We start from the raw sequence: 144,179 nt of genomic DNA on the forward strand, positions 1-144,179 counted from the left end.
TTCCTAGACTAGATTTAGCTTCTGGATATCCAGCATACGCCAGACAGCTCAAAAGAGATGGCTTATATAAACGGAAATGACAGATCGCTAGCTAAGAAAAGAAATGCAGCAATCCCGTGGACCGTTCAAGCTGCAAGGGCAGCACATTCCTTCCCTGTGGGAAATGTGTGTGGGAAAGCACTTTACAATCAGAATCTGTTTAGTGAAGAATGTAGAATGAGAGAAAGGGTGGCGATGGCTTACAGGGGAGGAAGAGGGAAAATACAATGTTTAAATACCCAATGACGCCATCTTAAAATAATTTGATGTTTCAGCCTCCAAAGCAAGGTCATGTGCTTCAAGTCAAGTATAGTCTTGGGGTGTAAGCATACCCTAATCATTGAACACTGAATAGGTGTTGCCAGAGTTTCTGCCCTCTACCTCTCACAGTCAAAATCTCTCTCTCCTCTATCTATCTATCCATCCATCCATCCATCCATCCATCCATCCATCCATCTATCTATCTATCTATCTATCTATCTATCTATCTATCTATCTATCTATCTCTCGTGTGTGTGTACAGGTGCATATGTCTATTCCTTCCTCCCTCTGCCCACCTCCAATTTCCCAGACAGGCTGAACTTTTTCAATAACTCAGCAGACCTTGAAGATGTTCCTGCCTTGGCCTTTCAAGTAACTGAGATTTAGGTTTGTGTAACCATGCCTGGCTGGTGTCTCTTCCTCAACCTTCACAATTACAACCCCATTTTAGTCTCCCCAGTTCTTTCTCTATGGAAATGATGACATTGCCTAGTCTTGACCCTTTATAGCTTAACTAAGAGTCTCTGCCTTTGTAAGTTATGTTGGCATTTGCTATGGAGTTCCTCTACCTTGTGTTCCTTGCACCTTGTGTTCCTCTACCCCTTTTAGTTCCCAGAATGATGCCATTCTCAGTCGAGACCTGTGGGAAGTTGTTAGAGTTAGATGAAGTCATAAAAATGAAGCCCCTGAGATGAGATTAATGTTCTTATAAAAAGAAGACAGAGAAGATCTCTCTGAAGACTAGCATTGTAAAGACTAGTGCCTTTGAGGACTTAATCAGGAAGATACGCTCTCCAGGAACCTAACTGCCCTGGTGTCATGAGTTTTAGACTCAGGAACTTGGAAAGAGGTCTCTTGTTTCAGCTCCCAGTCTGCCACATGTGTTACAGCAGCTAGCACTAAGACAGGATTTTTGTTTTTGCTTTTGTTAACACAGGTCTCTTAATCAAACCCAGAGTTTGTTACAGCAACTAACAAAGACATGTTCGGAAGCCGGATATGGTGAAATAACAACAATAGCAAAATACAGTTGGAAAAGTAAAATAACAGTTGTTCCAGTAGAAACCAACTACATACCTCTTTAAAAGCTACTAAAATTGATGTAAAAAATACTATCAGAAAAAAAAAAAAAAAAAAACCTGCGTTTTCAGAGGTTGAGACAGCAAGCCCAGAAAGTCAAGGCTAGCCTGGGCTTACTTGAGACCCTGTGCATTCTTCAGGACACATTTCTGCTGTTGGACTAAACTTTTCATACCCTTTCACAGGGAGCATACAGGTGTTCTGGGTTGAGCTCTGCACTGGCCATTATTACTCTCTTATCTTTCTGTGAACTAATGGGTAGCTTTGGATTACACTTCAAAGTGCAAGTGACTGATTTTTTTTTTCAGATTTATTTATTTATTTATTTTATATGCATTCTTGCTTTTCCTGCATTTTATATGCATTCATGCTTTTCCTGCATGTATTTCCTGTCAGTGTGCCATGTCTCCTGGGACTGGAGCTACAAACAGTATTGAGCTGCTGCTATGTGGGTGCTGGGGATTGAACCCAGGTCCCTCAGGAAGAACAGCCAGTGTTCTTATCTACTGAGCTATCTCTCCGGCTCCATGTGTGGTATTCTGAGAAGCTCTAAGAAGAGTAAGCCACAGAATAGGCAACAGCCTGAGTGCCCGGGCTGGGTGAGCCTCCATTGCAGCCTTCCGTTGCCCCGTATCTCCTCAGCTTTGTTCCCTGCTTTACTGAGCGAGACAAGTTTCATCTCTGAGCCTGAACCAGGGCCAGAGCAGCAGTGCTACCATTTCCAAATATAGTGTCATTGACTCACACTCACCTAGATTTGAAACCATGAAGTAACCACCCCCCCATTTAGCTTTTTATGTTGGTTTAATCACAAAGAGTATACATATATATATGTATATGTGTATATATATAAAATAATGTATATAAATTTATTTTTTTGCTATATAGCTGTGGTGTTGTGTAGCAACTTCCTCAGAGACAAAATTCTCCATTTTAAAAGAAAACTCTTAAAGACACAGGATCTTCTAAAATAGCAGCTCTCAACCTGCGGGTTGCTTATCAGATATCCTGCATGTCAGATATTTACATTACAATTCATAACAGTAGCAAAACTACAATTATGAAGTAGCGTGAAATATTATTACGGTTGAGGGTCACCACAAGATGAGGAACTGTATGAAAGACATTGGTAAGGTTGAGAACCATCATAGGGAGGTGAAGCATTCCAGAGGTAAAGAACAGAGAGGGTTAGGAAGTCCCCAGCCTTATCAGGTGCTCTAAATCCTTCTCCCCGCAAACGGCTCAAACTGATGACACTCAACCTCTTGAGCTGCTTGCAGGCTGTGCAAGGTGCTCCAGGTCCCCAGGTTTTGTGACCTGTCACCCTATGCTGGGGTGGACCCAGATGATACATCTGTCTTGGAGTCATCTCTGACCCTTTCAGTTACCCCTCACTCATATTCCTGTAGGTAACTCCAATAAAACGCATTGGTTCATCAAGCTGGACTGAAGTGGAAGTTTCCGGTTTCTTTGAAGACTCAGTTTTGTCATGTGATGTTTTGCTGCAAGCTGGGCATGTGACGTTTTGCCCAGTTGGCTTGTGAGAGGCCACGTGATGTCTTGCAGTGAGCTTTCACATGCGAGGGGCATGACTTTGGCTAGCTGAAAACATCCATGGGTGGACTTTGAGGAGAGGAGATATACAGAGGTCTTCTCGCTCTTTGGATCCACATCACTGTGCTGATCTTTGTGCTTCATCACTTGACTTTGAAAAGAGAAGTGTTCCAGAGAACTCGGGGCAATCCAACTGAGTCTTGCGACTTTCGCTGACTTTGTGTTGCTGGTTGGTGTTGGCCTTCCGACTGGACTGCTGGTATCCTGATGACTGAGTATGGTAATCCCCTAAAGACCCATTGACCCTAATCAGCGGGAAGTAGATAAAAGAGGTCTACTTTCCCCTACTGATCTCCTTTCTAAGGTCGGGGGTGGGGGGTGGAAGGGAGGTAAAGGTGCCTAAGAACCCTAAATAAAGTAGGTTTGGTGAAAGATCGAATCGTACCCTGGACTTTGTTGGTGTCCTGTCTTTGTTCTGTCATGGCTTCTCTAGAATGAATAGATGCATACTCACATCTCCCCGGGGAATAGTGTCACAGAACACCTGGCTGGTCAGGAATTCAGTACGTAGACCACCCCAGCCTCAAATTCACATGCCACTGTTCTGTCTCTATCCCGAGGGCCAGGCCTGTAGGGACGTACCACCAGAGCTGGCTTAAAATATCCTTGCGAAGTGACTCTTGCATCTAGGCTTCTATCAGCATAGCTCAGGACACTGTCATTCTGTTCAGTTGCTTAGTTTATATATACTACCCCTGCTCTACCCCTCTCCCTCAAGGTAAACTCTGTAACTTACGCATCGCTCCTGGGACAGGTCTCCCTGCTGGTACACGTAGAATCTTTCATCAGTTGTTTTTAATATATATATTAATATATCACATATATATATAATATGACAAATAATTCTTCATTCTCTTTTCTTTTTTTCCTCTCTTTAAGTTGTATAAGCTTTAGCATTTTTAAAACTTGCGGTAATAATATAACACACTGAAATTAACCAGACTCAAAGTCTATATGGAATTAAACAAGCCATTCTGGAGCTATGGAGGTTCATGTTGGAGTTTGCACTTTCACTATCAAATATATTTTTGTAGCTAAAATGTTACGCTCAGGATGCGAGACTAAGCACTGCACTCAGGGTCAGCCGCTTTGGACCCAGAGAAGAACATGTCTGGTTGCATGCGGGTTGATGCCCCAGGTCCCGCCTCTGAGAAAAAGGTATCGGACGGGTCTGATGCTCTTTGGGTGGATGACACCTAAATGAACATCAGTACAAAGTCCCAATTTATTTCTAATATCAGAGATCAGACCTCTACTCTTGCCTAATGCGTCTAAAACAAAAAGGGGGAACTGTAGAGAGCTGCGGAATGCTATGCCTTAAAGATGGAGCTGGTTTCCGCCTTCCACCTTCCCGATGGTGAGTGCTCTCTGTCAAGAACAACTCCACATTTGGCTAAGGCTGAGGATCTGGCTTGCTTCCATGTATGTGGACCTATCTGCATTGCCCATGTGGCACGCCTGGGTTGGCTACCCAGAGGCTATTTAAGCTGTGGGCTGGCTTTCCCCAGGGTCCAAGGATTGTTCAAGGTTCCTGAATAAACTGCATTGAAAAAAAAATTAAAATAAAAAAAAATATATATATATATTTTTTTTTGTGCCACCACCAAAAATTCTATGACAGAATTGGAACTAGAAAAACAATTAACTTTATACCCTCATTCACAACTCACGTTCATCACCTACATTTAGTCCTTCATTTCCTAATATTTACCCCTTCTTGTTCTACATGATATATATATATATATATATATATATATATATATATATACATTTGCTTATACATGATATATTATGGGTTAGGTATGGCATATGAGATGAGAGAGAACGTGCAGGGCTTTTTCTGACCTTGTAATATTATACATTCTAAATCCATCAATTTTTTTTGCAACTTTGTGATTACATTTTTCTTTAGAGCTGAATAGTATTCTGTTTTACATTACTAAAATGTTATTATTCATTCATCCGTTGATGGATAACTAGATTTATTCCATTCCTTGATATAGTGAATTAAGCAGCAATAGACAGAGGGTGCAAATATCTTTATGGTGGAGTATGGAGTTCTCTGGCTGTATTCCCAGAAGTGAAATAGCTGAGGTACATGGTTGCTTTATTTTTAATTTGTAAAGAAATTTCCAGGCTGATTTCAAAATGACTGCTAATTTTCACTGCCACCAACAGAGAATAAGGGATAGTTATTTATCTATCTATCTATTTATCTATTTCTGTCATTGAACTACAGCCCCAGCTCTGCTCTTTCTACTGTGGCACTAATACTAAGGTGTGATATCAAGCCCCTCCAGCCTCACATCCTGTGGAACTAGCCACAGTCACCATTATTTCCTTTGCTTCCTCTTGTCTTTTTTTTTTTTTTTTTTTTTTTTTAATGAGATTCTACTGACCCTGCTTTGCATTGAAGGAGGACCTTACACTTCTGAGCCACATGCCTCTATCTTTTGAATGCTGGCATTACCAACTGTGTAACCAAAGTTAGTTTGGGTGGTACTGGGGATGGATTCCAGGGCTTCAGCCATGCTAGGCCAGCTCTCTACCGACTAAGCGCATCTGCTGCATCTTCTTCATAGCCATGGAGAACCGCACACTCTCGCTAATCCATTTCCTCTTCTCACATTCTAGCCCCAGGACCCTCCAGTATAACATCTCTCTCACCTGCTTCAGTTGTACCTCTCCCAGCTTTAAAAAATGTTAGGATTAGATTTTTGGTATCCATTGGTCTTTCTTTAAAACAAAGTGAACCATAAACCCTATTACTTAAAATGCATTTGTTATCAGAAAAGCAGCTCAACCCTTCGGCATGAATAATAAAGGTTAGATCTTCCCTGGACCAGACTTTATGCTTGTTTTTCTTTTCTCTTACACACATCTCATTCTCATAGATATTTCATGCTCTTATCCATGCCTTTGGCTAAAACTCCTACTTATGTGCATCTTTCCAGAACATCTGTTCATTTTACTCATATAAAGCCTTATTTTAAATATAGGTCAAGTGCCTCTGTTAAATATTTTATTGCACTTCATTTTGATTTTGCTGCTTCTCACAAGAATAATTAATTGATTACTATGGTAGCTATTTAGGGAATCTCTTCTCTACCAGCCTATAGGCTTTAGGAGGTTAGAGACTGTGTCTGTCTTTTTCTTCTTCATGTTCCTAGCTAGTAGGGTGGTCTGACACAAGGAAGGACTCAGTGTGTGCTAAGTGGACATTTAAAAAGAGGAAAGGAGGAAGTGGTGGTTACAGGTGTAATTGCTGCCCTTCCAGGTAGATCTTAAGATGACAAATTGAGGACGCTGCATTTTGTGGCTATTCCTTTTAGTAACCTGGCAGGCAAGGGACTCTTCTGGAAATGCCCAAAACTGTAAGAGTGAAAGAGAGACTCCTGATGGTTAATGTTGATTGCTGAGCTGGGTAAAGTGGCATTCACCCATAATACGAGCAATTTTCAGGCTTTGATGGGAAAAACCACAAGTTCAAAGCCAGCCTGAGATATACAGTGAGACCCTGTCTCAAGTAAAATAAAACGAATCACATCAAATCAAAAGCGAGTAAACAGTTAGCTTAGCTACATGACTGGATTGTAAGGTCCCTAAAAAATTAGAAGAGAGAGTTCCTAATGTGTCTATAAATATATTTCCAGAGAAGATTGGCCTATGGGTAAGAAAGCAGGTAAGACACATCCTGACTGTAAGTGACACCATCCAATAGGCTGGGGCCCGAACAAAAGGGAAAGGTGGAGGAAGGCGGAAGCTCATGTGTGCTCACTCGTGACCCCTCCTGAACAGGTGCAATTCTTTGTAACTATTGTTAGCATGGGTGACAGACTCTAGATTCTTTCTCCCTGGACAGGGACTCGTGCTGGCAACTCTCCAGGAACTTCTCCATCATTGGTCTCTCCTTCCTGAGACTTCCGGCTGTTTTTAGCTACGCCGATATTTATCCCAAGCTTTCCAGCCATCAGGCAGACATCACAGATATTCATCCTCTGAATGTGTCAGCCAATGTAATAACCTCCCCCCTTTAGTTCTTGTATGTATTCGGTTGGTCATCTAGCCCTCTGGAACATCCTGACTAATACCTATTGCACCAGATTTAAGGGGACACATTTTGCCATAACCCTTGAAAGGAATTGGCTATCTTTGTAGGTAGTGTGAGGGTTAAGGTTCATAGTTGCAAATATATAGCAATAGTAACCCATATAACGTGGTATTTCCTGTGTGAACAAACAGATTCATTTAGGGTTGTTACAATTCCGGAAGGCAAGACAGAATATCAATGGGGCACGGAGTTTAGATACTGGAAAAATAATGTTAAAGTGTTAGCATGGAGCAACTCAGCTTTATAAGAAAGGACCATAGATGGTATGAGGGCCATCCTCTAGAAATACAGGTGGACTTAGCCAAAGTGTATTGCACTTCATGTGATGACCTCTAGTCTCACAATTCTGCAAATGACACAATTATACATGGTTCAAAAATGGAACTATGAGTGTGTGGACCTGCCTCAGGAGAGCTCATTGCCTGAGGAAAAGTAAAACAATAGCATTAATACTTACAGCAAAGGAAGGGAACTCAGGATAGAAAAATCTGGTCAGAGAAAACCAACACAAAATATCAAAACTGAAGAAGAAACAATGCAATGGACACATTTTAATTGGAAAAGAAAAAAGAAGGCAGTGGAAAAGAAAGTTAAAAAAAAAGAGAGAGATGATGATTCGCTTTTCGGAGAACTCCCTCCACTATCACTAAGTGGCCATTCCTGTAAGCCTGTTTACTGAAGAGAGGGCTGGTCACTTAAGTCAGTGAAAATTGGTCATTGGTGGCAGAATCATCCACTGACCAGCAGCTGCCTACAGTAAAGGCCTGAGCTTGGTTAAGACCAGAAGAGTCACTAAGCCACACAGACTTTAAACTGTCAAAGCAGTATAAGCGAAATGCATAGCTATTGTTTTAATCACTTTAAATTTGGGAGTGATTTGTTTTATGGTACCTCAGAAGAATAAATAACTGAAATGCAAAGGTTAAAAACAGAAGGAAAGACATGGTGATTATCTTGGTGACTTTATGAGAAATTGTAGAATGAATGAAAGTAATAAAATGTAATCTTTTGTAATTTATTTATTTTTATTTTATGTTTGTTGGTGTTTTGCATATGTCTATGTCTGCATATATGCATATATATATCCATATGAGAGTGTCAGATCTCCTGGAACTGGAGTTTCAGACACTTATGAGATGCCACGTGGGTGCTGGGACTTGAACCTAAGTCATCTGGAAGAACAGCCAGTGCTCTTAAACCGTTGAGACATCTCCCCAGCCCTCAAAATGTAATCTTTTACCCAGTTCTTATGGCAAAGCATATAAGAGGTGGAGCAGGGGGTGGGGTATCAGAAAGTTAAGGCCATTCTCTATTGCATAGGAACTTTGAGACCAGCCTGAGCTACTATGAAAGGTCCTATTCAAAACAAAAACAATAAAGATAATGTTTTAGTTTACCCTTCTTTCTGATTTCCTGAGAAATATGCAACTATCAGAGTTCTTTTCAAATTTTTCCACATTAAAACAACTGGGTTTTTTATAATTATGAATTGATTTTTAAATTTTCTTAAGATACCCCTTCTTCTCACTATCCATTTGTTTTGTCCTAGTTCCTAAACTCCTTTAAAAATGAAGAAGAGGACAGAGCAGGAGAAGCAGGAGTTGGAGGAGTTGGGTGGGAAGAGAAGACAGGGATGAGGAGAGGAGTGTGGGGAGAGGGAGAGGAGGAGAAGGCGGGAGGGAGAAGATAGGGATGGAGAGAAAGAGTATAGAAGGAGGAAAGAGAAGAGGGAGGAGGGGAAGGAAGGGAGGAGGAGAATGAGGAAGGAGAAGGGAGGAGGGAGGGAAGGAGGGAGGGAGGGAGGGAGGGAGGGAGGGAGGGAGGGAGGGAGGGAGGGAGAGAGGAGGATTCTCTATTCTGGTGCAAGCACTGCAGTTGTACTGTGTTCTTAATGAGAAACTGTCATGTGTTACAAAGTTGTTTTACTCCACAGGGAAAAACGTTCTGCTTACTCATTCAATGTATTTTTTCCCCTTAATTCTGAAATGACTATTTCCAAGCACAAAAATTCCATCTAAATGGGAAAGAAGTAAATGCCTAGGGTAGAATGACAGCCTTGCACACAGGATTCTACACACACACACACACACACACACACACACACACACACACACACACAGAGAGAGAGAGAGAGAGAGAGAGAGAGAGAGAGACTGAGGACAATGAATGCTGCCATAGGCCTCTGAACAATAGAATGGCGCAGTCATCGCCTTTTGAGAGGCTTGGAGATCATGATTCTAAGTCTACACAAACTACAGCAGTGGTTCTCAGTTTGTAGGCTGTGACCCCTTTGGGGGTCACACGACCCTTTCACAGGGGTTGTATATCCTTCATATTGGATATTTACATTATGATTCATAATAGTACCATATTACAGTTGTGAAGTAGCAACTAAATGCTTTTATGGTTGGGGGTGACCACAACGTAAGAAACTTTAGGGTTTCTGCATTAGGAAGGTTGAGAACCACTGGATTAGAGTAATATGAATAGAATTTAGCAGTAGAGACTATTATTATTGCAATCTTCAGGACTTTGAGTTCTCCTCATGTTTATTATCAAGAATATCATCTACCATAGATATCTGAAGTTGTGGGAGGATAAAATAGAGGCCATCATGCTTTTGCCACACATAAAGGGTCACTTAGTGAGTCGTAATTTTTAGATCTAAACATAAGGTAGAAATTACAGAGTGACCCTTTATTTTCCAAGGGACACTGAGTGGTCAGTAGAGCCTAGAAAATTCTATATTATGTAAACTAGTTTATTTTTTAAAGCTTTGAAAGGAATGTTTAAAGCTACATTCAGGAAAATACAGAACATATTTGAGATGCCTTGAAGCCAAACTTCAGGCTTTAAATGTGCTGAGTCAAAGTGCCGCTGTGAAGAGAGAACAGTGGCGGCTCTGCACTCGTTCTCTCTCTAGCAGATCAGTGATGAAGGAAGGGTGGGCCAAACAGCAAGTGTCTAAATGGAAAGCAGCCTGACAGAGATTATGGCGAGGGTTCCGCATTGGCAATTAGCTAATGTCAATGATACACTTAAGAAACACAGTGCAAGACAGATAATAAATCACAGCCAGCCATCATTAATAATCCATGACAGAAAGGCAAAGAAGGAGACAGCAGTCAGTAACAAGATCCACAGTGAAGCAGAAGTGTCCTATAATTAGAATTATTTCTAACACCAAAGGATCCGGACAGGCTTTGCGGGGAACAACACAGTAAATGGCTGTGAGTGGACAGTTGTAGGTCTCTCGCTTGCTCTGCTTCACTCTAAGCATCTACAAGGAGGCTCTTAAAGGTATATAATGCCATATTGGACGGGTATAGTAGAGCTATATATTCCTAAAGACATTGTAGTTCTAAATGAAAAACATCTTGCCAGTCTAGCCTCTGTTGGAAAGTTTAACTAGAGAATTTCCCCCAAGACAGCAGGTAATGCCAGCCACTGTGTTCAGAACTGAGCACTCTTCCAATATCCAGTTGTTATCCAATGTTATTACCTTATTGATGGTGCCAAAGTTCATCATAGTTAAGTGCATTGCGCTAATTTTTAAGCATGGATCGGGCGGAACATGTTAGAGAAAGGATGAGGTGGCATTGTCAATGTGAAGACTTGGAAGTTTGTAAAGAAAGCTTCCTGAAGGAAATGTCACATAGGCAACCCAAAGGGTTTGTAAGAGGTGTCTAGGCAGAGACTGGAGGAGCAAGGAGGACTTTAAGTGAGAGGCACACGGACCCTGACAGTGGAAGGCAGTTTGGCAGCGTGGGGAACAAGAAGCGACTGAATCTCTGCCATGCAGATTCTGGGGTCTGAGCTGTGGGAGTCAAACAGAGGTCTAATTAACAGTAGAAGTGTAAGCTGGTGTGCCCGGAGCCTGGAGCGGCCACAGCAATCCCGGTGAGACCTGATGGAGAGACTGGTCAGCAGTCACAGCAGAGTCAAGTGATGGCGACCGATGGCTGTGAAGGATAAGAAAGGGGCTGGATTTAGAATAGCAATATTTAATATCGATTACTGAATTATACATTCCCAATTATTCTTTTATTACTACTTCACGTAACACAGATTGTCCAATAAATATTTGTTGAATGAATAAAGACATAAACCAAATTTGCTTTTCTTTGCAACCTAACTTGGGAGGAAGGTTCTCATCTCCAATTTACTACATTGGATTTTTAACAAAGATGTTTCTAGGACTGTTTTTCATTGAGGTCTATAACAATGAAAAAAGGGGAGAAAAAGGGAGGAAGAGACTATTTTCTCCAAGTTTTTATTTTAGAGGTTTCCAAAAATGAAAAGCGGGAATAACCAGATACTATCTTTTCAAGAAATTACCCCCTCTGTATGTGTGTCTGTATGTCTGTGTATTATTTGAAGGTTATAGTCAGCTGAACGTGGTGGCTCACCTATGCTCCCAGCACTAAAGAGAATAAGGTAAAAAAAAAAAATCATAACATTGTGGCCAACCTGGAAGTAAAAAATATGTTTGAGGCCTTTGCTTTTGGCAAGATCCTGTCTCAAACAAAACCAAAGCCTTGCATTCATCACACTTTACTCATAGCTTCTAAGAATATTTGCACTTATGCTATGTATTTTGGTGCATTTCTGTAATACCAGAACTCAGGCAGCTGAGACAGAATCATTGTCAAGAGACCACGCCCAGCCTTGTCTACATAGTAACACTCCTCAAAATATCAAATTAAAAAAATTATATGTAACTATAATAACATTGTTGCCCCTAAAAATGTAACAGTCTAATGTGATTTTTTGAACTCCTCCCATTCACTCCAAGATGTCTTACCAAGGCTCCCAGTTATGCTTGGTTGTTAACTCAGTAGAATGAGAGCTTTTTGAATAATGAATTAAAGTAATAGAATGATTTCATCTGAGACAAAGGTGCTGAGGATAATGTAATATTCAGCAGGCAATGTGGAGAAATCTTGCTTGTTTTCTGATTTCAAATACCTTCTGTCTCTTTTGCCAATTAGCTGGCAGAGACACTGTAATTTATGAGCCTTAGGTCAAGGGCTCATTCTCCATATGGGTTCCCTCTCAGTCCTTGGAGGATAATTTCTGTTGACATGATCAGACAGTGTGCTCCATACCCTGGGTATTAGAATTAAAAAAAAAAAAAAAAAAGCCTTTGTCACTGGCAGGAACAGAATGAGCATATCCAAATGTTATGTAAAAGAAAAATTCGTCTGGTGTGATGTCTTCATAAACTGGGAACTACATAAGTCCATGCCTACATCATGGTGAGCTTTTTCTCAATTTGAGATAGGGTCACACTCTGTAGTCCTGGCTGGCGTGGAACTTTTTATGTAGATCAGGCTGGCCTCAAACTCCATCTGCCTCCATATGCATCATTGCTCCTGGCATGGCATGACGTGTGTGTGTGTGTGTGTGTGTGTGTGTGTGTGTGTGGTACTGTGTGTGTGTGTGTGGTGCTTCTACAGGAGTCTGGTTGACAATAAAGAATGAGCTGAGAGAAATACCAAAGGTGGGCAGACATCAGTCACTCCCATTGTACCCAAGTCATCAAAGCACAGAGAATATTAAGTATAAACATCTGAGCTTTCATTCAAGGGCCAATATTTTGTCTTTTGAAAATGTATTATTTTTTTAGGATTTTTTATTATCATTTATTACAATTTTTTCAATTTGTATTCCAGCTGTGGCCGCCTCCTTCATCTCCTCCCAATCTCACCCTCCCTCTTCTTCTCCTATGTCCCTCCCCTAGTCCACTGATAGGGGAGGTCCTCCTCCCCTTCTGTTTGACACTAGCCTATCAGGTCTCATCAGGACTGGTTGCATTGTCTTTCTTTGTGGCCTGGCAAGGCTACACCCCCTTCCCCTAGAGGGAGGTGATCATAGAGCCTGTCACTGAGTTCATGTCAGAGACAACCCCTGTTCCCCTTACTAGGAAACTTACTTGGAGACTGAGTCTATGGGCTACATCTGAGCCAGGGTTTTAGATCCTCTCCATTCATTGTTGTTGGTTGGGGTATAATTCTCTTCAGTTTTGTTTGTTTGTTTGTTTGTTTGTTTGCTTTTTGGCTCTGTTGGTCTTCTTTTGGAGCTCCTGTACCCTCCAGATCTATCTCCCCCTTCTTACATAAAATTCCATGCATTCTGCCAAAGTTTGGCTATGAGTCTCAGCATCTGCTGTGACACCTCAATCAGTAGAGTCTTTCAGAGGCCATCCGTGGTAGGTTCCTTTCCTGTTCCTTGTCTTCTCCTGTTTCCAATATCAATCGCCTTTGTCTTTCTGAATGAGGATTGAGCATCTTCCCTTGGGTCTTCCTTGTTGTTTACCTTCTTTAGGAGTATAGATGTTAGTAGGTTTATCCTTTATTATATGTTCAATAACCACTTATGAGTGAGTATATTCCATGTGTGTCTTTCCATTTCTGGGTTACCTCACTCAGGATGATCTTTTCTAGTTCCCACCATTTGCCTTCAAAGTTCATTATTTCCTTGTTTTTAACAGCTGAGTAGTATTCCATTGTGTAAATGTACCACAATTTATGTATTCATTCCTCTGTTTAGGAAGGTCTAGATTGTTTCCAGATTCAGGCTATTACGAATAGAGCTGCTATGAACATGGTTGAGCAAATGTCCTTACATAGTTGAGCATATTTTGGATATATGCTAGGAGTGGTATAGCTGGATCTTGAGGTAACACTCTTCCTAATTGTCTGAGAAAGTGCCAGATTGAATTCCAAAGTGGTTGTACAAGTTTACATTCCTACCAGCAATGGAGGAGGGTTCCCCTTTCTCCACATCCTCTCCAGTATATGTTGTCCCATGAGTTTTTGATCTTAGCTGTTCTGATAAGGTGTAAGGTGAAATCTCAGGGTTTTTTTAATTTGTATCTCCCTGATGACTAAGGACTTTGAATATTTCTTTAAGTGTTTCTCTGTCATTCACCATTCCTCTATTGAGATTTCTCTGTTTAACTCTGTACCCCATTTTTAATTTGATTACTTGGTTTGTTGGTGTTTAACTTCTTAAGTTCTTAATATATTCTGGATTTTAGCCTCCTGTCAGATATAGGTTTGGTGAAGATCCTTTCCCAATCTCTAGGCTGTCATTTTGTTCTGATGACAGTGTCCTTTGTTTTATAGAAGCTTTTCAGTTTCATGAGGTCCCATTTATTGATTGTTGATCTTAGAGCCTGGAACAGAAGTTGTCTCCTGTGCCAATGAGTTCAAGGCTCTTCCCCACTTTTTTTCCTAACAGGTTTAGTGTGTCTGGTTTTATATTGAAGTCTTTGATCCATTTAGACTTTAGTTTTGTGCAGGGTGATAAATACGGATCTATTTGCATTTTTCTACATGTAGACATTCAGTTAGACCAGCATCGTTTGTTGAAAATGCTGTCTTTTTTCCATTGTATGGTTTTGGCTTCTTTATCAAAAATCAAGTATCCTTAGATGTGTGAATTTGTTTCTGGGTCTTCTGTTTGATTCCATTGATCCACCATTCTGTTTCTATGCTAGTACCATGCAGTTTTTATTACTGTTGCTCTATAGTACAGCTTGAGATCAGAGATGGAGATACCTCCAGAAGATCTGTTATTGTACAGGATTGTTTTAGAAATTCTGTTTTTGTTTTTTTTTTTGTCTTTCCATATGAAATTGAGAATTGTTCTTTCAAGTTCTATAAAGAATTGTATTGATATTTTGATGGGAATTACATTGAATCTATAAACTGCTTTTGGCAGGATGGCCATTTTCATTATGTTAATCCTATCCATGAGCATGGGAGTACTTTCCATCTTCTGATATCTTCTTCAAATTCTTTCTTCAGAGACTTTCAGGTTTTTTTCAGACAGGTCTTTCACTTGCTTGGTTAGAGTCACACCAAAGTACTTTGTGTTATTAATGGCTATTGTAAAGGGTGTTGTTTCCCTAATTTCTTTCTTGGCCCTTTTGTCTTTGGTATACAGGAAGGTTACTGATTTTTTTTTAGTTAATTTTGTATCCAACCACTTTGCTGAAGGTGTTCATCAGCTGAAAGAGTTCTCTGGTTGATTTGGGGGGTCATTCATGTATACTATCATATAATCTATGAATAGTGATACTTTGACTTCTTCCTTTCCAATTTGTATTCCCTTTATCTCTGTTAGTTGTCTTATTGCTCTAACAAGGACTTCAAGTACTATGTTGAAGAGATATGGAGACTACAGAGGAGAAAAATGCAGCCAGTCCTGAGGAGACCTGATAAGCTAGGGTCAGATGGAAGAGAAGGAGGACGTCCCCTATCACTGGACTTGGAGAAGGGTGTGGGAGGAGATAAGGGAGGAAGGGTGAGATTGGGAGGGAATGAAGGAGGGGGCTACATCTGGGATACAAAGTGAATAAACTGTAATTAATATAAAAAATAAAAATTTAATTAAAAAAAAGAGATACGGAGAAAGTGGGCAGCTTTGTCTTGTCCCTGATTTCAGTGGGATTTATTTAAGTTCCCCTCCATTTAGTTTGGTGTTGGCTTTAGGCTTGCTGTATATTGCCTTTACTATGTTTAAGTGCCTTGTATCCCTGATATCTCCAAAACTTTAAACATGAATGGGTGTTGTATTTTGTCAAATGCTTTTTCGGCATCTAAGAAGATGATCATGCATTTTTTTTGTTTGTTTTTCCCCCTTCTGTTTGTTTATGTGGTGGATTACATTGATGGATTTCCATATATTAAACCACCCCTGCATGCCTGGGATAAAGCCTACTTGGTCATGGTGGATGATATTTTTTATGTGCTCTTTGATTCGGTTTGTGAGTATTTTATTAAGTAGTTTTGCATCAATGTTCATAAGAGAGATAGGTCTGAAGTTCGCCTTTTTTGTTGGGTCTTTGTGTGGTTTAGGTATCAAGGTTACTGTGGCCTCATAGAATGAATTAGGTAATGTTTCTTCTGTTTCTATTGTGTGGAATAGTTTGAAGAGTATTGGCATCAGCTCTTCTTTGAAGATCTGGTAGAAATCAGTGCTGAAAACCATCAGGCCCTGGGCTTTTTTGGGCAGGGAAACTGTTGATGACTGCTTCTATTTCCTTGGGGGATATAGGAACTGTTTAATCTATTTACCTTTTTTTTTTTTTTTTTTTTATGTCAGGGTCTCGAGAAGTTGAATCCGGCCTTTAATTCATTATGTAACTGAGGCTAGCCTTGAGCTTGTGACTCTCTTGCCTCAGGCTCTCAAGTGTTGTGCTCCCAGGAGTGCGGCATGTTAGCCCTCTGTCTGCCCTCTTTTCTCTGTGCTTTAATTCTGCTTACTTCCTCTTTCTTCGCAAATATGCAAAGGGTATATTAGTTTGGGTTTTGTTACTCTAATAAGATATGAAAGGTTAGGTAATTCTAAAATAGAGGGCGCTCTCAAGAGGACTTGGGAGGTAAAGGTGCATGCCACCAAGCCTGATGTCCTCAGTTTGATCTTTGGGTCCCGAATAGTGGAAGGAAAGAGCTGACTCCTACAAGCTGCCCTCTGACTTGACATGAGCTCTCTGGGACATGCATACCTTCCAGAAGCCCATGCGTGCACACACACATACCAAACAAACAAACAAAATGTAACTTAATTAATTAATTAATTGGAGTGTAAAATAAATAAATGAAATGTATATAGATAGAGTGAATGAATGAATGAATGAATGAATGAAATGTAAAAACAAACCAATGGAGGTTTGTGAGGATCTTCGTTTTAGAGGCTTCAAATCTCAACAATAACATTAACTCTTGTGAGGACCCTCCATGGTGGGAACTAGCTAGAGAAGGTGTGATCATAGGGTGAGGCAAGAAGCCTGAGCAAGAGGGAGGTCATCCTGCGACCTTCTCCCAGTTCCCACATACTCTTTGAAGGACCCAGCACCTCCGATATTGTCCCAGTGGGAACCCAACACTTAAATACTTGGGAGACGTCCAAACCACAACTGAAAGTTTCTGCTTTCTTCTTCCTTTTAAAATGCACGTATAATATCTACTTTCCTGTTCCATACAGTCTGCTTTTATGTGAACATAAGTGGCCTGGTTTTTAACATGAATTTTTTAAAAACAAAAATGTTTATGACCTGGGATGATTGCAAGCTTACAGTGGCTGTGGCCTTCAGGTATGAACCGTAGTCCTCTCTGCCTTACATGCCCTTTTGGGGTTCACAGGGCTGTTTCTGTTATATGTGGAAACCAACCTTGATGATGAGGCTTTTTCCCTCTTAAGGTTTCTGTTTAGCCTTGTTTAAGCAGCTCCTTTGTTTTTAATTGTTGTATACCAGGTTGTCCTCTTTTCTAAGGCTTGAGGCTGAGGCTGCTGTCACGCAAATCTAGGGAATTCCTATTGAAATACTTCTACCCATGTTCCCCGCTCACATTTTCCTGCAGGGAAATGAAGGCTTGCGTTGTTGAAATGCAAAGATCAAGCATTCCAGAACCCAGTCATTACCGGTGCTTTCAAGTGCTGCCCTTTTCTATTAATGCATACTCAGAGGCAAAACTCATGGTGTACCTAAGTGTTGTCTTAGTCAGGCTTTCTGCTGGCTGTGAAGAGACACCACAACTATGGCAACTCTTATAAAGAGAAATATTTAATTGAGGCTGTTGTTGTATGGTGGGAAGCATGGGTGAGTGCAGGCAGACATGGTGTTGGAGAGGTAGCTGAGAGTTCTGGATCCCCTCCCCAGGCAGCAGGAAGAGAGTGAGACACTGGGCCTGGCTTAGCATCTGAAACCTCAAAGCCCACCCCAAATGACTCACTTCCTCCAACAAAGCCACACTTACTCCAACAAGGCCACACCTCCTAATAGCGCCACTCCCTATGGGCCTATAGGGGGCCATATTCTTTCAAAGCACCGCAAATGGAATCAGATTATGCTTTAAGATATATTAACAACTCCAATCACAAATAGTATAAAAAAGATTAGTGAACCAGGGATTCCCAGCCACCATCATGAGGTAAATCAATAGGAAATCTAGGGAAAGAGTCGTAGCTGGCTGGCCATTGGATTACCGTGCACAGCCACAAGCAGCTGTACTTCTGATGAGGCCGCCATGATGCAGGTAAGACCGACCTGTGTGTATACTTACCAAGAAGGCCCTGCAGTGAGAGACCAAAAGATTAAAAATCAGTGGCTATTATTTTAAAGTTTAAAGCTCAGGCCTGAACTAAGGCTAGCTGGTGGAGATATGTCCAGCCATAATGCCCTGAGGGAAAGAACTAGCCTCACTACATTCTTTCCCACCCACTAGAGATACTGTTGCTAGGAAACTGGCCCATTCCCCCCCCTCCAGGGAGGGACACCAGATCATTAATGGTTTGGGGACCTTCCTATAGCTAATCAATTCAAATTGCAACATCCCTTTTGCATTTCGACCAGTAGATGCTTGCCACGCAGGCAATATCACCCCTGCTTTGGGCATGCTGGGAGGGACCAGAATCTTTAAAAACACCCAACTAACCTGAGCACAAGGCTCTCAGCTCTCACTACTTTGGTGGTGGGGAGTGTGAGCCCAAGCTGCAGCTTGTAATAATTTATAATAAAAAGATCCTCATGTGTTTTGCAACGGACTGGATTCCTGGTGGTGGTCTTTTAGGGTATTGCGATTTGGGCACAACAGCAGAAAATACACTCTGCAAGGCCTCTCACCCCAGTGTTTGAAAAGCTCTCCAAATAGCCTCACACATTTTCATTTCCCTTCTCGGCTTGTCATAATCATGCATCTCAAAGAAAAAGCCTTCTAGGGTAATATTAAATCAGTACATTGCCTGAGCCGGTATAACTTCGAATTAAGCATTCAATTTTTAAAAGTTAGCTTAAAACCTTGTTAGTATTGTGGGAAAATAGGACGGAAGCTGGTTTCAAGGAAGTGTACACACTTGAGGCTATTTAACAGCACTGCACACACTTCAGGCTTTTCCTGTGCTCACTTCGTGGCATGCCAAAAATATCACAAAAGCATATGGAAGGCTTTACTTTGTTTAGAAAATATATACATGGAAAATAGTACAGGAATGTTCCACAGCACAAAAGGGAACACTAAGGAGGCATTCAGTCTCCTCTGCTCAAACGTGGTTCAGGATTTCCTGACACGTTCATTCGTGCAGTCAAGTGGGAGGGCATCAGAGCCTGGGCAATCATAGCCACCCCCACCCCCACCCCCAGAGAACTTCCATGCAGAATTTTCCAGAGCATATTTGCAAGGCATTTTCTCATTGAAGAATATGAAGGAGACAGAAAAGGCCAGGGAACCTCTGCCTCACACACAACTATTCTGTCAGAGCCCCAACCAAGGGTGGAGCTTCAAGAGGAAGAGGCAGGAGGCACGGAGCTCAAAAGCAAATGTTCTTAAGACAGGATACCCAGAAGGATGCTTTGATGCACTGAGACTCCTGGTGATCCGATTTTGGAAGCATCTGGACATCACAGGGTCAGCAGCAGGGGGGTCAAAAGTGCCCTGAGAGAGCATAGACGCAAAGTGAGAGAATATGAGGGGGGTGGGCGAAGACTTAGGAAATCCGTAGTTGGAATCCCAGAAACAAACTGCTGAGGTGTTAAATGGAGCTAGAATCCCTGCACTAGCTATCAGGGGAATGAGCCAGTGTTGTCCTGTGAAGATTAGCCTGCACGCAATAATGTCAGACCATAAATAGCAAGCCTGATCATCTTATTGGCCTCTGTTGTAGCCTCTGAGATGGACACTATCATTTATTTTTTATGAGAAAACCGAGGCAGAGGGGAAGCTGAATGATGAGTTGCCTTTGTGGAGTAAATAAATGAGGAACCCCAAATCCTTGCCACCCCCGGTGCTTTGAGTTCAGACCATCCTTCTTACTCTTTTCCTGCATGGTCTTGCAGTGCAACACCGATAACCTGGATGAGATGTTCTAGCTGATTTTCGTAACATCATCCAGCCTGTGTGAATCTCAGCGAAAGCTATAGTACCATACAAGATAGCTAGATATAGTTTGATTCATAAGATACGTAACTTTTATGTGGTTTTGTATATATACGTAAATATACATGCATGTATTTTATGTGGGTTATATATGTCTATCTGTAGACATATATATGTCTATGTGTATACTCCACAGCGTGCATGTAGAGGCCAGAGGACAGCTTGTAGGAATCAGTTCTTTCTTGCTACCATGTGGGACCCAGGTATCAAACTCAGGTCCCCAGGCTTGGCAGCAGTCCCCTTTACTCACTGAGACATCTTGTTAGCTCAGTGAGCTGTATCTGTTTACCTCCATTTTTTCATTCATAGCCATGATTACCTTGTATTCTCAGATCTTACACAAGCTGCAACAGAAGTAATTTCATAACATACTTCCTAAAGTTCTCTTCAGGCTTTGTTTTCTCTGTTCCTTTGTAACCAAATGACTTTCTGTTTCTACATTGTATTCTTTTCCAAAGTTCGGGTAATTTGACTTACTCAGACTCGAACTAGAGTTCAAGGAATATTAGATTTCTTTTATTTGTTTATTGGCTTATTTATTTAGCCACTGAAGAATGGTCCCAAGACCTCATGACTGCTAGGCAAGCACTCCACCATGGACATGTATCACCAATCCTTTTAATTTTTTTATACTTAGTTAATCTTGTTACATTGTCCAGACTGGCCTTGATTTCACTCTGCAAGCCAGGCAAGCCTGAACTTTCCATTTTCCTTCCTCAGCTTCCCTGGTAGTTGGGATTTCAAGTCCTTTGCAGCAGAAATGGCTGGACTAGTCGTTATTCTTAAGTTCCTTCCAGTGGATGAAAGTAAGAGCTACAGAAGAATAAATATACAGCTAGTCTATGACTCAATAATAGTCCTCAAGGCGAGTATATGAAAAAAACAATTTTCAACAAGTGAAAAATGTACATCTTAAATAATTCTTAAATGGAAAACAAACTTGTTCATTTTCAATTACTATATCATATGTTCTCAGTTCTGGTTTAAATGTATTTGTTTGTTTGTTTACTTGTGTGTGCATGTATGTGTTCAAACTCAGGTTGTCATGCTTGTGCAAGCATCTTCACCTGATGAGTCACCTCACTGGCCACTCAGTCCTATTCAACATGCTTAAAGATACATAAATTTGGGCTACTAGAGTCCCTTTTAAGCTAAAATAAAAACTCTTACTAAAGGGTGCCCTAGTGGACCTCTAACCGTTAATAAAAATGGTTTGACATTTTCCTGAGGCTAGCTCAATTTTCCAGTGACGTTCCATGCAGAATACAGACATAAATAGAAACAGGGTGTAGGTCATTCCAGGGGACATGAAGCCTCTGCTCAGCCTGCCGGAGGGAAAATGCTTAAGAACGTGGCTTAGTAAAGAGGTGTGCTCCGAATCCTGACTACTAGCAGCTAGCTCTGTCGCTTTTGACAACCCAGGCTGAAGCCACCAGTGCCCCTCAACCCAGGGCTCACCACAAGCCCAGGTTAGCACATGCGAGGGTCTTCTGAACAAATGCTAAGCCATCGTCCTGGGAGGAAGCATAAAACTCAGAGAACATGTGTTGGGGTTTACTGCTATTGCCACTGTTTTCCTGTCGTGGGGAACCCAGGAGCCTGAGGATCAATGCTCCTTAAGAGATTTAAAATCAGTGGAATGGCTAGAGACGTGGCTCAGTTGGTGTCTTAGTTTTTGTTGCTGCGATAGAGTACTATGACAAGGACAATGTATAGTTAAAAAAAAAAAAGTTTGTTTGGCTTACAGTTCCAGAAGGAGTGCCCACTACGGCAGATGTGTCGTGGCAGTAGGTGGAGGGAGCAGGAAACGGAGAAAAAGAATCACACTTTGAACTGCAAAATTGAAGCAGAGAAAGAACTGGAAGTAGGACAAGCACGTACGCTGTCAAAGCCCACCCTTGTGACGCACTTCCTCCCGCCAGGATCCACCACCTGAAGGTTCTATAAGCTCTGCATACAGCACCAACTGGGGACCCAGGGGTTCAAATATGTTCACCTATGGATGATACTGCTCATTCAAACACCACAGTTGGTGAAGTGCTTGCCTAGTGTCCATGAAATTTTGGGGTTGATTGTCAATATCATATAAAATGGGAGCTGTGAATCACACCTAGAATACCAGCATTCTGGAGGTAGAGGCAGGAGGATCAAGAGTTCAAGGTCGTCCTCTGCTATATAGTGAGTTTAATGCCAGCCTGAGTTACAAACTTGGAGAGAGAGAGGGAGAGAGAGAGAGAGAGAGACAGAGAGGTAGAAAGACAGAGAAAGAGACAGACAGAGAAAAAGACAGAAACATAGAGATAGACAGAGAAAGAGAGACAGACAGAGAAAGAGAGACAGACAGAGACAGAAACAGAAGAAACAGAGAGACAGTGACAGCCAATAAAAGGAGATGGTCCCTAACACGTCTTTCATACTGATGTTGTGGGTCCTCTCTGTCACCAAACATTTGTGTGGAAGGAGACAAACCTGTCCATGAGCCAGAATTTGTTCTGGCTTTCAAGCCAAAGCCGACTTCTAAATTAGTGAGCTTCTGAAGAGGCTAAGCAGTTTTTATATCTACAGTGAGTGTTCTGCCTCTAATAAAATGATGGCTGACTCCAAGAAGGGTGTTCCAGTCTCTAGAAATCCAATTTTCACATCAGATGAATCTGCCATAAACAATCACAGTTGCACAAATTATTTTTTTTTCCTTAGAGTTTAACTAGATGAGACATGGATTCTTTTCAATATTACCTGATGTGTTTTTAAAAGACAACCACTTTCTTATTCTGTATAAAATGCCAAGTCCTTTAAAAAAAATTAAAGACAAATTATCAAGTCTGCATCTCTTTGACAAAGGAGAATAACACAATATGTTCCACTTAGCATAAACAGACAATGGAAATCCCCTTGTCCCACTGTTGTCTTAGCTCTCACAGGAGACATTGTGTCTGGCACACATTATCAGGTCAGGATCAAAAGTGTTTTGTAGAGCAACATCAATAAAGTTACAGAAAACAGAAGAGACACAGAAACTGGAAGCACTGGAGTGATAAAGAAACAATAGCGTTTTACTACTCTCTCACAATGTCCAAGTTTCAACATTGAGTCTAGATTGGTATCCACTGTTGTGTGGAAATAATGCCGGAATCTGGATGTATCTAACAATCCTGAAGAAGAGAAAAACAGAAAGCAAGTGATTGTTACCAAATCTGGCAATGGAAAAAAATGGAACTCTCAGGAGGAGCAAGGACATCATTTAAAACATGTGCATATGTGCGTCCACACTGTATATGTATGTATCCATTCCTTCTTCATGGGCTAGACAAGAGTCTCGTGTAGGCCAGGCTGGCCTTGAACTCCATGTGTAGCTGAGGGTGTCCTTTAGCTTCTGATCCTCCTGCCTCCATTTTGGGATTACAGGCTTGTACCACAACCTCTGGTTTTATGTGGCAGGAGGGGTGGAACCCGGGATTTAAGGCTGGGTTGTACAACTCAGCGACAAAGCTCTTGCCTGGCATTCATGCTGTGCCTGGTTCAATCCCCGGAGCTGCCAGGAATGAAAACAAAACCCACAACCCCAGGGCTTTCTGCATGCTGTGCAAGATCTGTACCACCCGAGCTTGTTGGGACCAGCTATACCAGCTGTCTTCAGCTATACCAACTAAGGTATACCAACTGAGGTATACCAGCTGTCTCCTATACCAACTGAGCTATACTGTCTTCCGCTCCTAATCCATATGCATATATGTTCTTATAGCAAATTGGAGTTTACCTCAAAGTACACAGGGCTGGACAGCAGGCTTTTAGCTGGCCCTAATGTATATGCATGGGACCATAAAGAAACATGATTTCTAGATGCAAGCTTCTAGTCTATTACTGATTTTATGGCTGAAAACTGTTGCAATACATGGAACACTGAGAAACATTTCCTCCTTGATCTTTCACATTTCTACACTTGTTGCAACTTCTCTTTGTTCTGTACCTTTTCAAGGACATTTGTGTGGGAAACAGCTGTGAAAAAATAGATAAAGTGTCCTTCAGGACAAAATGCAGCTTGGCTCACTGCCTTCAAAGCTACAGTAGCAGCCTTTGGAGCAATGAGCAGGCATGCGCACAGCAGAACAAAGACAGAACCATTCTCCAGGACAAAGGGCAGGCACGCTCACTGTCTATTCTTTTTAAAAAGAATTCTGGCTTGTTAAGCTCAGCTTCTTTTCTTGTACCAGATCAGCAGCACATTACAGCCATCTTCTAACTGCACTTGTGTTGTCCTGGGATAGTGAATGCTGGGAGAGCAAAGGCAGTACTCCACGCTCTGGCTACCACTATTGGTGGCTTCTTCCCTGAACCCTGAGTGTTGCCTTTTCTTCCAGGGTCCATTGACATTGTGAAACATAGTTTGTAAATTAGCAAAATCTCACAAGTGCAGAGTTTTTGAGACCCGTGGAAAACAACATGGTCTCCTTTCTGAAGTTCTGGGAGATGCTGGAAAACTCCATACCTCATCTGGAGAAGACACATAGGTAGTCTGTTTAATTAAGACAAAAACTTTCTGAAGTACTGCTACCTGCAGATCCATGGGAGCTACATCTTCTGGGTCCTTAGTGTTGACCCAGCTCAGGGTTAACCAAACTCATATAAAAATGGTACAGAGTCCGTAATGTTGACTATGTTCGTTGACATTAAATCATTTCCAAGTAGATGAGAAGTTTGCCTAGGAAGACAGGTAGGCACCATGTCATGTATGCAAAGCAACACAGCCTAAGAGAGAATTGTGTGCGAGTAATTTCTGAATCCTTGCACTATGGTTTGAATGTGAAATGTCCCCCTTGGGCTTCTGTGTTTGGACAACTGGTCCCAGCTGGTGGCACTGTTTGGGAAAGATGTAAAACTTTTAAGAAGTTGGGCCTCACCAAAGGAAGTGGGTCACTGGGGGCAGGCCTTGAGGTTTATGGTCCGGCCCTATTCCTGCTCACTTGATGCTTTCTGACAGCAGAACCAAGATGTACTGGGTACCTCTCACTCCTGCCGCCACGGTTTCCTCTTGATGGACTGTTTCCTCGAACTATGCTGTGACCCAGAATAAGCTTTTCCTCCTTCAGTTGCTTTTCGTAGTTCATCATGGCCATAAGAAGGGTAAAAAATCCAGGATATGTGACAGACCACTTTAAGTTATATTTCAGGTTTGACTGCTCACATCAGTCATTAAAGAAGTTCTTCTGGACAATGACGAATAACTGCAAATTTCACGCTGGAGGTTTTCTTATTCAGAAACTCTACAGACCTACACAGAGAGCTTTTATTTTCAGACAGTGTGGCCTTCATCTTGTTAGGTTTTGCCTTTTTTGGTCATGACTGCTTTCTAGTAATTTAATTTTATTCTATACATAATCTGTTTTTAACTTGGATGGAGTTGGCTATTCCCAGGCCTTTCCTGTCACACGTTTAGAGATAATAAAATGATTAGTTTCACCAGCTGTGTTTCTGGTTTCAAATGAGTTCAGCGTTATTTTGCTTTGCATGCTAAGTACATGAAATGAACCACAGGCTATGTGATTTTCATAGGTGTATCTCCAGGCCCCATCATTACCATCACTTAGCCATTCCTAAGACTCCAGCTAAGCCTATTAGATCTGAACTTCAAGGCGTGAAATCTAGTAAGTATTTTGACGTGTCCTGAATTCTAAAAACATCACATTAGGTAAATCTCATTAGATGAATACAGCAAATTTCAAAGGACCATTACATGATTAGAAGGTATCTGACTGGCTTGACTAGGAATAAATCAAGCATCAGCTAATGCCTAAAGCTTGAATACTTTGGTTTATATTTTAAAAAATCTATATTGATCGTGGTTGGTAGAGACGGAATGTATGCGGCCCTTCTGTGTTCTTTTTCTAACTGGTTGTGAAGCTATACATATTTTAAGAGAAATGTCTGAAAAACAAAAACAAAAGCTCTCTGGGCATGACAGTGAGCATGGTAGTATGGGGCAGTGGCATGATGGTTATGATTTTGGGACAGCATGAAAACACAGTGAATTCCAGGCCGGCCAGGGCTACACAGTAAGACCCTGTCTCAACACACACACAGGCATCCACGCACGTGCACATGCACAAATCCTACCTTTTAAAAATAAGGTTTTGGGTTTGTTTGTTTGTTTGTTTTAAATAATTAAGAGTATTAACTTTTGTACGGAAGTCTAAGATGTTCTCATGGTACTTGAAAGAGAACTCAGAGGGGTCTACTGGGCTGTCGGGATCACACTGAGCTGTCTTGAACGTGCTTGTTCTTCATGTTGTGAAAAGGGAAACTAAGAACCGTCTCCCTTACAAAGATCCAATGTATATTTAGGAGCAATAATGACAAGCCACAAACAATTAAGCTATTATTTCCGAAATCAAGACTTACACAGGGTTTGTGACTACTGTCTGTCACAGAAGAATTTTGCAATTCATGAATATGAGGGTCCTTTTCACAAAAGCACTGTGTAATTGTCAACTGTTCATTGACACAATCATGCCTCTATAAGAATTAATGATATAGAAGGTGGGTAGTTTGACATGAAATTTTCTATTGCATCCCATGGTCAAAATGGACTACAACTCTCATGCATCTAATGAAATATCTGATGTAATTCACGACTCTACCACTCATCTTCTCTATATCACCAGACCAAAAAATAATAAATAAATAAATAAATAAATAAATAAATAAGAAAAGAAAAGAAAAAAGAAAGAAAATCCCCCAGGTCTGGCTGTGCATTTTTAACATGTTTTATTAGCACATATTAATTATACATAATAATGTTTCATAATGATAGTTTCATAGTTGCATATAATGCATTTTGATTCCACTCACCGACCCTGGTTACCCTCTCACATCCCCCTGACACTCCTAGCTAGTCTACGCCTCTTCTCAGCTAGCTGGGCTTCTGCTTTGATATCTTTCTATTTTTTAGATGTGGCTCAGTGGTTTTGTTAGGGTTGTTTACAGGGGCATGGGTACCTTGCTGGGGGCTACACCACTGAAGAAAATGCCTCTCCCTCTTCCATCAGCCTTAACTGTGTATAAATCCTCAGGGAGGTGAGGCCTCATGACCACGGCTCTTTTCTTTGGCAGGACATTGACGGGCCCAGTCCTCTGCTGGGCTTGTCCTGTATAGGAAATCGCAGCTGTTACAAGGTCACGAGCAAGGCTGTAGATACATTCAGAGTTCTGTCGTGACCTACATGCACACAGAGCAGCTGTTAAGGACTTGTTTGTTTTTAATTGTTAGGCTTGGGACTGGAGAGATGGTTCGAAGGTTGAGGGCACTGACTGTTCTTCCAGAAGACCTGGGCTTGAATCTGAGTGCCCACATGGTGGCTCACAACAGTGACCACAGTTCCAGAGGGTCCGGCACCTACTCCTTGTATACCAAGCATAACATGTGGTACACAGACATACATCATACATGCAGGCAAAAAAAAAAAAAAAAAAACCATACACATGAAATAAATTTAAAATAAAAATAAAGTAATTGGTCAACTCAAAATTACAGGGTAGTTTGGGGGTTTATAGAAAATTGAGTAAAAATTAAAAAAATCAAATTTTCTTTCACTCCCTTGCTTCTGCTCCTTCCTTTCCCCTCCTGGAGTTTCTCCTATTTTTAACGTCTGGCTTAGCCTCATGTGTTTAGTGAGTCAGTTCCAATGCACTGTTAGCTAAAAATCAGAGTTTCTGTTCAGAAGTGGAATTTGTGTGATACAGTCTGTGAATTTTGACAACTTCCTAACAATGCATGCCCACCGATGCGGTCTCAGGTGCAATGATTTCACTGCCCTAAACATTCAGCGTGCCAGTGTGCGCTCATCCACCTCCCTTACCCACCTGTGTTGGTTCTTTTTCTTGTTGCCATGACAAAATACCCAAGAAAAACAGCTTAGGGAAGGGAGGGCTTATTTTAGCTCAGCTTTACAAGGAATGCTGTTTATCACAACAGGGAAGGCAAGGTGGCAGCAGATGGCCACATTGGGTCCCCAGTCAGGGGAGCTTCCTGTTTGTTATTGGGTCAGAAGTTTGCAGCCATGAATGGGGCCAGTCACATTCAGAGTAGGCCTTTCTATCATCTCAGTCAACTGCTCTACAAAAGTCCCTATCTGTATCCTCAGAGGTGTAGTTCCACGGTGACTCTAGATCCAGGGAAGCTGACACTGAAGATTAACCTTCATCCCACAGCAAACCCTGGCAGCCATCGACCTTTTTACTGTGTGTTTTTGCTGTCTCCAGAAAATCATGCGATTGATATCACCGAGTCCGAAGCTTTCTCAAGTGTGCACTGAAGATACAAACTTAAGTGATAAGACTTAAGTTTCCTTCGAGGCTTTTCTAGCTTGCTATGTCATTTCTTGATCTCACTGTATGACTATACCATGGTTGGTTTATGCCTTCACCTGTTGAGGGACGCTCAGTGTCTTCAAGTTTTAGCGACTCTGGATAAAGCTGCTCTTGCCTTCACATGGAAGGTTTGGTTTGAATTAAGTTTTCAATACATGTATTTTAAAACCAAGGGGTATGATAGATTTCAGCATCATGTATTAACTCTATTTAGCTTTGTAAGAAAGTGCCTAAGTACTACAAAAGAAGAAAAAAAAAGGACAGTGTCTATATCACACCAATGTCCTTCCTTTCTTCCTCCCTTCCTGTCTTCCTTCCTTCTTTTCTTTTGAGCTCCTCTAAAGAGCAAAAATATCAGTTTTGGAAAAATCTTACTATCTTAGAGACTCAAATATGATTTTCTCTATGTGCAGAAGAGAATAATAAATCACACTGTGCTGGGCATAGTGGCACCAGCCAATAATCCTAAGGCTCAGGAGGGAGAAGTAGGAACTCAAGATCAGCCTGGTTGTGTTGCAAACAAACAGATAAATGAGGGAGGAGCAAGAGCGGTTTCTTGGGCTCAGGACTTAAAAGAGCCCTAAAACTTTCTTGCACAAGACAAAGCTCTGAAATCAAGGTCAGGATTTCTGAACAGAATGTTTACAGCTGTTTCCACCTCAACCTCAGATACTAATTAACTTCCTTTGCAAAGGGCACTTGACACTTTGAAACTCGTCTGAGTCATAACATGGAACTCCAACCCTTTATGCACAGTTGTTGGTAGTTTCTAAGGAGTCCACTGAAAATAACAACAGAGGGCGGTGCTAGTTTGTAGGACAGGTATTAATTTTCCTCTCCTGCTTTTCAGTCAACAAGGATAGGATTTTTAAATCCTTTTCCAGTGCCTTAAAAAAACACCTCCTGAGAGAGAAACAGATGGTCTGCCCCACCCCACACACCTGTTCAGCTGGTGGCTCTCCAACAACACTTCAAACACAAACACTCATGGGGATTTGCTAAAAATACTTCGTAATTATAATACACATGTTTTCTTTACGCTGTCAAGGAGCTCAGGTATTTCCCAGTTTTAAAAGAGTTCTGTTGTCAGGAAGAAATGGAGATTTTACTTTAAAACTGGAGCTGCTCAACAACCTTTCATCCCTACTGGAAAACATGCTCGTTACCATTCTAAATAAGGAGAAGGAATATTACAAATATTTAAAATACCTTTAAATTTTACCACAACGAACTTTTAAAATAACTTGGTGACATGTTTTCAGGCATAGGTTCAGAGAATTATAATATTATACATGTTTCAGCATATTTAAGCTGTGTTTTTAAATCTGTGCTATATTCTATGTAATACTTGTATGTCAAATACTAACTTTGAATATAACTTTTAATGGCAGCATATTATTCTACTACATGGTAACACCATAAGCTGTTTGTAAACCCTGAAATGAGCAACAATTAGATTGTCCTACTTTCTTGACTTGATGTGCAAAATCCGTCTACCTGTAACATATTCTGGAGAATTTATTCTCCCAAATTGCCCTCCAAAATGCTTGTACTAATTTTCTTTTCCTCCAGTGCTACAAAAGAGTTAGCACTTTATAGGTAAACACACTGCATACCAAACATAGTTAGCTGTGTGGGACATGTAAATTGCATGCCTGTAACTCCAGCACGTGGGGGTAGGGGAGGAAGGAGGATCCCTGTCAGGTCAAGGCCAGTCTAAGCCACTTAGTTTGACCCTTTCTTATCCCATCTTGAACAACAACAACAACAACAACAAAAATCCATGGGTAAGAAATTGTATGAGTTGTGTCTTTATATTTCTTTAAGTATTAAACATCTTTCATTTACCATTAAACGTTTTCATTTATTCATAAACCATTTTGTCCATCTTTCTATTAGATAATAGTTTTCTTTTCTTTCTGTTTGTTTGGTTTTATTTTAACTTTTTAAGACAGGGTCTCTAGGTAGCCCCAGCTGATCTGAAACTCGTTATGTAGACTTTGATTCTCAAATGTGCAGGTAAGTTACTAAAGTTCTGTTAGGAAAAAAGATGCACAATTTCTAGGGCAGAATCACTCAAAAGGCTTTGCTTTCTAGTCTCAAAACGAATTTCAGATGATTGGTATAAAATTAATTCATTTAATTCTTTTTATTTTGTTTTCAGACAGGTTCTCACTATGCAGCCCTGGCTGGTCTTGAATTTATTATGTAGACCAGACTGGGCTTGAACTCACAGAAAACCCCCTGCTTCTGTTGCCTGAGGGCTGGGATTAAAGGAGTGTACCACCACACCTGACCCTACTTAGTGTATTGATAGATGGAGTTTTTTCCTCTCGGTGAGACGAAGGCCAAAGAAGACAGACCTTAACTGCACGCAGGTCAGGGCCTTTGTGAACTCTCTTCCCTACATTCCTTCCTGCTCTAAGATGGTAGCGTACAGACTATTGTCTGTTTTCCTTACAGGAAAGACTGGAAGCGCCTAGGTAAATCAGCGCAGCTGCACAGGCCTTCGTGGGAATCACGGAGCCACCTGCATCCCCAATTACACGTTAATTAGGTTTCTGCCTGTCGAGCTGGGAGAGCCAGCCTCCCCAAATGAATGCTTTCCCATTGTTTTCCTGCAGAACTCGGTAAGTTCAGACACGGGCTCACCGGGTTTTAGTACATTGGCTGTAAAGTATTTGACAGAGAAGCAGAGCGCTCCACCACCGTCTCATAACCTGGAAAACAAGTGCCTGAGAAAGATAAAAGCATAGAAGGTAAAACTGTGACAGATGGAGCTTCATGATATGTATGTACCTACATATATGTATTTATCCATATGTATATGTCAGTTAACTTTTATGGTAATTTATTTCCAATACCTATTTTTTTTTAATCTACTGAAGATGAACTAAATAAATGCACGTTTTCCTCAGGCAGGGTTTGGAATTGAACCTATGCAATCATTCATAAAAGCAAGTTCCCTGCCATTGAACTACAGCCTCAGCCATAAATGCAGATTTCTTGTTAATAGACGCAATCACTAGGGTTAGGCTTTGGTTCTGAATCACCAAAACCAGATCTGAGGCATATCCCCTCGGCCTCTGTGAACTGTAAAACAGAGGCAGACACCACAGTGTTTATTCTGGCTCTCCTCTGACTTCCTTTCTGACTTGGTGTGTATGTTGGTGAGACACTCTTGTGCCCCTTTATTTGTTTTGCAGCTCTGAAAACTGAACCTAGGACCCTGCACATGCTAAGCAAGTGCTATCCTGCAGAGCTTCAGTCCCCCTGATTGTCTATTCCTGAAGGGTAACTCAGATCAAGCTATGAGGAATGTATGATGAAAAAAACAAAAAAAAAGATGAACTTCTCATTCTTTTAACTCGTACAGAAAGAGTGGGTGGTGTGAAACCTTTGTATAAGAACAGAATTATAATGCCATTTTTTTTTTTGTCTATAAAACCCTGCTCTCCTCCCACATTTACTACTTGTTTGTGAAGATATTTGATTTCTTAATTATAATCAACTCCTTTGGGGCAGGGTCTTTGGTTGTTTTCCTATAGTCTCTCAATGAATTCTCTCAAAGCCTCTCTATTGCAAGGCTTCAGAAAAATGAGCTAACAATGTTTGAACGCTTGTGACACATTTTATTAATAATGATACAGATAGTGTCTTGAAGAGATTTTATAAACGCTTTTAAACTCCGAAAGCTAAGACTGAATTGAACAAAAAGGTATGTTTGCTCACTTTCCAGCGCATGGGGAATTTCCAGTCAACAGGGTCCAGTTTATATGTATCAAGTACACATATATACAAGTGTGTGGCCCCTGTAGGACTGAATAGAACTTTTTATTCTAAACCTGGTAGGCCATCAACATTGGAAGCCGTGCATGGGGACACGTGCCTTTAACTCTAGCAACCAGGAGGCTGAGGCAGGAAAATCACAAGCTGGAGGTCAGTTGGGCTACAGAGTTAAAGCCTGCCTCAAAAGTTAAAATAGAGTTGTTTTTGTGATGGCGTGATTTCTAGGTGCCCGTGCATTTTTCTTTTTAATTTTTGTTTTTTCCTAGGAAAGTCGTGCTTATCGTTGAAACATGGCTGCTATCGAATCTGTGCAGAGCTGAACTGGTGCTTCAGGGGTCACCAGTCTTTCTTTTAATCACAACCTTGAACCGTGGTTAAAAGACACTTTTGTTTCTATGCGCTTGCACAGACACTTGCTTCCAAGTGACAGGTGACTGAAAAATTTACACTGTAGTGGGCATAGTGGCCCAAGCTATTAATCCCAGCACATGGGAGGCAGAGGCAGATGGAACACTGTGAGTCTGGGGCCAGCTACATAGTGAGATCCTGTCTAAAACGAGCAAAAAAAGATTTACAACATAACGCTTGTTAAATATTGTCTTTCTATTATTTCAAGTTGTGAATACGTGCCTGTGAATGAAGGTGCCATGAAGGCCAGGGTTGTTGAATCCTTTAGGAATTGTGAGCCACCTGACTTAAGTGTATGTTTGGGTCCTGTGTAAGTACAGCACAAGCTTTTAGCAACTGAGCTGTCTCCTTAGCCCCTCCACATACAGTCTTATTCACAAAACCATCTTATTTAGATGCTTAGATGAAAGTCATCGTTTGACGTGTTTACAGTAATCTGTATTAATGTCATTATCCTGTTGCCTTGAATATATGTTCAGTGACAGTTTAGACTTTAAAACATTTTTGAATGTTGTCAGTAACTACTTGAGTGATTCCCTGGATTGGCCTTTTGTAGTAGAAGTTTGGGTTTCTTTAGAAACTGTTATGTTATGTAAATATGTTCTTGTTTTAATCCCAAGTATGGGATGTGGGACTGCCTTAGTTTGTCCACAGATGAGAAAAGCTGGAAACTCTGTGTGTGGGTGGGGTGGGGTGGGATGGGTGGGTGTGTGGATGTGGGTGTATGGGTGTGGGTGTGTGGGGGGTATCTTTGCCAGCTGTAGAGGTTTAATTTTGAGGGCTATGAGAGGGGATAAATATGAGAGCCCAGAGGACAGATTGGAGACAGAGGAGGAAGAAGGCTGCTTGTTCAACTTGCTGCATTTGCCATTTTCGGGACTACTAGATATCCTGATGATGAAGATTGGTATTTTCCCAAAGAACCTGATGACTGTAAGCAGCTGGAGCTAAGTCTAAATAGGTCTATGTCCCCTGTCCCTTTTGACCTTTCTCTAGGACCTACGGTTGGGGATAGGGAGATAGATGCTTAAAGAACCTAAAGCAGAGTTTAAAAAACAGTGCCTACAGCCTTTTATTTATAATTATGCATAAAACAGTTCCACTGGATTTGAAGATGGAAATTCAAATATTCAAACAAACAAACAAACAAAACAAAAAAACAACATTCATGGGTATTATAGAAATTTTAGTGTACCATCCTAAGTGTTTCCAAATGTGCTCTGATGCTCATATACTTTCTTAAATGGGAATACAACACAGGGTGGCTCTTTGCCTAGCAGGGATTGGTCCTGGAAACCTGAGGCTATTGACATTAGACATTAGGTAGGTGACTTCCTTTCTCTCAGCATGCCATAGGGTGTGTGGCATGTAGGATCAATTCGTTCCGTTCAGGAACTATGTTGGTTCACCACAGAAGTGTAGGCTGAGCAGCTTAAACAGAAATGTTCTTTCCCGTGATTCTTGGGGCTGGAGAGCATGATAGAGCTGCAAGCTGTAGCAGCGAGCTGCCCCATTCTCTTCTAAGGCAATTCTTGTTAGTCTATAGGTCATATTTGTATTCGCCTGGACTTCCTTCTCTCTGTGTGTCTGTAGTCTACTTTCAGAATACTAGTCCGTCGTTTTCGATAGTTACCATCTCAGCTACTGGAGATTAAGACTTCAGTGTAGCCTGGTCACCGGTGCTGGCACACACCTTTAATCCCAGCACTCTGGAGGCAGAGGCAGGTGGATCTCTGAGTTCGGGGCCAACCTGGTGAATAGAGTGGGTTCCAGGACAGACAGGGCTACACAAAGAAACCCTATCTCTAAAAACCACAAAAACAAAACAAAAAAGACTTCAGTATAAGTGTTTTGTTTGGGAGTGGTGACTCAGGTTTGAAATCCCAGCACATGTTAAATTGAGCTAGAAAGATCAGGAATTCAAGTACATTCTTAGCCACATAAAAAGACAAGGCTAGGCTGGCCTTTTATCCCAGCACTCGGGGAAGCAGAGGCAGGTGGATCTGTGGGCTTACCCGGCCAGTCTGGTCTACAAAGGGTGTCTGGGACAGCCAGGATCACACACAGAAACACTGTCTCGAAAAACAAAACAAAGAAAGAAAGGAAGGAAGGAAAGGAAGAAGGACAAGACTGTCTCAACACCCTTTCAACCCTCCTCACAAAGCAAAACAAAGCAGAAACAGTTTTGACCTACACAATGCAGCTCATAACAGGAGAGTTCATGAATGTGGGGGCATGAATTCTGACCAGTGTGCCACACAGTTATGGAACATAAGGGTGAGGGTAATGCCTCTGCTCCCCAGTAGCTCTTAAGGCTGGTTTAGGGCCACACCAGAGGCCACTCTCTTTACCTAGGACGGCTTCTTCTAGTGCAGTATTTGCTGGGGTGTGGGCCCCTGGGCAGTACGTTAGGTGATATAAATAACTTTGACTCACATAGTGAGAGTGATTTAACTTCCTTGCAGTCTGGGGAAGTCCTTGGAAACTGACAGTCTGGGTTTGTTGGTAATGCTTTTAACCCTATTTAATCCCTTCCTACCCAGTCCAGGACAGTTCTTTCTTTCTTAAACAAACAGAAAGCTGACTTCAGGCTCCGGAGCCTTTGGTAAGCAACAGCATCTAAGCTTCACTAAATTTTATTTTTATTATTTTTTATGCATTACTGTTTTGTCTGCATTTATGTCTGTGTACAAGGGCGTGCAGTGCCCACAGAGGCCAGAAGAGGGCGCTGGGTCCATTGGCACTGGAGTTAGAGTGAGCTGTGAGCTGTCCGCGGGAGTTGAACACTGTACCCTACCCCCTCAGACCCTCTGTGAGAGCAGGGGCACTTTTAACCGCTTCATCCCCTAAAGCGTTTTTTTCTCTGAGCACTTACTCTCATTGAATTCACAAAGTCCCCTTGCCTTTGTAGCAAGTGATACTGTTTTCCAATTGCAACAGTGTAACAAAGCAGTAACGTTTAAAGCTAAAACTGGCAGGAGAACAGGGTAAAATCATGAAAGTGGCCTAGGAGGATTTGAAGTCTTGGAAAGCTGCCCTACTGTGTGGTAGAGACAAGCGAACCCACCTCACCCTCATTAGCTTCTTTCTCATCCTTAAAGGGATGATAAATTGTTGTCCCTCCCCTTTCAAGATTATGTTCATCACCCAGCCCCAGGGATCTCCCAGGGATCTAATTGCTGTCTCCACTGGGGCCATGAGGATCAGAGCGCCTTCCGCTTGAATGCTTCCAAACACTGCCACACGGATTACCTAAACAAGTACTCACTCTCCGGCAGGAGTTCACTGTGTCCCTCTGTTTCTGATTTCCGTGCCAGCCCTCAGGTTGGGAAGGCCCTTGTCTGATAAAGGAGCACTGAACGCAGCTTGATGCAGACCACTACAGACAAGCAACGTTTTCCCCCTTGTATCCCAAATCCCCTCTCTTATTCACAATTCTCTCCCATGCTTGCTGGCTTTTGTTTTAAGATTGGCTTCAGCTGGGCATGGTGGTGCGCACCTTTGATCCAGGTACTCAGGGAGGCAGAGGCAGAGGCAGGTAGATCTCTGTGAGTTCCAAGACAGCCTGGTCTACAAAGTGAATCCAGGACAGCCAAGGCTACACGGGAAAAGCCTGCCTCAAAAAACTGAAAAAGAAAAAGAAAAGAAAAGGCTGTTCCATTGCTTTCTTCGCTGTCTTTCTGATCTGGTGCTGTCTGTGGAGCCCATGCAGCCTGGGTTAGGACACTGGGATTTGTGTTGGAGAGGTCAGCTTGTCCTCAAAATTGCTTAAATAACCTATTTGTGCAATGGGAAAAGTGTTAGTGGGACTCTCAGTGTATGAAAAACTGCTCATGGTAATATTAAAAAAGAAAATATCATTTCTGGAGAGAGAATTAAGCTTCAAAAACATACACAGAGTGATCCATACATGATTTGAAAACTGTGCTAGATGCATTAAATGTTAGCTAACAGTGGTTGTTCAGTGGAAGAATGAGGGGTTTACTTTTCATGTTCTTTAAAAAAGAGTTTCTACGTGGAAAGCAGTATATCACCTTTAGGATAAGCTTGCATTTTGTTAGATATTTAAATGAACATCATAGGTTTAAAGAAAAAAAAATTTTTATAGCGGTGGATGACCTTGAACTCCTGATCCTCCTGCCTTTACCATTCAAGTGTGGGGATTACAGATTTGCATCACCGCACATAATTTATAGGGTCTGGGGATTGAACCCTAGCCTCAGTGAGAGGAGGCAAGCACTCTACCAACCAACCATATCCCCAGCAGCAAATACACAGTACTCCCCAAACGCACAGTGCTGCTCAGTCTGTATTCCTGCTTCTCCCTTCCTGGTTACACCCCAATTTCTTCATTCTAAAAGTCTCCATTAATTAAACAGCATGTGAGGGGCAAGAGGGAAAAAAAATGAGGTTTTCAGCCATTGGAAAGCACCAAAGACCTTAAAGTTCCATGGTTTGTGCATAGAATCTGTTTTGCCTGTAATGTGCTTGTCACGCACCTTAAAATATCAGTGCCGATAAGAAGTGATTAAAATGCATCTCCTGGTGAATGATTCTTGTGTTTACGTCATCAAATCGAAGAATTACATCGAAGAGAAATTGCAAGAGCTCTTCCGAGGGGAACCGGAAAACAATCCTTGTGCTTCTGAAGGCAGGTGGACGTTATATCATTGTGCTCTTAGACAGATTGAGAGAATCAAGCTGACATTAACGTTATGAAAAAAAAATACAAGCACAGAAATGGAACTGTGCAAGTAAAGATGACACATCGGATCACACCCCGCTTCGACTCCCCCTCCCCCCAACAAAGAAGGAAGGAAAAAAATGAAAAGGGTGTGACACTGTCCCTTTTAAAAGTGAAATTGTTTCCTTATTTCTTTGTGTCTAGAAGATCACTACTGTAAAGTAAAGGGGGGGATGATTTTTTTTTAAGCTGCATCTAAATGGCCTAGGGCCAATTAACTGTAGAACACCTGAGCTACAGTTTGTTAGGAAAGAAAAAAAAAAAAAGACAAACTTGTAATTTTCACACACATTTATGTGCAATTTGTACTTTCTTTCCATGAACAGGTCAGGCTTTATTTTGTACCCTGTAAAGCCTTACTCCCTTACTCCTCCTCCCCAACTTCCAGCATTTGTTTTACTTTGGCCAGGTTTTTTGGGTTTTTTTTTTTTATATATTAGAATTGCCCTTGAAAGCAAACAGCATATTCCAGCCGAGTGTGGATTGGCGAGATTTAAATTGATGTCTATTTTGTTGACGCAGAAAATGGGAGAAAGAAATGGCTACATCAAAAGACAAAGCTCTCAAGCCAAGGAAAAATTCCTTCGGTTAACGCCGTTCTCTTTAGGTAGAGGGTCATCGTGGAGATTTTCTGGTGGAAGGTAGTAGCGCATAAGGTCTAAACAAACTGTGTGAGCTGATCTGTGGTTTCCGCCTTCAAAGCTCAAGCCCCTTGAACCAAAAATGTGCATTAAAAAAATTTCAATGAGTGAAACTCTGACCAAAATAAAGAACGTATCTGGGCATTATTATCTTTGAAAATAGCCACGGTTTACTTAAGAGGCGTATGGGAAAGGAACATCCTGCCGAGGGACGTTGCCTTGTTACCAGGTATCAAATTAAACTCTGGCTCAAATGGACTTGAAATTAATGAACGCACGGACTCCTCAGCAGTTCTACCCTTTCACATCGAAATGATAGCATTAGGGGAGCCATACTCCTGAGAAAAGGTTGGACAGGGGGGAGAGCCAATTGATCTGCACAGAAATGCTTCAAGGGAAAGGGCAAGGAGAGAAATCCGGCTGCTTGTGTAAAACGAGTGTCCCCCACACTCTACTCCCAGAAGCGCCAAGCTATCGGATGAGGTTATTACAGGGTCCACTGAGATGTGTTTGTTAAAGCATTTCATGCTCTTAAGTGGGAGCAGACTTAAGTGGATGAGTCCTGAAAAATCTGTTCGGTTTCCCTAAAACTTAGAAGCTCACTTTAGTTAAAAACAAAAACGACCAGTGTGAATACCTACTGGAAATAGATATGTGGCAGATTAATTCCATTCCCTTGCGTTGGGGCAGAGGCCGATTTATCAAGATAGACAACTGTGGAGGTCAGCGTTTGAAACCTGAAGAAACTCTTGGGAATGTTGAGTGCCTGGTGGCTCTATGCAGGTTCAGAAGAAGAAAGCCCTAGAAAACTTCTGCTTTCTAAATTGCAAACATTGAAGTGGGGAAAAAAAAAAGCTAATAAAAAAAAAAACAAACCTACTACTCGCCTGTTAATAAGCCCATATTGTGATCTTCTCTATCTTGAAGCAATGAGCAGGCTATGGCATGGATAATGATTGTGATAACTGTACAATGGAGGGTAGGTAGCACGCAGCTATATCCTGTCAGGTTAGATTAGAATCCGTTTGTAGCCTCATGCGTGTTCTTTTCATTTCTGAAATAAATATATGAAATGTTTGCGGCCTTCCAGGAACTTTTCTAGGCCTTGGGGATCGAGAGGAAAGCAAGCAAGGTCACCAGATCACAGAACTGATTGCTGTTATGTTTCATGGTCACTTGTGTTAGCCGCGGGAAGACTCGTTAGTTTTCAACAAAGATTTGGAATGCATTTTATGTAAGCAGTGTTGAGATGTCAACAGTAAAATAGCAAGTCATAAAATATCCCTGTAACTGTAATCTGTTGGAGAAACCTCAATCTCGTTGTGTTCATATTTCTTTATCAAGGTAACAGGAGCTGGTTTGTTACTAAGCACTGTCTGGGTGACGGAGAAATGTCTCACACCCCAGATCTTTCTTCCGAGATACTGTTACAGAAACACTAGAGGAGAATACAGAGACTTTAAGAAATAAATTTTTGCGGGGCAGGGGTGGTACACGCCTTTAATCTCAGCACCCAGAGGCAGAGGCAGGTGGATCTCTGTGAGACAGGCTAACCCTGTCTACAGCGCAAGCTCCAGGACAGCCAGGGCTATACAAAGAAAACCTGTCTCCAGAGGAAAACAGAACAAAACAAAACAAATAAAAAAGAATTTTCAGGTATGATTGCCATTTTGTAGATGTTAGATTATTTTTTTCCTTTCTGTTTCTTCTAATGCTTTTTTTTTTTTTTAATGCAATACTTTGGAATCAAGGGCCTAATATTTTCTAAGCAATTGCTCCACCACTGAGCTATATGTCTACACTCCTCTTTATAGATACAACTTGCAAAATAGCAAACAATATTTAGGTTCTATTCTTTCCTCTCCCTCAATTTCTCCCTGGTCCATCCCTTTCCCTACCCACCCAACTTTACAGTATTTCTCTTAAAAAAATAAAAATAAAGAGGAAAGAAAAGGAGACACCCATACAAGACCAAAAACCCTGCCCCTGGACATGGGCCTGTCCTGGAGTACGGTTGACATGCCCAGTGTTCCGTCACTGAAAAACACTGCTCTGCCCTTTTCCAGCAGGCATCATTTCCAAGGAGCTTCTTGGTTAGGGGGAGTTGCTCATATCGACTGCCCTGTGTCTGCGCTGGACTTCTGTCTGGTTTGAACCTGTGCAGGTCTTACGCATGCACAGGTCTCTGTGAGTTCTTATGTCTTTTTGTCTGGTTTGAACCTGTGCAGGTCTTGCGCATGCACAAGTCTCTGCGAGTTCTTATGTGCATCTGTCCTGTTGTTTCTGGAAGGTGCCATTTCCTGGAGCCACCCCCCACCTCTGGCTCTTCGCCCTCCTTTCCCACACAGACCGCTGAGTCCTAAATGGAGGGCTTTGATAAGGTGAGCCCATTTAGGACCGAGTGCACTTACTATGCTGCCCTGGTCTGGCCTTGACAGTCCTCCAACTCCCGATCCTCTTGCCCCTGCTTCCCCATCGCTAGAATTACAATTGTGCCCCACCATCCATTTCAGTCCAGGCCTGTTCTAGCTTCTCCATGAAGTCATCCTTGCTGGTGGTCGGGGTTTTGTGACGCTATCCCTGATGATATTAACATAACAGATGTTTGGTAGTATCTCTTCTTCAGCTTTTCCTTTCTCGACGTTCATAAGACAGACATGTAACACCGCCTGTCATCAGTCCACCTGCTCTCATTTCCAACATCCCTGAAACATCATCTCTTTACAGTCTGCTCTTGTGGGTTTTTATTTATTGAGATCTCAAACACAAATACAATGTACTTTGGTCATCTTCTCCAAGTTATCCTTATTCCCTTGCCCTCCTTCCAGAAGGTCCCCACATGTCTCCTTTCCATGTGTGCTAGCTGCATGAGCGTGGTGGTGTGTGTGTGGGGGGTCACTTGAGCAAAGGCAACTGGCTACTAGCTCTATACACCATTCAGACTCCCCTTCTCCCAGCAACCGCTAACGGAGTACAGTTCCTCAGGGCGCGGTGGCTCCCTCTCTGGGATGTCGTTGGGCCCACTTGTGTGTCTTCTGCAGGTAACCCCCACTGCTGTGAGTTCACGGCTGCAGCAGCCACATCAGGTCCAGAAGACATCACTTCAGAGGCACGCGTCCATCCGCTGGCTCTTACATTCTTCCTTCCCCCTCTTGTTGGCTCTCAGAGTCTGGAAGGAGTTGATGCACATGTCCCATTTAGATCTGAGCATGCAGTGATTATTTAGTCTTAGCATTAGACCATGAGTCTTTCCATTAAGGAGAAGCCTGCTCCATGCAAACAGAAGCCTCTCTGACCAAGGTAGTAGCATACATGAGGTAGTGTGGCTCCTTGTCCACGTAACAGAACAACAGTGGTAGGCTCCCTCCGTGTCCTATGTCCTCCCTGGCAATGGGCTTTTCACCAGGTTTTCAGCGACACAACTTATTTTTTAAGTGTTTTTTTATATGTTTAGAACCGTCCCCACAATCGAAAGGGAGTAACTTCCCTTTGTTATTTGCCATCTTCATTATATCACAAAGAAGCAGGGGACAGTGTCATACCTTCCCAGTATTTTCATATTATCTTCACTAAACAGAACTTGTGTACGAGGAGTAGAACAGATGATCCTGTGGTACCGTTCCATGGAAGGGTGGACACGCCCATCAGCCAAAGCATTCAGCCCCTGCTTGGAATTCTCCGCCACTCAGTGCAGGAGGCTGGTGTATGCCTGCTGTTGCTGTCAGTCTGTCAAGACAAAGCTCTGCAGAGAAAGGCTATCAGCCAATATAAGCTTGATTCGATAGGTGAATCAAAGTCCCGCAGGGTCACGGGGCTAACTTCCAACACCCACTACCAGCTCCACCCTCTGGAGCCCTCTCAGCAATCTGCCTTAGTTGGAGGACATCCCGAGCTGCAGGACAGCCTGGGCTACACAGTGAGACCCTGTCTTAAAAGTAACAGACAAGTGAACAAATCTGCTGACTCAAGAATGTCATTTTACCAGTGGCATAGTCTCTTAAATAAATAATTGTGTGTGTGTGTGCAAGAGTGCATGAGCATTGTATGTAGGGGTGGGCACGCTAGCTGCAGAGCGCATATGGGTCAGAGGACAGCTCCCTGTGTTCATTCTCTGCACCCAGTTTTACGTGGGTTCTGGGGATAGAGTTCAGGTCATAAGGCTTGCACAATTGCCTTTATGTATTGGGACGGCTTAAAGCAGCAGTTCTTAGCCGGAGAGTTTCGATCCCACAGAGGTCACATAATCAGATACTTACAGTATGATGCATGACAGTAGCTGAATTATGGTTATGAGGTAGCAACAAAATAATTTTATGTTTGGGGGCCAGCAGAACATGCAGAACTGTATTAAAGGGTTGCAGCCTTAGACAGTTTAAGAGGCACTGTCCTACAGCAAAACTAAGCCGTATTTTTCACCTTTTCACTACTTTTTTCTTCCTTCCTTCTTCCTCCCCCCCCCCCCACGCTTTCTCTCTTGAGATAAGCGTTTCATGTATCCCAGGCTGGGTCAAACTCGATTCAGAACCAGGCTGGTCTTAGAACAGCTGATCACCCTGCTTCTACATCCTGAAAGCTTCAATTACATTTGTAAACCACTGTGCTTGGTTTTCGTTTTCTGTTTTTGTTTGTTTCAGTGCATTGCTAAGGTTAGAATCCAGAGCTTCCTGCATGGTAAGCAAGCATTCTACCAACTGAGCAGCTTCCCTAACCCCTGAAGCTGCATTTTCTTTCCCTTTGCCATAGTTCCAGAAGTTTCCTGCCTTCTTCTGCAGGGTAAGAGATCGTCTCTCAGCCTGCACTCCACACCTGCCCTTGAAAGAGCCACTGGTGACAAACATGACAGGATTTTCCGAGCCCGTCCACAGCTAACATAACCCCTAAAGCTGACTCCACGAGGACAACATACAAAAATGTTGCTGTTATTTACGCCCTTAGGTTCAGCCCAAGCTCCACTTAATATGAAGTTGGTCCCTGTCATCGCCGGCTCCCCCCCCAACCCTCACCCCAAAGCACCCCTGAAACAGAGCGTACTGCTGAATTCTCACCCAGACCAAGTATGGGTTTTGTCTTTGCAGGTCACTAATGAGATGTGAAACATCTGAACCTGGGTGGTCCCGGAAGTCTAGTGTGTTTGTTCATTCTGTCTCAAATCGGAGGCTTGAGAGACTGAGGCAAGGATGCGGATCCTCTTTTCTGCCCCCGGGGGTTCCAGGGGGAATGATAATCTCCAGCACATTCACTCAGCCCCTTTTCCCCCAGTTTTAGGCAATCTCCCTGATCACACTTTCCTTTGCCCACTGGAGACAGTAATAAGCACTTGGGCAAATTTGGCCTAGGGGTGACTAGCCTGTGTACAGCACATTTTTTGTTGTTGTTGTTGTTGCTGTTTTACACTGAGACCCATCCCCGGCATTTAAAGATTGAATGGTTTTGCAGTAGAATCTGTGATTCCTGATTGTTAACAGAAACTGGAAGATCGCCCGAAACAACTGTGTGCCCCAATTGGCCAGAGAAAAGCCACCTCCTGCGCAGCTGCATGGGTCCTGCCTCCCCCTGCACAACTGTGGTGTCCCACCTCTGCTCAGGCCCTGACTGGTGACCAGTCATTTCTGGCTTTGACCTACGGAGATGTTATGGCTTCATAAAATCCAAAGAGAAAGACTGTGAACGGGACATTCCCTCCAAGAACGTAGGTCTAGGTCAAGGTGAGAGACTATAAGGAATTTGGTTATTTTTTCAGAAGTAGAAAGAGGGATAAATCTGAAGATAACAGTATAACAATGATCTTTGAATACTGGAACAAAAGTCTGATACATCCAGAAATTTTAATTATGCCTGGCCCCTCCCAGAAGGGATGTCGTTTAATCCTCATAAAAGCTAGTGAGGATTAAGGAGATGGCTCTGTGGATAGAAGACTTACTACGAAAATAGGAGGACTGATGTTCAGATTTCCAGAACAAACAGAAAAGCCAGGCAGGGGAGACTAGGTAGAATGGTGAGCTCAGGTTCAACAGGAGACCCAGGCTCAATACATAAAGTGGCCAGCATCTGAGCAAGATGCCTATTCGTGGAGCCAGTCATGAGTGCATTTGCACCTGTGCACATGTGCCCCACACATGTGGATATGCACACACTGACACCACACATTCACATATGGCCAGTGGTGGCACACGCCTTTAATCCCAGGCAGAGGCTGGCAGCCTGGTCTACAAAGTGAGGTCCATGACAGTCAGGGCTATACAGCAAAGCACTGTCTCAAAAACAAAACAAGTTAACCTTACTTAACTTGATGGGAAGGACTGGGGCTCAAACCAAAATCACTTGGCAGAGTCAGGAAGATAGAAAGTCCTGATACCTGGCTTTCTGATATTGAGATATACAGTCTCAAATGTGAATTAGCGGTCCTTTCTCAAGGGATTAAGGACACTGGAATTAAAATTGTCTCGATTAATTATATAGGATCCTGGTTTAAAGGGCTATTTGCCTTGGCACTAAATTAAGAGTGTTTTCTCCCCCTTCCCCTCTCTACTCTTCCTCTTCTCTCCTTTCTCCTTTTTCTCTGACCTGAATATCATTCATTTATTCTTCAACAATTTCATACATACATATGATGTGGTTGATCACACTCTGAACTCTCTCTCACTGCCCCAACACTCTCCTACACATCACATCTGCTTCCCTCCCTCCATGACCTCTCCTGTCTTCTGTCTGTCTGTCAGTCTGTCTTTTTCCTGTGACCACTGAGTCCAGTTAGCTCTGCCTGCTGGCGTGCTGTCTGGTTTCGTCGCCTTGACCGTGTGGAGGACTAGCACATGTAGCTGTATCTGCAGTAAGTTCAATGGCCATGCCACCCCAGCATGTCACCACGGTGGCCACCTTTCTCTCCAGCCCTTCTCTCTGTCCTCCCTTCAGCAAAAGGCCCTGAGCCTCTCTTGCTGTTTTCACAGTCAGGATCTCACTCTGTAGCCCAGGCTGGCCCAGAATTTACAGGAATCCTCCTGCCTCCGCATCTCCAGGATTGGGATTTAAAAGGTGTATGCTCCACACCCAGCTCATTCCTTCTTCCGGATGGAGGCTGTTTTTCTAAGCACTTTTGAAGGCCAGGTTTTGGAGCCATATCTTTACAAATAACAGCTATTCAATAAGGTTAGCAATTTTATTAGTCCGAGGAGCTTGTTTTAACTTTATTAAATATATACCTGGGCCTGTTTACATACAGGGGGATAGCCTGAGGAAGGGCTATAGTAATATAATCTACAAACTCTTCTATAATGGGCCACAGAAGTTGTTGAAAAAAAGAAAAAATACTACAAAGTAGGCTTTATCCAAAATGTGAAATAGATACAGAAGAAAAAAACTTGATATGAACTAAGATGCCCGTTTATTTGCAGAAATTTATAGAAACAGAAAAATTACCTAATATGATTAGCTGGTAGATTGACAAATTAATGAATTCAGTGCCTGTCAGTTTGAATTTGTATACTTACATGCTCCTAGTGCAATGAATCTTCCATTGTCTAATAGATACTATTTACATAGGTTATAAACATTTTTTTGTGTATTTGGATATAGTAATTGGTACTTCATAAACTTTTAATGAAATTTCCTGTCATAAATTTAAGCTAACACATGATGCTTTCTGCTAGAACTGAAGCTGCTGCAATTTAATAGAGTACAAGAAGGGAATTAGATTATGGAATCACGGATTTGGATGATGATGGAATTACAGTCCATTTCTAGATGACAACTTTCATATCATTAAACTTGTACAGGCACCATGCAAATGATGTTTGTGACTTTTCAGAAACTCCAGTGCGGTGATTTTACAAATGATAATGTTGTTTAGGAAGGAAATCCAGAGGCAGAGAGCTAAAACGGGCAGCAACGGCTCAGCTAGTAAAGGCACCTGCTGCCAAGCCTGATGACCTGAATTTGGTCCCAAGGACCCACAGAAGAGAGACCTGGCTTCCAGAAGTTGTCCTCTGACCTCCAAATGTGCCCCCACAACACATACAATGTCATAAAAGATTTTTTGAAAAGAGGGCTATATCAAAAATTTTACTATAAGAAAAAAGCCGTGTGTGTGTGTGTGTGTGTGTGTGTGTGTGTGTGTTTCACATGTGTTCAGGTGCCCTCAGATCCCCATAGAACTGGAATTACAGATAGTTGTGAGTTATCTGCTTGGGTGCTGGGAACTGAACTCAAGTCCTTTGGAAGAGCAGCAAGTACTATTAACTGCTGAGCTATCTCTCTATCCCTCCTCTTCATTTGATTAAATATACAGATTTTTTTTTTAAATGATGAGACTATTTTTTGGAATGTAGTGATAAGCTAATGTGGGTGTTGAGCCTTGTTGCATCTCCTAAAGGAAAATAAGTATATTTTTTTAAATTAAAAAATTATAAAGTCAGTTTTTATAGCTATTAAATTATGAGATTATTCATGTAAAAAGATAGCTAGACAGCACTTAACATTACACCCTTGATGGAAAAAAACTGCTTCTCACATGAGCCACCTACAGTTCTCCCTACTTTTAATACTCCTTTTGACATCCGCCACAAAAGAATAGGGCTCAGTTGAAGGTCACTTCAGTTTCACAGGAATACCACGTTTCCTAAAAACCGCTCAGGAGCCCTGACGGGTTTTACAGGTAATCCCGTCCGGTCTCCACACCCTTTGCTTGGGGAGGAGGGGGACGACAAAAAGGAGAAAGGCCATAGTGCAGAAGGTGGCAAAGGGGCTCAGAGATTCTGTCCTAATTGTTCCCAAAACGTCTAGATTCTCCAGCAAGAAAGCAGGAGTCAGCACCCTTAGGTCCACTACTTCCTGAGATCTCATTTCAGCCGCTTTCATTTTCCGCCCTATCATCTGTTACTGTGTTTCACTTTTGACTTTCCAAGCGGAATTCTTGCAAATTTTAACGCTAGAAGTGTTCACCAAGGCTCCAACCGATTCACTCTTCCTACGTTTTAAGCTGGAGAACCTTCAGCTTACTCATTACTCCGCTGAGGTTCGGAAAGCAGAAGTTGCAAAAAGGAAAAAAAAAAAAACAACAAAAAAAAAACCTCCTAAAATCAACGTTTGAAACTGGCAGGGGAAGTGGGAGTTCACGCCATTTCCACGCCTTAACGTTTGGCCTTGATTTTGCTAATTTGTTATGGCTGGGTAGAACCTGCCCCTTTAAATATTCTCGCCCACGTGACAGTGTTTTTAAAGAGGTATTTCCAAGGTGCAGCCTATTCTGGGGGGATTACGTCAGCGCCAGCAGTTACAATAGGTTCCGTACTGACGCTACTTGTTTTGATAGGGTAAATATTTGCAGTGACAGGAAAGAACAGTTCACACTCAGGTCATTATTTTTCCTGTGACTTAATAAATTCGGTTCTGTTGATGCCAGATGCCTGAGAACTAGCATTAAAAAAAAAAATAAACTACTGTTTTTCATGTTTTTTCTTTTCCTCTTCAGATTCAAGCTGTGCACGCCGCTCTCCCACTCCTCAATGACAGCCGAGCCAACCCAGACAGGACCAGGAAGCGCTTAGAGCAGTGGTGCGGCTGCGCGGCCCGGGCGGGGGCGCGTGGGGTCCAATCTGCTGCCTTTCCGCCTGCTGCCAGGAGGCGGCGCTGCCGCGGCCGCGGCCCCCTAAGGGCTCTGGGAAAGAGCGTCAAAGGGCGGGAGGTGAAGCGGGCTGATGGGCGTTCTAGCCTCAACCGTCCCGGTCTCTATGGCCCTTTGTCCTCCAGCCTCCCCCGGGCTCTGGGCCCGCCGGCCTGGTTGCTAGGCGGAAGCGGGGCGCGGTGGCGTCCGCTGCGGCTGCCCGGGCGTTTGAAAAGCGGCTCGGCAGGCGGCAAAAGGTGCCGGGGCGGCGGGCTGGTGGGGCGGCCGGGCCGGGCAGCCGAGCGGTGTCCGCCGGCGGGGGAAGGGGTAGGGCCGGGTCTGCGCCCCGGGGAGCGGGGCCGGGCGCTGCGGAGGCTCCGAGGCCTGCGGGAGCCGGCCTGCGAGCCTCACCCGGCCTCTTCCCTGCAGACCCCGCCGCCGCGACCATGGTCCCCAAGTCCGACCAGCTGCTCATCGTCGTGTCCATCCTCGAAGGTGAGCGGCTTCCTTAATTTTTTTTTTTTTTCCTTTTTGCAACTTCTGCTTCCCGAACCTCAGCGGAGTAATGAGTGACCCAGGCTTTGTTAACCTTACGAACCCTGTCATCTCTGCTCTTGCGGTCCCCAAAGACTTGTTCAGTTGCATGGAGCGAGGTCTGTTAGGCAATTGATTTAAACATCTCTCCGGGGAACGTGAGTGCTATTAGGGATAAGTGATATTTAGCGTGACTAGCCGTAGCCCCAGAGAATGTAGGAAAAAAACCGATTTCCATCAGAAGCAGCCTGTCGATGGCTTTTATATATGAGCTAAAAGTGCCTGCGAAGCACGTTCTGTTCAGCAGCCCCCGGCTAATGCCATTTGTGAGAACTTTGCCATTGACTTGAATACGGGCCTGGTACCATTTCGGATGGGTTGCCGACGAGTCTGTCCTTTACATGTCTTTGATGGCCTGCCTAGGGGACCGTCGTCGTTAAGGTGTACTAAATGGTCCTTCCATGTTTGTTGAGTGACTTTTGCTTATCGGGGACTTACAGAGTGTCAGGCGTTGTGCGCTCAGGGCAGGTGGCTCTACTCTCTTAGGTCTAGACGCTAAGAGAGTCAAGTGGGCTGTATCCAGCTGGGATGACCACCTCTTCTGTGGAATTCTTCTTGAGGAGATGACATATATGTGGGTCTTTAAAGCTAATTAGGAATGGGCCAGCTGACAAAGGCCGGACGGATGGTCTGGCTTGCAAAGACCACTTAAGGCGTGAACAAGGAGGCAATGCTTTCAACAAATACTGCTTTGGTTTTAGTGTAGGTAGTTGATTGCAGCCAAGTGCAGTTTCGGTAATTTGGAACAGGTTATCAGTATGAGGCGTCTATCTTGAGACTTTAACCACAGGTGTTGGTTGGTTCGACTCCTCTCCCTTCGGGAGAAGTCTGCTGCTGTTTTGAGGATAGGGAAGAAAAAACAGTGTAAAAACCGTTTCTGAGCTTTGGAATAAGAATTTGACCAGAAACTGTTAAATAACAGGGACAATAATAATTGTTCCTTTACTGTTTAAAAACCAAAGATTGAGCAGGGAGCGGTGGCTCACGCCTTTAATGCCAGCACTCTTGTGGCTGAGACCAGGTAAATCAAGGTCAATCTGGTCTAGTAGCAAGTTGCTGTCACAGCCCCTACCCCTCAACAAACAAATAACAAAAAACAAATAAACAAAACCCCCCAAGACTGAAATAATATAATTGGTTGATAGGGGCTCTTAAATTTAGAACTCGGCCCTTTTCTATGGAAAAAAAAAATGTTATTTTCTGCCTTCCATGATATAAGGGTCTGTTTAGTTGGGATGGACAAATTAACCTGCAGGACACTGTATGTTGGGCTGCACTGTAATAAAAATATACAGACCTTAAAGTGCCTTCTGTCCTAAGCATTAGACAGACAAGGCTAGAAGAAAGTCATTTCTGGTGATTAGATAAGCCAGGATAATAGGAATGAACATGGTGGGTGGAATGAGGCCCAAAGTCGAAGGTGGATATTTAGCAATATTGTACTTGGTCAGAAAGAACTGGAATGAATCGACTTGGAGAACCGCGAAAGCCAAGGAGTTTAGAGTTGTTAGTCTAAGAAAAGGGTTGATGCCTCTGGTTCTAACTAGAAGAATGATCTTCACTCATGCTTTGTTTAAGGAAAGAGAACCAGGAGTCAGGGATGTTGGTTAGGTCGTCACCACAGACAAACCTAAAATTGGCATATGGTCCTCTCACCATCTTGGGAAGTGTTTACATTCAAGCTGGGTACCTGGGATTTCACCAGCCTCCATTCCCTTTCCAACCCCATCTTCCAAACCATCGCCAAGCGTTGTTGATTTCATTCTAGGTGCCATGTACTCTTAGACCAGTCTCCACTGCATGCCTAGCTTCCAGCCTTCACTATCACCTAACCTGCAATGACGATCTCACTCTGTTTTCTACCCATGTTTTTCCTTTCCACAAACAGCTACTGTCCTCAACTACCTGGCAATAATCTTTCTCATCCGCAGATCTTGTCTTGAAATCTTTGAGTTCTAAGGGATAATGTCTACAGTCTTGAGTAGCAAACATGGCCCTTTGTGGTAAGACTTCTATCTGCCCTTTAGATTTCATAGTCCCCAGGACTCTAGTTATATTCAGCTACTTGTAATTTCTTAGCTACATTTCTGGAAATGCCCCTCATTAAAAGGAACTGAAATTGTATATTGGGCAATATCATTGTATGCTGGGTTCCAGGATAGAAAGACAAGGCTTCTGTTATGTGCTTCCTCTCACTGTGATAAAGGCTATGGCCAAAGGCAGCTTAAGGAGCAAAGGGTTTATCTCACTGCACATCTCCCAGTCACAGTTCATCATTGAAGGAAGTCAGAGCAGGAACTCAAGGCAGGAGCTGAAGCACATTCTATGGGGAAGGATGCTCACTGGTACGCTTCCTGTGGCATCCTCAGCCTGCTTCCCCTTATACTATATAGGACTACCTGCCCAGGGGTGGCACAGACCGCATCACAGCTATTGTTAATCAAGAAAATGTCCCACACACTTACCAACAGGCCAATCCAATAGAGGCATTTTCTCAGTTGAGGGTCCCTCTTCCTAGACTCCAGCTTATCCCCAGTTGGCAAAAACAAACAAATAAAAACACACACACAAACCTAACCAGCCTAGTGTTTAAAGAAGAGCCTCAGGCTGACATTGTTAAAGGACATTTTCAGATTTATTTACTTTTGTATCTGTGTGAGTGTAGGACATGTGTGCATACTTGTTCATGCCTTTAGAGACCAGAAGCCAGCCATGGGCCATCTCCTCAATCACTCTACCTGTTCTCCATGAAGCTGGGAGCCAGCATGCCCCTGTGATGTTGGTGTCTTGCAGCTGATGTTACATAGGAGCTGTTATTCTGTTATAGGGTCCAAGCTTGTAGCTGCAAACTCTAGTCCTCATGATTGAGCAGTAAGAATGCTTAGCCACCTCTCCAGTCCCTCAGCTGACATTCTTAAGCTGGCAATCAGGTCTTTTTTTTTTTTTTCATTTTCTGAGTGTTGAAATTCTCAAGATGATCTGGATGTTGCAACAATTGCTGCTCTAAGTTTGGGTGTTTTTCATGGAATCCATCTCTGGGCAATCTTTTAGGTACCTCATTGGTGCAGTCCTGCTGATATTTTGTGTCTGCCTGGGCACTTGGGTTTTACTTTCTCCACCTTGGGTAGCCCATGTTTGCCACAGGCTGACTTCTGAAGGTGGTAGGCGTTGGTCCACAGCAGTGGCACAATGTGTGTCTTGCTGCAGTGCTTTCTAAATGGTGCAGTTCCTTTTCAGCTTGCTTCTGCCAAGAGACCCCGGTTTTGGCTTGTTTTGGGGTCTAGTCATCCAGGCTCTTTGTTTCCACTTTGAAAGTGTTGGGGTTATCTGTATGTGCCACCATCTCAACAAATCTGCGTCCCTACCCCATTTAATTTCTAATCATGTAGCTTATCAGGTGAATAGCAGGGGGAGGGAAGCTTTTTATTAATAATGGTTAAAATTCTCCCTCTGATCCCCTTACCAGAGTGAAAAACCAAAGTAATTGCCTCAGTGCAAGATCCTTAGGGATTCTTATTTGCTATTCATTTTCTTCCAGTTTTGAAATTTTTCTTTCCACTAGACCCTTGGTTTTCTTTTTAGGGCAAGAGCCCATTTTATTATTTTACCATTTATTTGTCTCCTTTTTAATGTGCTGATTTGTGATTGAGTGGGTGGGTGCACTCATGCTGCAGGGCCTGATAACCTGTTAGAAATGTAGGTCTCCAAGCCCACCTACACCTACTGAGCCTGAATCTCCATTTGAATAGGATCCCCAGCGATTCATAGTCACATTAATGTTGGAGAAGCAATAATTGCTAAATTATAGCTTTCAGCTTACCAAAGTAAGTGCAGATGCGTTTGTGGCATAGTTTATGCAGTGTGTAAGTCGGCCACCTGCAACATGCATTGATATTTAAAACACGTGCAAAGTGATCCGATTTGATTTCTGTATGTGTACCCTTTCTTCAGGTCGCCATTTCCCCAAACGTCCAAAGCATATGCTTGTGGTAGAAGCAAAGTTTGATGGAGAGCAGCTGGCTACTGATCCTGTCGACCACACGGACCAGCCAGAATTTGCTACTGAGTTAGCCTGGGAGATTGACAGGAAAGTTCTTCATCAGCACAGGTGAGGCTAGTCTTGATTTGTGTTAGCATCTGTGTCCCCCCCTTTTTTTTTCTTTTATATATCGCTTGTAAACTATGTTTTATAACTCACAGATTGTGGTGATAATCTTACTTGTTGAGTGTTTTTGGGCGTGTGTTTGTGTTTTTGCTTTTGGGACAGAGTCTCTTAGTTTCATTTCTTGTTGCTGTGATAAGGCACCCTGGTGAAAGCAAGTGAAAGGAGAGAGGGTTCCAGATGTGGCTGCAGGGAGGGCAGGGTTGCAGGAACTTGAAGTCACAGTCCATCTGCTGTCAGGAGCAGACAGCAGTGCACTGGCGCTTGCATGCCTGTGCTCAGCTCACCCTCTCCACTCACATGCAGTTCACACACCCTGCCTGAGGAATGGCGCTGCCCACAGTGGGTGAGTATCCCACCTCAGAGACTTCAAGTGGACATCTTTTTATTTTTTCCTTTTATGAACTTTATGACTAGAAATGGTCAAGAACAACAGTACTTTTATTTAGTAAATGATTTAATGGACATAGTATGGTTTGCCTCTAGTCCTAGTGCTATGGAGGTAGAGAAGTTCGAGGCTAGCCTGAGCTACATAAACTCTGTCTCAGAAAAGCAACAACAATAATAAAATCTACCACCATCAAAACTCCCACATAAGCACTTCAGTATAAATCAAATCAAAACAGAAAATTAACAAAATTCAAGAATTCTTATTGCATTTATTGCTGGATTAGAACATAGATTTATTTGAAGGGTTATTAAATTCTTAATGAATGTTAAAGTTTTGTCTTTTCACTGGCATTCAGAATATTTGCTTAGGCTGTGTTCTGTTATGAGATGTAATTGTCTTAGCACCAAGTGATATACTACTTTGATCTTTTAGGCTATGAATTCCTAAGAGAATTTTGTGCGAAGTGGAGTTTATTCCTATAGATAAGTGATGCCAGTGTCTATTCAGCTCTGTATATGAGCTGCGATAGGGCTTCCCAGGTTCACAAAGAGACCACATGGTACCAATCCCTGTCATCTTACAGAACATTGCCAAGTGTTGTGTCACTAAATGGTAATAGTCAGATTTTTATGGCATTTAATTCTTAAGTTTACTTTTTTTTAGCTACAAAGAAAGCTGTAAGTAAATATGTATCTTTTATATGAGATAACACTGTATAAGAAAAACATTTTTTTGTCATTTTAAAACAGGGCCAGCTATATCACAGGTGTGTAGGAAGAATTAACTGAATTGCTGTACAGATAAGTAGATAAAGAAAATAGTTATTTTCAGTTAAAGAATCACTTAGAAAATATAGTCTAGATATAGTTGGCCCAACAAACATGTAATCTGGGTAATAAGTTATTTATTTATTAATTTATTTATATATGAATGCTCTATCAGTATGTACACCTGCATGTCAAAGAGAGCATCAGATCACATTATAGATGTTTGTGAGCTACCATATGGTTGCCGGTAATTGAACTCAGGTCCTTTGGAAGAGCAAACAGTACTCTTTTTTTTTTTTTTTTATTTTAAAAAATTTTCATTTTATGTACATTATTGTTTGACTGCATGTATGTCTATGTGAGGGTGTTGGATCCCCTGGAACAGGCGTTATAGACAGTTGTGAGCTGACATGTGGATGCTGGGAATTGACCCTGGGTCCTCTGGAAGAGAAGTCAGTGCTCGACCATTTTCCTGTCCCCAATAAAGTTTTCACAGTTTATCAACTTTGTATCTCAGCTGTAGCCCCATCGCTCATCCCCTCCCAATCTCTTTCCTCCTTCACTCTTCTCCTCCCATCTCCCTTTCCTAGTCCACTGATAGGGGAGGTCATCCTCCCCTTCCCTCTGGTTCTATACTATCAGGACTGGCTGCATTGTCTTCTTCTGTGGCCTGGTAAGGCTGCGCAGCCCCTCAGGAGGAGGTGATCAAAGAGCCAGCCCCTGTTCCCATTACTAGGGTACCCACTTGGACACTGAGCTGCCATGGGCTGCATCTGTGCAGGGGTTCTAGGTTATCTCCATACATGGTCCTTGCTTGGAGTATCAGTCCCAGAAAAGACCCCTGGGCCCAGATTTTTTTGGTTCTGTTGCTCTCTTTGTGGAGCTGAGGGACCTGTCCCTCAGGTCTTACTATCTCCCCCTTCTTTCATAAAATTCCCTGCACTTTGCCCAAAGTTTGGCTATGAGTCTCAGCATCTGCTTTAATACCCTGCTGGGCAGAGTCTTTCAGAGGCCCTCTGTGGTGGCTCCTGTCCTGTTGCCCGTTTTCTCCCTCTTCCAATGTCTATCTCTTTCTGAATGAGGATTGATTGCCTTACTCAGGGTCGTCCTCCTTGCTTAGCTTCTTTAGGTGTACAGATTTAGCATGTTTATCCTATGTTATATGTCTAATATCCACTTATAAGTGAGTATATACCATGTGAGTCTTTCTGCTTCTGGGTTACCTCACTCAGGATGATTAAAGTTTCCTTAAGAGTATGGAAAGCTTGATAAAAGACTCATTTCTCACGTGCATTATTGTGCAGGTTACAGCGTACTCCTATCAAACTCCAGTGTTTTGCCTTGGATCCTCTATCTTCTGCCAAGGAAACCATAGGCTACATTGTTTTGGACTTAAGAACGGCTCAAGAAACAAAGCAGGTATTGTCCTTTTTGCTTTGTTAATTATAATAGTTGATTAAGTACCAGATGAGCAGAAAGAACGGAATACTGGCCCAGTTGTAGATCATGGTCTCACGATGATGTGAAGATTCAAATGCTGTAGTTGTTGAGTTGGTTTTAAAAATTCCAACCCTCACTTGTTCTTGTGAGCTGTCTTTCTCAAAGAAACTTTGAGTTATACCTGTGTGAAAGTAACTGCCACCTGTGGTGTAAACTGAGCTTTCCTTTTAGAGGCTGTCTCCTCTAGTGCCCTTGCCGCAATGAACACTTGTCAGCCCTTTCTGCTTTTCCAAGTTCTAATCCAGCAGCCTCCTGGACACTTTTCTGCTCCCCCCCTTCATAGCCATCCATTGTCCAGTGTAGATGATTTTGTCCACTTGTGATATGTTCTGCATTTTCACAGCTGCTGCCCCAAATTAAGCCTTGGCTATCAACTTCTTACCTTGGCTATCATAACTTCCTACTTGGCCTCCTTGCTTCCTAGGTCTCTATTGCTGTAGCTATATTACTACGTTGTGTCTACTAAATCCTGACTCAGGACCCTGCTTTTCCTAATCTTCCTTATCAAACTTGATACTTTCCTGCACTTTTGAGACCAAGACAGGAGGATTACAAGTTTGAGGGCAGCCTGGAGTACATACTAAGACCACGCCTTCTTTAGAATAGCCCCTATAATTTGGTGCTTAAAAGTTTGTGTCAAGCCAAAATAAATGTTGTTTTAGAGGCAGTTTGAAGTAGCAGCAGCCTGATCCCAGTACTCGGGCTTGTACCTGTGAGAACTAAGATGCTGCATGCCACTGCTGCATGGGGTCACACGCCTCGCTGCATCTTAACTCCTCAAACCAGCAACAGCAGCAGCCTTTTGGTGCTGCGCACCCTTAATCCCAGCTCTGGGAGGCAGAGGCAAGTAGATCTCTGTGAGTTTGACTATCTTTCAATTGGTGTTGCTGCTGGCTCTGCCCTAGGTCTCAGGGTTGAACCTAGGGTCTCATGCTAGCTATGCAGTCAGCACGGAGCTGCAGCCTTACCTCTTACTTTCTGTTTTGAGGCGAGTCTCACTAAGTTACCCCTGCTGGCCTCAAAATTCTGTAGCTTGTAGGCCTCACCTCCCAAGTAGCTGAGATTACAGGCATGTGCCCACCAGGCTTGCCTGAAGGTTTCTTTTTTTGTTGATTGTGTCTCTTTCAGGCTTGTATAAACCTTATATTTCTTATATTATCTTCATAATGATATGGAGCTTTGAAAAAAGAGCCTAAAGGTATTCATAGTACTTTGCAACAATAGCTTTTAAGGACAGCATGTGGGCCAAGGCTGGCCTTGAACTCCTTGCCTTGGTTTCTCAGAGTGCTGCATATATATGCGTGCACCACAGTGTCCAGCTACATTGAAGTTTTTTTTTTTTTTTTTAAACTTTAAAGTTAGTGTCTTTTGAAGCTCCTTTATTGTTTTGTTTTTTTTTTCCCTTTCCATTCTTTATTTTTTAAAATGATTTGTGTGTGTCTGAGTTAGTATGCTTACACAGGAGCACAGATGTGAAATGGCACCCCTGCTGACTGGTTCCTGCACCTATACTTTGTCCTGGCTTGAGCCATGTGTTCTGCCTGGTCTGGGCACTGGTATTTCTGAGGGTGCTGTCTTGGGTGTGGTTAGGTAGTTTAGCCTACTACATCCTCTGAAAAGGCTTTTGTTGTCAGTATCTGCCAAGTAAACGCTCATGATGCAGAACTCATTGGGTCTTTTCCTTAACATTTTATGCTGTTTTGTTAGTAGTGTCTTAGTCACTGTTCTGTTACTATGAAAAGTCACTGTGACAACTCTTCTAAAGGAAAATTTAATTGGGGGTTTGCTTATAGTTTTTTAGGCTTAGTTTGTTATCGCTGTGTTGGGGGCATGGCAGCAGGCATGGCAGGTACCATGCTGGAGAAGTAGTTGAGAGCCATATCCTGATCCACAGGCTGAGAGAGACGCTTGGTCTGGTGTGGGTGTTTGAAACATCAAAGCTCACCCCCAGTGACACACTTCCTCCAACAAGGCCACACCTACTCCAGTAAGGTCACGCCTCCTAATTGTCTAATCCTTTCAAAAAGTTCCACTCCCTGGTGACTAAGCATTCAAATAATGAGCCTATGGGTCGATTCTTATTCAAATGTTACAGGTTGTAACATTTTCATTTTCTTAGTTGATATGAGCAAGACAGACTAGAAAGAAGAGGTCTAATAGTACTAAGCGAAGGCTGATTAATTAGGCTTTTATTACTGAAGAATGTCATGAACTGGAGACAGAAGGCTAAACATAGATGTGTAGTTTTTTCTCCCCTGTGATATTTACCTGGCAAGACGTTGGATTGGGAACAAAGAAGACAGTCTGAACCCTTTGTATGTTTCTCAGAGTGAAATTTAATTGATGGCTTCCTAATCAAGATTAATTTCTTTTGAAGAAAATGTGGAAAGAAATTTTGTAGTGTCCTGAGGTAGGGTCACTATGCAGCCTTTCGTGATCTGGAGTTCATGGTATAGAAAGGTTGACTGGGAACTCAGGTTGGCTTGCCTCTGCCTCCTGAGTGCTGGGATTAAAGGTGCTCCACCACGCCCCAGGCTTTTACATTTTCCTAAGAAGTGAAAAGTACTGAAAAGGCTGTAGGGAAAAAGTGAACACTCCGGGACGTTCTGAATACTTGTCCCTGTAAACTTCATGGTGCTTTGTGTTTTGTTATCTAGGCACCCAAGTGGTACCAGTTGCTGAGTAACAAATACACCAAATTCAAGTCTGAGATACAGATAAGTATCACTTTGGAAACAGATACAAAGGCACAGGTGGATAGTTTTAAAGCAAAAGGAGCCCCACCTCGGGAGGGAAAAGGTTTGTGCATCCTCTTTGTCTGTTTTTCTCCCTGTCTGCCTGTCTTTCTGTCTGTCTTTTTTTCTTTTCTTTTTTTTTTTTGAGATAGTGTCTGACGAAGACTAGGCTGGTCTGGACCTCACAATGTAGCTGAGGCTGGCCTTGTACTCCTTATCCTCCTGCTTGTGCTTCTGGACTGTGCAATGGCACAGGTAATTTTGTGTATCTTTTCATAAAGGCTTTCCTGCACAAGTTTCTCTGTATACTCAGTTATAAAGCGTGATTTCTCCTGTGTGCAGGAATATAAGCTGATTTACCCAGTGCTTTGGGCACACATAGTATTGTGAAATGTGTAACATGGACAGCACTCGTTGACAGAGGTTAGCTCTTAAGTCTCAGAACTGGGGAATGCTCTTGTTTTCCTAACTTGATAGATACCAGAACAAAGAATTTTGTATTTTAAAAATTGTTACTTAGAAAAAATTTCTTTCCAGGATTAGTATTGCAAACCCCTCAGATGGTGTGTAGTGTGCTTATTATTAACTGTAGTTTAACAAAGTATAAGTACATTTTAAAATTATTTATTTATTTATTTATTTATATAGAATCAGAGTCTCATTGTATAGATAACTTACTTATATAGATCTGTCTGTGCTAAAACTCACTGAGATCTGCCTGCCTCTGGCACCTGAGGGCTGGGATTAGACACGGACATCAGAACACCTGGCACACTTAGAGCACGCTTTCAGCCTGACAGCAAAGCTGGAGAGCACAGAATGTTCCCCGAACCCCTCTGTGTGTATCTCAGAGGCTGCTTATCCACTACAACTCTGCACCGGATGTCGGTGCAATTCATGAAACGTCATTGATACATTCTCATCACAAGTCCAGTTTTCATTACATTTAAATGTATACAACACACACATAAACAAGAGTGTGCTTGCATGTATGTCTATGTATTCCATGTGTGCCTGGTGCTGGTTAGAGGGTGTCAGATGCCTGGAACTGGAGTTCCAGACAGTTATGAGCTGCTCTGTGGGTGCTGGGAACCTACCCCTAGTCCTTTGCAAGAGCAGCCAGAGCTCTTAACTGCTGAGCTGTCTCTCCAGCCCCGAGTTCACTTTTGCTGTTGCCCCTTGTTTGGATGTTAGTAACTGCATGCTAAGTCGGTGGGTTTTGATTGGGCTGATGACTTGAACCCCATGTAGTTGCATTCAGAAGTTCACTGTTGGGTATCTCTTGTGCTCTGCCTGTTCAACCATCCCTTCCCACCAGTCCTCATTGTAGTTTAGGTACATCTAGAGAATTCATGTGTTGGAGACTTAATCTCCAAATCCCCATGGAATTTGAGAACTGACTGAGCTGCAGGGCTCTGCCGTTATAAATGGACTAATTCTGTCCAGGGACTAATGGATCTTATTTTACCAGGAGAGTGGGTTAGTGATCATTAGAGTAGGGCTGTCTTTGAAGTCACATGCCCTAACTCCCTCAGAATCTGAAGAATCCCTGTTAATAAGGATTTTATTTAAAAAAAGGCTCCTCGTGACTTCCTTGTCATGAGAACTGTAAGATTTTTATTTATAACGTATCTAGTCTCAAGTATTGTGATCCAGTAACAGAAGATACACTAAGACAGCTACTGATCTTTCCTGCTATTTGTATGGCTTTGCCTCTCAGGTGTCATCCCATTGGAATCATAGTTTCTGGCACAGGAAGATACTCTGATTTTGTCTTGTATTGCCTGTGTCTCATCTCTCGGTTCTGCCATTCCTCTAAAGTCTCCATTTTCTTTTATTAAAAAAATTTTAGAAGTAAAAGCCCAGGTGTTAGATATGCCAACTTATTCCTTATTGCTCTCAGACCCATTTTGTGGACAAAGATATGTACTGTGTATACTGTGTTTACATGCACATACATACATACATATATTTGAATGCATAAATAGTGTGCTGCTGTAACAGAATATGGACTAGGTAATGAATAAAGAACACAAACGTCTTGGACGCTTGGAAGTCTGAGAAGGCAACAGTATCTGATGTGTGTCTTATGATGTTCTTCAGATGACAGTCACAGGCAAGAAATGCACTTCTCTGTCAAGCCCCTTAGTGAGCACAGCGGGTCCCATTCTTAAGGAGCTGTCTTAACTTCACCACCTCATAAAGACTGCTGCTTTTTTTTTTTTTTTGAGATTTGTTTATTTTTCTGTGTTTTAGTGTTTGCCTGTCCCAGTTTTCAGAATAGGCCATCAGATCCCCCAGAAGTAGAGTTACAGACAGTTGTGATATGAGTGCTGGGAACTGAACCCAAGTCCTCTACAAGACCAGCCAGTGCTCTTAACCACTGTCCACCTGGAGACTCCAATTTTAATACTGTCATCACAGTCACCATTAAGTTTCAGCTCCTGAATTTTGGAAGATACGCACATGAACTATACTATATAAATAGTATAGACAAATATACTTATTTGTCTATATTTATTTGGCCACAAATTCATAGCAATTCTTCTGCCTCACTGAATGTTGGGTTATAGCATGATCCACCAGCTAGAGAAACCTAGTATAGACACTGTTTTTATGTTTTTAATATTATATACTTTGTATTCAAATTGACACTTTAATTTCTTTCTATGTCACAAGATTTATCTTTATTTTCCTACTTAACAGCCTGTTTCCTTGGTCTTAAGAAACCTCATGCTTCTTGTTTGTTTTTTGTTGTTTTGAGATAGTCTTGCAGTGTACTCACAGTGTAGTCCAGGTTGGTCACAAATTCATAGCAATTCTTCAGCCTCAACATCTGAATTTTGGGATTATAGCATGAGCCACCAGCTGGAGAAACCTATTATAGATAGTATTTTTAACTCTTGAGCTCTTGGCCTTATTTCACAGTGGCTGCTTGTGTTAAAGTGCTTAATGTATCCAATACTGTGCTAAGTGCTTTGCTTTCAGAGTTTAATTTTATTTTAAACAATTACAGAAAAGCTTTGTGGAAGGGAAAATGGAGACTGAAGAACATAAAATTGTCTGATATGGTACTAAATGACCCTGGGGTTAGGATTTCAGCATCTGGCTTACGTGTCTGCTCCTAACTATAGGCTGTTGCCAGCCGGTAGTGCTACAGCAACCCACTGCTTTGGGGTGAGTCCCTAGAGGAAAGGGTGTGCTTGCTGATGGTATGAGTACATGGATTTTCATAAGCCATTCGACAGCCCCAGCTGAGGCTCATGCTAGTTGTAGCGGAGAGCACCCGCTTTCCTGAATTCCCCCAGCGCTGTTATTTAATTCTAGTTTTGTGTATGTCCTTTTCTTTTTCCATCTTTAATCAGTTTTTAAATGCTTACAATGGGCCAGGCATTGTGACACAGGCCTGTCGTCCCAGCACACAAGACATTGAGATAGGATAATTGTGAATTCAAGGCCAGCTTAGGCTATATAGTGAGTATATATAGTGAGACTGGGTAACATAGTAAATTTTGGACCATGCTGGGCTATATTAAAAATTTCTATTCAAAAATAATAAAATAAAATAGTATATGTGGAATTACAGTCTAATCTAGTTATGATTTTGTCTGTATAGTTCCTACTAGCCTGTGTGGAGTTGACCCAAAGGACATTGTTGCAGTGTTGAATGAGGAGGGAGGCTATCATCAGATTGGACCAGCAGAGTATTGTACGGACCCTTTTGTTCTGTCAGTGACCATAGCATTTGCCACCCAGTTGGAACAGGTAAGAGTAATGATTTTTATCAAGAGTTTTGAAGTCATGTTTGGCCTCTGTGAGCAGTTGTACTCATATGCACACACCCACACATAGACTCACATCCCTCATACACATAAAAAAAAAATGTATAAAAATCTTTAAAAATGTTTCCATGCGAGTAATCATTTTTGCTGTAGCTTTCAATATCTTGGCAACAAGAGAATAAATTAATTTCAGGAGTAAGGAGACGGACCATCAGTAAACAGTGTTTGTACTTGTGTATGTGACATAATGACTAATGAAAGGAGCTTAAACGTTTTTGATTAATATACTTTTTGAAGAAATTAGCAATGTCAGGAACATTGGGTTCGAGTTTATATTTTACTCTGTATATGCTTACAAACATTAGTCTTTTGTCATGGGTGCTAGCAGAATATAAAATGTTTCTGTGTCAGAATCATAGAACTTTCTTACACTAGGCATAGTGAGCAACATAAAAATCAATATATTTTCTTCAGCTTCTCTTACCCCATTTTTGTTACTTTTTTACTGCTGTGATAACACTGTGAGCACGGCAGCAGAGACAAACAAAGGGTTTGCTTGCGTTTAACAGTTCAGAGGGATAAGAAATCATGACAGGGAGACATGGCAGCAAAAGGCAGGTGTGGTGGTAGGAGCAGATCTGTGACTGTTCCTCATCTGGGAACAGGAAAAAAAGACTCTGCCGCTCCCTGGTTATAGTGTTTCTATTTGGGTAAACTAAGGCACTTAGTGTTTTCTTCTCAGCACTTACTCAAAGACAGGGGAAAACATTTAGCACAACTACCATTCCTTGGCAGAGGCCAGGCAGCCCCTAAGAAGGTCTTACAAGAGACTAGAGGGGCAGCTTGTTCACGCCTGGATGGCTAACCTTACTGCCTTTTGAAAGGCTTAAGAGCTTTGAATGAAATCCAGTGCCTGAATTCTAGATGTTAAAGAATTTCTACGAGTCTCTGCCTGTAGTAGGAATAACTTGGACATGAAATGTACTATGAAACATAAAAGCCACTGTAATACGGCATTTTTTATCATTTTTTCCATCATGAAAGAAAGTAAATAGTTCCCTTAACAAACTTGTGAGGTAATCATTGTTAATACCAGCGCGTGTTCCTCCAGATACTGTCCCATTCTTTATCATCACCCAGCTCCCTGCCTGGCACTGTCATGCCATGTTACTCTGTCTTTTCAGCATTACTATACAAAAGGAGGCACAGAACAATTAAGTCATTTTCTCACAGGTTCATAGCTGGACTGAGAAGTAGGTGTTGGAGTTTGATTCCAGAATTAGTGTTCTTTACAATTATATCTCAATCCATGTGACTAAAATCCTCTCAAACTTAAATACATTAAAATGTAAGTTAAAAAAATCAGTGCACATTTATTGAATATTAAATGTCCAATGCTGTGCTGTTATAAGTGGTGTGATTATTAGATTTTTATTAAAAGAATGAACTATATTATAACCTGGAAAAACATTTTAGATTTATTTATTTTATACAAATGACTGTTTTGGCTGCATGCATGTCTGTGTACCATTTGTGTGGTACACAAAGTGTGGACTACCCACAAAGTCCAGAAGAGGGCATAAGGTTCCCTTCAATTGGAGTTAGGAATAATAGTGAGCCTTGTGTGGGTGTTGGGAATTAAACCTGGGTCTTCTGAAAGGCAGTAAGAGCTCTAAACCACTGAGCCATCTTCCGAGGCTTATAGTATAACTTTTTTTTTTAACCTAGCAATACATTTTACTTAAGTTTCACTTCATGACAGTGTGTCATTATCTGCCACGATCTATGATACTTGATTGTATTTAAGCCATGAAATGTTCATAGCTTACTCCTTGGCAGTGATTTAGTGAACATTCAGAGTCTGTTAGAAAATGTTTTGTATTTTGCCCGGTATACTGGCTCATGCCTATAATTCCAGCACTTGAGAAGCTGAGGCAGAAGGATTCATTTGAGGACAGCCTTGGCTATAGCAAAGTTAAAAACCAACCTGGGCTGCATGAGAGCCTGACTCAGAAAACTAAAACAAATAAAATACAAAAATATGATGTTTTCTATCTTATAGACAAAAATGCCATCTTTTAGTCATATGTTGCCATGAAGCTAGCAACTGAGAAGCAGCATTCCTGTGTATTGTGCAGCCATTAATGCTTTGGTCTTACAGCTGTTTTTTGTTTGTTTGCTGTTAATCTGTTAAGTGGCATGGTTTAAGACCTGTATTTTAACATTTCTCTCATTTATAAACTTAGAATCAGATATGAAGTATATGGTAGTAAGAAAAGCTTAATTTAAAATACATGGCTCCTTCCAAAAAGTATTTTCACACATTCATGCTGAATGAGAGGAAAGCCTGAAAACAAAAAAGTCTTTGGTTTCTTTGGACTTTTCTTTTGTTTAACTAATTAACTGTAGCCCAGGATGGCCTTAAACGCACTTGCAGTTGAGGATATTCTTGTGAACTCTTGACCATCCTGCCTTCACCTCTTTAGCACCTGAATTCCTGGCTTGCATCACAAGCTCTTTGTGCATTAAAAACTAATCAAATTAGCTGGGTGTGGCGACACACGTCTTTAATCCTAGTCTTAGGGAGGTAGAGGGAAGCAGATCTCTGAGTTCAAGGCCAGCCTGGTCTTCATATCAAGTTTCAGACCAGCCAGCACTACATAGTGAGACTCTGCCTGCCCTATCCCCCCAAAGTATTAGGGGTTGGAGAAATTGGTCAGTTGTTAAGAGCACTTACTTTTCTTGCATAGGACCTGGGTTTGGTTTCCAGTACCTGGATGGAGGCTCACAGCTGCCTATAATGCCAATCCAGGGAATCCTTTGCAGTCTTCTGGCCTCCATGGGCGTTGACTACAAATGGTGCATTTACATACATGCAGAAAAAACACTCACATACATAAAATTAAAATAAATAAATCATTTAAAAATAATCAGATAAAGAATTTGAGAACAGTTATAGACGTAAGCAGTGTGGCACATGCCTAAAACCCACCACCACCATTCAGAAGGTAGCTAAGGCAGGGTAATTTTGATTTTCACACAAAGTTGCATTACATAATGAGACTGGATCAAACAAAATTCGAAAAATGGGAATGTAGCTCAATTGTAAAGCACTTGCTTAGCGTTTCTAAGACTTTCAGTTTGGCTCTTGACAGCACCACCAAAAGAAACCATTAACTGAACAGAAAGAAAGAAGGTAACTTGGAAGCGATTTAAAATTTGTGTATGATTAATTTTAAGACTTGAAATCAATGAACATTCTAGGAAGATTTGTGGAGTGTATCGGGCACATGTGGAGTGCCTTGGGTTCTAATACTTTTTTTTCCTTACATGTTTAGTTAATTCCATGTACAATGAAGCTTCCAGAAAGGCAGCCTGAGTTTTTCTTTTACTATTCTTTACTGGGAAATGATGTTACAAACGAGCCTTTCAATGACTTGATGAACCCAAACTTTGAGCCCGAGAGAGCATCTGTCCGTATTCGCAGCAGTGTGGAGGTTCTTCGGGTGTACCTGGCTCTTCATTCTAAACTGCAGGTAAATGCCTCTGCAACAAGTTTTCTACTGGAGATGTTTTTACACAACTGAGCATGAAGTTGAGGTTAGCCCTAACCTGTGTGTATTTCTGTAGTAGAGATGGTCTTACCCTTCTAGTTCTTTAGGTAGTAAAGACTGGAATCACAGTTACTTCAGAATTTTTGAAGTTAACACATTACCACCCAGTTATTAAGCAGAGATCGGTGTCATCTGTCAGCGTGTGTAGGAAGAGGTAGTGCTGTTGAACTTGTGCCTGCAGGCAGGCTGTCTTTATCATTAGCGGAGCTGGTGGCTGTCAGTACACAGATTGCAGTCTTGATGGCAGAATTTACATTTTTATGAAGCTACAGATGTTTTTTGTAAATGTTTCAGTTGGATTCTGGTTAGATATAGACTTGGAGACTAGTAGAAGTGACTCTGCTATCTGATCAGACTAGTAAGTAGGGTAATGAGATGCAGCATAGTCGCATAGCCATTTTCAAAGAAATCTCAGTTCCTTGATTTTGCATTTAGGACAGCTCATGAGAAGAGGTATTTAGTAGAGGTACTAAATCTTAAAGATAATTAACTCCGTATTTAAGCCAATATCTGCTAAACTCAAGACATTTAGAAAACTAGACACTGTATAAAATGTTAAAATCTGAGAAAAAGCACTTTCAGTTTTATTCTATATCATATCCTTGTCAAGAACATTGGCTTACCTGCTTGTAATGCTCAGGACAGTTACGTAGATACTTTGTTGGGTAGCTGGAGAGATATCCCAGTGGTTACGAGCGTATGCTGTCCTTACAGAGGACTGTAGTTCATTTCTCAGCACTGATGACAGGCTCATGTCTTCTTGTAGGCTTGAGCACCTGCATTCCTGTGTGTACATACCCCCCACAGACACACTCAGGTATACATAATTTAGACTAGAAAAGTAATAGACTAGAAAATAGAATGGAATAGAATAGAAAAGTAAATGAAAATGTCTTGTTTCTAGCATTTAAAAATATTATATGTAAGGGCTGGTGAGATTGCTCAGTTGGAAAGGCATTTGTCTCAAGGGCCTCACAACCGCCGTTAAATCCTCCAAGCCCACATAAAGGTGAAAGGAGAGAACCAAACTCCACAGTTGTCCTATGACCTCAGCACTCATCCATACGTACACACACACCACACCACACCACACCACACCACACCACACCACACCACACCACACCACACCACACCACAAAGTGAAAACTAAAAAAAAAGTTTCACAAAAGGATTTCCACCAGCAGCATTAATACTGAGTTCTAGGCAGTTATGGCCATATACATTTGTAGCACCAGCATCTGGAGACAGAAGCAGGAGGGTTACAGTTCAAGGCCAGCTCTGTATATGTAGTGAGATACTGCCTCAAAAGAGTACGTCTCTCTTCATTCTGTCGCTGTTAGTGTGAAAGGAACATAGTATAGTGATGTCCTGTTGTTCTCTTGTGTGCAGTCTCCCAAGGCTTGACTATAGTAAGGAAAAAATATTATATGCGTGTGTGGTATCTTTAGGTGGTGATGTTGGGCTTTGGCTTGCTTGCTGGTGAGGGAAAGGCCTTCTCTCCCAGTGGCTTTCTTTTACCTTTCACTGTTTAACGTTCTGTTTTAGAAACAAAACCTGAAAGCAAGATGAAAAAGGATACTAAGTGTGTTTGAGTGACTAATACAAAAATTATTTGTGGTTTTAAAATCCTAAGTCTAAACGGCCCACTGAGTTTTTTAAAGAACTGTGCTTAATTAATGTGACAAAGAGAAATGCTCGAGGTATTTGCTTTCTATTTAAATTCGCACTCATTTTATTACACATTTTGTATATTCAAAGTAGCATAATAAAATATTAAAGTAAGCAACATCTCACTGATGAGAATAAACATGGCCAATAATATCTAAGTGTTCCTTGGTGTCTGAAGAAGTGAAAAAGGTAATCACTGACTGAGCCAGGAGTAAAGTGATTTCTCACCAGTGTCACCAGCACGTGAGAAGTCATTTTGTGAAGGTCAGTGAGTTAGCCTGCTTCATACTTTCATTCTGTGAACTATTTTATAACTTTTTAAAGTTTATGGTACTTAGGGAAAAGGAGGAAACATAAAGCTCTGTTTTCATTTTTCCTTCATATTAGATCCATCTCTGCTGTGGAGACCAGTCACTGGGCAGCACAGAAATACCTTTAAATGGATTACTGAAGAAGGGCAGTACAGAAATTAACCAGCACCCAGTCACGGTCGAGGGCGCGTTCACCCTTGACCCTCCTAATCGAGCCAAGCAGAAGCTTGCTCCCATTCCTCTGGAACTGGCCCCGACTGTGGGAGTGTCAGTGGCTCTGCAGAGAGAAGGCGTTGATTGCCAGGCAGGTGGTGACTCTGCTTTAATTTTCAATTCTCCAATGTTGCTCATGATTACCAAAGCTGAACCTTGTAGAATTTCCTGGCACATAAGTATTTACTCTTCTTCACTGGTACCCTGCATCTTCTTTCTGAATAAGCTGTTCAGAAAGCCCAATGACCCCACTTTGCAGTTTGTGATTGTATGTCGAGCCTTGGCCCTTGGGACGGGAAACCGTGTAGTGGAAACCATGTCTTCCTGCTCCCAACTCGCAGCTGTCTGTAGTGCTGAAGGCAGCCAGTGGGAGAGGGTGTGTTTGTAGTCTGCGGTACTGCTGTCTTCATCTTGCTGGACATAGCCTCAGCTAAAGCATAATTCATGGTGCACTAGTGCTTTGCTTTCCTTGGGCATTTTTCCTCTTTCTTTTTTTTTTTTTTCTCTTTCTTTACTTTTTTCTTTCATTTACCTGAATGTACTTTATTGTGTCTATCTGTATAAAAACTTAACTATCTTATTGTTTAAAGGAGTTATATGTAGGTTAAAAATTAAAGATAGGAAAATTGGACTGAGAGTGTAAGAGGTGTACACATGTGAAGAGCGGAGTCTGGGAGAGGTAGTGGAAGACTGTCACACGAGACATCTTTGCTGCCATTGCACTGACTTGGTTCCCGGGGTCACGTGCCAGGCCTCTCTTCTCAAAATGCCCCGTCTTAGCCATTAGGATGCACTTTGGTACTCAGCTCTGGATATTATATTTCCTTCCTGTTCATCTTCCTTTTTCTGGTCCTAGATGCTTTAAGGAAATTTGCAAATTATGAAGAAAAATAGACTAGGAATATCCAGACTGAGAAAGGAAGCGTGTACTTTCTAAAAAACAACGCCAAGTTTTTTGCTTAATTATGAAGGAAAGTATTTTGCAAATTATACTTTATTTTTAAAAATTGTTTTTAGTCTTTAATTGAATTAAAGACCCAGAATGGACATGAGCCTGAGCATTCAAAGAAGAGACTTTTAAGCCTTATTGAGGAGAAGGCACTCACTGGACCAAAATCACCAAGTGTGTCCCCTGTCCCATCTCAAAACCAGACACCTCCAACCAAAGATGATGCAACAGAAAGTGAAGTGGAAAGCCTGCAGTATGACAAGGATCCAAAACAAAACGCAAAAGGTGAGACGTTATCTTCACACATACTGATGGTTTTGAGATCTGTAGTCGTTTAATAAACATCTGAAAACATTAATGGATGGCTTAATGAAAATTGCAGAAAAATTTATTTGAGAATCAAAAAGGTGTGGGGATGTAAAATTTTCAATTTAATGTCACTTCAACCTAATAAATATTTTAATAAAGGTTGAGAGAAATCTCTATTTTACTCTTTATATTGGAAAATAGTTTGTTCAAAGGAAATGAAGAACTATATATCCTTCAAATAGATTTTTTTTACAGTGAAATTTTAGAAAATAGAGCCTTTAACTGCTTCCTACCATCAATTTTGTGATAAGAATTTCAGAGTGTAGACCTAGTTTTTTAAGGTTTATTTTTAATTACATGTAGTTGTATGTGTATACGTGAGTGCAGGTGGCCATGGAGGCCAGAGGCTTCACGTCCCCCTGCACTTAGAGGCACCTATGAGTGCAGACTGGGAGTCAGACTTCGGTCTGTGCAAAAGCAGCCTGTGCTCTTACCCATCACCAGCCCTCTCCAGCCCCATCTGTGTCTACTTCCACAAAGATGTTCCATGTATTGCTAAGGCTCCACAGGAGTAACAGTGGTATGAGTAGGGGCTAGATGTTTGGAATGTAAGTTTACCTCCATTCCTGAGTAACTGCAGGACTTATCACTCATTAAGTAGCTCTGGTCCACATTAGGATTGGACTACATGTTTCTTGTCTTTCTGAGATATAACTTTTGTTGACCTGTTTTATATGTGCAAATAACTAATTAGCTATAAAATATTAAAATTATATGTATGGTAAATCTTAAGTCTAGCCCTTTAAGTGATCAGCCATACACCAGTACCTCTTAGGATGAAGTTGCTGCCTGACAGGCTTTGGTCAGACATTGTTGCCTCAGTTTGATTTGTTTTGAGTTTTTGCAGAATGTGTTGAGAGTAACTTTGCTGCCACTGTATAACCCAAGTTGACCTTAATCTTGTGATCCTCCTGCCTCAGCCGTTAAAGCTGAAATTCCAGAAGTGGCCTATCAAGCCTCACATGAGCCCTTTTATTTACACAATTCTAGAATGGGAAGTAGGCAATTTAGAACAAATCACAGTTTAATATGTTTGTGGTAGACTCCGTTCCTGTGTTCATTAAGCAGACCTGTCAGATTCTCTACTTGAAATTTATGCCATGGCAGCTTTAATTTTCCTTTAATTCTTCGTTAGGCGTTATTTCCATACCTGTGTCCCTGGCCCAGCCGGGGGCAGCCTCCAGTGTATCAGAAGTGGTGACGTCGGGCCAGAAGATTGCTGTGCCAGCAACATCACATCACTTTTGCTTCTCGATAGACTTGCGAAGCATCCATGGCTTGGAAATTAGTTCTCCAGTCAACTGCATATTGAGGTGTGCTTTGAGTTTGTTCTGGGAAAAGTGCCCTCCTGTATAGGGAGGTACAAAGAAATGTTACCAAAGAAAATGTAGCTGTTGTGAAACCAATGGCCTAAAATGCAGTAAAGTATCTTAATGACTAGATCTGAACAGAGTGGCTCTGGGAATGGAGGAGTAACAGGCTTACCTATTCTGGTATAAGAGTTATAGGCATTTATAATCACTTATTGATGCTGCCACTTAAGAGGTAATTTTAGTTGCTTGTTTTCTTGAAAGAGAGGAACTACAGGTGAAAATCGTGGTTTTGTATCCGATTTCTCTCTAAGAAACAGTGCTCACTGTATTTCTAACATCTACATTTTATAGTTGTGAGTATAAAAACCATGCTTAATGAACCTGAGATGAAATGTACCCCATTCAGTAGACAGAATTGCTGCATATAATCAGTTAAATGGCTTTATACAACATTGCAGACTGAGATGGAAGTTAAAATGTAATCCAGTGCTGTGACTGGAGGCATACCTGAGTTCAGCTGTAGAAATCAAGTTATACTTCTGTGTGAGCTTTCACTTGACTCTTCCAAGGTGTTTCTGCATCTCCCATACCTGGGTACGAATCATGTACAACAGAGACCCAGCAGAGGGTGTGGCTGTGACTCACTGAGTGAAAGTCTTCTGTCTCTGCTCTGTTCTGCAATTGACATACAAAGTGCTTGGGGCTATTAAGATCGTTTTCTTAGGAATGTAGCTTTTCTCAAAGGGTTTGTTTCCTCTATTTTAGAAATTGAATTATTACAGGCTTTCTCCCTCCCCCCCCCCCGTTTTTTTTTTGTTTGTTTGGTTTGTCTTTTTAACCCCTTCATTGCCTTAAGATTTTTGTTGCTGCAGCAGAGTATGGTCTTAAAACACCCAAAGAGGATGCTGGCCAGGAACATGGGAATAGCTACAACCTCAGATTAGATGCTATGAGAGGGGTCCTTAAAATAGTCGCATTTAGAGAGCACTAATACTAATTTCTCTGTTTTGCTTCTTGCTAGGTGCCTACACTATACTAATGATGTATCCGGTATTGGGGTACATAAGAGAAATGAACCAATCAGTTTAGGAGGGTGATAGATTTAGAAATGAGCTGTTACATGAAGGACATTAGCAATTCACTTGGTAAAGAAAGAGGGAATCTTATGGAAGTAGGGGGAGATAGTAAGACTGGAAGAGACAGGAGCTCCACAGAATCAAAAAATCTGGTCGTAGGGGTTCTTGCAAGAGACTGATGAGTCAACCAAGGACCATACAGAGAGAGGATTTAAACCGCTTGCTCAGATGTAGCCCATGGGTAGTTACCCAGTCTCCATGTGGGTTCCCTAGTAAGCAGAGTAGGGGCTATCTCTAATGTGGACTCAGTGGCTGGTTCTTTGATCACCTCCTCCTGGCGAAGAGAAAAGAGAATCCAGACAGTCCTGATGAGACCTGATAGGCTAGGGTCAGATAGAAGGAGAGGAGGACCTCCCCTGTCAGTGAACTAGTGGAGGGACATAGAATGGAAAGAGAGAGGGAGGGTGGAACTGGGAGGAGATGAAGGAGAATACAAAGTGAATAAATTGTCATGAATAATAATAAAGAAAAAATAAAATAAAGAGGGAAAGAATATTCTAAGCAGAAAATACATGCTCATGGCCTATTTAGGACTCAACATGGAATTACCAGATGCTAGATTGGTTTGATTTATTGAAAGCACTTTTTAAGAGTATTGAGTGTTTAATTTGTTGTGTTTGACCAATTTCATATCATTATGCTCTACACATTCAACTGTGTAATGAAATTTATTAGGTAAGACTGGTATTTGAAAGTAAGTGTAACCTGCAGGTCTGTTTGGGATATTTTTCTCTTGATTGCTAAATGCTGTAGTGGGATGGTAGGAGTTGAAATTGTAGGGCATGGACTTTGAGATGACTTTCTTCAGTGGGTGAATAATTAAGTAGGAGTGCAGTGATTTATAGGATATATTTCTTGGTAGGAAGAGCAGGTTTTACTAGTTGAGTTTAAATTTGATTATAATTTCATGTATGAATAATAAGATGCAGTATGAAATTTTAAAAAGCATTACAATATTTATAAATTTGGAGTTAAATTCAGTTTAAACTAAATTTATAGGTTAAAATTTAAACTAAAAAAGCAGTTAGCCTTCTTACATTTAATCCAGTGGGATTTTTATGATGAAAAGATGAAGTTGTGTGTGTCCCTCATTTTGTGTATACATAGTATATTTGCATTGCTTTTTAATCTTGATTCTCAAAGACAGAATACTCTGTTTCCTTCTGGCATTGCCTAAGGGCGTTTTAGCCCTGAAATATTAGGACATTCCTGTATAAAGGAAAGTAGGTCTATAATTCAGCACATCAAGCATTTCTTGAAGGCCTACTATTTGGCAGATGTTGCTTGTTCCTGGGAATGCGAAGATGAAAAGGATGTGCTCTGAATAGTCTTTTAAACAACGCACAGTCCAGTCTTTCTATTTTACCATGAAAATTGTATTTGCTTGTAATTTATTGTACCCTTTTAAAAAATATCTAGCCTTCTAGGTCCTCTATAGACTATACCATAAGACTTTGTTTCCTGTGTTCTAGGTACTCATATCCGTTCTTTGGCAGTGCAGCTCCTATTATGACTAATCCTCCTGTAGAAGTTCGGAAGAACATGGAAGTTTTTCTTCCTCAGTCTTACTGTGCATTTGATTTTGCAACTATGCCTCAGCAGCTGCAAGACACCTTCCTACGGTAATGTATAGACCCTTGCAAAGGTGATAAATGGCTTCATAGCGTGGATTTCTACAGTTGGGAGATGTGTATTGGCCCACAGTAGCAACTGCACTTGAGAATCAAGCAGTTAGTTTACTGTGTCAGCCATATCTGTCCTGTCGCAGAACTTTATGGTTTATTTTAAGTCCCAGCATAGGTGCTGGAAACATGTTAAGGTAGTAGGAGGAATGAGAGGGGAGGAAGAATGTTTAGTTTTGAGTATTGAGCCATCAAATGTTTATTTTCTTCATTTTTCTTTCAATAGAGTTATGGGAAATAGATTTTGAAATCTGCTTTTCTCAGTGTCGTAGCCCACACTTTCAAGTTCTTTAGAGGTAGAATGAAGGCTAGCTCTTTCATTCTCACAAATGGTGGCTTGTGAGAATACAGTGTTCAGAGAGTTTTCTTTGCAGCTTAGAGATGCAGAAGATGTCATAATGTGTCCCTTTGGGAGCTAACTTCCTAGGATGCAAAACGTCTGTCGTTTGGAAAGGACTACTTTAAACCTGATAACTGTGAACATGGTTTCTCTCTTTAGGATCCCACTGCTGGTGGAATTATGGCACAAGGACAAGATGAGTAAAGACTTACTCCTTGGGATTGCAAGAATCCAGCTTTCGAACATCTTGTCTTCAGAAAAGACCCGGTTTTTAGGTGCTAATGGTGAACAGTGTTGGCGACAGACTTACAGTGAGAGTGTGCCTGTTATAGCAGCACAGGGGTAAGGCTTGCACAGTAGTGCTTTCCCTGTGCCCCTCCTGCCTGTGATGAGTCCGCCTAAGACACCACAATCTTAGTCATTCGTGTCTTTTTTTTTTTTTTTTTAAGATTTATTTATTATGTATACAGTATTCTTTCTCCACACCAGAAGAGGGCACCAGATCTCATTATAGATGGTTGTGAGCCACTATGTCGTTACTGGGAATTGAACTCAGGACCTGTAGAAGAGCAGCCAGTGCTCTTAACCTCTGAGCCCTCTCTCCAGCGCTCATGTCTTCTTGCTGGTGGTTTTTCTTGACCTGGGGGTGGTGTGTGTGTGTGTGTGTGTGTGTGTGTGTGTGTGTGTGTGTGTGTGTGTGTGTATGTTTTAATTAGCTTTTTGTTTACTTAGAAAAGTAGAAGAATTCTTGTTTATTTTGTTTGTTTGTTTTTCTAGACAGGGTTTCTGTTTGTAATCTTGGCTGTCCTGTATTCACTTTGTAGACCAAGCTGGCCTTGAACTCGCAGTGGTCTGTCTGCCTCTGCCTCCCTGAGTGCTTGAATTACAGGTGTATACCACCATGCCTGGCTGAAAAGTAGAAAAATTTTTATGGCCATAAAAGCATGATTCTTACTCAGACTGCTAAGGATTTATCCTTTCCACCCTCAGCCTGATAATTGTAAATTTTATTTACTTATATCTTGTGAAAGAGAGGGAGCTTGAAAAAGTGTGTCTGTGGTGTGTGTGTGTGTGTGTGTGTGTGTGTAACTGTGTAACTGTGAATGAGTGACAGGGGATAGAGAGGGAGAGGGGAAGAGAGAGAGAGAAAGAGGTCAGAGGACAACTCTTGGGGAGTTGGCTCTGTGGGATATGAGGATTGGACTCAGGTTGTCAGGCCTGTGTATAGCCGTCTCTGAACCCCATCTCACTGCTCTTAGCCTGACAATTTTTTTTAATGTATGTGTGTGAATCTGATCATATATGTATGTATACCACATGTAGAAATCCAGAAGAGGGCATCAAATTTCTTGGATTTGGAGTTACCTGATCTGGGTGAGGTATCTGATCTGGGTACTGGGGACCAAACTTGGAAGAATAGGAAGCTCTCTTGACAGCTGAGCCTTTTTCTCCTGCCCCTTAGTTTGATGATTTTAAAATTAAGGAAGTGTTAGTTGCTGTTGGTTTTGCATTTTTGTTTTATTGTAGTCCAGGAAGGGGTGGAGGAAGGTCCTGCCAGGGCTTTGTGCATAGTGGGCAGGTGCTCTGCTGCTGAGCTCCAGCTCGGCCATTAAGATCTGCTATTTGATTTCATTATTCTAAGTTAAGTTTATAATATATTTTGTGTTATTTTTCAGTAGGAATAAATGTGATTTTTTTTCAACTTGAAAAATATCTTAAAATTTGCCTGAAATTTAAAGACTGAGAATGTTATAAATACCAGCTTTCAGTGGCAGTTTTTTTCTGTTTTTTAATGTTTTTGCAACATTATTTTTTTCATAACATCATTTTTTTATTAATCACAGGTTATTTACTTTGTTTGCTAGCCTTAGCCCCCTCCCTCATCTCCTCCCAATCCCACCCTCCCTCCCTCATCTTCTCCCTCATCTTTTCCTTGCCCCTTTCCAAGTCCACTGATAGGGGAGGTCCTCCTCTCCTTCCATCTGACCCTAGCTTATCAGGTCTCTTCTGGACTGGCTGCCATGTCCTCTTCTGTGGCCTAGCAAGGCTGCTCCTCCCTGGTGGGGGAGCTCGCCATTGAGTTCATGTCAGAAATAGTCCCTGTTCCCCCTACTAGAGAACCCACTTGGATACTGAGCTACCCTGGGCTATATCCGAGCAGGGGTTCTAGGTTATATCCATACATGGTCCTTGGTTGGAGAAACAGTCTCATGAAAGACCCCTGTGTCAGTAGCAGTTTTTAAATTACATTATTACTAATGGCTTAGGATATAGCGGTGGTAAAACACTTGTCTGGTATGCACAAATTCCTGGATTCAGTCACCATTACTTCCAAAAGAATAACAGAAACGCCCTGGTCAGTTTTTGTCAGCTTAACCTAACTTAGAGCCATCTGAGAAGGACTCTGAAATGAAGAATTGCCTTGATCACACAAGACTGTGGCCATGCCTGTGTGGTACTGTCATAGCTGCTAACTGATGTAGAGAGCCCAGCCTGCTGTGGGTGGTACCATCTCTAGGCTGATTGTTTTACAGTGGCTAAGGATGCTAGCTGAGCATGAGCCAGAATTAGCTGGTAAGCAGCATTCCTCCATGGTATTTTCTTCACTTCCTGCTTGAGTTCCTGCCCTAACATCTCTCAGTGGTGGACTGTAATCAATCAGCCAAATAAACCTTTATATCTTGAGTTGCTTCAGATCATTGTTTTATAATAGAAGCAGAAAGCTTTTATGAAAAAGGATAAATGGAATCATTTATCATAAAAAAAAAAAAAGCTAGTGAGAATATAGCAAACAAAATTCAGCAAAAATCTGAGACCTCTGAAAATTTTTCCTCCTACTCCTAGCCACCCAGAGTCACATGTAGAGACTGGAAGGTTTTTGACAACCTTTCTTCCTCGTGGACATGAAATAGTGTCTGGAGAATCAGCTATTTGGTTAACAGAGAGTTCATTTTACTTCCATTTTTGTTCTAGAAAAAACTTGGCTTAGTGTTCTTTTCTGTCATAAGTAGACAACATGATGTTGCTGACTAATGGCGGCATGAGTAGTCATTAGGAGGTGAGCTGTTTTAAAGCTTCTGTAGTTATTATTGCTCTGCTTGTGGACAGAGAAGTTCAGATTTACCTAAGTAAGAACTTGAGATGTGTTCAACAATTTTTTTTCTTCAACAGTGCTTTATTTAAAATATCTCTCCCTTAATTTTGTGTGTGCTGTGGCACACATGTGGAGGTCGGAAGATCACATGGTGGAGTTGGTTTTCTTCTGGATCCAGGGATCCAGTTCATGGCATCAGGCCTGGTAGCAATTGCCTCTACCCAGTGGGCCATCTTGCTGACCCAAGCATGTCACTTAGTTCATTTTTTTTTTTTTTTAATTTGTGAAACTAGAAGAAAAAGAATGTAGATTTGGTTAATTAAAGAGCTGTTAAATGAAACCTGTTTATTAAAGTTTTGTTTTAAAGGGGTGTTTGTGTTAGACAGTATTGTTTTTTTTAGTTGCTAAAATTTTCTTTTCCTTGAATGTTTTGATTTTTTGTTACTTAATAAGCAACAGAGTTCTGTGATAACAGAATATGCTAATTATGATTGTATAATTATCTTATTTCCATGGATTATCTTGAAGCACTATTTATATCCAGGAAAAGATTAATGTGTGTGTGTTCATTCTAGGAAAGTAGACAAATTTTGAATAACTTACATAACTAAGAGTAGGGGGCTGCTGAGTATTTTTCACTCTGTGAATTCAGCCGTGTATTTTAGAGATAGTAAAAACCAGCTGTCATGCTGGATGTAGTTGAGTGGGAGAACTATTGCCTAGGGTGTTCATAAAGCCCAGCTCCCTCAGCTAAACAAAGAAAAAAACTTTCTCATTTAAAAATTAGTGTATATGACATGAGAATTCAGTCCTTATCAAGCAAGAAAAGGTAAAACTGTCAGTGTACATATTTGTACATCTACATTGGAACAGAGAATAACGAAGTCAGTCCATCATGGCTGCCCATGCCTTTAATCCCAACACTTAGGAGGTGGAGGAAGGCAGATCTTTGAGAGTTTAAGGCTGGCCTGGTCTACATAGCAAGTTCCAGGCCAGCCAGGGCTACTAAATATTCATTTAATATGTGGCCATATGTTTAGAACAACCACACAGCTGTTTAGGTAAGTTTTAGTAAATATAAGTATTAGGGTGTTGTGTTGGTCAAGTAAAAGCACACGCTTGAGAAGTCCTGAAGCCCATGGAGGCTGGCCCAGTTTGAGCATCATGCGTTGGGTATGAGAAATGTTTCTTATTCCTGCATACTGTAGACTGGGGAAGTGGAAGGAAAACTGTTCCCGTGAACTTTACAATAATTATTTCATTTGTAGGTCAAATAACAGAATAGTAGATCTTTCTTACACTATTACTCTGGAAGATTATGGACTAGTGAAAATGCGTGAGGTCTTTGTATCTGATTCATCTCAGGTAAGTACAGTAGTTACCAAATCCCCTAACCAGGGCCTAAGGTGTGCATATGGATGTGTCACATCACTTTTCTGTCACGTCACAGGGTTTATCTCTTGTGCAGCAGAAGCCGCCATCTCCTCCTCCAGCTCCTTGTCCTTCTGAGATCCAGGTGGAGCCTCGCGAGACCTTAGAGTACAAGGCTGCACTGGAGCTGGAGATGTGGAAAGAGATGCAGGAAGACATATTTGAAAATCAGGTAGATTGAAATTGTATTCTAAAATCTCTATTTTATCTACCTACTTTACTTTTTCCTTCTCTACAACTGAGTTTTCTCTCCATGTTTTTATCTACAGTTTCTTTAGCTGTCAAGAAAACCTTATTAAGCTTTATTTTTCAGTTATGAGTATGCACGTGTGTTGGTGTGGGTGTGTGTGCAGACTGGCCCACGGAGCTGAGAAGAGGGCATTGGATTCCCTCCAGCTGCAGTTACAGGTGGTTGTACACCTGCCTGAGGTGGCTGCTGGGAGCCAAAGTTGGTCCGCTGTAACAGTAGTCTGAGCTCTTAATGGCGGGCGAGCCCTTTCTCTATTCCCACAGAGCCTTCCTCAAAGAAAAACAGGATTTTAAAACAAAAATACTTAAGATGTGGCAGTTTCACAATTACCTCTCAGAAAGATTTCCATGAATTTGTCCATTATTGTCGGGAAAAATTAATGAGGTAGGCTTGGATTTTTGTTTTGTTTTGAGACAAACTCTGTACCCTGGCTGGCCTGGAACTTGCTGGGTAGACCTGGCTGGCTTCTGACTCAGAGATGTCCCTGTCTCCATCTTCCAGGCACTGGGATTAAAGGCTTGCACTGCCATGCCTGGCTCATAATGTTTCTAATCTTGTGTGTCCCAAGACAGGAGAGTTAGAGAACAGAACTGACCACCAGCTCTGAAATTTCCAGAATAATACTTCCCTCAAGAAAGTTCTGTTTTTAGGTTTAAATGTTTAAAAATTATATTTAGAGTGAGTTTGTGTGTGTGCGTGCATGCTTGCACTTCTGAAGGTATGTCAGCTTGTATGTGTTGGTTCTCTGCTACTGTGTTGGTCCTAGGTAAATAATTTCAGGTTCTCAGGCTTGGCAGCAAGCACCTTCATGCTCTGAGTTATCTCTCTGACGTCTAGTTTTGAGTTCTGAGACGGCGCCCTACATAGGCCAGGCTGACTCTTGCTAAGTAGGATGGTAAGTATCAAGGATGGCTTTGGATTCCTGATCTACTTCCACATTTCAAGTGCTGGGATTATTGGTGTGTAACACTAAACTGACCAAAGCATCATTCTGTCCATCCATCCATCTATCCATTATTTTAAAGACTAAAATACAGGGACTGGGTAGCAGTTAAGAACACCTATGTGGCAATTCACAGCCACCCATAACTTCATTTCCAGAGGATCAGATGCTATTTTATGGCCTCTAGTTACCAGGCACACACATACAAACAGTCAGAACACTCACACATAAAACTGAAAAATAAACTGGGGGGGGGGGGGTTGTGTTACTGGAGAGATGGTTTAGACATTGGCTGCTCTTCCAAAGGACCTGAGTTTGATTCCCAGCACCCAAATAGAGGCTGTCCTAGTTAGGGTTACTATAGCTGTGATGAAACACCTTGACCAAAAGCAACTTGGGGGGAAAGGGGGTTTTGGCTTACACTTCCACATCATTGTTCTCTATTGAAGGAAATCAGGACAGGAACCTGGAGCCAGGAGCTGATGGCAGAGGCCATGGAAGAGTGCTATTTACTTGCTTGCTCCACATGACTTGCTCAGCCTGCTTTCTTACAGAACCCAGGACCACTGGTCCAAGGGTGGCTCCATCCATAGTGGGCTGGACCCTCCCCGATCAGTTACTGATTAAGAAAATGCCTTCAGGTTTGCCTGCAGCCCTATCTAATGGAGGCATTTTCTTAAAGTTCTTCCTCTCAGGTGATTCAACATTTTTCAAGTTGACATAAAACTTTCCAGCATAAAGGCCAACCACCCTCTGTAATTCCAATTCCAGGGGACCTGATACCCTCTTCTGGCCTTGTTGGGCACCAGGCACAGGCAAACAGGCAGACAGAACATCCACCTTCATTAAATAAGAATAAAATGGAATATCTTAAGTGACATTGGTAACCAGTATTATTTCCTAAACTGAAAACTTCTTTTGCTTATTTGAAATTTGTCTTTTTAAAATTATTGTTTTTTACTAATTACGGGTTATTCAGTTTGTATCCCAGCTGTAGCCCCCTCACTTGTCCCCTCCCAATCCCGCCCTCCTCCTTCTTCTCCTCCCATGCCCCTCCCCCAGTCTACTGATAGGGAGGTCCTCCTCCCCTTTCATATCACTCTAGCCTATCAGGTCTCATCAGGACTGTGCGCATTGTCTGTGGCCTGGTAACTTAAGTGACTTTTTTTTTTTGCTTTTCTTTTTACAGCTGAAGCAGAAAGAACTGGCTCACATGCAAGCTCTTGCAGAAGAGTGGAAAAAAAGGGACCGGGAAAGAGAGTCACTAGTGAAGAAAAAGGTAAAGAAAAAGCTTGTTTAAAAACCGAGAGAGAAAGGAGAACTGTCTCCTTTCTCTCATGATAGTAGCTCTTAGCTGTATTACAGAATCTTTAGAAGGAATAAACTTTTTACTCTCCAGCACAAGACTGACTGACTTGAATAATGCACCTTGAGCAAAGCTGAAAGAAAAAGGCACTTTAAAGTCTCCATTCCTAAGAAATGTTCATTCAGATGGGCTCACATATATCTTAAATTTTGCCCTCATTTACTATTCGAGCTTTATATAAATAGGAATGTGGATAGAACTCATACATTGGATATTATTGAGTGAAAGAGAGCTGGATAGTAGGCTAATGTTTTGAAGTTTTTTACTTTAAGACTAAGTTCCTCCTTGAACCATTTGTTTTCATGCTATTGAGTTTTGTAATATTAAAGTTTGCAAAATTCAGACGATAAACTAATTTTAGAAATTAATAAAACAAGACAATTCCAGCTTGTGCCCTTGCCTTCCCAAAAAAGTTGGTTTCAATATCATGAAGTTAAAAAAAAAATAAAACAGCAAAACCCAATAACAAAAACACCAACCAACCATAGCAACTGGGGCTTAGCACTGTCTGGCATGCATGTGGCCTCATGTTTAGTCCTTAGCACTGCAAAATATGGGAAGAAAAGCCTCACCAAGTAAGTTTTGGTTTGCTCTTGTTTTGGTGATAAAGATTTTTTTCAGTTGAAGTTTTTATTGGTTTCCATGTATACTACCATTTCTAGTGTCTAAGCTTGAATTTATGGGTCCATGGCTACTTTGTAATTCTTCAGAAAACAGGCTGGAGTTGTGGCTGTCAGAGCACGCACTTAGCAGGGATACGGTGTGCTGGGCTCCATCTCTAACCTCCCAAAGAAAGAAGTGAACTTGAAAATACAAGCAAGTAATTTTAATGATGCCTTGTATTTAATCCTCACATTTGAAGCCAGATGTGGAGTTGCTTTCATCCTGAGTACATTTTTGAAACTAGAGATTTCATTGCTCTAATTTGAAAGCAATTTGTAACCTGGGAAATGCTAAGATACGTGACTGGTCTTAAAAAAAAAAAACCCTTATAAGCCACTGTAAAATCAAGTCAGCAGGGAGAAACAACTTTTCTTGAGTAAGAGGTCCTAAAAGCCAATTTCTTGAAGAAGTTCACTGTAGTATTTTTATGTTTACAGTGTTTGAGCCCTTTTTGTCAATTGGTTTTTGTTTGTTTGTTTGTTTTTGTTTTTTGTTTTTTTTGTTTTTTTGTTTTTTTGTTTTTTTTCATTTGAAAGTTACTTCTTTAATACTTTGATAGTTTACCTGTGTGAATGCATGTCCACCTGGTTGCTGTTTTGCATTCTGGAATAGCTGATAAAATTTGAGTCTCAAGGCTGCATCAGCCATACATAGGGAGTGTGAAGAAGCACTTCACAGATAAGGTCATGCTCCATTTCTGGAATTTAGAAGATAGCTAAGAGGGGTGAGAAGGCTGTCGCAGCCTCAGGTATATGAGGACAAATTGTTCTTTTCTTTGTCCATGTGTGGAACTAGGGTTAAAGGATAGGTTTGTATGTTTCTGAGAAGTGTCAGGCCAGGTGTTCATTAGCCTTAGGAAGGAGGAGATCTGGATAGGGCCCAGCTACCAAAGTCTGGGTGATGGCGAAGACAGAAAGGAAAATGGCTTTAGAAAGTCAATGACAGATGAGTTAACTGGGGGACTGGAACAGGGTTCCTTGGAAGAGCCCAGTCAAATGTCTATGCAGAAGTGTGCTTGCCTGCTTTGAATTGGTACATGTTATATGAACCAATTTCCCATTGTCAGATCCTCTTTTAGTGAAAGTGTGTGTTGTCTTAAAGATCATCTTTCTTTTTCTGGTTTTTAGGTAGCAGAATACAGTATTCTAGAAGGCAGACTTCAGAAAGCCCTAACTGAGCTAGAGAACCGAGAGCAGCAGCTTGCCAGTGCAGAAACAGAGGTATTTGAGTCTCTTTGACCTTGGTTTCCTGGGCTGTGGTGTCCATACGCTTTCTCACTTTTCCTCTGCATAATGTGACATGCATTGTTCAGAGGTTACATTTCAGACACGGACACAGCTGCTGTTGAGCTGTGTAAAGCATGTTAGGATGCTAGGATTCAGCAGAAAAGCCACTGTGGCTGAGCCACTTTGGCTCACCTCTGCAAGAGTGGTTTTGTTTTAACTTCATTCTGTCTAAAGAATCATTGTTTCCACTGCCTTGAGAAGAGCAAGTGGGCCCTGTTCAGGGACATGTAACGCTGATTCACCTCAGAGGGAAAAGACTCATCTTACTCATTACAGGTTTGCTCCCAGGTACTGTCATCCCAACACTCGGAAGGCAGGGTCAGGAGGATCATGAGTCTGGAGCCAACCTGGGCTACATAACAAGTTTCAGAGCAGCCCGGGCTGTATAGCAACAACAACAACAATAAAATTAAAAAAGATTGGATTCCAAGACACATGAAAATTTATTGTAGTATGCATAGTCTACAGTACATCAGGTCTTAACTAAATTGTACTCTAGGACTTTTCTATAAGATATAAATGTGTAATACACGTAAATTTGTACTACAGATAGAAAACATAAAAGTAATATTTTTTCATAAGTATATATGTCCCTTTTCTAACTATAATGTTTCTTAAGATTTCATCAGCAAATCTTATACTCTGACTTTATAAGTTTACATTTCTGGAGGTTTTTTTTTTTTTTTTTTAAAGATTTATTTAGTTATTATATATACATATTCTGCACCAGCTATCATTACAGATGGCTGAGAGCCACCATGTGGTTGCTGGGAATTGAACTCAGGACCTTTGGAAGAACAGCCAGGGCCCTCAACTTCTGAGCCATTTTTTTGTTTTGTTTTTTTTTAATGAGTTAGTTAGGTATACTGGTCTATTTAAACTATCTTCTACATCAGTGGTTCTCAACTTTCAACTCTTCTTACTTCTGTGACCCTTTAATACAGTTCATGTTGTGATCCCCCACCATAAAATTTTTGTTGCTACTTTATAACTGTAATTTTGCTACTGTTATGAATCATAATGTAAATACCTGTATTTTCTGATGGTCTTTGGTGACCCTTATGAAAGGGTAATTTGAGCCTCCAAACAGGTCAGACCCACAGGTTGAGAACCACTGTTGTAAATGGTTAGTCAGAAACTTGTAGATGAAGAAACTCAGTCTCACATTTTTATGTAAAAAGAATGAGTGTTTTAAGAGGTTAGGACCTTTTCAGCTGAATATATCACACTGAGTGATTGAAAATCAATATGCATAAACATTTAAGTCTAATTACTAAAGAGGACATGAAGCAAGTTTGTAGGTACTCTTTGTTGTATATGCATGTGTGCACACACATGTGCTTGTGTGCTCACACTGGTGGAGGCCAGAGGACAGCCTCGAGTTGTTCTTAGGAATAACTATCAACTGTTTGAGACATGGTCTCTGTAGCCTGAAGCTCACTAAGCAGGCTGGCCTTGCTTGAGAGCTCCAGCATCTGCCCATCTCTTTCTCCCCAGCACGAGGAACACAGTGTACTTCATTGTGCTTTCATAAGTGGGTTCTGGGGATCATGCTTGGGTCATTATTCATATAAGGCATCTGCTTTATGGACTGCTTTATGGACACTCTCTCCAACTCAGTTTATAGCATTTTGAACAGTGACTGATCTAAGGTTAGCAGACCAGCAGGGTCATGCAGCTGGTGATAAGCTAGCCTTCTAATGGTGCTTTTCTTTTCAGCTTCAGAGAGAGAGGAAGGAACTGCAGTTAGAACGAGAGCGGAACCTTCAGGAGCTTCAGGACTCTGTCCGCAGGGCCAGAGATGATTGTGTTCACCAAGTGGAGCTGGAGAGGCTGAAGCTGAAGCAGCTGGAAGAGGACAAGTACCGACTCCAGCAGCAGGTGGTAGAGCTGTCTGGTTCTAGAAATGTTTCACACAGGGTAGTGACACCCACTGAGATTCGCACTGTTGTTTCACTGCACAGGGATTCTGACTGAAGGTGGATTTTGAAATAAAAGCTAAGGAATATATTAGTATAATTAGTATAATTTTCTTATCCTTAGAACCAAGAGTGTGAAACCGTATGATTCCAGGTAGCTTACAATGTAAAAGCTTTTTCTGTAAATCTCCTTTTGGACCGTAGTCATTTATTAGGACCATAATGCCTATGTACACTAAAAAATCCAGTGCTTTCTAGAACCTACACTTTGTAAGAAGAGTGTCTACCCTCCTCTTCATATGCCCCTTCCTCTGCAATTGCTGAGAGTCCACCCATGGTTAGGTCACTAGGTGGACTAGGCATCTTCATTTCTGAGTTTGCTGAGCTGTACGCACATAAACACTGTTGTTTTTGGTCTTGCATATCCTCTTTTTCATTGTTACTGCCTTCCTACTTTCCTTCACCGTCAGGCCTCCTGTGCTGTCCTGCAGCTCACTATTTCCTTGTCTGGCCAGTAAGCTTCCTGCTTGCTTCAAGATTAGGGAGGGCCTACTTCTACTCTTCCGTGTGTGTGTGTTTTAAATGATTTGTTTAAGCTAGGTGGCACTTTATTTTTGTTGCTAATTTTTTTTAACAATTTATTCATTATATGTCCCGATTGAAGCTCCCTCTGTCAACTCCTTCCAGTCCTACCCTCATTCCCTCTTCCCTCTTCTCAACCCATGCCCTAGTCCACTAAAAGGGGGAAATTCTCCTCCCCTGCCGTCCGACCTAGCTTATCAAGTCCCATCAGGACTGCCTGGATCCTCTTCCTCTGTGGCCTGACAAGGCCGCCTCTCCAGGGGCAGGTCATCAAAGAGCAGGCAGTCAAGTTCAAGACAGAGGCAGCCCCTACTGCCCTTACTCGGGAACCCACATGGAGACTGAGCTGCCAATTGGCTACCTCTGAGGTCCTCTCCATGCATGATCCTTGGTTGATGTATCAGTCTCTGCAGGACCCCCTGGGCTCATGTGTTTTAGCATTGTTGGTCTCCTTGTGGGGCTTCTGTCCTCTCCATATCCTTGTATCGCCTCCTCCTTCCATATGATTCCTTGCACTCTGCCCAAAGTTTGGCTGAGAGTCTCAGCATCAGTTTCAAGCTCCTGTTGGGTGGAGCTTTTCAGAGGACATCTATGGTAGACTCCTGTCCTGTTCCCTCTCTTCCACCGCTAAAGATCATCCTGAATGAGGTAACCCAGAAACAGAAAGACACGTATGGCATACACTCACTTATAAGCAGATATTAGCCGTATAATATAGCATAGCCATACTAAAGTCTACAGACCTAAAGAAGCTAAACAACAAGGACGACGCTAGGGAGGATGCTGAAATCTCGCTCAGAATGGCAAGAAGGACAGATACTCTTCTATGTTTATATTCAAGACCTTTTCTGTACATTCTAGCTCTCCACTTTAGGTAGTTTTGTTATCCTTACGTGGACATTTTAAAGGCATTTAAAACCAATATGTCTTCTCATTATAGTTACCTTGCTCCTTTAAGTGTCACTTAATGTCAGTGATGGGCTTAATCTGAGCTTGTTGCGGCCAGGTAGTTTTGAAATTGGGAAGCATGGCACACTTGAAAACCTACTGCTGCCTTCTCACCAATTGTAGAGTGACAGTGTCGCTAGCCCCACAGCATGTGCATAGCTTCTCCTCACCTGTCTGATGTCATCCTCAACCCTGCACCTGTGCTGTGTACTTCCTAACCACGCTGGCCTCCCAGCAGCACACCCTGCTTCCCCTACACGACCTCACTATGTTCTGTTTTCTATGAGCCAGTGAATTCTATGTGTCCTTCCTTTACTTTCAGCAAAATGTCACTTACCCCAAGTAATGTTGCCAAGTCCAGGTCAAGCTTATGTTAAATGTACTCCTGGAATATTGTTTTGTTGCTCTTTTTCTTTACAGTGTACCAGTTTTTATTTTCATCTAATGATCATTTAATCAGTCTCAGATTGTTGCTCCATAAAAACTGTTTGGTTTATAGCTCTGTCCTGGAGCCCAGGCTGGGTTGTCAGCAGTGATAGGGACTCAATAAATATTTGTACAAAGGGGAGGGGAAAAAAGCAGGCTGTTAAAAATTTAGCTAATCCCTCTTGAAAAATTTCAGCATAGATTAGATGTATATGATGAATGCTTCAGGACCTTCTGTCATGGTTTCCATAGTAGTTGGGGCTCTCACCCGCATTGTTTATGTGGTTGTAACTGAATTTGGCTGTAACTGTGGGTCTCATTTAACATAGAAAGTGGGTATTTGTCACGGGATTCGCTGGCAGTAGTGTTGTTCTTCCAACTCAAGCAGATTTAGTCATCTGGAGCAAAGGCATCACAGGCAGAGTCAAGGGACTTCTTGGAGCACATACCTCCATCCTCTATCACATGCCCTGTCATATCTATCCCCTAACATGTCCCCACCATCCCAAAATGGTGTCAGTGATTTGGTGAAAATTGGTATTTTGGAAAAATTATCCAAGACATCTTTATTTTTGAAGCTCAGTCTTTTAAAATTGTATTTATTTATTATTTATACAGTATTCTGCCTGCATGTACACCTTCATGCCAGAATAGGGCACCAGATCTCATCAGAGATGGTTGTGATCCACCATGTGGTTGGACTCCAGTGCTCTTAACTGCTGTACCATCTCCACAGCCCCTTGGAGTTCCGTCTTAATCAGGGGAGAGACTGATGAATTTTCCAATCTGTTCAAGGGAAATGCTAAAGGGAAATTTGGGGTCATTACACTGACATGGTTACAGATTTTAAATATTCCTTTCCAATTAGACTGGTAGAAGAGACAGTTGAACACACAGAGAACTGATTCTCTGTATTCCAGTAGGTGAGACCAGGCACCAGATCTCAGTCACGGTTGTGACAGATGACTTTCTAGCGACAGGGTTGGTCCTCCATGCCCTAACAGCTTTTAGTTTTACATCTGGATTGCAACAACAATAATTGCCTATGGTACTGTCCCTGAGTGGTGAAGAACCAAATGTACCATTAGTACGTTTTCTGCTTAAGATATAAAGGTGGGGCCTACGAAGGTGGCTTGGTCAGAGAAAGTGCTGCTGGGCAAACGCAGAAGTGTTTGGGATCTCAAGCCCCCATGTAAAAAGCTGGGCATAGTGAGGTGGTCTATAATCCCAGCACGGGAGGTGGAGACAGGAGAATCCCTGAGGCTTCCTGTCCAGCCCAGCTAGTCAGTCTCTGAGGGCTCCAGCTTCAGGAAGAGATCATCTTCCAGAGTATAAGTTGGAGAGTGTTTGAGAAAGATGATGATGTTAACTTCTGGCCTCTGCACACGTGTGTACACACTCAAACACATATAGATACATACATTATACACACAAAACAAATGTATTTTTAAAAGTGGCACACATCTTTATTTCCACTTGGGAGGCAGAGGCAGGCTGATGTTTGTGAGTTCGAGGCCAGCCTGGTCTACAGAGTGAGTTCCAGGTCAGCCAGGGCTACACAGAGAAATCTTGACGCAAAACAAAACAAAATTAAAAAAAAAAAAAAGCGACATTACTTCAAGAAGGTTTCTGCTGATTTTAAAAACTGAATTGTGTGGAAACTTTGGTGCATACAGCTTCTTCTAAAGATGCTGCTGCATCCCCATTAGGACCTTCCACTCACGTGTGCAGCAGCCACCCTTGTGCTGAGGTAAAGCTCAGCAGTGAAGGTGTATGTTCCACTTTTCCCTCAGAACTTCTCAGTGTTTCAGCTTACTTACGTCTGACATCGTTAAAAGTTATAGGTTTGTCTAACAGTGATGTCAGCATATGCTTTCAGAAGTCATCCTAGTCTTTGTTTGCATTTTTTTAATCTCATGTTGGAAAAGATCCTTTAAAAGTATTATATGCTTTTGTTTGCTTACCTTTTAAGATGTCCACTAGCTCAGAGTAGCCTGGAACTCATTGTGTCACCCAGGCTGGCCTTCAATTTACAGCTGTCTTCCTGCCTCTCGAGCATTCGTATTACAAGTGTTACATAGATAATATAGCCACCATGCTCAGCCAAAGTGGATTACCTTCTGCCTTTCTGACTGTACCTCAAGTCAGGCTCGCCACTGCCTACCCCCTACCCATCACCTATCACTTACCAATATTGGGAACTATCATCAAGAGCCAGTTCTGCAGGTTGAGGCGCCTCTTCTTTTGGTCCTTATTTTTTTTTTTTTACCTAGTTTAAAAAAAAAAAAGAAAATGCTTTTCTGTTAATTTGCTAAATTTTTAAGTACTGACCATTTTCTTTCATGTTTTTTCCAAATGTTCTACCATAACTTATTTTAGAATATAATGACATTGTTAACTCAGATTGTACACTATCAAGATTGGTTTATAATGATTATAATATACATTCTTTTTAAATACAGGTTAATGATGCTGAAAATAAGTATAAGATTTTGGAAAAAGAATTTCAGCAGTTCAAGGATCAACAAAGCAACAAACCAGAAATACGGCTGCAGTCAGAAATAAATCTCCTTACCTTGGAAAAGGTACCTGTTGTCAGCTTCTGTCAGCATAATTAACTCTAGTGACCAGCTTGTAAAACTGCTAATAATATGTGTGTATACCCTGCTGTGTTGCATTCTATGCTAATACTAACACCACAGCAGAGAATGCAAGAAGTGTGATGTCAGTTGTTTTTTAATTGGTTGTGCTCTATTAGTTACTGCTTGCATGAACAGGAGTGAGTACTACTAGAAAGGAATTAAAAAACTGCCGGGAAGTAAAAGGCCCAGATTCAGAATGTGAGGAGGAATGTGTAGAAGCACCCAGTTTACTTAGGGTGCCCTGCCAGCATCGTATCTGGGACCTCAGATCCTCTGATTCTGTTGCTGAACTTTGAGTGTTGTAGTGATCGTTGTGACTGCTCTGTTTCTCTACTTTCTGGATTCTGTGTCCTGCACAGGAGCGTTCAGAGCAGAGACTCACACTCTGTAGCCTTTAGTTTAGAAGAAGGAATATTCACTTTGCTTTCTGAAGTTCAAATGCAGTCATGACTGCATTGATGTTGGAATTCCTCCATAACCAGAATGTGCAGTGTCTGAGCATTGCAAAGGATGAATATGGGATAAGCATCTGCTACCCAGCCTGATGGCCTGAGTCGAGCTCTAAAAAGGAGAGAAATGACTACTCCAAGTTTTCCTTTGGCTTCACATGTGGGTTCTGGTACTCACACATACACACATTATTTATTTTATTTTATAAGATTTAACTTTATTAATTTTTTATATGTGTGTGTGAGTGTATGCCATGAAATTGCAGGTACCCGCAGAAGAGGGCATCTGATCCCTTAGAGCTGGAGTTAACAGGTGCTAGGAACTGAATTTAGGTCCTCTGGAAGTGCCACAAGTGCTCTGACCTATTGAGCCATGTCTCCAGCCTCATACAATATTTTTTTAAGGATGTGAATATCCAACAGCCATCCAGAGGTGGGCATATCATTGAGATCTGAGAAGAGGAGGAGGCAGCAATGCAGAGAGCTGTGAGAAGTGTCCAGGGAGCTCCCGCAGAGGCACTGAGGCGAGAACTAGAGCTCAGAATAATGGCCAGCCTAGAGTATAGCATGTACCAGGTAGGTTTAAAACACTGGCTTTTAAAGCCATCGCAGGGAGTTAGGTTTTGTTCTGAGTTGTGCATAATGGCTGTTACCATCATGAACACATGTGACTATGTCAGCAATTTGTGTCACAGTGGACAACCTCTTCTATTTACTCCATATCTTTTAAACAGGATTAATAAAATGAACACAATGTGTAGCATAGAACCTGGGACATTTTCTACTTTTATTTAAATACCAGGAATATATTGAGAGAAATTGTACCATAAACTGTCTCTGTATTAGAACTAAGGCATATTTTAAGTGTACAGTAAAAGACCTTTTTAGGGTTTTTTTTTTTTTTTCTGTTGTTTTTATTCCCTGTAAGTCTTTTTGGAACCAGAAGAGGGCAGAGTCTTATTCTGAAATAGTAACAGATGAAAGCCTAGAGATGACAGCTGTGAAACAAGGTCCGAAGTGGCTCACTAGGCCTTACCAGTGTTTGCGGAAGAGATCTTTTCTCTCCTCTTCCTCTCCCCTCCACTTTCCTCTCCTTATTTCCCTTTCTTTTCTCTCTTTTTCCTTCTTTCTTTTCTTTCTCTTTCATTCTTTCTCTCTCTCTCTCTCTCTCTCTCTCTCTCTCTCTCTCTCTCTCTCTCTTTTAATATAGAGCCACTATTGTAGCTGTGGCTGGCCTTGAACTCATACAGATCTAAGTGCTGGACTTAAAAGTGTATGACACCATGCCTGCCCACCTATTAATATAACATATCCATTTTCATCGAAAGAGGCAAAAATACACTGAGATTGTTTTACCAAATCTTGATTCCTCTTATTACAAAAGTGTGTGTACACACAAACACACACACACACACACACACATATATATATATATATATATATATATATTTTTTTTTTTTTTTAAATTGAACTCGGTGTCCTTACGTGTGTGGATGTTTGAGGACAACTTCTGGGAGTCAGCTCCCTCCTTCCACTATGGGTTCCAAGGTTTTGGTCTCAACTTTATTAGTTTTGTGTTGCAAGCAATTCTGCCCTTTAAGCCATCTCTCAGCACCCACACCTCAGTTCTTTTACTTTTTTGAAACTGAGTCTTATGTTACAGCTCAAGTTGGCCTAGCACACACTTTGTGCAGTGATCATGCTGGCTCCTGAAATTACAGATGTGAGCCTTTGTACTGGGCTTTGTGAGTTTTCTTTTACCTAGAAAATATTCTTTGCATAGTTTGCAAATTATTGGGACTTTAAAAATGTGAAATTTGGAAAGCATGTATTTTAGTAGGGCATATAGACTTTGAGAAATCAACATGTTAAAAGGAGGTTAAAATTTTAATCATGCTAAAATGTGTATAGTATTTAAGAATATTTTGGTATCTAGTGTGTTTCCACTCTTAGAACAAATAAGATGGGAAAAGAGAGAGTGAAAGTACATTATCTTTTGGGTACTCTGGTTTTTTAGACAGGGTTTCTGTGTGTAGCCTTGGCTGTCCTGACTCACTTTGTAGACCAGGCTGGCCTGGAGCTCACAGAGATCCACCTGCCTCTGCCTCCCAGAGTGCCGGGATGACAGGTGTGCACCGCCCAGCACAGCGGGTCCTCCACTGTTAAACACTGTTGTATGGTTTCAGAGGCGACTCTGAGTAGTAAATGGCCATAACTAATCCAATCCAAAGGAAATTTTGGTGTTTAATATGTAGTAGATTCCAGACTGCCTCAGGTAGAGGTAAAATCTGAGGTGAGCTTTAAAATTTAGGCAAGCAGAAGAAGGTTGAGCAAGAAATACAGAGATTATATTTTGGATTCTAGGGAAATAGCTGTAGTAAATTTTTCAGTAGGGAGTGAAACAGTAGCAGTTTTCAGAACTTTGAATATTTAAAACCAGGATGATAATCTTATAGTGAAGTGTAAAGAGAAGCTTGGGCTGCATAGGTGGCAATAGGAATGGAAAGGGAAAACCAGAGAATGTTTCAAGAGACAAATAGGTAGCTCCTTGTGACGGGTAGACTGGGAATGGACTAAAGACAAAAAAAGAATGCTATGTCTTTGACTGGGGAATTGGGAGATTTATCTTCTGCAGTTGGGGTTGATGTAGGTCCTGAGCTATCTCCTTTCAGGGATATTTAACTTAGCTTATGGTGTGTCTCTTCAGCCATTTTCATTGTTCAAGGAACAATGAAACTAAATAAAATTATAAGCCAGGGACGGTGGTGCACACCTGTACTGCAAGCACTGTTTTTTAAGAGGTCAAGAATTTAAGGTTAGTTGATGACTCATGGCAAGACCTTGCTGGGGAAACAAAGGCCTGAAATTATATTAACAATTTGGAAATCTTCTAGGAGAATGTGTGTCCTCGGAAAATGTGTGTCTTAGAAGTGAAAGGAAGCTTGCCTACCCCTTGTGCACACACACACCTCAACAATATGGCTTTCGAACAAGACCTGAACAAAGGCAGCACAAGTAGACACGCTACCTTGGAAGTGGGAGATCCGAGTCCTACCTCTAGACAGCTACAGGCCCTGAGGCGGCTAAGAACAGGAGAGCCAGCCTTTCCCAGGGATGGCCCCCAAACCGGTTATCATTACAACATATACATACAAGCAACACGAAATGGATCCAGTTGGTTGTTTTATATATATGTATGTATATGCATATGTATGCGTGTATATATACATATATTTAACAAGAATATATACATATTTATTAATGAAAAAGGGCTCATGAATTTTAGAGGGAGTAAAAGGCACGGGAGCAGTTGGAGAGAGGAAAGGAAAGAGAGAAGTATTGTAATCTTAATTTTTTGAAGTTTTAGCAAATATAAATAAAAACCAAAAAAAATAGTTACATATATTATTCTAGAAATTGAGTCCAAATAATTCTTTAGAACCCCAGGCACATATTTAAAAAAAAAAAAGTTAGCAATTATTGATAATAATGATTTGTACCTCAGATTTGCTAGTAAGTTTTTAGGAATAAAAATGACATGTGCATTTTAAGTTACTATGCGTAACTATGAAAGTAAGTAGTATTTTTATATTTATGCAAAACTGGTAGAACTGCTTAGTTTTCACTGTTGGAACAGGTCTGTTAGGCCTCATCCTTGATTTGGTCCAGGATGCAGACCTTGTCCAGGACCCATACACATGCTCTCAAAGACTGTCTCCACTCCTCTAAGGTATGGCTTGTTGCTAAATTACCAAGTGATGTATATGAATCACTGGGCATAAGTGGAGGGATTATCTCCAGAAATCTCAGCAATATCATTCAACTCAAGATGCTTGAGTCTAGTTGTGAAATGTCAACACATCAGAATCCTAGCACTGGGGATTTGTAAAACAGAAAGGCCTCGACTCCACATAGTCATATATAACTGCAGAGAGTGTTCTGGCCTTTTGTGACAGGGACTTGGCAGTCTGCTTTTCCTGTCATTTTATCTTCCTCTGAGTTTTCTAACATTAGAATTTTTATAGTGTCTTCTATTTTGTTTTTCTGTAAAACATTAGGAGTTGTATGTATGGGAAAAACTAAACTTGATATTAAAAAAATCAGCTAGTTCAGAGTAACAGTGTTTTCCTGTAATTCAAGCAGATTATTACATTATCACTTAATAGTAAAACTGTCTGCTGGCTGCATAAGTTTGTTTGGTGCATGGTTTGAAGCACTGAGTGAGTACATTCCAGAGCATAGCCAAGTTGGCTTTAGTTCAGGCAAGCAGATCGCCTGCTGCAAGCATAAATAACCAGATTTTTAATTGAATCACTTTAGTGTTTTTCTTTATATATCTCAGGAAAGATAGAAAATAAAAGTGTGATGTGTGTTATTAAGGAACATTATTTTTCTTCCTCTTGGGTTTAACATTCTTAAAATATTTTTTTCACTTTTGACTTTGCACTTCTTAGTAAATTGCTTTCTGATAAAACACTGCACAGTTTCCAATGTTCTGTGGTTTTGCCAAAAGTTATGAAAGTTTCTCCCCAGCTCTCCTTATTGCAAGACAGAATCCCACCTAATGATAGGCTTTACAAGGAGAGTCTGCCTACTGAGAATAGAGTGCCAGCTGAAGTGGAATGTTAACAGTTAGAGCTGCTTTTTGTTAAAAATGGATGTATTTTTCACTCTGTAATATACACGTTTAAATACATTTATAGTAACTGTCTGGAGGTTAAGACTAATTCTGTTCTTTTTAGTCTAGCCTGCAAGGCAATAAAAATAATACTATATTTTAAACAAGAAAATGTTCATGTGCCATAATATTTATAGTAAATTATATAACAGCTTTAGACGATGTCATATGTCATGCTGTATAAACTCTTTTCTTAAGCCCGACTCTTTGTATATATTATCTTTCAGTGATTGCACACAGTGGTATAGTGTTTCACTTGATACGATTTTAATCACTGTTAGGTTGAACTTGAAAGAAAGTTGGAATCTGCAACCAAGTCTAAACTGCATTACAAGCAGCAGTGGGGACGAGCTTTGAAAGAACTTGCCAGACTCAAGCAGGTATGTGGTTGAGAGCGGACTCTAGTCTTCCCCTTGCTCTTTTGTAAGTTTCCTGTTTGACACTGCCTGTGTTAGAAGTCTGCGTTAGCATCTCCAGTGTTGTGTTATATGCATTGTCTGTTTTCATAATTAAAAGCTGAAACTTTTATGTTTTTTAGTTTTAGTTGCCAGCTATCTTATTGGAAATAACCAACCTAACTTTCACTTATAACCAAGTCCTTCTTTCCTTAGGATTCATTTTCATCAGGATGTCTCTGAAGGGGACAATGTTGGGATAAACTAAATTTAGCATTTCTTAAACATTTAAGAGCATCACATATTTTAAAATAATTTTCCTAGGAAGATACACTTATTCAATTATGAAAGCTGTGTCATAGGGAAGTTTTGAATAATTTTAAATTTAAAAGACTTGATAGTTTTTTGAAAATCCTTGTTGACATTTTCCCTTCCTAGACAAGAAGGCTATTTTCGTGAAAAATTAGTATTAATTTGGGCCATAATTTTTTCAAATGATTAAGACCCAAGACAATATGAATGAGACTTTTACTTTTAATATATTAGACCTATTAAAAGTTCATTAGTAATTAATCTACTCTAACTTAAACAAATCAGCTTTATTCTGAATGAAATCTGCTATGTAGTTCTTTCAGGTTTGTAATTTTTTTAGTATGTTTCCATAATCCTATATCAAATGCTATTCAAAATCTGTGTGATATTATATTATTATATTATAGTGTTATATATTATAATGTTATTAGAGTCCTCTCAGAGGACTGTCAGACTGGAGGAGAATAAAGAGCAGTAGACCATGTAGCCTAGGGTAGTAGCTGTGTTGAGTATATGCACTACTGGATAGCAGTAAGTACCAGATACTACACAGAGTGGACACAGCTGTGTATCCTGTATTTGGAATTGGACCAGAATTATTTTGGATTTGAGAGTTTTTTCATATTTTATAATATTTGCATATATGTAAGGAGATCTCTTGAGTGTTTATATCCAAATATAAACACAAAATCCAAAAATCCATTTGTGTGCATTAATTATATAACAGGAGGTAAATTTTTTCTTTTTTTTATTTTTTACAGTGTTTATAACTATGCCTGTCTCCTGACCATGATGCTAGTTCCATCATGCTAGAGCTCAAGTTTTAGATTTTAGAGCATTTTATATTTTGCATTTTCAAATTAGCAGTGTATTACTTTAATGCTGTCAGGACTTGCGTCGGCATTTTTCACAGCAATAAGGTTCTGCTAAACTTAAAACATGGCCCTCGCTCTCCGAGAGATGAGGATTCAGCAATAAGGAAGAAACAGTTAAAATAGTTTCCTGAGCACCACACAGAAGGAAAAACATTTGTATGACATAGGGATGGTATCTGAAGGGCAGTTGCAGATGGACCTCTGGAAATGAGTCATTAGGATATTAATAATAGCAAAACTGGTGTGACAAAGCAGTGTAATAGGGAAAATTTAGTGATACAATGGTTATTGCAGAGAATCAGGAAGTGAGAAAACATAGTCTCTTCTCATATTCATAAAGTAAAAGATAATGCAAAGCCTCAGCCATAGATTCTGGAAAGGTTTTCCAGTTTGGGAAATACAGTTTAAGAAGCTAATTGGAGCCAAGTAGGCAGTGCACATCTGTAATCCCAGCATTCTGGAGGTTGAGGCATGGTGTTTGCCCTAAGTATGAGGACAGTCTAGATACTGAGTAATAAAACTAAGACTGAAGTGCAGGCTTTTCCTGTTGCAGTTTCAGTGCCTAGATGACAAGTGTTTCCCAGGAAAGTGCCAGAGCAGAAGTAATGAGTTGGTACCTCCTAATAGAAAAAAATGGTGTCATCATTGCGAGAGCAGCTCTGATGAGAACTGACTATCATTGAGGAAGAAGCAGCTAGACTTTATAAAGTAGTGATGCCAAGATGCTTTGATTGTGTATAGAGGTGTAGGGGTGCCTTGTGGGACAGGAAATAAGGAGAGTGGTGAGAGAAGGAGATAAAAGTACCATGCTACTTCTGAAAGGGCCTCTCCCTACGTTGCCTAGGCTGGTGCTTAATTTACAATGCTCCTGCTTCAGGCTCCCAAGTAGTTGGGATTATAGGCATGGGCCATTGCATCTGGCTGAAGTAGTTTTTAAAACGAAGAAAAGTCCAGGCTGTTAGGTCAGCCTGGACTAAAGGAAAAGTCGTAGCCGGGCACAGTGGCATACACCTTTAATCCCAGCACTCAGGCAGGCAGAGGCAGGCAGATCACTGTGAGTTTAAGGCCAGCTTGATCTACAAAGTGAGTCCAGGACAGCCAAGGCTACACAGAGAAACCCTGTCTCCAAAACCAAAACAAAACAGCTGTGTGTTGTGGAGGGTAGCTCAGTGGGTACCACATTTGCCAAGCAAGCATGACAGTCTGAGCTTGAATACCAGCATCCATCTGAAACAGGCCAGGTGCTGCAGGCGCCTGTTATCCTGGCACTGGAGAAACTCTTCTTACAGAAGAGTCTCGGTGATCTATGGCCAGCTAGTCTAGCCAGATTGGCAAGCTCCAGGCTCACTTTGAGAGACTCTGTCCCAAAGAACTAAGATGGAGAATGATTGAGGAAGCCACTGATGTCAACCTCAGGCCTCCACAGGTATGCACACATGAAAGCACTGGAAACAGAACAAAACAAAGCCAAGGCGTTATGAAATCTTGCCACCCCCAAAATCCCCTTTGCTCACATTTTACCCAATTTTTTATTTATTCTTTCTTCCTGTGCATTTTTACCCTCTGGGTCAAAACTAATTGACAAAGTAACGCTTATTATTCCTAATAAGAGAGGTTATCACATTCAGATTTTTTTTTTCTCTTCAATTGCTGCCAATTTATAAGGAGAGAAAACTCTGTTGCACTAGTATTTCTCCAAACGACAGTCCATTAAAGGAACTGAAGGCAGCAGTGTCAGGGCTGGGGTTGCTGCACAGTGGAGAAGCACACTTGCTGTGCACATGAGGACCTGAGTTCACATCCTGAGCACCCGTAAAAAGAGCTGGGTGTGGCTTTGTGTGCCAGGAACCCCTGTTTGGTGGAAGGAGACGAGTTCATCCTGGGAGCTCCTGGCCAGCAGGCCTACCAAAACAGCTAGCTCGACCAGTTCAGCTAGGTAGCCTGTCTCAGCCTACTAAGGAAACCTTTCCTTCCCAGTGTCCTGCTCTGCCCTTCACATGTGAATGTATCTACTCACATGTGTACGTATCACACACACACACTAAATAAATGCAAAAAATTAATTTAAAAATAGTCTTTCAGTGAATGCAATGTATTTGTGCTTTCTCTCTTTAGACTGATATTATCCCTTATCCTGTAAACCTTCTGTTTTAGAAACAATATTATAAACAAGTTTTGAGGTCACTAGAAACCTTTGATGTTTTGCAGGCCATACTGAGACGCAGTAATTCAAGAATAACAACAGCCCATGGGGTCTTCATAGTGAAATATGTCATGCCACTAACAGTTTTTGGAAGATTAAAATTAATAACTTCATTAAATTGGCACATTTTACATGTGTGAAAATTACTTTTAATTTTCCCCTTAAACTCTTTATTAAAAACACATTTATTTTGTGTTTGAATATAAAATTGGAAGTGTCTCTCTGCTTTTGTTCAGAGAATTGTTTGTGCAACTTTTTGTTTAAATTGGATTAGTACCATGTTAATTTTACATTGCCTCTGGTGACTAGCCACGAGGCTATAATCTCTGCCAGTAATTTGTCACATTGAATCCCTTTGGAGGGCCATCGAAAACATTTGTGTAGTGCGGATTAGACGGTGAAAGCCATATCTTAGATTGTTAATAAATGTTAATGACAAAGCCCAGCTGGTGAGGCTTGGAAATAAGATCTAATGCTTGGTGCCCATTGCCAGAACAATGTTTAAAGAGAGATTTCCATTACTCAGAGGCGACCTAGCAGAGTCAATTTGTGAATTAAAAAATTTATAACCTTCCAATTGTTTAGAAGAAAACTTTTCTTCTTATTTTCAAGCCTTAACCCAAGTTGTAAGTTTTCCACAGTATTTTTTAAATAACTGATGGCAATAGCTATAATAAATAAATAAATAAATATGACATGAAGTGAATATCCCAATTTAAAACACAAGGAAACAGTCCTCTTACATTCTGGGCTTGGTATCTTGGGATATTAAAAATACTTGTTTGACATGCAGGGGCAATTTAGTTTCCTTTTTTCCGAAAATATGCTTTAGAAATATTTTTAACCTGGGATCTAAATAAATCCTTGAATAGTAACAAATACCTAAGGTTGTCTGCATTGGTCTTCACATTCTAAAAGATAACATTACCAAAACCCCTTCTAGAATGTAGATCTGTAAGGAGAATAAAAGCTGCTGTTATTTAAAAATAAATGAATCAATGTTATGAAATATGAATAAGTAATAAAAATTTAATATTTTCAGTGTTACATACTTTAAAACCGTATATTTGTTCCAAGGACAGGGAACAGAACTAAGACTTTATTTAGTAGCACGTGGGTCCCTTACCATATTTGTGCACAGTAGATGTGTTTAAAACTAAGCCAGTATATTTAGTTAAAGCAACACAGACTTCATCGGCTGACATCAGCACTATCTTGTCCAGCCTCCTGCTTATCCACTCAGAGTAATTAATTTGATTAATTTATAAGTAATTTAGCCAAGGATGGGGATGTAAATCTTTGTTTAAGAAAACAGTTGGAGGTCCAAGTCTTGGTTAAAAACTGTGTCTTGAAACCATCCAGGCCCTCCTACTGACTTGTCAGCTCTGGGTTATTTTCAGAAAACTTGACTTGAGTTCCTTAGTTTCATTCTGCGTTTTTCCCACAGACTTAGATGGTATGTGAGAGTGGGAGAGTAAGTAGTGGCCACTTTGTAGCCGCTGTTTAGTCTAGTGTATGCATGTTTACATCTCCCTTCTGGATTTATAGGCAGCCAGGGCGAAATAGAGATTATGCTCACTTGATGGAGGAGCCTGTAACCCAGAGCACCTGGCAATGGAAAGAAAGCATTTGCCCTGGCCCTTGTTTTTGCATGCATATGCAGTTAGTAACAATATAGCATACCTGCTTTAAAATTGGAGGCATTTAAAAGATGCTTTTGAATAAAAACGTGTCAAGTTGTGGGGTGGGGTAAGAAGTTCATTTTATAAAGTAGCCTAAAGTTAATCAACTTCTGTTCTTTTTTTTTTTTTTTTCTCATTTAAAAACAATGCAAAATTTGCTAGTTGTAGTGGTCCACATTTACAATCCCAACATTCAGGAGGCACTACAAGTGCCAGGCTAGACAGGGTTACACACTTGAGAACACTGGCTCAAACAGTTGTAGATGTAGCATGTGTAACCTTAAACTGAAAAATCAACACTTATTCTTGCCTCCTCTTCAGCTAGAGATAATCATGTATTGTACTTTTGCCCAGATATTTTTCCTTTCTTAAAAATAACTTCTTTAAAGAATATGTTGATGGGGAGGTATGCACACCCTTATGTGCACCTGCGAAGGCCTACACAAAGGTCACACATAGTCTCCGGTTGTTCTCCACTTCTTTTCTATTGAGACAGGGTTTCTCAGTGCACTTGGAGATCACCAACTCCCCAGCACTGTGGTACCTATGCACACCACCTGGCTCTTAATGCAGAGAGGGCAAGGCCAAGGCACACCCTCAGTCTCATGCAGCAACACTTGGCGCACCGAGCTTATCCCCAGCCTCTATTTTTTGTCTTTTTCTTTCTTTTTTGTTTGTTTTGTTTTCTTACAGGAGTCTTCCCTTCTCCACCCTTCCCAAGATTTATTTATTATTTATATAGTTTTCTGCCTGCATGTATGCCTAAAGGCCAGAAGTGGGCACCAAATCTCACTGTAGATTGCTGTGAGCCACCATGTTGTTGCTGGGAATTGAACTCAGGACCTCTGGAAGAACAGCCAGTGCTCTGAACCTCTGCGTTATCTCTCCAGCCCTCCACCCCAACCTCTTTAATCTTAAACTGTACCTTCTTGCTTTCCAGTGAGTACCATTATCCTGAATCTTTTCTTTGTGATTTCAGCAGTAAGATATATATCCAGGAGAGCCTGTAATCTTAGAGCTGTAATCTCCATTCCGTGTAAGGATAAGGCAGGAAAATGATGACTGCAAGGCCAGCCTGGGCAAGTTGGTGAGACCGTTCCTCAGTGAGGGGCCCTGGCTTCAGGCTGTGAGGAGGAGAGTGATAGAGCTGCACAGCCAGCAGCCCTCCCACCCCCTTCTCTTCATGGTGATCGTATACAAAATAAGGAAAAAGAGAGCTGGGAATAAGCGGGGAAGGCGATTGCCTCAATGTATGAGTTTCCATGGTCAGTGCCTAGCACTGGGCAATTTTAAAATTCTAAAAACCTCTGTGAGTAGCGTTTATTTTCATGTGTTTTAATCTGTAGATACATGGAGTCATATTCCATAAATACACCACAGTTATGTAGGTTTTATACATAATCTTTAGTGAAACTGCTTTTTACAGATTTCCCTTAAGGCAGTCCTGAACAGTTCTCACACAACCAGCAGTTCTCAGATGTTTATATCAGATTTCAGATACTTCAAGACATTCTTTTTTTTTTTCTAAGTTTTACTAAATGTTGCTCATTTATTTCCTGAAATGGTTGTGCTAATTTTACATTTCAGCAGTTGTACAGGGCTGCAGGTGTGGCTTGGGGAAATTTGCCTAGCATGTATGTATGTGTAAGGCAAGCTCAGGCCCCATTACATAAAACCAACACAAACAGCAGGAAATAATAATTTCCTTTATGTTCTTGCCAATACTTGCCTACTATTAAACATCTTAAAATTTCAGTTTGATAAGGTTTAAATGTTGCTATTTTGTGACTTCACTCTTCTACTCACTAATGACCTTTAACATCCCTTTTACAAGCTTATCGACTGCAGTAGTCCTCGCCAGTGGAAAACCTGATTGTCACTCCTTTGATAAAAATGTTTCAAGAAGCAGTCTAGATTTTGAAGGCAGCAAACAAGAAGTCTAAAATTGTGCAATTACTGTGCTCTAGAAAACAGGTGACATGATGAAGAAATTGTTATATTCTGAATTAGAACTTCTGGAAAGAAAGCAAGTGAAATTAACTAAAATTCATCTGTTTAATACGAACTAACAGCAGATAAAATCTCAGACCTTTAGGAAACTAGAGAGAATAAGGGAAAGTAGTGTTTGAGGAGAATACTGGATGCAATTTTCAGACGCAAAAACAAAACTGAGAAATACCCAATTTTATATCCAAGGATATCTTAGAATGCCAGATAAAATCAATGCATAGGAAGCTATACCTACATGCATCATAGTAAAACTGCCTGAAAGCAAAATAGCTTATTCTAGGTTGTCCTGAGGGCCGATAGGTGGGAGCACAGTGTCCTTCACTGCCCTGGGATAAGAGCAACAGGGGACACTTTAAGAAAAGTAGAAAGATAAAATAAATGTAAAATTATAGGACTTAAAGTACCTAAAGTAGTTGCAAACTTCAAGTTCTTTACAATGTTCTTTGTGAAGTGACAGACTTGTCTAAGAACCAAAATCTAGGGGAGTTTGTCACACCAATCCTGAAGTAAATGGTGTTTCTTGGGTGGAAGGAAGATGACCCCACAGGAAAGCAGGTGCCTCACCGGGGAGTGGAGAGGAATGAAGCCTGAGGTCTGAGCTGCTGGACTGCTGTAAGCACAGGCCGCTTGGAGAACAATAGCTATTGGCTGAGTTTTGAGATGAACATAAATTAAAACTTAGGACAGAACAGTACAGATGTGAAGTAACAAAGTTCAAGTATATGAAATATGTTTTGCTTTCTGTAAAATTGTCACAGTCCTAAATCATCATGGCTTCTGTTAAGTAGAAACCTTATATCTTTAAAAAAAAACAGAGAAGAGTCTGAGAGGAAATTTGACATGAAAGAGTAGATTTAAAGATAAGAAACAAACAAACAAACAAAAGGATTTAAGGAATAGAAAATGGAAATCTACACACTCCAGATTGCTTTAAAACTAAATGGACTGAGTGTTTCCACAGAGAAGATATAAATGAAAACCCACATTCCAAGCAATCCAACAGGGTAGTGTGTAAGGAACAGACTTTCACTGTCAATTTTTAAAGAGAAAGTGTAGGCTGTGTTAAAAGAGATCTGGCATAGCAGTAAATCAGGCAGGGGGACTTTAGTCAGGAAGCAACCTGGAGGCAGCTTTCACAGTTAAAACAGGCAAATTCACTGAATGAGGGACCACCTGCCCATCACACGATATAGGTGTCTATAAAAGCTTGAAGCAAATCTGAAACAATTGTATACATATACGGACCTGATGCCATGACCAAACTAAGATTCAGACAGTACACATAACCACTGACATATATAGGAACATACCCTAAAAAATTCCAGAATAGACACCTCTGTTCACGTGGAGCACTTTGTCAAATTGTGCATAAGCTACATTAGACCTCAATTCAACACATTTCAGAAGATTGTAGTTTAAAATGTACCCTGCTCGCAGGGATGCTGACATGTAAACTAATAAAACTCAACAACATAGGACATTTTATAAGTAGTTTACTTCTAATAACCCATTGTAAATTCAATACCATGTGAGATTAAAAAATATTTGAACCCAACATAAGAAAAAATGGAATATATCAGAGCGAGAAATGTGTGTGTGTGGGAGTGGGCAGGAGTGTGCTTAGAAATTAACCATGGCTGTGTTACAAAAGAAAAAGACTTATCTTCTAGACAGCTGGGAGGTAGCTCATTCAATGGAGTGCCTGCCATGCATGAGGACCTGAGTTCGAACTCCACCACTCCTATAAATCCTGGCATGGTAGCACGTGTTTGTAATCCCAGCACTGAGACGGGCAGATCCTTGGCCTAGTAGATACAGCTGCCTATCAGCGGGCCCCAATTCTTGGTATCAACTTAAAAAAAAAAAAAAAAAAAAAAAACAAAGTTCTTGAACACCCAAGGTTCACCTCTGGCCTTCATGTACAAGCATGCATGCACATCTACACACAAACCCAAATGTTTCTTTGAGAGGGAGTCTTTAGAAAACAGAAATCCCCTATCAATACCAGAGTGTAACACGGGAGAGAGGACTCCAGATCTACCAGCATGTGAAAGAATTAAAAAATAATTGTACAGCAGTTAGGTAAATTGTAATGCATAATATATACAACAAGAACAAGAAAACTTGAATCAAATAGGAATTTAAATGAATGGTGTAGGGAAGAAATAACCCCAATTTCAAAAAAGTTTTTATAAGACCAGCATTATTATTACCATGATTCTAAATCTTAAAATTAATCAATAGATTCAGTAATAAGGACATTATAAGAGCAATTCTCGCCAGTTTCAAAAAGATACAAAACCTACAAAGGTAATACCCTAACAGGTTTGCTCACTAACCAAGGTTATTTAATTTACTATCTTAAAAACAGTACAGGTCAGGGCCTGGTTGTGGACAACTTTAATCCTAGAACTCTGGGGGCAAAGGCAGGCGGCTCTCAAGACTAGCCAGATCTATCTACATAGGGAGTTCCAGGACGGCCAGGACTATGTAGAGAGACCCTGACTTTAAAGACAAAACAGTATAGGAGGTAAAGTCCTAAGATTGTATGAATAATGTAGGAAGATTCAATCCACAGGCATTCCTGGTAACATAGTAAACTAAGTCACATTGTGACTACAAAAACCTTTCTTAATTTGAGGTTTTCCCCTAGAACTCTGTTTTTCTGCTGATATTATGCTTGGAAGTGTTCCAGTGTCATGAGGTGACAGAGAGATGGGGATGTAGAAGAGATGGCGCATGCCTTGCTTAGCATGTACTGAGGAAAGAGAGGAGAGAGAAAGATCTACCTGGGAAAGATTTCTGTAATTCTTGGAGGATGTTAATGTATAGATGGCCTCAGTGGACAACTCATCATAAGCTGAAAATACTGTAGGTCAATGTGTCGTGTACATTACCTGCCAATGTCACAGCTTTGCAGCACAGTGCACTGTGGAATTTGCCCTCCTGATCCTGAGAAAGAGTGGAGTAGCTGCTCCCAAAACAAGTACTGATTGTGTCTCCTATAGCATTGTAAACTCAGAAGCTAATTTGGGAGTCACTTGTACTTAGAAAACCAAAAAGTGTATACAGAGACCCTATCAGAAGTAGCTAAATTTACCAAGTATTTTGGGGCTGTCTGTATCAAAAAGCAGTTTCTCTATCAGGGAGCAGTGTACAGTGAAAACAAATGTAAAACCTTTGGCTTCAGAAGCATCTGTAATCAGGTAAGAGTGCAGTTTAAAAGTCGTTATTCTTAGCATATAGAGAGTTATCAAGCAGAAGAAAAGAAATCCAAGCTTAGGTGTTAGCCACCATCACTGGCTGTCAGTGCTGGGAAGACACAGGGTGAGGCAAAGTTGTTCTTACATTCAATCTAACCACAAATCCAGAAGGCTTTTGTTCTTGGTTTTTTATTCTAGAGATAAGTATTTATGTGAAAATTCAGAAAGAAGAACTAAATTTTGAAGGAAGACAGCCAAAGGTAGATTACTCAGACCAACAGATGTAAAACTGATTTTTGTCAGACACTAGTCAAAGCAATACGGTGTCAGTGCAAGGGTAGGAAACAGGTCAGTTCGGCGCAGTCAGGAAAGCAGAAGTAGGAAAAGGTGAGCCTGCCAATGCTGTCCTGCAGTCTTGATCGCATACTGGACTCAAAGCCAGTTGTATGCGTACTAAACTAAGTATCTCCAGGCTGGAAGGATGACTCAGTGGGTGAGAGCTGCTGCTCCAGAAGTTTGGTTCCTAGCCCTGACATCAGGGGACTCACAACAGTAGACCCAACACGCTGACACAGGTTGTTGTTGTTGTTTTTGTTTATAAAAAGGACAGAGAAGGCCAGCTAGAAAGGAGTAATGGAACCCTGTGGGCTATTTTTGTTCATTCTGAAATACTGTTGAAAAAAAAGTCAGGAGAAATCTTTGAAATGTAACACCAATAAGAAAAAATTCATAAGAACTTTATAGATAAGCATATCCTAATGCCATTAAAGTGTGTAAAATTGAAACTTGTTTTTTTTTTGTAAAAAAAAGCAAAATAAAATCAAAACAAACCACTATGTGATGTCAGAACTGTTCAAAAGAAAATAAATAAATAAGTAAATCGCCAAGTGTTGGCCAAAAATACAGGGCCCAGGAACTTTCACAATGACTATTCAGTGATAGACTAATTGCACACAGTTTGGCCGTATTTCCTAACTGCAGTTGTGCTTTCTGACCCAGCAGTTTGAATCTCAGGTATAAAGCCAGGGGAAACGCATCCAAAGGCATTTGGAGGCCACGCACAGTCATCTTGAACTTTGGCAGTATTTACAGTACAGAACTGCCCTCAGCAGAACTGTCCTCAGCAGTGCAGAAGCTGTGCATTAGTTGGGTGGAAGGCTGTGCATTATTGTGAGTGATGAACTTCACGGGGCAGCACACGTGACTCTCAAGTCATGTTAAGTGAAAGAAGCCCAACTCAGCGTGATCTGAACTGCACAATTCTACACAGAACTCAGAATGATCAGCATTTACTTGTGGTATTATATGTTACAGTTAGGGTGGTGATAACCTTTGGAAAGTGTGAGTGTTAGTGACTGGGGGAGAGGAACGGACTCAGGGTCATGGTGAATGATTCACATTATACCAATTTAGCAAAATATCCCTCGTGTTTGACCAATATTTCATTCGGTATAATCAGAAAATAATTTATGTAGAAAAAAATATAAGCTGGCCATGGCAGCACACATTTTAATCCCATCAGTCAGGAGGCAGAAGCAGGCACGTGTCTTTGAGTTCCAGGCCAGTCAGGGTTACCTAGTGATACCTATCTCAAAACAACAATAAGAAACACAGGTGCAGAAGAGGCCACCTGCTGGCCCTGCTGTCTCTCTTGAAGTTCTGCCCTAAGGAAAGAGTAGCACTTGTCTATAGAGAAATACACAGTGGACTTGGAAGCTCCATCTGACATAGTAGGGGCTCTTACTGCAGCACTGTTTGTCCTGATATGTTCTCTCTTATAAGTCATGGCATAGCTTCATCCTACCAAAGGTCACATTTATCTTAAAATCTTTTATCTACTTCTCTGGAGGAATTGTTGATTTTTTTTAAAATGTAAGTTAAGGTATTATCACTTGATCCCATTTTTTATTTTAAAAGATGAAAAAGATTATGTGCTTAGATTTTCATCTGAACCTGTATTAACCAGTCTGTGATTGGGCTTAATGATCAGAGGCTGTTGCTAAAGTTCTGTAGACACAGCAGTGCATAGATGGGGTCCTAGACGCTCATAGATGCAGGTCCTCTGTGCCGACTAGTGACTGCTCCTGCCTTCACGTTCTTACACACTGTAACTGTTCAGCAAAGCAGTCTACTGTCCTGTAGTCCAAGTCATATGAATTGGGCGTACTCCCAGTGTTACATGAGCCCAAGTCATATGAATTGGGCATACTCCCAGTGTTACATGAGCCCAAGTCATATGAATTGGGCGTACTCCCAGTGTTACATGAGCCCAAGTCATATGAACTGGGCGTACTCTCGGCGTTATATGCCATCTTCTTTGTTTCTTTTAAGAGGGAGCAAGAAAGTCAAATGGCTCGACTTAAAAAACAGCAAGAGGAGTTGGAGCAGATGCGGCTGCGGTACATGGCTGCTGAGGAGAAGGACACAGTGCGAACTGAGCAACAGGAACTACTGGATATAAGGAATGAACTCAACAGGTACTGTCGTCAAAACGATTCCTTTTCTCACTAACATAGGTGGAATACGCAGCCTCTTAATGTGCTCCCTAACTAAGGAGAGTACAGTGTCCGTTTAAAGACTGGCAAAACAAATGCACTCATGCACGTGTTTATTATTTTTGTTTATGTTTATGTCTGTGTATGTTTCTGCAATGTGTGTAGGTATCTGTGGAGGCCAGTGATGGATGTTGGTTTCCCTGGAGGTAGAGTGAGAGGCAGTTGGGAGCCACCCAACATGGGTGCTGGGAATTAAACTCAGGTCTTCTAAAAGAACAGCAAGCATCCTTAATCACTGAGCTAAATCTGAGCCAGCTCCTTTAAAATGTTTCATATGACAGCACATTTTGGAAGGTAGGGGTCATATTATTTCATAAATGGGCAGCATCATCAAAGCTCACACACTGGAGTTATCAAATCCATTTTTGTTGAAGAGAATAATAGTGCACATTTAGCCCTGAAGCATGACCTGTTGACGTTGCTCAGCGGACTTCTACATCCTCTCCTCTTAATGTGGTTGAGCTCTGGGTGAACGTTACATTGTCACTGCATCGTTCTTATACATGCGGCTACCATAGAGCATCAGATAGATGCACATGTGCATAAACCGGACCATGCTCCCCGGGAGCCACCTGTGGAAGCCCAAACCTTCAAGATGATAGGGCCTTCAGCCCACAGGTGAAGAGGAGGTGAGGAAGTAGAGTCCTCGTACAGAATCAGTGTCTGTCTAAGAGCATGCTTACTTTCCTCCCCTTCTTCTGTGAGGACAGAGAAAAGCGTGGACTGTGCTAGCACCCTGATCTTGGACATGCTAGAAGTGTGAGTAAATCATTCTTTGAGCTACCCCATCTGTGTGCTGTGTCCTTAAGAAATATGCTTGTTGCTTGAATAAATGAAATCAGAAAAGTTTTCTTTTCTAAAATATCTATCTAAAAAACTGCATAGCAGACGCTCAAATAGCAGTCTTAAACAGTGTTCACTGTGTTTTCCTGTGCATGCACTCATTGTGATGGGGTTTATAATAAATTAGACACAGTAATAATAATTAATAATCAATAAAATTGAACAATTAAACACTATACTATAATAAAAGTTATGTGAACATTGGGCCTATGACCGGATATTTGTTGAACACATGCCCTCATGTGTTCCATCAGATAACTGAGACTAACGGGCAGACAGCAAATTCAGCTGGAAAAGAATGATTGATGAGCTGCACAGATCTACTGGACAGCCTGAAATTCCAGCACGCTATTCAGAAGGACATGAACTTTAAAACTTAGGACGCACTTATTCGGGGCATTTTCCATCTAATGCTTTTGAACCAGAGTATAGTGTGAATTAGTTGAAACCACAGAAAAAGCCATACAGCGGGCAGGGTGCACCTGCTTTGTTTATATGTGCTGCATAGGGACTTGTAACAAGAAATACTTGATATTAGGGTTAAGGTGAAAACAATTAGAGACACAAGCTCTTTCGAGGGGGCCATTTTCCTTCTTGATCCACTATGTGTGTCCTCCTTGCCCCCAAATACTGTGTTCAAATAGCAAAGGTTGAATTACAGCTCAAAATAAACAAACATAAAGGATGATTAAATGACGCATCTAAATGATGGTGCACTGAGAAGTGCTTAAGAACACAAGACTAAAGGAAAAGTGAAAGGCAGGATAAGCATTGCATTTTGAGTATCACTAAAAATCTTAGGATTGAGTTTTGTTCTCAGCACCTATGTCAGTTGGCCCATAGCTACCTGTCATTTCAGCTCCAGGGCATCTGACATCTTCTGAGGCAACTACACTCATGTGTACCCCACACTGAGACACACGTTATATACAACCTGTATATATAATATATTCAAATCTTTATATATGATATATAAAATATTTTTTAAAATCATATATATATATATATATATATGCATCTTAATTGAAAACCCAAAATACTCATTTTATTTTCTGGGTAAAATTGAAGATTATTATTATTTTCTTCTTTATACAGCTTCAGAGTTTCTGTGGCTCTTGTGGTTTCTGTGTTTGGTTTGCCTTAAGTGGTAGGAACTGAACCACGGGACTTGAAGTGCAGACAAGGGCTGTCCCACTGACAGTGAGTGAGCTATGCCTACCCCTGGACTTTGTGTTTAACTGGCTTGTCATACAACCCAGCTGGCCTGGAATTTGTGATCTTCCTGCCTCTCCCTCACAGATGCTGAGCTCAAGGGCATGTTACACGTGAAACTTAAAGTTTTCATGCATTCTCTAAGTACAAACACAGCTTGTGTTTTTATGATATATGGCTTCGCTCAGGTGGTGGTGGGTTTTGTTTTCTTCCTGAAAACACTAGTAAAACTTCTCAATTGTCTTGTTTTTAAATAGTACTTTTAAGAAAATCAAAATATTTTTGTGTCTGCTAAAATGGCCTTTGCTCTTGATTTCTCAGGTTGAGGCAGCAAGAGCAGAAACAGTACCAGGACGGCAGAGCAATTGCAGGCGGGAAAGCAGCCAGCCCGCGGGGCTCTGGGCTGGAGGAAGGCCTGGATGACTACTTGACGCGTCTGATAGAAGAAAGGGACACTCTGATGAGAACGGGTGTATATAACCATGAAGACCGGATTATCAGTGAACTCGACCGGCAGATCAGGGAGGTTTTGGCAAAAAACAATGCTAGTAATTAATAACATTTGGGAAATCTTTGCAGGTACCCTAGGTCTGGATTTTAATTTTGTAAAATCCTCAGAAGCAAGGAAAATGGCTATTTTGAAATGCTCTTTTTAATTTTTTTATAAGCTGAATTTTATATGTTTCTGTATATAGTATTTATTTGATTTTTACTTATGCTACCTCTCCTAAGCTGGTTTCATCTGTAATTGTATTTAAATGCTCTTTTAAAATAACTTTTCAGTTTTTCTCCATTTAAAATCTGTTCTATGCCTTTAAAAACCACCTTCACAACTTATCCTAGGAGAACTAGCCACAGTAGTTTCCAGCTATATAGTTTTTCGTGTTGAGCCAAAAGAGAATGTGTTGCACTTTAAAAATGCTATGTCCTCCTCCCTTTGATTGTACATATCTTCAGTTTGAAGCCAATTATAAATGTAGCCATTTTTTAAAAAGCATTTTATACGACCAGTCTTTTTTCCTTAACTTGTGGTATTTGCAGATGACATTGAAAATAAAGCATTCTCAGGCAGAGAAGCTGTATGACACATTGGGTGACAAATTAGTCATTTGTTTAAATACGGTTCATGCAGATTAAGAACAATCGAATTCCAAAATTCATCATGCTCCACTTTGGAGACTGTGGGATACTCGTTTGATCCTGTCAGTCTCCTGCTCACGGCTGTATGAGGCTGCTTGTTGAAATTATAGATTGCCTGTATTTCTCAGTGTTGGCTACTACAGCTTCGGAAACAGACTATGACACAGACACCTAAAGACATGAGCTGAAAACACCAAGTGAAGCCGAACTAGTTTTTTCTCCCTCAACATTCAGTCTTTTTCAAAGGCACCTGAGACTCAGTGCTGAGTTTGTGCCGCGCGTGTCCTGCACACTTGCAGGGCTCCTTACATCATGTTCTCTGGAGCCAGCTCCATCCTGATGGCATGCTTACCACTGTCTCTGCATGACCCTGAACCGGTCAACCAGCAAAAACTCCCTGTTCAGGTGGGCTGTTACAACATAGAAAGTTTAAAAATTCGGAATATAACAAATTTAGGTGTGTACTTCAGCAAGTTTGTACTAATTACCATAACTTCAACACAAGCAAAGTAGGTTATATGGTAATGCTCATTAGTATATTTCTTGTTTGTGAAATTAAAACCTCAATAGGCATCATATGCTTTTTTTTTTTTTTTTTTTATTACAAAGTCTTCTAAAAGCAACCCAGCAGAAAGGTTACTGGATTCGAGGGTGAAGAGATAGTTAATCATAGCAGGGATTTGAAATATGAATTATGGTTACATGTTCCTGATTTTTCTGGTGACATATGAATGGAGCAAAAGTGTTTTAGAAGGCCCTGCATCCTGTGAGACCTGGAGCTTTTCAAACACTAGAGGGGGCCTTAGAGTAAATGGAAAAGACTTCTGAAATGTGTATGTGCTTTGCCTTCAGGAAAGCCATCTTTGAGCTACTGTAATTTGACAAATAAAATCTTAACTGTGCATCCTTGAGTTCTGTGGTCTCTTTTTGTTTCTAAGCAGAGTGGGTAAGGTGCTGGCCTCTTCATGTATTTTTGCTTTTCCCTGGTGCTTCCGCCACATATTGTTAAGGTCTTTAGGCGAGGGAAGCTGAAGCGTTAACTTTTCACTCCGTCAGCAATAACTGTCACATTTGTAAGTGGTGCTTCACATACTCACACTGATGACAGGTGTCAGTGTGTGGCTGCAACAGCAACAGCTAGTGGGTTTGTCTCTGTAGAGTCTGTAGTCCTCACTTCTAAAGATGACAGATGAGAGAAGAGCATCGTATGCAAGGTGGAGCCTGCACCCTGTCTGTATACACTGAGAACTCCTATCCCAGTGAGGCGCATCTGGGTGTGTAGGCTTCGGTTAAGGATGTAAGGCAGCCCTGTACAAACGGAGGCGGTGACAGCCATCCGAGTATGTGATCTTCTTTGCTGTCTGCCCTGTCAGGTACTGAATTTATTGTGTGTCTGAAGATACTTGGGAATAGACTGACCTAGTTAGTACAGCTTATGGGAAGGAGCCTGGTAGCTATGTATGGACTTTGAAAGTGTGGTCTCACTGTTATTGCATCTGGCTTACCTCACATGATTTTAAAAAGAAAACATTAAAAATTTAATAGTGTGTGTTTGCATGACGTGTGGGGGTGCACCCTATGTGTGCTGTGAAGCACATGTGGGGCCAGAGGGCAGAGTCAGTAATTGCCTGTGCCCTTACATGGGATTTAACTCAAGCTGCCAGGCTTATACGGAAAGCAACTTTATCCTCTGAGCTGTCTTGCCAGTCCCCCTAACATGATTTTACTTGGTAAAATTCTTATTTCACATAAAATTATTTTAAAGTATGTAATTCCATGGCTTTGTATGATTAAAGGTTATAGCTCCCTTTAGGATAGAACATTCCCAGATGCTGAACTGATAGGAGCATCCAGAAGGCTGGCATAGGAGTAGGCACAACTATTTTATCCATCATCCGAATAGTAACCATAACTAGTGCAAATAAGATAACGTTATTGAGAATGATGTTGAGCATCCTGCTGCTGGAACTAGACTGTCTGAGGGATGTGTGAGCCGTTGCTGTTGACCAGAACGGCATTCTTCCCATGTTTAGAGTGTGTGAGTTAGGTGAAGCACAGTAAGGCCGAAGCGTAAGACCCATGCAGCCAGGGACCAGGTCTGTCTGACTTTCTGCCAAATACCAGAACTGATGTAGTTCCTGCCATGTGTAGGTCTCAGAGAGAGAGAGAGTACACTTACTCTTTGCTGTCCATGGGAGATTGGTTTCATGAGCCACGTTGACGACAGACTCTACAGACTCAAGTTCCATGTATACAGTGGTGTTGACAGACACCTGTTGCCCAGGTTCCCACATACTCAGCCCACCTGTAGAAGATCTATCCCCTGACACAATTAAGGACTGTAATTAGTTGTTAGTCTATATCATGAAGTGAAAAAATGAGAGAAAAATCCACACATGTTCAGCCCAGCTGCAGTGTGTCTTGGCTTTTAATCTACAGTTGGATCCATCGGAGGCAATCCTTACATACTGAAATTGACTGCATTTCCTTAGGCCATCCAAGGGCGAATAAAGATACATTTCATGTGTGTTTTGCCTGTTAAAATGCGGGCTCCCCCAGGCCTGACTGGTGGGCTTATGACAGTGGCATGACCGGCTGCTACTTGGTTGAAGTTAAGCGATTCTATTTGCCAGATTGGTTAAAGAAGAAAAACTGAAGTTTTTAAAGTCATAGATACAGAAAATAGAAAAGGTTGGGAGTTGCTGCTAAACAGAAGCAGAGTTGTTGCTTTTGGTGAGGAAGTCATTGAACGACAGTATCCATAAGCTACAGGATGACACAAATGCTGGAAATGCTAAGCTTATGTTGTATGGTTTACAGCAGTTGAAAAACAACGAGATTCAAGTTTTGCCTCCCTTCCTACAGCCCTCTCCTAGGCCAAATGATCTGTGCCCAAGCGTCACCTGCCAAGCGAGCGCTTCATACATGTTTATAGCACCTTTTGGCACAAAATCCTGAGCTTGAAGATGAATTCGAGGGATTTGGAAACTGAGAATTATAAACTCCTGTTGTATAATAGTAAAGACCTGTTGTCCTTAAGAAAAACAAGGTAACAGTAAAACCAAAGCAAAAAAGAATACACCGCTTTTTAAATTTGACAAGCAGTCCGAACCTTAACCACAAATTCCAGGGAGAATTTTCTTATATGTTACTAGACGCCAGCATTAGCTGCAGTATCTTTTTGTTGGGGGTAGGATCTTGTTGGTTGGTGGTCTTCTTCACTGACATAGTGATTCCGGTGGGAATGTCGGATAAAAATCTGCAGTTGCTTTTACTTAAGACTTCAAAACTTGACCCTATCTCTGCTGTCTGACCCTTCGCAACTGTAGTGTCAGAGCCTGCAGTTTACAGTATGTACCTACAGAAGAGTCGTGTCTGAACTGATGAGCCATCTGCATGTCCACGGCTTGGAAGACAAAGATGGAGTCATCCATCTTGAGATAAGCGGGAAGACTTCCTTAAGGACCTGATTTTCACTGGAACCCAAAGAGTGAGCTAAGCCTCTTACACAGTGACCCCTCTGGGGCTTGTAGATCAGATATTTACATTATCAGTAGCAAAATTACAGTTTTGAGGTAGCAATGAAATAATTTTATGGCTGAGGAGCTATTTAAGGGTGGCAGCGTTAGCATTAGCCAAGAACCACTGCTCTTACATAACCTCTGGCATGGAGGTGGACTCCGCGAGTGTCAGGAATGTAGCAGTGGGAAGGCCACCCTAGACTTAACACCTCTCTCTATTTGCTTCTCTGGGGGTTGTCTTGGTGTTTTCATTAGAAATGTTTGTACAGATGTAGGCCCTTCAGATACAATGTTGCTGAAGCAGAGACTTGGAAGTATAGCTTTCAAACTGAAAGGGCTGGAGATCTCTTTAGAGAGATTAATGTGTAGATAAATAATTTACTGACTCTCATTCCTAAATGTACACTAGTCCCTGGAGGCTTTTAAAGATGTAGTCATTATATTTTCAAGATCGTAAGAATGTTGTTTAACCTGTCACTCATAATAGTGACCTAAAAATGAGACCCATTTGTCATTTCTTGGAAGCACTTCACCCACAAATTCAAATAACGTATATAAAAATCGGGCGGCACAGCTCTTTTCCCGAGTAAGTTGTTAGCTAGGCAGAAGCAGATTAAAAGTTGGCTAGAACAAAGCAAATATCTCCCCGCAGGATCCTCCTTTGCCCTGATCGCGCCAATGCCATAGTGAGCATTGATGTAGAGACAGGCTGTGCCTGCCCTGCTGCTGTCCACTGTTCAATGCCTCCGCCAGTTCTCATCCTAGCAGAACATGAGGCTTGGAGGTGTTTCCAAAGCCATCTAATGAGATGAAAAGAAGCTGGGTTTACTAACATCTCCATCTATTTTCTTGAGAGAAATTCTGACCCTGTAACACAATGGTTCTCAATGGTAGGGGCTGTGACCCCTTTGGGATCGAATGACCTTTTTAACAGGGTCACCTAAGACCATCCTGCATACCAGATATTTACATTTTGATTCACAACGGTAGCAAAATTACAGTTATGAAGTAGCAACAAAAATAATTTTAAGGTTGGGGTCAGCACCACATGAGGAACTGAATTAAAGGGTCACAGCAGCGGGAAGGTTGAGAGCCATTACTCTAGCAAGATTTTTCGTCTGTGACTTGAGTTCAGGTTGCACAAGATGCAGACTGGAGAAGATGGGTGAGCGGACGGCTTGCTGTATTCACCTGATTGTTGCTTTGAGGAAGGACACTTCAGTTCCTAATTAGATTCCTTGTTGGCAGATGAGATTAATGATCTTTTCTTGGCTTCTGGCAGAAGTTTGTTTAGGTTGAGTTAACTGAAATTTATAAAATTTGCACAAAGAAAAGTGCCAAATAAGAAGCAGGTATGTGGAATAGCTTTTAGAGGTGTGTTAGCTCATGGACTTTTTTCTTTTTGACAATAAAAACAATCAGATCTAATACCCGTGTGCTAGCTTGAAACAATGCGATAGAAGAAAACTGCACTCGCAAGCCTGCATTTAGACTACCGTCCTCTGCCATCAACTCCTGCATCTTTCCCCACTTGCCATGGAGTGGGCTTAGGAGATGGCTCAGTCAGTAACGCACCCGCTTCATAGGCACGAGGACCTGAGCTTGGAGCCCCAGGACTCACATACAAGCCTGGCATGGCAGCACACATCTGTAATCCCAGTGCCCTGGTCCAGAGACAGGCAGATCCCTGATGCCTGTTGGCGGCCTAGCCAAGTAGACAAGCTCTAGATCTTGTTGCAAGAAATAAAATGTAATATGGGATGTGATGACACATGTTTTTAATCAATGGATCTCAGTGCATTTCAGGCCAGTCAGAGCTACATAGTGAGAACTTATCTTTCAACAAACAAATAAATCCAGTAAGCAGGCAAGCAAGAAAGTATAGGCCCAGTGTGATGGCTTAGATGCACACATCACTTTCTGAGCAAGCATGGCAATCTGAATTCTACCCCTGGAACACATGTAAAGATAGGAGAAGAGAACTGACCTCTACAGGTATGCCATGCCACATGTGTTCCCATCAACATCATACACAGACAAAGACAGACAGACAGACACACACATACACACACATTCCTAATTTTGTTATAATTAAAAAATAAAATTGAAGTTGGAAAAAAGAATGAAGCTAGGCCTAGTGGAGCAAGAGGCAAAAGGATGACAAGTTCAAGGGCATCCTTGGGTAGCTTAGTAAAGCCCTGTCTCAAATAAAAGTTAAAAGCAGACCAGAGTGTACCTCCATGTTAGAGTATGGCTAGAATACAGGAGGCCTAGATTCAGTCCTTAGCACCCAAATCAAACAGGTTTAAAATATGAATAAAATAGCATGTCCCTCCTCACACTGCACACTTTCCAGGGTTGGCTGCAGTGCTGGTTGGAAGGTAGATAAAAGTTTCTGATTGCAACATTATTCCTAAAAGCTCTGATCGTGTACCTTATCGTGTGAAAAGGGGCCTGTGCATATTTAGCATGAGTATCTGGATACTGAACTTAACAGTTATGGAATTATCAAAGTTGTTTGAACCAGACACGTGATTTATATCATCTACCTCAGATGGGCTGGCTAGTCACGGGAAATCTCAGAAGGTGAAGCCCTTAGGATTGGGGTTCATAGTCTGGTGAGGAAGACTGAGCCATTTTTCTCTACCACCGTGTTGAGGTCATGGCCATCGGTACCGTGTCTGAACAGAGTTGTTCCCTTGGACACTGAAGGCATCACAAAGAGATCATGTCCAAAGAGATCATGACAAGTGATACAAACGGTCAGAAGAATAAGAGCTGTGGACAAAAGAAATCCAACATGCATTCTTTATAAAAATTTCCCAGCAAAGTCAGGATGTAAGAGAAATTCTTCCTAGTTTAGGCTGTTTCTGTGAAAACCTACAGCTAATATAACGTTATTGGTAACCCAGAGCTTTCCTCAGGGATCAGGAAGTGCCTCCTCTGCTCCTATTCAATATTTTATTGAAGTTTATAACCACTGAAATAAGACACAAAGGGAAATTAAATACGTTTAGATTGTAAAGGTAAAAATAAAATACTTTTCGCACAGAAGATATCTCAAGTGTCTAAATCAAATATCCAATTCAGTCTACAAAGTTAGCAGAAGCAGAAAGGAAGTCTGGCAAGGCTGCAGAATACAAGATCAATAGGAGAAACAAGACTCGGCCCCATCTCCATGCACTGTCATTAACAACCTCAGCATGAAAATACGCAGGACCTTAAAGTAAATGGGATGAAAAGGTGAAATGCACACTTAAAATGCTCCTGGGGGAAAGGAAAGGACACTGAGGTAACTTGAGGCCTGCCCCGTGTCTCCCTCAGCTGTTTTGCCGGCATTAAAGGCCTGTGCCATTGACGTTCTTTATAGGAATAGAAAAAATTATGAAATTCATACGGGACCATAAAAGAAAGACCACCAATAACCCAACAATCAAGTAAAATGAACAAAGCTCAAAGGCATCAAAATACCTGATTTCAAACGATACCACAAAGCTATCATAAACAAAACAACATGGTACTGGCATAAAAACCAACATATAGACTAATGGAATAGAGAACCCATAAATAAATACATAAACTGGTACCCTGGTGCTTCATCTTAATCGCCAAGTTGGTGGGGATTTAGGATCACCATGGGAACAGATCCCTGGGTGTCTGTGAGGGAGTTTCCAGGCTGGGTTACTTGAAGTCGGAAGACCTACCAAAACTGGGGGAGCGCCATTTGATGGGCTGGAATCCCAGACTGAATGAAAGAAGATGCAAGCAGACAGCAGCTCCGCCTCTGCCTCCTGCTGCCACATCTTCCCCGTGATGTGACGCATCCTTGTCTTAGGTAACTTTAGTACCGTGACAGAACACTGTGACCATAGCAACTTATGGAAGAAAGGATTTAATTTGGGGACTCCAAGTTCTAGAAGGTCAGATCGCCATGGTGGGGAGCAGGGCAGCACACAGGCAGGCGTGGCACTGGAGCTAGAGCCGAGACAGAAAATTAGTGAGAGCTAAGTGGAAATGGCATAGGCTTTTGAGGCCTCAAAGCCTACCCCTACCCCCCCCCCCCGTGATAACACCTTTTCCTACAAGACCAGACTTCCTAATAGTTCCACCAAGTGGGGACTGTCAGGTCCCAAAGAAAGCTGGGACAAGTCTTGCTCAATAGCCTGGCTTTTTGTAGCACTTCTTACGCTACCTGCTACTCTAAACCTTTCCGCCCCAGGGGCTGGCCTGGGCTTCCCTTCCCTCAGCCTCTGATCCCTCTCTAAAGCAGCCATTTTGGCTCTGCACTCTCTTGGCTCCTGGGCCCTCTCTTGGCCTCTTGGTCAACAACTCCTCTCTTGATCTGCTTGCCCTCCCTCCTCTTCACTTTTCTCCTTTTTTGCTCCCCTGCCCCCACCTTCTCCTCTCATGGCACGGTTCCAGTCTGGACCCTCCCAGATGCCTCTTGACTGTTCACTCACTCACATCCACAATAAAACCTTCTCCTCAACCATACCACGGGTGGTCATGTCCTCATTTTCATTCAGGGACCAAGCATTCAAACATGAGCCTGTGGGGCTCTTTCCAATTTAAACCACCATAACCCTCCACGCGGGGAGCCTCCTTCCTAAGTGGTTTTAGTCAGATGTTTTGTCACAGCTATGAGGCAACTATCTGATATAAGCAGCAGAACATGCAAAACAGTCTCTTCAACAAATGGTGCCGGGAAAACAGGGTATCTGTGTGCAGGAAATTAAAACTAGAGTGCTATCCCACCACGTGCAAAAGCCAACTCCAAGGGTCAACGTAAGGCAGGGAGAGACTTCCTGGAGAGGACTCCAAAAGCATAGGCAGCCAGAAAGGAACCACACCAAGCTAAGAGTTTTCTGAGCAGCAAATACAGTCCATAAAAATTATTTGATATTACCCACAGGTTTATATTTTGCTTCCTTCTCTGAGGTAATTTGTGAAGCAGTTTGTTAACCTACCCTTACCTTAGAAGGAACTTGAAAATGTGAAGGAAGTCATGAAGAGAAAATACACCTGGCAAACACTCAACGTAGAGGAAGCATTCATGAACAGGATTAATGTTCTAATTGATACTGTGACAGAAGTCCAGATTGAAGTTGCTGGAAGGTCACATCAAGCTACAGAGTAGCACAGTGGTAGATGGTTGACCTAGTATGTGTAAGGCCCTGGGTTTCATCCGCAGCACAGCTAATAGGCAAAACAAATCAAACACCTATGTCAAGGATAAAGTCCAGTGAAGTAGCTTGAGATTACCGGAATAGCAATAACTCTGTAACGGGAAATTCTATACCCACAGGCAGACAACAAGCCTTCAAAACAAACCTGAAGTGCTCGGAAAACTTGAGCATATATTAGGCCTGGGAAATTGTTAAATATTCAAAATTAAAAAAAAAAAAAAAGTACAGACTTTGACAAACAACTTAATTCCAGGAGGCAAAAGATGCCTCAGCAGAGAAATGCCCTAAATGAGGCAGGTGGGCTGGCTGGGCTGCTAAAGGCACTTGCCACCAAGCATGACGACTGAGTTCAATCCTGGAAATCCACATAGTGGAAGAAGATAACTCAGTTTCCAAGCTGTTCTCTGACATGCACGTGCATGTCATGGCACACAGGTATGCACATGAGTACATACATGCATAAATAAATAATTAAACTAATTAATGCAATACCAACTTTACAAAATAAAAGTACCTAAAGGTTCTCATTACCTGCAAAAAACGAACAAAATAGAAATCAGAACATACTCTAAGATATCCACAAAATAAAATCTTTTCAAAGGTGTGTGTTAAGCTTTGTTACAGTGTCTTTGGCGAGACAGACCAGCAATTTCAAGAACCTCGAATTCCCATGAAAACATCAAGTAAACAGATAACTGAAATGGTTTTGTGGTGGCTCAAGAGTCTGCAGCAACTGAGCAGACACACAATCAGAAAAATTGCGACCCAGAAGGCTCAGAAATTTTGTGATAGCTTGACTGTGTGTGTTTCACCCCTCTCCTGGCACAGAGTGGTGCAGGCAGGAAGGATCAGTTCAACTTCTTTTGCCTCAGCACGGAAGGAAAGAGTGGAGTCTGCTTGTCTGAGAGACCCAGAGGGGCTGGTAGCCGTCTCACTAGAGTCAGATCTGGCTCAGCTGCAGTAGCATAGCGATAGCAGGATGCAGGCTGTGGTATAACAAGCATGCATCACCGCAGGAGACTTCGGATCAGCAGGTGCCTGGGAGATGAAATGATGGGCATGAGAATACAACAGAGCATATAGGTTCTCAGAAAGGAGCAAGGGAAGAATTCTGTGAAATGTTGACCCACTTGAACACAGCCAGGGGCTGGCATTAATTTGCCAGGGAAGAAAATACAACAACAACAGTAATGATGATGATAATGATAACAGTAATAATAGTAACAAAGAACGGGACAAAGCTTTTAAAAGCCACTGAAGGACCCTTGTAAGTCTTCATACCAGGTTAGTCATCAAAGATTTTCAACCTCTATGATGGGGCCACATTGCAAAAATTAAAAGAAATATTTCTTCCTTCAAATGCCAAATTTCAACAGAAAGTCATAAATTATGAAAATACGCAGCTATGGATAGCCCACTAAAAGAAAAGAGTTAAAACAAAAATTCCAAGAACCAATTCTACAGAAACACAGGCTTCAGACTTACTAAACAAAGATATTAACAGCTATCTTAAGTATGCTTGAAGAGCTAAAGAATGGTGTGAGCAAAGAACTAAAGGACCCTGTGCAAAACTCAAGTACAAGTAGACCAAAGACCTCAACATAAAACCAGATTCACTAAATCAAAGACCTCAACATAAAACCGGATACACTAAATCTAGTAGAAGAAAAAAATGGGGAAGAGCTTTGAACTCTTTGGCATAGGAGACAGCTTTCCTATACAGAACACAAACAGCTCAGGTTCTAAGATCAATAATTAATAAATGGGACCTTATGAACCTGAAAACTTCTGTAAGGCACTGGACCCTGTCAGTAGAACAAAATGGCAGCCTACAGACTGGGAAAAGATCTTCACCAACCCTATATCCAACAGTGGTCTAATATCTAAAATATAGAGAGAACTCAAGAAATTAAACATCAACAAATCAAATAATTCGAGTAAAAATGGGGTACAGAGCTAAACCAAGAATTCTCAACAAAGGAATCTCTAGTGGCCTAGAAGTACTTAAAGAAATGTTCAATGCCCTTAGTCATCAGGGAAATGCAAATTAAAATGACTCTGAGATTCTATCTGACACCCTTCAGAATGGTTAAGATCAAAAACTTAAGTGATAGCACATACTGCTGAGGATTTGGAGCAAGGGAACACCCCTTCATTGCTGGTGGGAGTACAAAATTGCACAACCACTACGGAAAACATTCTGGCGCTTTCTCAGAAAATTGAGAATAGCTCTACCTCAAGACTCAGCTATACCACTCCTGGGCATATACCCAAAAGATACACCATACAACAAGAACACATGCTCAGCTATGTTCATAGCAGCTTTATTATAGCCAGACTTTGGAAACAACCTAGATGTCCCTCAACTGAAGAAAGGATAAAGAATTTGTGGGACATTTACACTCTGGAATGCTACTCAGCTATTAAAAACAAGGAAATCATGAAATTTGCCAGCAAATAGATGGAACTAGAAAATATTATCCTGAGTGTAGTATCCCAGACCAGAAAGACACACATGGTATGTACTCACTTATAAGTAGACATTAGCCATAAAGTACAGGATATCCATTTTACACTCCACAGACCCTATGAAGCCAAGGAGGGCCGAAGGGAGAATGCTTGAATCTCTTTCAGAAGGGGAATAAAATAGACATCAGAAGTGGATAAAGAGAGAGAACTGGGTGGGGGAGGGGTGGGGAGGGGAATGAGAGTGGGGATCAGGTCGGGGGAGAGTCGGGGTAGGAGGTGAGAGGGCTGGGAGAGAGAAGGGAGTTTTGTACAGGGTTCTTTGCTCTCACCATTCTTTAGCTCTTCAAGCGCATTTAAGATAGCTGTTAATATCTTTGTCTAGTAGAATTGGTTCTTGGAATTTTTGTTTTAAGTTTTTTCTTTTAGTGGGCTATGCCTAGCTGCTTATTTTCATAATTTATGACTTTCTGTTGAAAGTTTGGGAGCATTTGTTGAAAATGGAGGCATCTGTGAGAAAGGCTGGAGACCCACAACAGGGTTGCCTATTGGGAGGATATTGGGGTGACTCTAGCTGACACCCAAGGAGCAGGAGATATGGAGATGAAGTGGCCACCTCCTATAGCCAGGCAGACTTCCAGTGGAAGGAGGGGGACACCACCCACTCACAAAAACTTAGACCCAAAATTTACCCTGCCTAGGAGGTATACAGAAATGAAAATGGAGCAGAGATTTAGGGAAGGGCCAAACAATGACTGGCCCAACTTGAGAGCCACCCCATGGGAGAGAGTCAACCCCTGACATACTAACGATACTCTGCTGTGCCTACAGACAGGAGCCTGGTATAACTGTTCCCTAAGGAGCCCCACCCAGCAGCAGATCAAAACAGATGCAGAGACCCACAGCCAAACATTAGGTGGAGCTCGGAGAGTCTTGTGGGAGATTTGGCAGAAGGATAGAAGGACTCAGAGGGGACAAGGACTCCCCAAGAAGACCAACAGTCAACTAAGGACCATGGTGGCTCACAGAGATTGAACCACCAACCAAAGACCATGTATAGCTCAACCCAGGCCCCCTACACATATGTGGCTGATGAGCAGCTTAGTCTTCATGTGGGTTCTCTAGCAAGTGGAGCAGGGGCCGTCTCTGACATGGACTCTGTTGCCTGCTTTTGGATCACTTTCCCCTAGCTGGGCTGCCTTGTCTGGCCTCAGTGGAAGAGGATGCATTTAATCCTGATGTGACTTGATGTGCCAGCATGCGTTGTTGTTGGTGGGACCTCCCCTTTTCTGAGGAGAAGGGGAGGGGCAGAGGGGGAAAGGGTGGGACGGTGGAACTAAGAGAAGGGGGGGACTGCAATAGAGAGATGGTAAGTGAATAAATAAACAAACAAGAACTAAATGAAAGAATTAAAGAACATAATGACAATGTCAATAGGAAAAGTACTTAAAAGACCTACACAGAAATTATGGAGGGAGAAAGCATAAGATTGAAGTATTCACTAGCAGTTTGCCAGTATATTCAAACAGGTTGAAGAAAGAACCCACAGACTTGAAAAGAAGTCAATTGCAATTGCCAAGCCTAAGAAAAGAAATATGTCCTCTTATTGGATACCACTATGCAGACCAATACAGTAGAACTATAAAAGTTCCAGAAAGGGAAGCAATAGGCAGAAGCAGAGAATTTGTTTGGACAATGATTAAATACTTCCAAACATGAGGAAACATGCGGACATAGAAGTTCAAGAAGCTAAACGATCTTTGTGATTATTAATGTTGATTGACAACTTGATGGGCTTTACCATTAAGAATCTCCTGGGCATGTGCGTGAGGGACTTGGCAGTTGGGTTAATTGGGGTAGGAAGACATGCTAACTGTGGGCTGCACAGGTCCAGGGTCTAGTGCTGACTACGGAGGAGAAAGCGAGTTGAGCACCCAGTGTTGGCTTCCTGAAGGTGATGCAATGTGACCTGCCGCCCCAAGCTCCTGCCACCATGCCTTTCCCACCCTGATGGACTGCACCCCCAGACTGTGAACGGGAGTAAACCCTTCCGTTCTTGGCTTGCTTTGCTCTGGTGTTTTGTCACCACAAAGAGAAAAGGAAACTAATATAAATGCCAAGAAGGATAAATTCATAGGATCAGACTTTCAAAAGTCAAAGACAAGGGGATCTTGAAAAAGACAGTGATGCCACACACAGGGGGCAACACCGGCGGCTCTCAAAGAAAATTCTAGCCTAAGACTCTCTCAGAACTTCTTCAAAAATAAGGACAAACATAAGACATTCCCAGGCAAGCATAGGCTGAGTTGCTTGCTTGTAAGCCTCGGAAATTGCTAATGGGGATCCCGCCAAACTAAAGGGAAAAGACATTGGGCAATAGCTTAAAGCCATGAAAATACAAATTTGTCTGTCAAAGGCAAACATATGAGCAAGTGTAAAACTCTGTATGATTGTAATTTGGATTGTAAGCCAGTAAGGGAAAGTAACAAAAATACATTACTACCTAAAAACTCACAAAGGAAGGAAAGAGGGAAAACAAAACCTTAAGACATATGAAAAATACACAGCAGCAATGTAAGATGTTGTTCCCAGACAAACATAAGCTGATGGAGTTACTTGCCAGTAAGCCACAAACATTGCTGAAGGGGAGCTCTTCAAACTAAAGTGAAAAGACGATGGGTAATAACCTAAAGCCATGAAAATACAAATTTGTCTGGCAAAGGCTGGCAAAAGCCATGTACAACATGGCTGCAGTAAGACTTTACATATATGTAATTGTTTTACATGTAAATAGATTTAAATCCCTCATCAAAAGACAGAAATGGGCTGTGGGTACTGACAGCACAGCTTATTGATAAATGACTCAGTATTACTAGGTCCTGGGAGTCATCTCCAACTACCCTTTCCCCCCACAAACACTCAGTGAAACAAAGCCAAAAAGATGTACATTGGCCGAAGGATTCAAATACATGAAGAAATTTTGACAGAATTAAAGGGAGAAGTGAAAGTCAGTAATAATGGCAGCAGAGGTCAGTACCCCCACTTTTGATAATGAATGGGTGACCTAGAAGGGAGATCAATAAGAAAATAATAGATCTTAAAGGCACTGTAGACAATCAGACATAACAAATAAATAAAAAAGTTCCTATTTAGAGCTGGAGAGATACCTCAACAAATAAAAATGTGTTACAAGGCTAACCACCTGTGTTTGATCCTGGCACCCACATGGTAGAAAGATAAAACTGACTTCTGTGTGTTGTTCTCTGATCTCTACAGCCACATTTGGCTGTACACACAGAAGTATACACACACACACACACACACACACACACACAATAAATAAATAGATATCTTTCTTTAATCTCTTTCAATCGCACATTGGTAGATGGCAGTTTTGTTTTTCAAGGATACATGGAGCATCACATAGGATAGAGTATATACTAGACCACAAGACACATGACTCGTATATTTATGTTTTTACTTAGGTGCATATGTGCATGCACCCCTTGAGTACAATGCCCGCAGAGGCCAGCAGAGGGTGCTGCAGTTCCCCGGAGCCGAAGCTACCCGTCTTTGTGAGCTTCCCAGCACGGGTCCTGGGAACTGAACCACTGATCAGTCTTTCCAGCTTTTTAAATTTTTTTTCTAAATACATTTTAAAGATTGAACTCATATAAACTATCTTTTCCTGTTAGCCTTCTTTTTATAATGATTTTTTTTTTTTTGTCATTTTTTTGTTTGATGTGTGTGATGGTTTGGATAAGAATAGCACCCAAGGGCTCATAGGTTTGAAAGATCAGTCCCCAGTTGGTGGAACTGTTAGGGAGAGATTAGAAGAGGTGTCACCGTGGGGCATGATGGGGTGGGAGAGGGAGGAGAATGGAGACTTTCAGATCCCCAAAGGTCACACAATTCCCAGTATTCCAGTTCTTTCATTCTCTCTCTCTCTTTCCTCTGTCTCTCCTCATGATTGTGGATCAGATGTAAACTCTCAGCTACCGACCCAGTGCCTGCATGCCTGCCTGCTGCCAACTCCCAAGCATGACATTACTGTCTATTACCCTCTGGAAACATGAGCCCCAAATTAAATGCTTCCGTGGTTGCTCAACTTTTAGGGGTGAACTTGGTCACTGTGCTTTGGTCATGGCTGCCAAAAATGGCTGTTTTGCCTGCCTATATGTCTGTGGACCATATGTGTTCCTGTTGGTCACAGAGGCCAGAAGAGGGTGTTGGATCCCCTGGAACTGGAGTTAGAGGTGGCTGTGAGCCACCACATTGTTACTGGGAATTGAACCCAGGTCCTCTGGAAGAGCAGCCAGCACTTTTAGTCACTGAGATGACATCTCTCCAGCCTGAAAGTATCTTTTCCAATAACAGAACAAAATGAAAAATAGAAAATATACACCATGTGAAAAATTGGTCAAAGAGTCACAAAAGACAGCAAAAAGCTATTTTGAGACAAAGGCAAGTAAAAGCTGCATGCTCAGACTGTTAGCACACAGTGATAGGAACGCTAAGAGGAAGATTGATAGCAACTGTACTTACTGGAAAAAGAATAAACACCTCAGGGCTTGGGAAATAGCTGGAGCTCCTCACTGTGTGAGGCCCTGGGTTCAGTCTCAGCGCGCGCGCGCACACGCGCGCGCACACACACACACACACACACACACACACACACAAGAATAAAGATATCAACCTGGCAAACCCAAAGCTACACGGAGCTGGAAAAGAAGAACACAAGCCCAGATCCAGCAGGAGTCAGGAAGTGATGACAGTCAGAGCACTGAGTTTTTGTGTTTGCCAAGTTTCCTGTTGTATTTTGATAAAATACCTGAGCAACTTAAAGGACACTGATTATTTGGGCTCTCGGGTTCAGGATTTCGGCTCACAGCTCTTGACTTTGCCAGGCCTGTGATGAGGCAAAGACGTAAAAATGCTGAGTGTGTGTGCTCAAAACATTCCTTACCTCATGGGGCCAAAGGACAAAGAGGAACAGCAACAGGAAATGGCCTGGGCAAGAAATGGCCTCCAAGAACATGCCAGTCACTCATCTACTTCCCCAACATAAGCCCCACCTCACAGTCCCACAACTGTCCATCATCTATTCAGACTGTGAATCCCTCAAACTTAAAACCCCGTCATTAATTCCCAGAGTTAAATTTTCTGTTTGCATATGTCACAATCTTCTGTGTAAAAAAAAAAAAAAAAAGCCAATGTGCACATGTATACATCCTGTTAGAATAAATAAGTTCAACAGAATTTCATAGTCTCAAATTAACAGGCAAAACCCCATTGTATCAGTGAGGCTGAGTGACTTAGGCTTGAAATCTCCCAGCACACGGAAGACTAAAGCAGGGAACTGCTGTGAGTTTGAGGGCCAACCCTGACTACATAACAAATTCCACACCAGCCTGGGCTACAGAGTGAAACCATCCCACCCCACCCCACCCCCACCAGCTCAACAAAGCAAAGCAAACAAAAAACACTTCATTATCATAGGAAGTGATCTGAAAAACAGATTCAGAAAACAATTTTTTTTACAGCAGCTTCAATAACACATGACAGGAACGAAGTTAAACAAGGAGACAGTGACGGTTGCTGTTTATTGCCAACATGAATGGACTCAGAATCACCTGCAGACGCACCTCTGGGATGCCTGGCAGTGTGGTTCCAGCGCGTTTTAAGTGAGAAAGGAAGACCAGCCCGTCCTGAATGAAGGTGACACCATCTCACGGTCTGGGTCAAAGGAAATGACTCCGAGTCAAAGGAAAAAGGAAAGGCAACACATCCTGTTCTCTGCTTCCTGGTCTTCCGGGGTATGAGGAGCCCAGCCACACGCTCCTGAGCCGTGAAGTCTGCCTTGCCCTTCCTGTCACGATGCACTGAGCTCTTTTAAACTGTGAGCCAAAAATCAATCCTTTTCTCCCTTAACTTGTTGTTGTTTTTTTTAGGGGGGGGCGGGGGCAGGTATTTTGTTACAGTAATGAAAAAAAAATAACTAGTGCAGAAATAAAGACACTGGAAATATGAGATGTTGAAAGAAATTGAAGAAGCCAATAAATGGGGAACTGAGAATTTCCATGGCTATGGATGGCTAGTGCTGCCAAAAGAGGTCTGCAGATTGAGTGCGGTATCTGTCAAAACCTGTTTTGTTTTCTGGGAAAACATGTTTCAAGTCCATGTGGAATTTCACCTCAGTCTGTTCATACTGCCATAACAAAAACACTAGAAACTGGTAAACTCATAAGGAATGGAAACTTAGCTCTTACAGATCATGAGTGTAAGAAGTTCGGAGCCAAGGCCTGGTGTCCAACGAAGGCAGCTTTCTCTCTGCTCTCAAGATGGAGGTTGGTTGGTGCTCCTTCAGAGCAGGTCCATGCTGTGTCTTTAGATGACAGAATGTGAGAGCGCTGCTTTCAACCAGAGTCCTTTTATAAAGGGGCCCCACCCATCACGGAAGGCTCTGCTCTCGTGTTCAGTAGCCTCCCAAAGGCCACAGCTCTCAGGACTATCACAGTGGAGACAGAGTTCCAACCTCAACTTTCAGGAGACTATAAAGAATGAAGACAACCCTCCAAAGGGAGCAAACTGGCGTTCTCATATTTCTGATTTCAACGCACCCTGAAGCAACAGTGATCAAAATGTTGGCACTCGCATTAATGTGTTCAGCATATGAAATAGAGTGTGGGTTGTAAAATCCAGAAATAAAGCCTTGTACATATGGCCCAGTACAATATACGGAATAGATAGGGAAAACAGAAATACACCACTCAGTGCCTTTGCCAGGGAAGGGGTCTTTTCTGTTCATGGTGCTGGGTAAGCTGAACATTCCCCAGCCTCAGAATAAAGCCAGATTCTCACCTTCAATATACTTACAGAATTAACTCAAAATACACCAAAGACCAAATGTAACACCTAAAATTATAAAACTCCTCAAAGATGACATGTGGGAAATCTTTAGACATTAGGTTTAGCAACACTTTCTTAACTATGACATGAAAACAAAAGCAACAAGGAAAAAGAATAGATTCTAAAATAGACTCTCACAAGGAGAAACTCCTGTGTACGAGATATGATTCAGGGAAAATACAGGATGGGAAGAATGTTTGCAAGTCAAAGATCAAAATATTCAGCATACATACAAATTCCCACAGCTTCACAGTAATACAACCACCCAAGTTTGGAGTGGGCAAGGAGCTTAAGTGATCTCTCTCCACAATGGTTACACGAATGGCTGGGAACATTCAAGATGTCCAATATCACAGGTCATTGAAGAAATGCAAACCAAACCCACAGCCAACTGGTCATCCTTGTTACGATGAGCGGAGGAGGGCCTCATCTTGGCTCCCTGCACACAGCTCCTAAAACCTGAGAGGTCTTCAGGGTGCTGAGTGTCATGGTATGCTAATGAGAAAGTGAGGGCACCGTGTGGCTTCAAGTGAAGGATTAGGTCTGAAAGACTAAGAATTGAGGCCTAAAGAAGCTCCCGAGTGAGCGCAGAGCAATATGCACTAGACTGGTTAGAAACAGGAAATTGCCTCGCACGCTTACTTTCTCTTAGTTCGCGTATTCCTTTGTGTGACACTGAGAATGTTCTTTTTCAGCGCCCTGGCTTCCTGAATTTTGTTTGCAGTTTAGAAGCTGCCCAGAGGCCTCCCAGAAGCGCTGGGCCAGAGACCATGTCATGCCAGTTACCCTGTCAGCCCAAACACACAGACACAACACCCCACACCTGGATCCCCACACACAGGGATCCACGCTATGATCAGAGCTGCCGGACAGCGCCTACCTTAGACATTGTGTGTAAGAATATTGGATGAATAAGGAGGGAGACTCAGGAGCACAGAACCCCAACCATAAAGTTCTTTTCGTCACTACATCATTACTGTAGTTTTGCTACTGTTATGAATCATAATGTAAATACCTGTTATTTCTGATGTTATCTCTGATGGTCTCAAAGGGGTCGTCACCCACCAGATGAAAACTGCTGGTAAGTGCTTTTTCCTCCCTCCCTCCATGATCGGGAATCTAAATGTGAAGGCATTTAAGGGGACTGTGCAGAAAGTTGAGGTACCCGTGAGCAGGGAAAACGTAGAAGCTTATCTTAGTACCTGGACCATCCCGTGAGGCTTTGGACATACTGCAACTTACTGAGAAGCTGGGAAGGGATGTGAGGGGAAAAAAGGTGTCAGGGTTAGGACAGAGAGTAGCAGCCTGCTGTGTGGGACCCGGTGGGCCTAGGGAGGCCATGGAACTGCAATCAGCTTCCTGGAACCCACCAAGCCCATGAATGACAGGGGTTAAAGAGGGTTGGAAGAAGCCAGGTTAGGAGCGGATGGTACACATCGGAGACTGGGACAGGAGGGTTCTTTTCTCCCCGTCCCTCACCAAAACCCACCTGTGTAACCCAGGAAAGAGATGCTTGGGACCTGCTACAGAGAACACTTCAAAAACCAGCCTTACCAAAGAAATCACAACAGTCTCCCAAAGACACGACCGTGGGGCAGGGGACACACCCACATCCCTCCTGAATAGGGGCTCTGCAATCTTCACAGGCAAATGAAGCATGTTATGATTCTAGAGCATCCTTCCAGAGATCTGAGCGGGTGAAAGCGGCACTCAGCACGAATCATTTATTCTTTTCTCACTTAAAAGGATAAAATGGTTGAAACAAGTCACTGCCGCTACCCGTCTGCAATGATTCTATGCAATACTGACGGGAATGCGGCACTGAGGTCCTCACGTGTTGCTGGCCCAGAGCGAACACCAGAGAACAGATTCCAAGAGTGTTTGGAAGTCTGTGGCATAGGGAAGGATACATTATCCCATGGCTCTTCAGCTTTGCTTTCTCAATACGGCTTGGTGCAAATGTTCACAGGAGGGTGTGCCAGAGCTCAGGAAAGCTTGACTCACAATTTCTAGAAGTTAACAACCCACTGCAGGAGAATGGACAGATTGTGACTGTTCAAGAGAGAACTCCTAGTATGTGCAGCAACTAGGAGTTTCAACAATGTGACGGCCTGTGCGATAAGCCACGCATGCACACAAAACACAGAATGTTTTTGTTTGTGTGAAACGCAAGGGCAGGCAAAGGCAATCCAGAGCAGAAATGGAAGCAGCGTTTTCATCCTGGAGAGCAGGAAATGATTCCAAACAGGGGAGGGACAGAGGGGACTTTTTTTTTTTTTAAGATTTCATAGTAATTTATTGATTGTCTTTAGCTTTGAAAGTAAGGCATTTATATTAAGACCAAAGAGAAATTACATGGCATTGGTACAATTAAAAAAGTTTGGCTGTTTTGGGTGATTTTTTTTTTTTTAATGCCAGAGTTAAGCTTGAATCTCATTCAAGCCTCCTTGGACTGGACCACAATAAAATAAAAAAGTAATCAAGGGCCATGTACCAAAAGCAACTTAATTTTGGGGCTTCTGAAGAAAATCATAAAGTATTCAGTTCATTTGCTTTTTATTTTATTTTTCTTTTTTTAATATAATTTTTTATTTATTACAATTTTTTCACTTTGTGTCCCAGCTATAGCCCCACTGTCATCCCCTGCCAATCCCGTCCTTCCTTCCTCCCTCATCTCCTCCCATGCCCCTTCCCTAGTCCACTGATAGTGGAGGTCCTCCTCTCGATCCATCTGACCCTAGCTTATCAGGTCTCATCAGGAATGTCTTTCATAGTCTTCCTCTGTGGCCTGGTCAGGCTGCTCCACCATCAGGGGGAGGTGATCAAAGAGCCAGCCACTGAGTTCATGTCAGAGATAGTCCCTGTTACCCTTACTAGGGAACCCATTTGGACACTGAGCTGCCACTGGCTACATCTGTGCAGGGGTTCTAGGTTATCTCCATGAATGGTCCTTGCTTGGAGTATCAGTCTCACAAAAGACCCCTGGGCCCAGATTTTTCAATTCTGTTGTTCTCCTTGTGGAGTTCCAGACCCTTCCAGGTCTTTCTATCTCCCCCTTCTTTCATAAGATTCCCTGCACTCTGCCCAAAGTTTGGCTATGAGTCTCAGCAACTGCTTTAATACCCTGCAGGATAGAGTCTTTCAGAGGCCCTCTGTGGTGGCTCCTGTCCTGTTCCTTATTTGCACCTTCTTCTGATGTCCATCCTATTTACCTTTCTTAATAAAGATTGAGCATCTTACCCAGGGTCCTCCTTCTTGATTAGCTTCTTTAGGTATATAAATTTTAGTATTATTATTCTATATTATATGTCTAATATCCACTTATAAGTGAGTATATACCATTTGTGTCTTTCTGCTTCTGGGATACCTCACTCAGGATGATCTTTTCTAGATCCCACCATTTGCCTGCAAATTTCATGATTTCCTTGTTTTTAATTGATGGGTAGTTTTCCACTGTGTAAATGTACTACAATTTCTGTATCCATTCCTCCATTGATAGACATCTGGGTTGTTTTCAGGTTCTGGCTATTATGAATAAAGCTGCTACAAACATGGTTGAGCAAATGTCCTTTTTGTGTACTTGAGCCTCTTTTGGATATATGCCTAGGAGTGGCATAGCCGGATCTTGAGGAAGCACTATTCCTAATTGTCTGAGAAAGCACCAAATTGATTTCCAAAGTGGTTGTACAAGTTTACATTTCCACAAGCAATGGAGGAGGGCTCCCCTTTCTCCACATCCTCTCAGCATGTGTTGTCATTTGAGTTCTTGGTTTGAGCCATTCTGATGGGTGTAAGGTGAAATCTCAGGGTCGTTTTGATTTGTATTTCCCTGATGACTAAGGATGCTGAGCATTTCTTTAAGTGTTTCTCTGCCATTTGATATTCCTCTATTGAGAATTCTCTGTTTAGCTCTGTTCCCCATATTTTAATTGGATTACTTGACTTGTTGCTGTTTAACTTCTTGAGTTCTTTCTATATTCTGGATATTAGCTCAGAGGGGACTTTCTAGGAGTGACCTTACTGCCCTGCTTTGATTCCAGCCAGCACTGATCACAGCAGCCTGCCTATATGCAAACAAATCAAGCTGTCATCTTAATATTTGTGGATCTTACTATGTGTAATATATATTATATACATGTTATATATATATATATATCAGAATCTTTATCTTGATTTATTATATGAGTAGTAATAGGTCTAAGTATCATTATAAAATAATTTCCCACGTTTCTTGGAGGCCATCACAGCTTCCTGGCTTGTCTGTATGGGTATTGTCAGATAGGTTAAGCGTATGTCCACCTATAGAAAGCTTCTAAAGAACACTTGCAAATTGATATTTTCTGCAGGATGGGAAAGAATTGTAACCACACTGTATACACTTTAGTGGTACTTTATATTTTCTTTCAATGCCGTTTGTTGATAAATAATGAAATTATGTACTTTGAATGTCACAGTCTTTTAGGTATTTGGGGTGGGGGGCATTCTATGTGATAAAACCACACACATTCTAGAAAGGAATGCATTCTGAGAGCACAGTCCTGGGATCACACATGCTTTGAATTGTGACATGTTGCTGAGGTTCAAATGGAGAAAGCCACAAAAATTATGCAAATGGCCCTTTTAATCAGATTTACATCTGCACTACCAGTCAATCATACAACCAAATACAAATGTGGATTACATTGCCACTCACTGAATTCTCTGTTGTTGACCTTGGAATTAGAAAAATCTAGAAATGCTATTAAAAGAAGAAAAATAGGTATGAGTTAAAAATTTACTAACACCTAATTTATTTAGTGGGGGTGTGGCAGGAGTGTGCCTTAACACGTGCGTCAAAGGCAAAGGACAGCATGCAGAAGTTGGCTTTCCTCTTCTCCCACATGGGTCCCAGGGGCCAAACTCAAGTTATCAAGCTTGGCAGCAGGCTGAGCCATCTTATCTTGACACTCATACGTTTTTTGAGAAAGGGTTCTCATGTATCCTACTCTATGACTGAGGATAGCCTTAAACTCCCAATCCTCCTGCCTCCACTCTCAAGGGCTGAAATTACAGGTGTGAGTGACCATGTCCAAATTTAAATATCTCTTTTTGTCAACAGAAACTTCATGTATTATCTGTGTTATAACATACACCTTGCTTCTATCATAACAGATTTAATACTCTTCTCTTAGTGATGCTAAAAATTGTTTTAGAGCGAGCATCAAAGCAAACGCACATTCTGGGTTGGCATATTATATGTTCACCACATAGAGCACTAAAACCCTTTGATTATCCAGTTATTCAGAACTTAAGCCTTTGTTGATCATCTTGAATCGTTTTGTACCATGTAATCGGCTACATATAGTGAGAGAAATAAAACAACTTTACTCAAAAGGAGATTGCAACCTGCATAGAAGGGTGTGCAATTAGCTACTCTCTAAGTACGCTGCGGGAGCAATGCTACAGTAGAGCCAGAAACTATGACAGTGGTGCCAGGGGACAGAAGTACCCCATAGCAGTGGGGTGCCAAAGATAGTACCGCCAGAGGTGGAGGTATCTGGCTGTTAAGGAGGAGTGAAAAAATTCTATTCTTCTTTAGGAAGTTCCCGGACATTTTAAAAACTATACTAAATGAAATTTTTATATTTTTCTAAACTGAATAAAGATTTTTTAAAAAGATCTATTTATTGGTACTTAGGTGGATGTGAGTATGTCTGTGTGACTGTATGTGCACCACATATACAGGTACCTGAGGAGGTTAGAGGAGGGTGTCAGATGCTCTGGAACTGCCGTGTGGTTGCTGGGGACCTAAGCTGGCTCTTCTGCAAGATCAGGACTCACTCATAACCACTGAGCCTTCTCTCCAGCCTCAAGTAAAGCTATTTTTTTAAGTATTTAATTGTGTGCAATTCTAACAAGGCAGGCAGATCCAACGACATGTTGAGGAGTCATGTCTGTAATAATACATTGATTAATGAAATACAAAATAATCTTATGCTCATGCTCAAGACAAAACGTAAAGCTTTTTCAGGTGTGTGACTCACTCGCTGAAACCTAGACGTAGAAGAAAGAGCATGGAGAGCATCTCATAGTCAATATGTCCAGTAAAATGCCAGGTAGCCGAGGCCATTACAGGAATAATCTGGGCTGTAGCATGTTAGTGGCTGCAAAGGTCAGGGGTGATCAGACCACAGCCGTGGCAATGACAGAGATCTTGGGGGTGCAGCGTGTCAGTTCCCAGAGAGAACTCTCTCACATGTTTACTGGGCAGGGAAGAGCTGATGTTGGAGTTTGAAGCCCTGTTTTCAGTCTCAATTTTGTGGGATTAACCACTGAGCACCTGTGCCAGCACACTTCTCTGAGTGGTAACGACTCAGACTGGGCCTTCTATCAAGGCTACATATAGTGAGAGAAATAAAACAATTTTACTCAAAATTGCTGTAAACACCACCTACATATCCCCCTGACCCCATTGCCAAAAGAAGGATCGTGTAGACCTTCTCCTCCAACGTTCCTTTCCCTAACTCATCCCATTAGTTATCACAGTCCCCAATGCCAGCAGGCATTCCCTGGGAACCTGCTGAGCACTCCAGCCAGGGAGGCAGCTAGCCTAGCCGCGCTGCAGACCTTCACTTCTCTTTCCTCTATTCGAAATCTAGTCTCATCCCCATCTCTGCAGCTAGCCACCTGCTGTGATGTCCCCCTCCTTTTCCCCCCCTTCTCCGTCAAATCTCCCCAACCTTCCTCCCACTCACTCATCTATTATCCTGGCCCCCAACTCCAACAGGCACCCCCCTCCCCGGAGGAACTGGCCAGCCAAGCCTGCCAGAGAAACAAGCAGACCAGCAAAGCTGGTGACAGTCAGGTTTCAGAGCTTCACTCTCCCTCTTCTTCATGTCCTGTCCCTCATTGTCGCCCAGCTTTGTAGCAGACTACCTGTTATGGCCTTTCCTCATTTTCTGCCCTCATTCCTAGGGGACTAAGCAGATCCTGGTAGAAAACACTGCATTCCTCCTCCACGAGGACTTCCCTAACTCCACCCCTGTCAGCCCATCCCCATTCTTAAGTGTCAGGTCCCAATACCTAAAAACACATTTTACCTGACACCCCCTGCCATGTCCACATTGAGCAGGATCCCAGAATTATTTCCTAGTCAACACACAGCAACCACCCCCTCCTAAGGAACAGAGAGGATGACAGAAATCAACAAAGAAAACACCTACCGCACAAAGACAAGACCAGGTATCAGCTCTTAGAGTCATAATCTTCCCAAATCCAGATGCCTGGACACCAGCATAAAAGCACAATCAGTCACAGCCACAACAATATCTCTCCACTAGAGCCCAGCAGCCCTACCACAGCAGGCTCTGAGTATTCCAGCAGAGCTGAAGCACAAGTAAAAGACATTAAGACAGCCTTCTGAAGATGAGAGCAGTCTTTAAACTATATCCCATAAAGGAATCTCTGCAAACACTGGAAGGAAATGAATAAAGCAATTCAAGGCATGAATGTGGGAATAGAATCGATAAAAAAGACCCAAACTGAGGGAAATCTGGAAGTGAAAAATCTAGGAACTTGGACATGAACCTCAGAGGTGACCTCATCAACAGAATGCAAGAGATAGCATTGAAGATGCAATAGAAGAAATGGATGCATCAGTCAAAGAAAAATGTTAGGTCTAAATAAATTCTGGCACAAAATATCCAGAAAATCTGGGATACTATGAAAAGACCAAATCTAAGAATAAAAGCCAGGTCAAAGGCACAGAAAAAAAAATTCAACAAAATTATAGAAGAAAATTTCCCTAACCTAAAGAAAGTTAGGTTATACACCCATTAAGGTACAAGAAGCATACAGACACCAAATAGACTGGGCCAGAAAAGAAATTCCCCTCAGCACACAATCAAAACACTAAATGTACAGAACTATGAAAGAATATTAAAAGCTAAAAGGGAACGAGACTGAGCTATAAAGGCAGACCCATAAGAATAACACCTGACTTCTCAACGGAGACTCTAAAAGACAAAAGCCTCTGGACAGATGTGCTCCAGACTCTAAGACACCCCAGACACTAGACCAGAATACTATATTACTATTTCAGTCACTAAAGATGGGGAAAATAAAATATTTCATAATAAAGCCAAATTTAAACAGTATCTATCTATAAATCTAGCCCTACAGAAGGTGCTAGAAAGAAACTCTGACCTAAGGAGGTTAAGTATACCCATGAAAACACAAGGAATTAGTAAGCTTATACCAGCAACTCAAAAGAAGGGAAATGTGTCTGCAGACACACACACACACACACACAAACACACACATCACTACCACCACGACCACCACCACCAACAAAATAACAGGAATCAACAATCATTGGTCATTGATATCTCTCAATATCAATGGTCTCAACTCCCCAATAAAAAGACACAGACTAATAGAATAAATATGAAAACAGGATCCATCCTTCTGCTGCATCCAAGAAACACAGCTTAACATCAAGGACAGACATCACCTCAGGGTAAAAAGATGGAAAAAGATATTCCAGGCAAATGGGCCTAAGAAGCAGCTGTAGCCGTTTTGTTTTGTTTTGTTTTGTTTTGTTTTGTTTTGTTTTGTTTTGTTTTGGAGACAGGGTTTCTCTGTGTAGCCTTGACTATCCTGGACTCACTTTGTAGACCCGGTTGGCTGGGAACTCCTAGAGATCCAACTGCCTCTGTCTCCCCAGAGTGCTGGGATTACAGGCATGTGCCACAACACCCAGATAGGTGTAGCCATTTTATTATCTGACAAAATAGACTCCAAACTAAAACTAGCCAGAAGAGATAGGTAAGAACACTACATTCCCACCAAAAGAAAATTCCACCGGGAGGACATTGTCATTCTTAACATTTGCGCATCAAACACAAGGCCACCCAAATTCATGAAAGAAACACCAAGGCTGGAGGACCCGCATTCAGAACACCAGCCCCCATGCAAAGCAAGCAAGGAAAAAAAAGTTAAACACGATCAAATGCATCTGTACTCCCACCATGAGAGTGGTAGACACAGGGGCAGGCAGGATCACCTTGCTAGGTAGCCAGGGTACCCAACGGGCGACAGCCAGCTTCAGTGAGAGGCCCTGTCTCAAAGGATAAAGTAGAGAGCAATAGAGTGGGATCCTCTTTGTTGACCTCTTTACCACACTTTCATATGAACCTGTGTGCCTAGTGCGAGCTCTCTCTCTCTCTCTCTCTCTCTCTCTCTCTCTCTCTCTCTCTCACACACACACACACACGCACACGCACATATACACATTTTCTTAAAAATTATGCTTATGTGTATTTTGTGTGTGAGAAGGTAGTGGGCAACACAGCATGATGTGTATGTATGGCTGTCAGAGGACAACCTCCTGGAGTCTGTTCTTTCCTTCCATGAAATGGATCCCAAGGATTGAATTCAGGCTTGGTAGCAGCTGTCTTTATGCACTGAGCCATTTTCTAGGTCTTTTTTTTTTTTCCTATCAAAATTTTTTTAAAGAATAACTTAAATTTGAAAAACTGAACCTCTTTTCTAGAGGGTGGTGAGTGATGAATAAAATGGCACATGTGGCTTGCCACTCATTGTCCACTAAGCTGACAGCTCCTGTCACATTCTCCACACGTCCAAAGCGAAGAACTCTCCTCTCCGTACATAGTGCAGTGTAAATCCTAACTGGACACTCACCTTCTGAAGTTTGTGCTTCCGGTTTATCCAGCTCCTAAGGAGCTCTGAAAGCATCAAAATGGCACTATTGGACCTTAGGTCCCCAAGCCATGGGTGCTTGTGAAGAGGCTGAAACCTTGTTCAGGCTCACGCTTTAAGGTGCTAATCAAAATGAAAATGAAACGCAAGTGATGGAACACAGAGCCAACCACACAGAAGACTGCCTTGGGTTTTCCACCGTGGTAGTACCAGTAAGGCACTTAATCAATCAGCTGCTTTGCCTTATCAGCCTCAACCTGCCCTGTTCCCATGCCCCAGCATGGCCTATTATATTACAGAATTTTATTTTTATTATGATAACTGCTTTTCTGTTTCCCATAAAATGTTGCCAGGAACCTAATGAGAAGTCATTGACTGACTGGATGCTATGAGTAGATAGAACATAGAGAGAAACACACTCAATTGCCAAAAGTGGCTTTTTTAGATTGTGTCATTATGGGTAGTGATTATTTTCTTTCGATTTACTTGGTTTGTACAGTTTTTCTACCCAGTGGAAAGCTTAAGCACATGTACATACATGCACACACTTAAAAAATATTGAAGCAGCTCTTTATGTACCTCTTCTCCTCAGACTCATTCTAGATACCTGTTTTTAAAAAAATACCTGGTGAGAGAATGCTTTACATGCCTTCCCATCAACCTGTGTTAGAGTTCAGTATTTCTGGGGGTAAAATTCTTTTTCTGTCTGAGTTTATACTGTTGCCCTGGGTGAGTCAGGTGGGTGAGGTAGTGGTCTAAGTCTTTCAAAGCTGAGAAACGTGGGTGTTTCTCACCATGGAGTGATGATGAAGGAAAGAAAGTCAGAGGAGAAAAAGGAAGAAAAACAGCAAACCCAAGCTGTGTTCGTTTCTCTCTGCTCTGGCAGCCTGCGGTCAGGACTGAAGCCTCTGTAACAGAGTCCCATCCTCAATGGGTTTTTAACTCCACAGAGAGCCCAGGGCCTGGGACCCAGTGTTGACTCTTTGTCCTCTCCTGGAACCTAAGCCAGCATTTCCTCTGCAGGCATCAGCTTATTGGTAGCTCCCTTTAGTGGACCCTTGCTGGGGGTGAAAGTTGACAAGTTTGTGTATTAACACTGGTTCCATTGTTAACAAAACAAAACAAAAACCTACTTTCCATCATACTGTAATGGATTATCCTCCAAAGCCATCATCTGCAGCTTTTATTTCATTGGAAGCTCTCTCTTCATTTCATTTGAATTTGCAGGTGGCTTTTTCCTTAACACAGTCACAGAACATGCTTAGGAGGTTCTAGAACACTGTCTCACAATCTGTGGGTTGTGACCTCTTTGGAGGTCTCATCTCAGTTATCCTGCAGATCAGACACTTACATTTCTACTTAGAAGAAAGCAAAATTACAGATATAAAGTAGCAACAAAATAATTTTTAAGATGGGGGGATGGTCTCCACAACACGAGGAACTGTATTAGAGGGTCACAGCATAAGGAAGGTTGAGAACCACTGTTCTAGAACAACTTTCAGACTGGCCTGGAAGATGACACAGCGGGTAAAAGTGCAAGCATCGGGACCCACAGAGTGGGAAGAAATAACTCACTCTGTAAGTTGTTCCTCAACCAGTACATGCATGTACACACACACACACACACAGAGAGAGAGAGAGAGAGAGAGAGAGAGAGAGAGAATAAATGTTTAACAGAGGTTAAACTGGTCACTTCTCCTTCAGAATGTTTTTGATAAGCAAACTGATGGTTTTCTTCAAAAGAACCCAAATTCCTTTGCCTTTTACTCACGAGCTTTTATTTTCGAACCGTATTATTTCTTGCAGAAACAGTTTCCCACTCCCTGCACCATCCCGAAGCTGTGGGGCCCTGTCTACCACCAGGGCTTCGGCTGATGTTTGAACTCTGTCAGCTCTCAGGGTAATTTGGCCTTGGCTCGGATTCCGAACTATATTTCCACTTTTACATCCAGATAAAACATACCTCCTTAGGCACCCGTGGTCCTGGAATTCCTGCTGACTCGTCTGCATGTTCAAGTCACTTGCGTCCTGCCCTTTCTACCCTCAGGCTGCTGGGTCCTTGTGGTTTGATGATACGGCGGTAAGGAAGTGGAGTCAGGACACCTGGCATCAAGTTCCTCCTTGGCTCTTCCTGGGAGGCTTTGGTTAAATCTAGTTTAAATCTCCCAGGCTGTACCTGGTGGTTGTAAGCATTAACTACAAGAGTGAATGTGCAAATCCTTTCCAAACTGGCCTCAGAATGGGCTGTGCTCGGGAATACATTCCCTTCTGGGTCTGTTTTCTTGTTTTGTGTCGTGCTGGTCAGCTTCCCTATCCCTCGTAGCTGCTCACTTCCTTGGTACCATCCCTGCCTTTAGATGCAACTCTTAAAGTTCCCACCATTGAGCCTCCTGCCTTCGCCCTGACCTTTTAGCTAGGGGGTTCCCCCTTCAGATATGCTTAATAGCACTGTGTCCCTCTCCTCCTCAGTTCCTGGAAGAGCTAGAATTTTCTGTGCATACTCTAATTCCATCATTTCAGGGGTGCAGGTAGGAAGATCAGTAGCTCAGGGTCATCATTGCCTACATAGGGAGTTTGAGGCCAGCCCGAATGTCCTAATTTGTTTCTTCTGTTTGTGATTAAAATACTGACCAAGGGCTGAAGAGATGGCTCAGTCTGCTCTTCCAGAGGACCTGGGTTCAATTCCCAGCAACCACATGGTGGCTTACAACCATCTATACTGGGGTCTGATGACCTCTTCTGACATGCAGGTGTACATGCAGATAGACCACTCATATACATAAAATAAATAAATGCGAGAGAGAGACTGACTAAAGGGTTTATCTGGCTTATAGGTTATAGTCTACGCTTGAGAGAATCCAAGACAGGAAGTCAAGGGGGTCACTGTAGGTGTTTAGGCAGAGAAGTAAACTTTGAAGGGGTGAGAATGAAAACTCGGTTCAGATTGACTTTGTCAACCTGGATCAAACTTTTGGGAGTCTGATGCCAGGTGGTTTATTGCCAGCATTTTTAAACACAGTATAATTTGGGGATAAATTTCCTAGTGTAATATAATCCACAGTGCACAGGAACACATGATTGCTTTAAAACTCAACTCCAGGTAGATGTCATTTCTTCCAAGAAGATTGGTTCTAGAGATAGGCTACGTGTATTGGCTTAAGGACCTAAGGAAGGATCTGGCCTGCTCTCAGTCATACTGATAGCCTAGAGGTCATTTGGGCTACTAGCCATCTCTGGCCCTAGTTGTGGGAGCTTGGGGAACCCTTGGCTATAATGTCATGTAGATCACTACACACCTCTGGCTCTGGTTGTAGAAGCTTGATATGGCCTGGCCTAACAAACCTCCAATTTCCAGGTTTCTGGATGGAAAAACAGTTTTGTTTGTTTGTTTGTTTGTTTGTTGTCCATTCTCTGTGAATTCAACCCTGTGTGCTTACCATTCATGTTTTCCTGGAGTACTGTGGGTGCAAAGATCTTCATGTTATGCTCCCAACATCAAGGCAGACAGAAGCAAAGGTCACGGTGAGTGCTGCTTACTGGCTTGCCTCTGGGTTCACAGCCTTTTCCTTACACCTCGCAGGATCACCTGCCTGGACTGGCACCACCACAGCAGGCTGGGTCCTCCCACAGGAATCATTAATCAAGAAAATGCCCTCACAAACTGGCCGACAGACCAAGCTAATACAGGCATTTTCTTAATTGAGGTTCCCCTTTTCCAGATGACCATAATTTGGGTCAAGTTTACAAAAAAAAAAAAAAAAAAAAAAAATCTAACTAGCATATTGGGCTACGTGAAATCCAGTCTCAAAAAAACAAAGCAAACAAATGAAACAGAAATAAAACAATTATAAATAAGTAAAAAAACTGATCACTGAAAGTCAGTGTGGCCCAGGCGTCTGCTTCTGGCTGATGCTCATCAGCGGTGACTTCTTGAGCACTGGAGGGAATCTGTCTGTACCCCAGCTCTTGAACATGTCAGGTAGAGGTGACCACAGTTCCTGTTCCCATGACTCTTATGGCATTTGCACGGGTCGGAGCACGTAAGCCATTTACGCTATGTCAGGTAGATGGTCTTCACTTGGCGAAGGCTGCCTGGCATTGTGCGAAGGGTGCTGTTGGCCAGCATCTGTATCCTCCACCAGCCTGGAAGCTCTGGAAGGGCAACGAACGCTTTGTTTCTCAAGTGCAAAATACCTGGCTTAGAGCAAGGAAGTGTTAAAAGTAGAAGGCGCCAGGGATATAGCTCAATGTCTGTGGACTTGTCTACTATGAACCAGGGCCTAGGGTTGAGCCAGCACAGGAAGGATGGCTGGGAGCAGGGGGCTTAAAAACCTTAGAAAAATCTCTCCCAAGTTTCAGCTAAGACATTAGTAACTATTTGTGCACACGGCAAACTTCCTTCAGTGGACATTGTCTTGCTATTTGATGCTCATGAAATAATTACCGAAGTATGAACGACTCTGCTAGGTGTTTTGAATACTATAATGAATGGCTTCAAGATGCTCTTCACAAAGTTATGGCGGGGTGTCGGCATGATGTCCGTGAAAAGAATGAGGAGAGGAGATGAGTTCTGTTTGCTGACGGGAGAGGGTGGAGAACTTCCAGTCCCGGGTCGGGCAAATGGAAAAATGCAACATTGACTCAGTCTGCTGCTCCCTCCTCCATGCTTGTCAGTGTGTCAAGAGAGAAAATTCCCCCTGAATTTACTTTTCCTATGCTTCTGTACTATATTCCTGTTTTCTCCCTTAGTGGTTTTTAAAGCTTTGTTTTCAGAGACAGCTTGAATCGTTTTCATAGTATCAAGTTTTCAGTCTTAAAAAAACCAAGATATCTCGATTGCAAATTAAAAAAAAAAAAAATTCGCCTATGAAGTCAGCAAAAAAAGTTTTATTTTAGTTAGTTCATGTAAAACACATCCTTTCCAAAAAGAGATCAATATGTCTGAGAAGAGTTACAATAGCCCATGCGTGCGATGTACCTAAATGTCCATCAACAGAAGGGGAAGAAAATGTGATGCACGTGTGTGTACAGGCACGATGCGCTCTTCAGCCATTTACCACAACCCGAGTGAGCCTAGAGGGCGCTGTGCTGAGTGAAATGAGCCGGACGCAGAAGGAAAAATACTGCATTATCTCACTTATACGAGGAATCTGAAAACTTTGTTCTCACAGAACTAGAGCGTAGAAGTGGCCAGGGGGAAGGGAGCAGTGCGCAGAAGGGGAAAGACGTCATTACACAGGATGAAGATGTTCTGGCGTTACTAGCACATGGTTGCTAGAAACGAAGAGCAAACTTGGGTGTCACACAAAGGAACACACAAAGTGAAAGCAGCTCAGCAAGGCACCTTTTTTTGTTTAAAAAAAAAAAAAAAAAAGGAGGTGGCGCAGATACCAAAGCCAGCCAGCAGGGCCACAGAGCCAAGAAGCTCCTGTCTTTTACCCTTACACAGGCGGTGATTTCATCTCATCTGTTGTGGGACTGTGACTTCACAATCTGATGAGACAGACTAATAGCTGCAGAGAGGAAGGTTCAGGAAATATGAGTTCTCGATGGGCTAGCTGCCTTTGAGGAGGAGGAGGCAGTGGAGGAGGAGAAGTAGGATTTTTTTTGCATAATCGATGACATTGACCAATAATACTTGAAATTGTAAAATTTGCCAAGATCTTAATTTCTCTCTCTCTCTCTCTCTCTCCCCTCTCCCACGCACACACACACAGTAGTTATGGGGACAGATATGTTGATTACATTGGTTGTGGTAATCACTTCATAGTGGGTATAGCATGTACAAACATCACATTGTACAATCTAAACACACACAGTTTTGTTTTGTTTTGTTTCCAACAGTACCTAAAGCTAGGATAAATGCAGTTACTTTAACTAGGTATGTTTCAGTGAAGCAAGAGAAGTTGGCAGTTTGAGTACAGGCAGCTTCCTTTGGCCAGGGAAGCCTCCCAAGTGAGGAGTGGGCTTTTGCGCAGATTTTGTTTTGAGAAAGGTTGTCTTACTCATGATCTGCCTGCTTCGGTCTGACAGGTGTGAAACCCCACACCAGAGGACCAACCCTGAAAGCACTGATCAGATGTTATTTCGGGCAATAAGTAACTTTCTCAGTTAAACAAGTGACTTAGAGAATGAAGTGTAGGTCGGATGTTCCAATTGCTGAGCCACTCAG

General features: G+C 41.7%; 1 protein-coding gene and 1 long non-coding RNA gene across 5 annotated transcripts; both read left to right on the forward strand.

Moving 5' to 3' along the window:
- Positions 1-30,587: 30,587 nt before the first annotated feature.
- On the forward strand, positions 30,588-31,870 carry LOC132652121 (uncharacterized). Its single transcript, XR_009589607.1, has 3 exons — positions 30,588-30,791; positions 30,877-31,043; positions 31,620-31,870. It is a non-coding gene; the product is annotated as an uncharacterized LOC132652121 (long non-coding RNA).
- Positions 31,871-47,457: 15,587 nt separating this feature from the next.
- On the forward strand, positions 47,458-111,137 carry Cep120 (centrosomal protein 120). Of its 4 annotated transcripts, none has more exons than XM_021655108.2 (21): positions 47,458-47,544; positions 48,023-48,088; positions 52,139-52,295; positions 54,812-54,926; positions 57,665-57,806; positions 61,359-61,507; positions 64,863-65,060; positions 67,194-67,421; positions 68,348-68,564; positions 69,784-69,961; positions 72,570-72,719; positions 73,279-73,461; positions 77,482-77,578; positions 77,664-77,816; positions 80,027-80,116; positions 81,994-82,086; positions 83,872-84,033; positions 88,490-88,612; positions 94,078-94,176; positions 106,808-106,953; positions 109,408-111,137. In XM_021655108.2, exons 2-21 carry the CDS (start codon positions 48,040-48,042, stop codon positions 109,640-109,642), a joined length of 2,964 nt encoding a protein of 987 aa, XP_021510783.1. In that variant the 5' UTR covers positions 47,458-47,544; positions 48,023-48,039; the 3' UTR covers positions 109,643-111,137. The 4 variants fall into 4 exon arrangements, with proteins under 4 accessions (XP_021510783.1, XP_060233247.1, XP_021510782.1 ...); XM_060377264.1 differs by lacking the exon at positions 47,458-47,544 and adding an exon at positions 47,668-47,850 and having other exon boundaries at positions 77,682-77,816; XM_021655107.2 differs by lacking the exon at positions 47,458-47,544 and adding an exon at positions 47,669-47,850.
- The last annotated feature ends 33,042 nt before the right edge of the window (positions 111,138-144,179 follow it).

The sequence above is a fragment of the Meriones unguiculatus genome, chromosome 2, assembly GCF_030254825.1.
Source record: "Meriones unguiculatus strain TT.TT164.6M chromosome 2, Bangor_MerUng_6.1, whole genome shotgun sequence".
Lineage (NCBI taxonomy): Eukaryota > Metazoa > Chordata > Mammalia > Rodentia > Muridae > Meriones > Meriones unguiculatus.

Coding starts and splice junctions, on each gene's coding strand:
- Cep120 (XM_021655108.2), top strand. CDS start 48,040: ATGGTCCCCAAGTCCGACCAGCTGCTCATCGTCGTGTCCATCCTCGAA. Junction 73,462..77,481: donor CCTGTTATAGCAGCACAGGG/GTAAGGCTTGCA, acceptor TTTCATTTGTAG/GTCAAATAACAGAATAGTAG. Junction 82,087..83,871: donor TTGCCAGTGCAGAAACAGAG/GTATTTGAGTCT, acceptor TTTTCTTTTCAG/CTTCAGAGAGAGAGGAAGGA.